The sequence below is a fragment of the Nothobranchius furzeri genome, chromosome 11 (genome assembly GCF_043380555.1).
Source record: "Nothobranchius furzeri strain GRZ-AD chromosome 11, NfurGRZ-RIMD1, whole genome shotgun sequence".
Lineage (NCBI taxonomy): Eukaryota > Metazoa > Chordata > Actinopteri > Cyprinodontiformes > Nothobranchiidae > Nothobranchius > Nothobranchius furzeri.
This window is the reverse complement of record NC_091751.1, coordinates 63,373,655-63,514,262: the sequence shown is the minus strand read 5'-3', so window position 1 is coordinate 63,514,262 and position 140,608 is coordinate 63,373,655. Positions and strand designations below refer to the sequence as shown.

The following is a 140,608-nucleotide window of genomic DNA, read 5'->3' as shown; positions in this document are numbered from 1 at the left end:
AGCGTCTGGCTTAACGCTGAAGGAGTTTTGCGTCTTACTTAACTCAAAATCAATAACTCTGAATGAGTTTTGCGTCAGCTGGTTATCGTGCATTTATTCAAAGCTATTCTATCAGCGTGACAGAACAGCAGAGAGGCTTCAGGGTGGCCTTTCCCTTATCCTCCTGTGATGGTGGTTGGTTCACGAACTGAAGTTAAAGCTGCTGGAAAGTTAGTTTTAACAAACCCCTCAGAACACTCCCACTCTCAGCAAGAAAGCTTTGGTCATGAGTCAAAGACATGTGATGATAGATTACCTTTTACCCTGGATCAGCTCTGTGTTGGATGGATAAAGTGGAAGTTGACCTTCTGGTTTTACTGAACACACATTACTGATTATCTTGAATAATAATCATTATTACACCCAAAGCACAATAAGTCATTTCAGTAATTAAAATACATTTATACTGAACCAAGAGATTATTTATGGGATCGTTTAAGAATCTTTAACAGTAATAAAGTCAAAGAGTTTATTAAAATTACTATTTAAATTATTATTGTGAAACTTGGTGTCCTTCTTCTGAGACGGAACAGCAGCAGATAGGGATGATATTCAGCCGACATCATGGCTCCTGGCTTGTTTAATCTGTGGGGCAAAGTTACAGTCGACCCAGCTTTGACCTAGCTGGGAAAGTGTGACCTTTGTCACAAATTAGAGGATCATCGTGAAGCTACAACAGTTACAATTTCCGTAACATTATCTTCCATCATTATCATTTCCTTAACTAGTTTACATTTTAGATCTGATTTAATGTACAGGGCAACCCCACCACCTCTATTATTTTTTCTATTTACAAAATAAAGTTCATACCCTTCCATTTGTACTTCATCCATCACATGATTTTTGAGCCAAGTTTCTGTTATAGCAAACTCACAAATTTTGTTTTTGAATGAATTTAAATAATCTTTGATAATTAATAACATAGGAAATAAGCTTATACTATTAATGTGGAAAAGTGACATTGTGTCCTTAGTCATTCTCCCACAATTCAATTGTTCTTCTCCAATATAATCACAACTTATGCTTAATTCATTTAAGTTTACATCTATTTTATTGTCAATATCACATATTTTATCATCTGTATCCATATCAGTTGAGTGATTTTTGCCAGTTTGAATCAAGACCAATATCAAACAGAGTTATCCATGTTGATTTTACAGATTTTCCAAAATAAGTTTGGAAGCATAAATTCTGATGATCTTAACCATATTTTGCAAACTTGTTTCATATACTCATTTATCAGTTGAATTTTTCTAGTTCTGTTAGTTCCTTAATGATCAGAATCTTTGCCTGCTCCGGAGACCCATTCAGTTTAATGAATACCTTACGATTTGAAGTCCATGTTGACTGTATTTTCTTTTGCTTTCTCAGAAGTCTCGCTTGCCTTGCAATGTCTTCATTTTTCTTGATTAGGTGTTCATTTATACATACAGTGGTTCCCTTCAGCTTCCTTCCTTGATTAAGCAGTTCTTTCATATGTTTTCTGTTCACAAATCTGATAAGGGTTGCAGGTTTCTGATTTTTATTTTTACGAGGAAGAGGATGACTTATAAGAAGAAACCCGTTCCAGTTCCAACCCATCCAGTAGCAAGCCCCTTCCAGAGACCTTAGTGCGATAACCAAAAACCATAAATTTGGATTTAGCGGAGGACAGCTTAAAACCCCCACCCCTCGCCCAGGCCACCACACCATCCAAACCCCTCTGTACCCCACGAAAAACATACGAAAGATTCCGACCGCGCTTCCAGAAAGCTCCGTCGTCAGCAAACAGAGACCTCCCCAGATCCCGACTTAAGGAATCAAACAGCCCATTCACCAAGACTTTGAAAAGGACCAGACTGATCACACCATTTTCCACCCCCCACAGACAATGAGAGAGCAGAACCCACCCGAACCTGGATGGTCCTGTCACTCAAAAAACCATCGGCCCACTGCAGCATCCGCCCACGTACCCCAGCACTAAACAGAGATATCATGAGCCCCTCCTTCCACATCATATCATAGGCCCTCTCAATGTCTAAAAACACAGCTAAAACCACCTCCTTATTGGCCAAAGCCCTCCGAACGTCCAAATACAACGACGCTATAGCATCCATAGTATTACGCCCCTGCCGAAAGCCACTCTGACACCGGGTGAAAAAATCCTGAATGCTCCAGAAAGTAGACCAAGCGGGAGGCGACCATACGCTCCATCACCTTGCAAACAACGAACGCCAGGGCTATAGGCCTATACGAATCTGGCATCCCAGGAGGTTTCCCAGGCTTCAGAAAAGGCACAATTACTGAATGCTTCCACTCTGCAGGCAACCGACCAGATTCCCACCCTGATTTGAACAGGAACAAGACCTCCTCAAGAAAGAGGTCATCTGCATGCTGGAGCAGCGGGTACCCCAGGCCGTCCCTCCCTGGGCTGGTATCCTTCCCAGACCGCAACGCCCATTTCAGCTCATCCATAAAGAGCACTAGACCTAAACTCACACAAAGGCTTTCTACAATGTGGCTGAAAGTCTGTGGCTGGCTGGGGTTCGTGTGGCTGGTGAAACAGGTGAGCAGCATAGGCTTGATTAATGAGAGCAGGTGTAGTAGGTAAAAGTAATGAGATCAGGCTGTCGTTGTCATGGAGATAGGACCCGGCAGGCTGGCTCATGACACAGAAGAAACTCGCTACAGCAAAAAGAAGAGCCCAATTGAATACATTGTGTGTCATCTTCATTTTTAATGTTACTACTGAATGTATATGAAGTGTTTATGTTACAAGTTTTGAAAAAATAAAAGATTGTGTAAATGTCTAAAGCCGTTTTCAGACATTTTATATTCCCCATGCGTTCTGTCACACAGGCCTTAGGACCTATGATAAAGTATGTTGAGTTATTACCATGGGACTGGCTGCTGATAATAATAATAATAATAACAACAATGGCAATAATGTCTCCTTTTTCATGTTTTAGAATCCCTAAACTCCCTCAGGTTTTATAAGAGAAAAAGTCTGAATTCACCAGTTTACTTCAATCAATCAATCAAACTTTATTTCAGACAAGGGATATGTCCATAACAAGAATAAAATTAAAAAAAAAACATGAAACTACAGAAGAATGTAAAACTTTTCATTTAAAACATGAAATAAATGCTCAAATGAAAGTCTGATGTAAATGTTCTAATAAACATAGCTTAATCATTTAGATTTTATTTTATTTTTATTTGCCTTTGTTATAGTTTACATGCATTATAGTTTGTGAATATAAGGTGAGATCATCAAAATAATTATGATTAAAATATGAAATATGAATAAATTAAAGAAACACAAAGCAAGCTTTTTCAAAAGAGAAACAACAATAAAAATGGCCTTAATTACACTTTTATGATAAGTGGATTGTTGTAATAATATGCAGTAATTAGCATAGTATTTAGTGAAGCACAGACAAACCATTAAACCAGCATGATTGGTTTTAGCTTGTTTATGGAGTCTTAATCAAAATCAAACTGGGCATCTTTATATTTAACGATCTTTCCATCTCGAGTTGTCACTTCTGTCCGCTTCCATCTTCCACCTTTTTCACTTTTCGCCTCATAATCGTTCATCACCACCCTCCCAGTGGTTGGCAGGTTGAAGGGAGCATTATTAGTAATTTCTTGGTGCTGATTCATTTTCATCAATCCCTGCGTGACATTTCCTCTGACCGCCAGCGTGGATGATGATTGGCTGAGCTGTACAGCCTTGGTTATTGGAGATACTGGACCGCTAGATCCTGCTCCCCCGGCACAGCGAATATCATCTATTACCCCAGACATGGAGGTCCTCTGAGAAGGATTTGGTTCCACCATCCTACACACAGCACTGCTGAAGGGCTGATGTTTCAGCAACATCCTTATCGTGGTGGGACAGAGGCTGGACGTGGGAAGACGAACTCTAGTGTGGAGCTCTGCTATTATTTTCCCCATGGCCCAAACATCTGAGCAATGACTCCGCTGGCTGTATCCAAGAAGCACTTCGGGGGCCAAATAGGCATCATTCCCCAAGTTTTCTGCAGAGTTCAGTCCTTGTTTGAAGAACTTGGCGAGTCCCAGGTCAATGATCACTGCTCTGTGTGTGTTATATTCCACCTGAAGGACAAACAGAATTCAGTCCACATACAGGTGAAACTCAAAAGTCCACTCATTTCAGTAATCCAACTTAGACTGACCCTTTGCAGGTGTTTCAAATCAATTAGATGAATAAAGTGTGATACTTTGATCCTTTTCTCAAAATTTTAATAGTCTGATGTGTTGAATTTGGGATTTTCATAAGCTATAAGCCATAATCATCACAATTATATGTTTCACCTTTTTTTGATGAATTTCTGAAATTAATGTCATTTTGCACCAAATTCTCATTTTTGGTGTTTCACCTGAAAAAATGATGACTAATAACCTGTAAGTGCAGGTTGTTAGCTCACCATGATGTTATCAGGCTTGAGATCTTGATGAACGATGTCTTTGGAGTGAAGATGAAGCAGGCCTTCACACATGTCTATGATGACTGTAGCTCTGACTGATGAAGTCAACTACAAAACAAAAACCAAAGAACATTTGGAAATAAAATAACCTCATTATGACCTGATGCAACAAAACTCAGCTTTAGCATTAAAAATCTGATGAAACAGCTATGGTTTTGTTATGACTGATATAAGAAAGTTTGTCATTTACAACTGAGATGTTTTCGACTAAATGGGTAATTACATGTTGTTGTCTTATAGAGACAATAATAACAACAACTTGTTTTTAGTAAAGTCACCTGTATCTTAGACACTGTAGCATTAAAGATGATTTGCTCCAAATTCTCTCCGTAGATATACTCCAATGGAATAATCCACATTTTTTCTCTGATACTTATATTACCCAGAAGCTGGACAATGTTGGGATGCTTTGCTTTGCTGCAGAAAGGAGAGAAGAATCAGACAGTTCAAATGAAAACACATTTGCGGCAGATACGTGGATATTTGGTGTTTATAGGAGATGCACCAATCTTCAGCTGAACATTATTGACAAGTTTCGTTTTGGGGAAGCCCTTTGTGCTAAAATACAATTCATGTTCCATCCGTTACATTTTTCATACATTTAACTAAATAAAGGGGGAAAAATTGGATCTTTGTGACAAACATAACAAAGTCCTCAAGGATCAGAGCTCCAGACTGTAGATACGAGACGGACGGAGCCTCCACGCTGTCACCTGCAGTTTTCTGAAGAGCTGAATTGATGCCCAGTGGGCAGTTCCCACCACCACTCTCTTGGCTGTGTCACGCATCTTGTCATTCTGTGACTATTGGAAAAGAAATGTATGACAGTTTGCTGCTACATTAAACAGCCTATTGTAGAAGAATCATTCTAGCCGATCAGAGACGGGAAAAGCTGGAAATTTCTAGAATATCTTACTTTTCCAATAGCCGCCTCCCGGACAATGCAAAAATGCATGGGCGTCGCACCCGTGGGGGATGTGGGGGATTCAACACCCACACTTTTCCATCCGTTTTGCTCGCCTCCACACCAGTCTGGTTTCTCTATGTCGCACTCACTCTGCTTGCCTCATCTCCTTCTTCCCCTCCCTCTTCTGACAGCCGATGTCGGGTTTCAAGGAGAAACAGGAGAGGGAGGGAGGGGAAGAGCTCTGCATGGGCTGCATGATGGCACAGTGGATAGCACTGTTGCCTCGCAGCACAAAGGTTGCAGGTTCAAAACTCGGCTGTGGCCTTTCCACGTGGAGTTGCGTGTTCTCCCCATGCATGCGTGGGTTTCCTCCGAGTTTTCTCCGGTTTCCCCCACAGATCACAACACGCCCTATAGGTTATAGATTATAAGTCGCTTTGGATAAAAGCGTCTGTGAAATAAATAAACATAAGCATAAACATAAGAGCTTGACTAAATTCATAATTTTACATCTCGACATTAGCTGTACAAACTCTGAGTTTGATAACGTGAAGAACAACAATTTGCAGAGGTTTATAACAGGCGCGACGCCACGTTTTCATTTTTGGGTGGGCCACGGTAATTTTGGACGGGCCTTAATAAGCAGTGACTTAAGTGAAGCAGGCAGGTCGCGCCGGAAAATTTCGTTTAAAAAGATGTCATAAATGTGTTCCCCCGTCATTTTTATTTCTAAAAGATGAAGTAAAAACTCACAATTTAATTTTCATTCATTTGTCATTCATATTTAGTCTACACCCGTGAGTTAAGTGGACCATCTTCCAGTAAAAGCAAAGCATCCAGTCCACCTCTCCAAATGCGTAAAATGTGCATCAGCTGCTAGTTAGGTGCGCCGCGCACCATCAGCTACGTCAGCCCAGAAAAGAGCAGAGCAAATAGAGAAAGAATAGAGGATAATTCTGTCTGGATGTGGATGGAGATTACATTTTTTAGCAGCCTGATCATCATTTAAATACGTAACCCATCACCTAGCTAGAGTCCACGCTGTCAGCATTATTTTAATGTGTGTGTGTGTGTGTGTGTGTTTTCCACTTCAAACACTGGTCTAACCAACCAGACCAGCGTGTCCAGTAACATATTAATGTTACAATTAAACAGTTTCACTTCATGTAGGCTAGGAACATTTCACCTGCCGTGGCCCGACCGCTTCTGCTCCACATAAACTTTGTGCGTGATCAAATGTCTCTACAGGTGCTTTCTGAGCTGAAGAGGCGACTGGATGCGTCATGCGTCTCCATATTGGAGACGGGAACAAGCGCTATTCAGCCAAACTTTCATAATTTCATAAAAATAACATTTTTCCAAGTGACACATCCCTCAGAGAGACCGGGTTTCCAGACCGCTTCAGTGGGAGGAAATCTTAACGCATGCGCCGTGGTTCTGCACTGCACTGCGAACCGCTCTACAGATCTTCAGCTCACTGTCCACCGTGTGCACTGCGAGCTGCATTGAGCACATGTCCAGTAAAGCTCTGATGTTCTGATGGGAATCTTTTCTTGATTGATTTAGTTACCTCTGCGATGTGCATAACGATTAAAATGTCAGCTCATCTGTGTGTGCATCAGTGTGCGTCGGGGTAATTCTTTCAAAACAACCAACATCCTTGAGTTTATCCATCAAAATAAAGTCAAATGGAAATATCTGTAACCTGCCATCTAACTGTTTTGCCTTCTTGTGAAGATTGTTGCAAAGAGAAACAACTAAACCTGATTAACCTGAAAATATATATCTCTCATATAAGCTCTTTCATATATTATTATAAGCTCTTTTATATGATTAAATATGTATCTCTCACTTTTGCCCCTTATATATTATCATAAATACATTATTATATGCCTTTTCATGGAATCTTGTTATAATATCAAAGACCTCTCTGTGCCTTTTCTGCTCAAGCTGAACAGCTGCATAAGGGAGTGAAAGCGTTCCTTCCTTCAGTTCCTCAATACAAGAACAACTGTCTTTGTTAGCAAAGGATGTTGCAGGATGTGTCCTGATCATCTCAAGGTTGCATGTCCTTGGGATGAATTGGTCTTTCATTAACAAGGCTATTAGCTGACGTGCGTCTGCAGGTGCAGATGGCAGAATTACGTGTGTGTATGGCAAACTACGTATGTAACATTCCTGTAATCTTCAATAAAAATCAGCCGTTTTCAGCAGAACGGCGAGAGTCTGTCCGAAGCATCTGGCAAGAGCAGGTCGCGGGACTTGCTGCAGAGGCTCTCCCCCTCATGAGCGGCGAAACAGTGAATGGACTTCTGATCATTTGTCTCCTCGTTCTGTCAACTTAAAAGGTGTTTAACTCCATCTACTCCGTACCCGTGCTTGGTCTAAAGGAAGAGAGACCAACAAATTTGGCGTCACGAACAGGATTTTTTCTTTTTGAAGAAAAAGGAGTTTTTGGAGGACGATTCGACCCACTGACCCAGCGAACAGATCTTGGCACAAAAACACCGCGGTGGAAATAAGGTAAGCAGAGCCTATTATCTAAAATCTGCTCATTGGATTTATCCAAAGCATTTGTGTCCAGAATCACAGTAGCTGTGGTCCTAAAATAATAGTTGGAGAAGAAAGTGGAGACAAGTGCAGAAAGAATAAGAGATTTTTTTGTAATGGTTTAATGGTGAAATGAAATGAGGATTTTCTAATGATTTAATGAGTAAATGAGAAAAGGAAATAGTACAGAAAAAAGGGGTTGGAGGCCCAGAGCATTAATAAGCTCTAAATTCCATAGGGGTTGGAGGCCCAGAGCATTAATAAGCTCTAAATTCCATTTAAAGAAGGGTTGGAGGCCCAGGACAAGGTCCTAAATTCCATTTTCCAGGTCGTGGCTGACCACACTATTTACTGACGAGTGAATAGAAAATATAACGAGGTTATATAAAGCTTGGTTGGAGTCCATAGGTGTGGGAAGCCTAAAATTCTACAGGTCAGGGACCTGGTTTTTGGGTTAAGGCCCTGGGAGGCTAAAGAGAGCTCCCTAAATTTAAAGAGTACAGGTCGAGGACCTGGTACGGGCTGAAAGGGCCTGGGAGGCTAAAGAGAGCTCCCTGGATTTTAAGGTCAAGGACCTGGTTTTGTGTTAAGGGAAGGGGAGGCTAAAGAGAGCTCCCTGGATTTTTAAGGTCAAGGGCCTTATGCATGAGATGAGAAAAATGTTCTGAGGTAACTGTTTTTGCATAAGATGATAAATGTTTTGACTGCTTGTGTGTGAAGAGAGCAGTGCTTTTGGCTATTTCTGCGTGCTTTTGGCTGTTTTTGCATAAAATGAGCAATGTTTAAATATGACAAGCAGCCCAGTTGAAGCCACGAGAAATAAGGTTTTATTGAGAAAGTCAGCGGAAGAGGCGATGAAGAAAAAAGGGGTAGATGTTAACAGTAGAGGTAACTGGAGAAAGATTTGGGAAGTGAAGGCTGCAGAATCGAGAGAAAAAAGGCACAGCTGTAGACAAGCTTCCTGTGTGTGTAAGCTGAGTTCAGCCTGTGTGTGTGAGGCGCAGCAAGAGGCTGCTTACGGCTCTGGATTGAAAGTGCAGCACTAGGAGAGTGCAGAATGCAGAGCAGAGTTTTGGGAGCTCCGTGTGTGTGTGTGTGAGTGTACAGCGCTGGGTGTGTGTGTGAAGGCCTGATGCGGTACCAGAAAATAAATAAATAAGATAAATAAGAGCTTTAAAAAGTTGCAACTCGTATATGTAAATTACACTGCAGTGCTAAAATTAATGTTTGGAGCTACGCAAAATTCAAATTCTGCAACCCTGTTCTGATCAGTCTTTGAACAGAACACCATAAGTTAATAAATAAAAGGTTTTTAAAGTAACATATGCATATGTATGTGTGTATGTATGTATATGTGTATACATATATACATATGTAGTGTAGAAGCGTGATAATCATTTGTGTGTGGGGCAGCATGTGAGTGACCCCGATCTGGGGGTTAAGTGACCTGGAGATGAAAAAAGGGAAAAAACCACCAAGAAACGCAAGTAAGGATGTAAATGACAGCTTTATTTTAGAAATATAGTCATATAGCTGCTAAACAGTAAAATCAAAACAGATCTGCAGAAAATAAATATATAAACTATTCCTCAGAGCGCTCTCAAAAAAAAATTGCAATTGGATTTGCTCTAATGTTACATAAGGCCTGCTTAAAAGCATAGTAAGCATTAAATTCTGAAAATAACCAGTGCAGTGTTAAATAAATTCTGTGCTTAAAATATTATATATATATAGAGAGAGAATAAATAAGTGACGAACTGACTTACCTTAAAAAAATAATAATAATAATAAAAAGAGACTGTGACAAACAAAGAATGTCTCTGTGCCTTGTGAATGAGTGAATGTGTGTCTTCTTGCATGAGAAGTAAATGCTGCTTTCGCTGGATCTTCTGAATGACGCAGTTTTTAATAGAGGGAGCAGCTGCTTGAGAAACAGGGTGCGGTCCATGTTTTTACTAGACGGTTATTTAGTTCGAGAGACTGTGGAAACAATAGAAAAAGAATTTATCGTTAGTGTGAGGACAAGAAAATCCTTTAAAATACAAAAGTTGTATGGTTGTGGTTATAAAGGAAGTATTTTGTCTGATTATGGGCCGTGGAGTCAGCTGGACTCCCTCGCTCTCACAGTTTTTCTGTGTAACATGCAGTTTTAAGCAATTTGTGACTTTAGAAAGGATATTTTTCGGTGTTTTGGACGTACCTTAAGGCTTCTGGTTAGGGTATTCAGGAGATCCTTCCTCTCGGACAGATCTAGTGAGAATGACTGGAGTTTCAGCCTGGGGACCTGACTCCACCCACTTTTACACACAGGAGTTCCGCAGTCTAAAAATAGCACAGGGTGCTGCGAAAAGCAGCTCTGAACCTCTCAGGATCATCTTTATGAAAACCATAAAATTAACAAATAATCAGTAAGGAAATAAAATATTTGTTAAATCTTGCTATAAAACAAAATCCAATAATTGTCTTGCCTCAACTTTAAGAACCATTAACGTTAATGGCTGGATTTTGGGACGCTGAATAATGAAAAAACAGATAAACTAAGTATTATTTCCTGTAACCTGGCTAGAAACTGTACTAGGCTGTTTTGAGTTAAAAACTGGTAGTTATTTTCCCAAAATAAAATAGATAAATAAAAAATGAAAGGAGGGATCTTGCATTTGGGATAGATTGTGCTTAATGTTTAAAACCTGTGTAGAACTGATTTGATGATTCAGAACAAATTGTGCATAGGAAGTAGTTCAGATTTATTTTTGAGTCAATAAAGTCGACTAAATATTAGAAACCATCGTTGATTTTGATTTGTAAAAGAGAAAGTTCTGTCATTTCAACTCAATCAACATATTTAAGGAAAACGTTTGCTGTGCATTGTGGCGGGCATGAACTTTACTGGGTGGGCCTGTCACAACCAGCTGCAAAGAATGTTTGGGTCTGACTTCTATACAAAGAGAACCTGGAAGCCCTCACCAAAAACTGTGACTTATAACATCAAGACGGGGAGCACTACAAGATGGACAAAGAGGCAGAAACTTATTTGCCCTGCTGCTGATGAAACAAAGTACAAAAGGGGGAGCATGTGTGCTAACATGTGAACTTTAATCAATGACGGTGGTCATCCTGGACTTACAAAGAGAGGCTCAAAAGAGACTGTTTCCTATGGTTACACCCAGTAAAAGAGTGCTTGCTGCAGTCAGGTAATGAACAAGGCTTTTTGGCAACAACCAGTTGAATTGATGAAATGTCAGAACTGTGGAAAATTTACTAAACTACTGTAGAACATAGTTAACTGAGAAAGTTAGCCTAAAAAAAGATAATAATAATATCAATAAATAAATAAATAATAGGATTAGTAACCTGGATTTCAGCCCAACTCACCATTGGACGTCAATATAATCTTTATTGTCCTAGGATTCTCAGCTGCAGCGGACATGCAGTAAAGCCTTATTTTCTTTTCAAAACGGAATACATCAGCGTCATCACTTATTTTCATTGGTTAAGGAAACGGTGTCTATTTATAAGTCTAGGAGAACGCTTTAGGCTTCAACAGTTCTCTCCTTCGAGCAAACATGCGCAAATTTCCGGATAGTTTATAGTAACGTTCCATCCCATTCCATTCATTGCATAAAAATAAACATTAAATGAATAATTTGGCATCCAGCTGACTAAATGATTCATGGAACATCTCATCCGAGACAACAGTGTTGTTTCAGCTCCGTTGAGTTTCCCAACAGATCTAGCCAAACCTAGCTGATCCTATATTTTTCTATCAGCTGTAAGTTCTAACGTAGAAAATAATGTCACAAAAATATTGAATAATTGTACCCCTCATTCGATAAAAATTATGTTCACATTTTTATCTTGTGAAATCTTTAACATAATATTTTTAAATGGCCTTTTTGACGACAATTGGCTAAAAAGTCTTTAAGATTATCATCACAGGATGGCATGATAAATAAGTAAATAACATAAATAAATAAATAAACAAAAATAAGAGAGAAAAAGCAAAATTAATTAAATGAAACGTAATAGTGATAAAACGTTAAATTGATCTAAAATCTGTCATTCAGCGCCACTGGAAAAAGGAAGAGGATAGGGGAGTATTTCTTAGCACAAATCACGTTATTGATTTAGCAATGCAGCTTAATTTCAGATGCTTTAAGGATGATACTAACTTGTGTTATAGATGGAGGAGTAGCACAGAAACACTTCTAGATGAGGAGATAAGGAAAAAAACTGCTGATTACCAATACTATGCACAAACAAACCTGTAACTGCAGTTTCGTTATTTATGAATTAACCTTAAGTAGTGAATTAATTCTTAGGATTTCTTGTGCGAGTAGTGTTCCTAAAAAAGAAAGAAAGAAAGAAAGAAAGAAGGTAAGAAAGACAGGTAGTTTAGGTAAGGGACAACCTGAAACTTTTTGGTTGAATTGATAGTAAAGTGATTGTCCTAATTTCTAATTGGAGAGATCACATCGCAACGTGAGTTTAGAACAGCAGTTATGGGAAGTTTTGTTGGATTAATTTGATTACACGCTTTAGGTCTTATTTTTTCTTTCCACTGATTTAGCGTTAGGTTAAGTGTTTTCACACTTTCGCTTCAGTCTGACATTTGCTTGGTGTGTGAGGGCACAGAGACGTGTATGGACCGTGTGTTTGACTGTGTTTGTCTTGTTTGTTTGCTTATTTATCTATATGGGCATGGCCGAGCCTTGAGAAACATCAACAAAGACATTGGACTATTCTGAGTAAATTAACCAATTCAAATTCAAATTCAGGATCCTGAAACAATTTGGTTATAACCTCTAATTGATGAAGGACATCTTAAGAATTCATTGTACAAGGCATCATCTCCAGTGTTGCTGGAACTGTTATAAAACCCATGCATGGTTGTATATTTTAGTTTGATCATTTATACTCATTGAATTATTGTTGTTTGCTTTATGTTTTAATTTCTTTGCAATTTTTTCTCTGTGACACAGGTGGAGATGCTGGTGGCAAAATGGATCCCACACATTTCTTTCTCCCACACACATTCTTACTCTCTCCCTCTCTCTCTGTGTATGTGCATGTGTATGTGTTTGTGTGTCTGTGTGTCCATGTCGTGATGTCACTGTACCTTTAATTGCGCTTGCTGTTCGTAACTGTATGTGTCTGATGTTGAAGGTATCAGAGGCTAGGGTCAGTAAGAGCTAGGACATTTTTGTGCATAACCTCTAATCCCTAGGCGATCGGTCCGGGGAACTTCTGGTCCGGCCGGAGTGTGAATCTTCCTACCAACTATCTGCCGAGATCAAGGACTGCACAAGCCGAGAAAGCCTTCATTGGACCAAAACTACACACACGAAGAGGCTTCGTCTTCGGTGCCAGGCGTCTGGGTCCTGCTAAAAGTCACCAAAAGGAAGTGGACGGAACCGAGGTGGACCGAGCCATACAGGATCACGGAGAGGACGTCACACGCTGTCCGGCTGGACGGGAGGAGCCTAACCTGGAAGAGAAGCAGCTGACATCTGCCTAACCAGAGAAAGGATCCAAAAACCAGGAAGAGAAGTAGCTGACTGCAGTAGCATGCCAAGCTACCACCACATCCTGCAGGACGAGAATCATGACATCATCACCCCCTGCAGCTGCCTGGAGCCAGTGAAGGGTCCTCAACAGGGGGAAGAAGTAACCACCCTATGAACATTCTACAAGGGTTGTATTTAACACCCTCATTTATTTTACAAGGGTAATATTTTACACCCTCCACCTGCTGACCCAATTATCCAGATGCCCTTGTTACTAGCCAATCCTAAAATCTATTTGGGAGGGGAACCCTCTGATGAAAGTGATGACTCTCATGATGAAGAAGATGTTGTTAGAGTGTGAGAATATTGAGTGATTTCTGTAACAATCCCTTAAACTGTTTATTTCTATGAGTTTTTTGATTGTGTTGTTTTTATTTCTTTTGATCATTGATGTCCTAGGCATGCACACTCTATGCCAACAGGCGTTCGCCCCAAAATTGAGATATGACAAATGGGGGGACATGGGGGAATTTTCCCTATAAACATATGATAATTAGGGTTTTTCGCCCTCATATGGAGTTGCATGCGATCCATACATGTTGTAACATGTTCAGTTGAAAGTATGATCATGTTTTTTGTATTAGTTTACTGCTGGAAAGATGAGTAAATGTAATCTGATTGGTTGTTTGTATTGGTATTTTAAAAAAAACTTTGCTTATTGGATTCTTTTTGATGGAATTTGGTGTTATTGTTTTGATTTCTTATATCTTTATTGAACTCTTAAAAGAGTTCAAAAGGGGGATTGAAAATATATATCTCTCATATAAGCTCTTTCATATATTATTATAAGCTCTTTTATATGATTAAATATGTATCTCTCACTTTTGCCCCTTATATATTATCATAAATACATTATTATATGCCTTTTCATGGAATCTTGTTATAATATCAAAGACCTCTCTGTGCCTTTTCTGCTCAAGCTGAACAGCTGCATAAGGGAGTGAAAGCGTTCCTTCCTTCAGTTCCTCAATACAAGAACAACTGTCTTTGTTAGCAAAGGATGTTGCAGGATGTGTCCTGATCATCTCAAGGTTGCATGTCCTTGGGATGAATTGGTCTTTCATTAACAAGGCTATTAGCTGACGTGCGTCTGCAGGTGCAGATGGCAGAATTACGTGTGTGTATGGCAAACTACGTATGTAACATTCCTGTAATCTTCAATAAAAATCAGCCGTTTTCAGCAGAACGGCGAGAGTCTGTCCGAAGCATCTGGCAAGAGCAGGTCGCGGGACTTGCTGCAGAGGCTCTCCCCCTCATGAGCGGCGAAACAGTGAATGGACTTCTGATCATTTGTCTCCTCGTTCTGTCAACTTAAAAGGTGTTTAACTCCATCTACTCCGTACCCGTGCTTGGTCTAAAGGAAGAGAGACCAACAAACCCCAGAGCCATGCGCACTGCGCTGTACTCCGTGACTGTAAATGAGGGGAAAACGATTTAATCGGATCCTTTTCTTTTCAACATGGTTTAATGTAAAGTTTCATTCAGTACAAAGTTTAGCTACACTAATCTAACAAGACAGAGCCTGGATTTGTATTCTGAACAGTTCCCGGACATGTTTAAAACAGAGACATGTGTGACGCGTCTAAAATTTGCACCTGCTCAACTAATATGGAAATTAAAATAACAAGATGAACAGCATAAAATTATTTTAGGCACAAACAACATCCCCCACACTTTTGAAAAGCTTGCAACGCGCCTGCAAAAATGGACGAAAAGGTGGAGCTGACAGTGAGCCTGTGAGTATGGGAGTAGTCGATTATAACTGAACAGAGTAGCTAACGGAGCTTACCCAGAGTTAACCAAAGCTAACGGAGATTGGCGAGAGCTTTAAGCCAAAAAACAATGGTTGACTCTACTATCCTCTGACTTCTATGCTGTAGCACTTTTGCTGTGAGGCCAAGGCTGAGGCCTTACCTGGAGCAAACAGAGGGGCAAGCTGCTAGTGCTAGCAAAGACAGCTTTTCTGACACCTGTTAATCAAAATGACATATGCCCCCACTTATTCATAATTTCAAGCTTTGATTACAAAAATGCACCCTCGTCAAAGTTGTCATTGTAGACTTAACCTGTCAAATCTAAAATGCTTTTTGAACCAGGCTGCAAATGTGTTTATTTCCGCAGTGAAGTTTTTATCACTGAGTGAGAACTTGCTCTATTCTGATGCTGGCCCCTAGAGGATGAGAAGGGAACTGCACTCAGCAGGTGTTTCTCTCTTGATCACAACACAACACCAAAAGCAGTCTACCAAGATGACCCTGGTAGAAACGCATTTCAATCAAACTTATTTTCAAAAGTTAATTTTTTTTATCTCTCAGGTCTTTTCTTGAGCCGCATGCCTCTGTGTAAACTACTTGTACTCACTTGTATACTTTACATTCTCTCTCCACGTCCTCCCTGCTGACAAGACGACGGGGGACCTTTTTGACTGCTGCCCAGTTGTTATTGTACATTTCTATGTACACCTTCCCATAGGAGCCTTCTGCAAGTGTGCTTTTGGAGAACGCCATTTGGATGCTGTAAAATCTGGAGTAAGCATTTCAAATTTACAATAAACTCAGACTTTAGAGAAAATGCATACAGAGTCAGATATGTTTACACACAATTTAAAAGTACTTCTAATTTTCTAGGATTTTTTTCCAGCATGACAAAAAACAAATGCATTCATGTTAAGAGTCAATCAGACTGACTTGGTTCAAATGAATAGATTTGATTTTACCAGGAATCATGATGTACCTGAATTGGACTTTATCCCCAGTGACTCGTGACTCTGACTTGACTTGAACCTGTTTACCTGAAAAGACTTGATAATTTCCCCATATTTAGCCTAGCTTTAAGCATCTATTATTTCAAAATTTCCCACTTTTAAGTCATTCATTCGTCCAGTATTAACAAACAGGAACGTCTCTCAGTATCAGTGATGTGTGAGTCATGAATGAATTGTTCAGTTCTCGAGAATCCCTTTACTGACTTGTGGATCATGATTCACAATCCCAACTAACTAATTCACTGACTCATCCCTGTTAGCACACTAATTTCATTAGTAGAAATGTATCTAGCTTATCATTAAAACTGTGGGGAAAAACAACTAACTGCAATGTTGTTTTTACAAAAGACTCAAAATGACTTGAAATTTTAGATGTCAGATGTAGGACTTGACTCGAACTTGCCCATATTTTACATTAGACTTGACTCAAATTTGAAGATAACGACTTGAGATTTACTTGACTTGCAAAATGACTTGATCCCACCTCGGTGAAACCCAGCAGAAAATTCCATGAGCTAAATGTGGGGCTAATTTGAAAACAATCTCAGATGTTAACTATAAATCAAAACTAGAATACATTATTAAAACTGTGAAGACAGTATGTCCAGAACAATCTGAAGATACCTTCAAAATAAACAGATGTTGAACAGGCTACTCACTTGAATAATAGACTCCAAACTGATCGTGTTGTGTAAAACAGAACTAACCTGCATGGAAAATAACATAGTACATAATAATGATTTTATTTTGATTTTTATTTGTTTTCTGGCTGCTTTATTATCTTATTGTTATTTTGAGATAGTAAAATGTAAAATGCATGACAAAGGCACTTATCATTTCATGCCTTTATCACACCCTACCTGGATTACAAAAATTCGGTTCTCCTTGGGGCTGTAGGGTTAAATATAGTTACTTTTAAGCTTAATATATTTATTACTACTAACTTGCTTTAGTAAATCCTTACTTTGGTTAAATAAATCAGTTGTTGAACCCCCACTCCTCTGTTTGGTCTCCTTTCTTATTACAGCCCACCACTTCCAGTCTGGGTTGTAACAATCTGCAGACAGATTTCTGAGTATCTCCTCCTTTGGTACACAGATCCTCACTGAGCCAAGTACTGTGAACAAATAGTTTCTCCATGATATTATCCAGCAAGGTCCCGTTTTTGTCAAAACAAGGGTGAGGTAATGAAAAAATAGAAATATTTCATTAAATTAACATTTAAATTATTTATATGCATAATTAAAATAAAAAAAACATGTTTTGAAATATATAAAGTGCACCAAACTTGACTCAGTCCATTCAACAATTCTAAATGGACAATTATGTAACTCATCAATTAATTATTTGAAAGGATAATTTGTCAATTAAATGCTGAAAAAATAAACAATTCATTAATGAGGCAAGAACTTTTCTCTCTCTCTCTCTCTCTGGAAGCCCCACTCTAAGGGCGTTTGCAGTGTATTAGTGAGTCATATATTATACAACCACAGTCATAAAGTTTTCAATCAGTAGTTTTATTTCAGTATGTATTTTTCCAGTATCACAAAAAATGTAATTTTATATGGTTAAAACCATCTAGCTTATGTGCACTTTTTAAAACACTGCCCAGCAAACATTCGGACGTTTAATGACAGTTGAACGGTCACAACTGTAAAATAATATCACAGGAATTAGGAAAAAATAGCATAACATCTACTCTATTTTCCTTGCCCAGACTCAAACCTGGATCCTCCAGGGGGAGAGTCACCCGCTCTCCCAGCTGAGCTATGCCAGCAACTACTGAAAATCAGACTTTTTTATATAAATAGGTAGAGGGTAAAGTGCGGGGTAAACTAACCAATCAGAGGACAGAGAAGATCTGCCACAGGCCACGCCTCCAGAGTGCCAAAACCCCTTACAGCCAAGCGAGCAGGAGTCAGAAACCGAGCGCGCAGAGAGGCTGCCGAGCGCGCACAGAGGCTGCTGAGCGCGCAGAGAGGCTGCCGCGCGCGCACGTTTTCCTCTGCCGTGTGCTTGTTGACAACGCGCGCACGCAGGTTTGTCACTTGTGCACATCCTTGTGCGCTCACAGACACAGTTTGCTCCCTCTCAGTGCACAAATGACCTCTCGCCATGTATATTTTAGCTTGCGAGTCCCGTTCACACACGCGCTGCCATGTATATTTTCGCTCGCGAGTCCCGTTCACACGTGCGCTGTGGACCTAATCCGCGTGCACGGGTTGTGGCACGGGTCTGGCGCCATACATCTCCGACTAGTTTGAGAGATGAGCTTAGCACGCTGTCAAATTTCAGCCCTGTTGACCTTGTCACTTTGGAAAAGACTGTACAAAGTCTAAGTTCCTCTACATCTGAGCTGGACATTTTGCCCACTAGTTATTTTTTGATCGGTGTTCCACCTTATAGCATATGATGTGCTTTCAATTGCCAACACCTCTCTGCTGACCGGCACTTTCCCCAAATCCCTTAAAATGGCTGCTGTAAAGCCTTTACTGAAAAAGAACAACCTGGATGTTTCTGTCTTTAACAACTACAGGCCAATATCAAATCTACCTTTCATCGGAAAAATATTTGAAAAAATAGTTTTTAACCAACTGTCTGCTTTCTTAACTTCAACTTCCTGTCTTGATCTCTACCAGTCAGTACTGAAACTGCCCTGGTGAAAGTAGTCAACGGCATTCGACTAAATAATGATGCTGGGAAAACAACTGTTCTCATGCTCTTGGATCTCAGTGCAGCACTCGATACTGTTGACCACAGCATACTAACAGAAACACTTGAATGCTGTGGAGGTTTTTCTGGCTTGGTCATCTGCTGGCTAAAGTCCTATTTAGAGCATTGGAGTTTCTGTGTGTCTATCAGTCATCATGCCTCAGCTCCTACATCCCTAACATGTGGTGTCCCTCAGGGTTCAATCCTGAACTCAGCTCTCCTAGATACGGAAGTTCTGATAACATCGCATTCACGCATAGGTTAATACATCACATCTAGCTCCATCCATCACAGTAAATGCTTAGTTAACTTGTCATGTTTTAATTATTGGTAAGATAAATTCTTACTTTTATAAACCTGACTGTTTTCTGAATCAAAACGAAGTGTGTACAATCCCTTAATAAATAAAAAATCCTAGAATCTTCTGATAAACACAGTAAAGACCAAGCAGGGTGATATTCTATATTTAGATAGAGTATCACAGCTTATTGGTCATAAGTAGAGGTAATATATATATTGAGCTCTTAAAGCACTCAATTTACCAAACCCTACAAAGTAAAACATTACTACAGAAAGTGTACTTTTTACCTGAGTACATCATTTAAAGATTTTTCACATGCCTTATCTTTAAGGCTCTGACCAGAGAATGCTGCTGGTTGTGTCCTTGGTCAAGGCAGTAAACCTGCCTTGGTGGTGGTCGGAGGGACCGGTGGAGCCAGTGATCAACAGGCCTCGCCTCTGTCAGCGCGCCCCAGGGCAGCTGTAGCTACATTGTAGCTCATCCCTACCAGCATGTGAATGTGTGTGTGAATGATTGTGTTGAAGCGTCTTGGGGGGGGGGTTGCAGAACCCTAAGAAGGCGCTTTACAAATACAGGCCATTTACCATCTTTAGACTTCTTTTAATTGTGCAGCAGCTCGATTCTTGACTGGCACCAGGCAACGAGAACACAACACACCGGTTTTAGCAAATCTCCATTGGCTTCCCATCCATCTCCGGATGGAGTTTAAGATCCCAGTTTTTGTCTTCAAATCCCTCAATAACTTAGCACCTGGCTACTTGTCTGAGCTCATTCACCCTAATGTCCCAACGAGATCCCTCCGATCAGCCGACAGCACCTCCTCCATATCCCTAGCTCCCGCTGTAAATCCCGCGGGGAGCGCGCCTTTTCAGTTTGTCCACCGAAGCTCTGGGACCACTTGCCCCTCCTGATCAGACTCTCTTCCTCTCTTTCCCTTTTTAAGTCTCGTTTAAAAACTCACTTTTATTCTTTGGCTTTTAAGTCAGTCTAACTTATTCTCTTTCTCCTTTTCTTTTCTATTTGAAGTACTCGATTTTATTGGATTTAGTTTTTATTTTTGATTGTTTTTATTGTGTGTTTTTGTTCAGCACTTCGGTCGGCTCTCATGCCGTGTTTAAATGTGCTATACAAATAAACTTAGTGTGATATGTTATGTTATATTCATAATTATGCAGGGGGAGGCTTTTAATGAAAGTTGACCAATAAAACAGTTGTGTTTAACTTTGAGTCTAACAGCAAGAAGGTGAATAATTATAAAGCCATCATACAACAGGGCATTTAGGGCCAGGACTGGATTATGGTTATATGTCTCTTCAACAAATTCACATATAACAAATATATTTCATTTCAAATAGCATTTTAGCTTGCAAAGATAAAGTTTCTCTTACCTTCCTAGTCTTGAACAAAAGTCGCTCAATCACGAATGGACCTGAGACGTGTAAAAGATGCACTAGAATGGGGTTTATTTACAATTGGAAACTGATCTTTTAGCCTCTATAAAGTTAAGAAAATTTTGTTTGGGCTCAAAAAATTCCAGAAGCCTTAACAAGAGCCATATAAAAGACACATAATAAGGCCCACTATAAAAAGACCAGTTTAACCCCGCCCACTTGACCAGGACATGAATATTCAGTGAGCTGCATGGTGAGTAGTAGTTTACCCCTACGGCTTTATGACTACATGAGGATAATATCTATGTGTTTTCTGTGTCTCTCTCTGCTTTGTATGCCTCTGAATCTCTAGATTAAAGGCTGCAGAAAGAACAGGAACCATGGCCCTGATCTCCTTTTCAATATTCAACAGAATAAAGGAGAAAGAGGATTTAACAGACTTCAAATGTGACGTGTTTGCTGGTGTCAGGCAGGCTGGTCTGTCTTTCATAAACTATTGATCTACTGGGATTTTCTCCCAAAACATCTCTATATAGGCTGGTCTGAAAAAGAGAAAATATTCCAAGAGCATGCAGTGGTGTGGATGAAATGTTTCCTGGTCTGATGGGTCTGAATTTCCATCTGCTTTGTAACATGTACTGTATAATAAACAAGATAAACAGGTAACCAACAAAATGGCAGCTCTCCTCCATGAAAGCCACTCTTGAAATGATCCGCAGGATTAAAGCAAACTATTCAGAGTTCACCACAAGCCCACACCAAAACAGCGTGAAGTGGTGAGAAGTCTGAAGAGCCCAAACAGCACAGCCCTTCAGATTGACTGACCTCAATAACCAGGGAGGAACTGAAGCTCAGTACACAAACACAAGAAATATCCATGTGGGTGATGTGATAACAACACACTTATTTGCACTCAAACTTCTGTCTCACGAAGATTTGCTAGATAATACTTGAACTGGTAAACTCCTAACTTTACAGTAGCAGTAGGAGAAGAAAAAATGTTGCTTCAGGTGTCACGTCAGATGCTCGTATGAAAAAGATTTTTTTAAATCAAGGTGGAACAAAACTAGATTTCCCAAATATCTTCTTGATCTTTCTTTCTTTGCTTGATGACTCCTCGTGATTTTTATCTTGAGAGGCGCTATAGAAACGATATTTTCTTCTTCTTCTTTCATCCGAGTTACTGTTACTGTGTTTACCATCATCAGCTGGAAGAACTGGTTTATCCTCATTCCAGAGTTCCTCGAAAAAAGGTCATCCAGATAACATCAAGGTGAGTCTGAGTATGACACACACGCACACAGAGTTGTTATCTAAGAAAAATTGTTTCATAAAGAGTTTCGCTTTCACCTTTTGGGTTCTGACATAAACTGCTTATTGCAAATTAAGTTAATTCACAGTTTTTCTAAAGTCTTAACCCTTACCTCACATTAAAGCATTTGTTTTGTGCTCAAATGACATTTACGTTAGAAAAATTAAACGTTGGGTAAGGGTTAAACCATATTTCATAAAGCATCACCATATTTTCAAAATACATCAAACTCAAATCCAAAAATCTTAACTACATTCACAAAATTCAATTCAATTCAAAAATACTTTATTAATCCCAGAGGGAAATTAGAGTTTCAGTACACACAATTCTGAGATCAGACCTACATGCATAGGCATAAACACATGACAAGAATTGGCGACTGTGGTCATTCGCAACCCGAGTCGCGCTTTAACAAACGGTTACTCTGATTACAATGATATGAAGTGTTGAAAATGAAAAACATGATGCTAAAATTCACCAATTCATTCCACATCATTATATCACTGCACACGTGTTCTGTCCATATCAAGACAACATTCCCTGATGCTGGGCATCGTGGGAAAATCATCCTGATATTCATGACCTTTATAACTCTTGCAGAGTCTTGCTTAAAGGGCATCTGTACACTTGTTTCATGCTAAGGCTGCTGTGAGGCACAAGGTCAACACTGTTGACTACTGTAAGAGTAATCAGTGGCTTGTTGGTTTAATTTCATGATGAAGCACCTTGGGCTTTATGTCTAGAAAGGTGCAGTTGCCATCGTGGAACTGGCTCAAAACAATAATGCTTCCTTTTGTATGATTTAGATTGACATCACTCATGTTATAAAAGGAACAAAGTAGTTTACCAGTTTATTCCACATAAAACCATAGAAGAATTAGTTATTAGAGAACAGTGAAACTTTATAACATATCCATTCTGATGCCCATGTGGCGAGGGGGCCACCTTTTCAATTTAAAATTCATCACCACCTGATAATCAGGAACCAAAACCAGCTGAACCTAAAGGCACATTAGTTCAGTTTTACAGATCAAGCTTGAGACGGAGTTCCATTCCACATATGCGGAGATTTATTAAAGGAAAATAAAATGAGTTAAAATCATCAACTAAAAATGCCATGCACCTAACAAATGAAAACTAATTAAAACCAAATAGTGAGAAAAATAAATAAATAAATAAACAAATAAACTCTAAAAAGACAACAATGGAACCCACGTCTCAGCTCTAGAGTAAAATCTTGCCAACAACGCCAAATGTGGAATGGAACTTCGTCTCAAGCTTGATCTGTAAAACTGAACGTGCCTTTAGGTTCAGCTGGATTTGGTTCCTGATTATCAGGTGGCGTTGAATTTTAAATTGATAAGGTGGCCCCCTCGCCACATTTGGCGTTGTTGGCAGGATCCATGTAGTACTGTCAAGTAGGTCCATGGATGTGAAGTTTGTGGCACCTTGCACGGGAGCACGAGGATGTGCTTGTGGAATGAGGGGGGAAGATGTGGCAGTGTGAGCGTCCTGTCACCATGTCCCGATTGATCATGCGCCCTGGCTGGCCAAGGGGATGTCCCTTTGGCTGACTGGTTAGCGCGCATGACTCTCACCCGGGAGTCTGGAGATCAAATCCCGCCCGGGCCCTCGTTTATCCACCTTGCCACACCCAAACAGATGCTGCTTATTTGTACCATGAATACAATAATGTCAAATGTGCAACAAGGAAAGTATGTCACCTTTTTGTGTTGTTTTCCTAATGCAGAGTGAACATGCTCTGATAAACAATGGCATCAAGAACCATTCTGTCAGCCTAAACCAAGGGAATCCTGGTCCTGGAAAGCCACAGTCCAGCATGTTTTTGCTGTTTTCCTGCTTCAACACAGTTGATTCACCTGTGCAGCAGCTCATCAGGCGCTGTAGAAGTCTGTTAATCACCTGCTGATTAAAATCAGGTGTGTTGAAGCAGGAAACCTCTAAAACGTGCTGGATAGCAGCTCTCTGGTACTGGAGTTTCTTACTCCTGGCTTAAACTGTTTGTTTTCAATGTCTCAAATAAAATGTTTACTTATGTTTATCTTCTGTCAAACGTGTACACTGCACACAGGAACAGTCTTGAAGCTGTTCACCTCTCTTACTAAAGCACAGCTCCAATGGCTGAAACTAAGTAATAAATGAAAACATATTTAAAGACCTATGAAAATTATTCTATTTGACATTTTAATATTAGTTGGTAAGCTTCTGACATCTTCCGTTCGCTTATTTTGCTTCTGTAAAAATTTTGTGAATATTTTCTTTGTTATGGCAGAAGCAGAAAGGAGACAAGACCCAGTTTGTTTTAATAAAATAAATATAAGAGAAAATTGGCTGGAAGATGAGACATTACAGAAACAGAATGTTTATCTTTAGATAGTTTGAGAATCACACAAAGACTAAAGATGAAAGAGAAACTCATCTTCAAACAAAAATCAAGTTCTCCAGCTTAATTACATACTTACTGGAAATACACGTGCATGCGCGCACACACACACACACAAAGGTAGATAAAGGAATGCAGATGGTGAGCTTTAGTGACTTTTGCAGCTCATTGTGCAGCAAAGTGGAATGAGGAGTGGCTAAAGAAGGTGTGAGCTTTGGGAATAACCATAGAGATTAAGTTACTGGAACTTAAATTGTACTGGTTGTTGGAGGTGATGAGTAATGAGCGAAGAAATGATGTGGTTCTATTGATGATTGTTTTGTAAATAAATGAATACCAATGTAAAAATCTTCAGGAATGGAGTGATGGCCAGTTAACAAGTGAGTACAGAAAGGGGCACCAGTGAAGAAAACAGATTGCCGATTGATAAATGACGTTGAGCTTATGAAGGGTTGATTGCGGAAGTTACGGTTGAATATCATGATCTTTATCTAACTTGTGTTTAAATGAAGATGAAGGTTGGAGAAGGCGTGTTGAAGATGATTAAACTTGTGCTGCAAGAAGGACAAAGCTGTGTTCAAAGAAGAACTGCATGAACATAAAATGGTGCCATCCGCATATAATAAATGTATATGAGAACTGTCAACAGCATGAACAATGTTATTAATATGGGTTTTGAATAAGGTTGGGCCCAGTATCGACCCTTGAGGAACACCCAAAGATAGAGGTAGAGGAGCAGATTGGTAACCCTCTGTTCTCACTATTTGTATATATATATATATATATATATATATATATATATATATATATATATATATATATATATATATATATATCAAGCTAAACAGTCACTCGACAGTCAGGGTTAAAAAATATGATCAACCTTTTTCCCCATCACTTTCATTTTTTAAATAGTAATTAATAAACATTCGATACCATTACAATTTCCTTTGATTTGATTTTGAATAAATATTCAGAGTGCCCAGGTAGCACATAAACAATGCAATTTAACAGTTTTCTTAAAGTAGAAACGTTTAACCTGTGGCCAGAGCTCTCTCCTTCCTTCTGCTCTGCGTAAACCGGATCTGATCACCTACTTGTGCGTAATCAAATGTCTATAGGGGAAAAGATGGAAAAGCTATAGCCATGAGGTTCACTTTTGCCTCAGACCGACTTGTTGCTGTTTTATGGTGTGGCTGAATCTGCGATCCGCTGCCACGCGGACTGGAATGACAAATGCTGCAGTAACATGAGTTGTGGTCAGGTTCATGAGGAGTCACTGGCTGGAGCACAAGGCCGGATTAACCATATGGGCAACTGGGCAATTGCCCAGGGCCCACGAACTCTAAAGGGCCCAGGCCCAGGGCAGCAAGGGCACGAGCAAAATACTGTATCTGTAATCTCCCGCTTTATATTAAACTAGGGTGACCATACGTCCTGTTTTCCCCAGACATGTCCACTTTTCACTCTCTGTCCGGGGTGTCCGGACTGGGGGTTCTTGTATTGATGAAAATGCCCGGCTTTTCATCCAGGAGCAGGGATCGAATTGTGGGGTAGCTGGATTTCCTACACATCCAGGGGAGCCGGAAAAACGTTTTCTACCCATATTACATCATTTATGGACTCTTCTGAGCAGAGAGCACAGAGAGCGGCACAGCGCTGATCATTGTTGCGCAGGATCCAGGCTGCTGCTTCCAGCGCACGGTCCATTCTCAAAGTGGTGCAACCAAAAAACCATAATTAACACACGATTGTTCATGTCCGCACATGTTCTCTACTTTCTGTCTTATTTGTGCCTGAAGCGCTCTGCTACTGCGGGGCTCATCACCTGTGCTGCGGTGATTTCACCTCACGCAGCATCGAAACGCGCACTCTGCTTTGCGGCCAGGAGATCCCTTTGATCTGCTCAAAAGTAACTGATGAGGTGAAAAAGTAAGAATCCAGGCAGCAGTTTTTCTGGAGAGTTTAGAGGAGATGCAGGGAGATGAGAGACAGACAGGACAGGAAAATAGTTAAATAAAAACAAGAAAACAAAACAAAGTGTTGAAAAGTAAAAAGTAGGTATTTATCTCCACTACACGTTTTTATAAAGCAATAAGTTACACACATGTAATAAGCTATTTATACATCTGATACAATTCAGATCACCTTCAAAACTCAGTCACACCCAGGGCCGTTTCAAGACATTTTGGGGGCAAAGGCAAAATGACACTCCCACCCCCCCCCCACCCCCCCACCACCACCCACACACACACACACACACACATAACTGGGCTCCCCAGAAGCCTCTGTGTAATCCATACCCTCTCCAGGAGTGTTAGTTATACGGTGTTTATAAAAGCCCCTCAGACATTACTGACATGTTCTAATATTATCAGATGAAAAACTAAATTATCAGACATGCTGTCTCATCTGCTTCTTTTCTAAACTTGCAAAAAGTAACAAAACCATTTGAAAGCCTCTATTTGTGGATTCTCTGAAAGTTTCCGTGGAGTGTGTGACAACTTATTTTTTCATTGATCCTATCGTCTAATCTCACAGCTGAAACAAGCATCCTTATAATCTGTGCACAGGAAGCTTACCGATGCTGTAGTAAAACAAAAGATATAATAATTTATTATTAATAAAACCTTGTTGCAGCACTAAAGCAGAAAATTAGATTTTGCAGTAAATATGCTAAATATGTACATATGAATTGTTTTAGAGCCCTTTTATTGGCAGAATCTGATATTAATTTAGTTCTTACAAAAAAATGGGTCCCAACGTGGTTTGTGTGTAGTTGCCATAGTGTGATGTCATAGACACAGATCCTTTGTCCTCTTGTTTGGAAATGGAAATATGGTCACCCTACATTAAACAAACTGTCCACTCGGGCTCTTACGCTGCACAGAGACGCTTCGCTGCCTATGACTCTGAACGTCAGTTGAGAGTCAGTCTCATGCAGACTGACCAATGAAGAGAGGGCTTCAAGTTAAGACCCTCTCCTCATTGGTCAGTCTACATGAGGTGGGTCAAAGGTTACCCTGAGCGGGTTACGTGATGTCAGGCATTCAAGTATTGAGTATATTTACTGCATATTACAGTAAAATATTCTGTATGTGACCATATTATGGTGATCCTTGGGTTGTGATGATGGGGCCCTTGAATATTGTTGCCCAGGGTACAACAAAGTGTTAATCTGGCCCTGCTGGAGCAGACTCGAATTTCATACGTCATCCCAAAATAGAAGCTAATATGTTAATTTGACCGTGAATGAAAAATGTTGTCATAAAACCTCTTAAAAGTTTTTTATCACGGAGGAGGCAGCGCTCATTTCTGCCTTCAGTCTGACGGCGCAGCGCAACGCCGGAGTTTGCGCAGCGTGCGCTTATTGAATCCGTGTGTGTAGGCTATGTGTGTGTGTGTGTGTGCGGCACAGCTCCATGAGCCTCCCCAGTCACCGTGTCTCGTTATTGGCGCTATTTAAACCATTGTTGTAAAATTACTTATGCCCAGCCCAGATGTGCTCACATGTGCACCCGTGAGCCGTGGTTCCGCTAGAATGCGTCTGACCTCTGACAGACGCACTCTGAACTTCAGATCTTCAGCGCGCTGTTAACAGCCTGACACGTTTAGAATGCTGTCCCACAGTCAGTGTGCTAATATAATAATTTAATAATGCTAAAATGCTCAGATGGGAATAACTTCTTGATTTATTTTGTTACATCCACAATGTTCTGTGTGTGAGGTTTACAATGTCAGAACACCAGACAGGGTGTTAATTACAATCTGCCAGAATGACTCACCACCTTCAGATTTCTGCAACACCAATAAAAAGGATCAAATACGGAACATATCTTGCTATTGACAACGTGCGCAGGCCTGAGCGCTGAAGCTCGGCGCATTATTATTATGAAGCTAGGGCACATGTAAAGGACACACACACACTCTCACACACACACACACACACACACACACACACACACACACACACACACACACACACGCAAAATATACTTGTTTTCAATTACATTTATTGGGCTCACTTACTGATGTTAGTCTCTTGTTCAAGAGTGGATTGACACAAGGAATGCGACAGCTGAAACCCAGGTCTTTCATACGTTTGTGCGTGGTGGTTCTTGAAGCGCTGACTCCAGCTGCAAACCACTCTTTATTGTGAATCTCCCCCACATTTTTGAATGGGTTTTCTTTCACAATCCTCTCCAAAGTGCAGTTATTCCTTTTGACAGACTAGATCAGGAAAGCAGTGAAGCTTGGACTGGTTACTGAATGAGACCTGCTGCTATTTAGGACAGAACACTGTCTGCACTGCGCCCTGGTGGACAAAACAGTAAAATTCTTCAATGCTTTTGATAACATTAACTTTGTGAAAGTTATTGAGGACTATTATGGGTGTGACGGCTTTCTGTTGCCACCATACTTGCAACAAAATTCTGTCTGCAGCTTGCCTTGTGCAACAGAGGCACAGCAATACATGAATAAAAAAATACAATACATATACTACCCATTTCCATTAGACTCCACCTCTCACATTAGTGAGAGATGAAGTCCTCACTAATGTGATGGGTGAAGGACAAGCTCTGATAGACTAAATACAGATTGTTGCAGGAACCAAATTGGCTTTTATCAAGACGTTTCTTTTATTGAATTAAAGCAGTGACGTTTATGCATTACAACAGACTGAAAGTGAGAAGTGAAGTCTGCAAGGGTTCGCTCTGAACACCCACTCCCCTCATGGGAGTCACAGCTGTAGCTCCAAAAGATGAAGTCAGCACTCAGTGTGGATCAGTATAACACCTTGAGATGATCTCCAGAATTCCAATTACACTTATAAATGTTTGCCCTGTCTAAGATAAGGGACAGACTATGCTTTCTAAAATGCACAACATCCTCATTGTCACACATCATCATTTCCATAGAGGCTTAATTAGACAAATATACATTTTTGAAAGATTGATGGGGGGTAGGTAACCTCTATGTAAGCTTTTTATTTGACTGTACAAAAAACTTCAAACCTCAACTAAATGCTAATCCATATTCCCAAACACATGTAGAGTTCTTGGTTGGTTCTCTCACATGTGAGGTTCCTAAAGGCTCTATTCTCGGACGTACTAACAACATGAAAACATTGCATTTCTTTTGATTTCTATGAAAACACAGTCCAACTCTTCAGTTGTCATAATTCAATAAAACAACAGTTCAACTGTTACACGCATTTGTATTGATTAGCTTCAGCATGACAGTAACATTTTCCCACCATTTTGTTATTTTATGTATAATAATTTGGCAATAGGCAGTTTTTTTATTTAAATCACAAATTAATTAAAATTTGAATAGAAGACCTCTCCCCCGACCCGGAGGTGGCAAGCCACCCTTTTCCGGTCGAGAACCATGGTCTCAGATTTGGAGGTGCTGATCCTCATCCCAGCCGCTTCACATTCGGCCGCGAACCTACCCAGCAAGAGCTGAAGGTCAGAGCTGGATGAAGCTAGGAGGACCACATCATCCGCAAAAAGCAGAGACGAGATTCTCCTGCCACCAAACTCGACACACTCCACACCACGGCTGCGTCTAGAAATTCTGTCCATAAAGGTAATGAACAGAACCGGTGACAAAGGGCAGCCCTGGCGGAGTCCAACCCTCACTGGGAACAGGTCCGACTTACTACCGGCTATGCGGACCAAACTCACGCTCCTCTGGTAAAGGGACTGAATGGCCCTTAACAGAAAGCCACCCACCCCATACTCCTGGAGCGTCCCCCACAGGGTGCCCCTGGGGACACGGTCATAAGCCTTCTCCAAATCCACAAAGCACATGTGGATTGGTTGGGCAAACTCCCATGCCCCCTCCATCACCCTTGCAAGGGTATAGAGCTGGTCCACAGTTCCACGGCCAGGACGAAAACCACATTCCATTATCTACCTCCAATAATTCAATGCAGTCAATAGTTTCTGATCAATGTGCATGATTTTTAATACTTAAAATATTGTTTAAAGTCTGTTTTGGTTGCTTGTTCATATGAGAACAGTCATTTGTCTTTATATCTAACTGTTTTACCTTATTTTTATCCTCCTTGTCTTCTCTGTTTTCTTTGGTGTAAAGCTATATTGTGTCTGTTGCTGCCTCTTGGCAAGAACGCTATCAATCAACTCTTCTGGTTAAATAAACAAAATAAAATTAATTTAGTGTATTTCTGTTGTGGAAAGTCAATGCAAATGTTCCACGAAAAAAACCTGAAAATCCGCATTAAGCCTGGCTCACCTGCTGACTGGAACCAGGTGTGTTGAAACTGGGTTAAACGCTGAATTGTTGCTCCAGTGCCGCAGTTGTAAACCCCCCCCCCCCCCCCCCCCCGGTCTTCGCTCCGCCCCTCCCCCCAAACGGTCGGAGTGACTCGTGCGCATGCGCAAGAAGACCTTCCCATTCTTGAAGGCCATGTGGCTATCGTTGGTAAATAAATGCTAAATGTCCACTTCCGCCTCGTTTAGGCTACGTTTCAGCTAGATTCTGACTTCTTTCGAGCCGGACCAGCAGCCATGTCGGCGGGCGTCATGAACCTGCAGGCGCAGGTGGAGTCGGTGCTGGGCTCGCTGGTTAAAGCGGCTTCGGTGGAGTTGATAAAACTGTTCGAGAGTAGATACCGAGCGTCGGTGGTGGAGGTGGGCCTCACTGGGGGAGAGGAGGACAACAAATCCTGGGAGAGTCTGGACGACGTGTCCTGTGGGGACGGCAAACGCAGCATCGGGGTCCAAGTGGAAAAGGACATCCGTCTACCGCTGGATTATGGTGCGTGCTGTTTGGGTTTTGCATGCTCAGACTTTTTGGTTCTGGCTATAATAAATACAATTAAGATGAGCGCAGAATGGGGTTCGTCCAAAAGATAATCTATAAATACACTAAATGCCTGATGCACATTTGCAGAATATGCTTATACCTGACAAATCAGTAGCTCCAAAGTTTGCAGAGTGGTCCTTGTGTTTGGGAATGTGTCTGTATGGATAAACCCCTCCCCCTCCTCTCCGCAGACCCCCCTTTTCTCCAGGATGTTGGATATCGGAGGGAGCAGAATGAGGAGGTTGTGGAGGCCTGTCTCCTGTCCTCAGAAATCCCCCTGGCCGTGGAAACTGGCTGTAACGGTGCCCCTCTAAAGGTCAGTGAGAGGTTGCTTGATGTAAATCACCTGTGGATGGACACAATACAACAGCAGCTCACCACTAACTACTATTAAAACACACAACACTGGTGTGTAAACCCAAATATTAACACCAAAGTGTTCCCTGTCATGTCTTTTTTCTAGATTATCGCAGCAGACAACCTGGCGGAGCTGAGCGTCCTTCAGGCAGAGGTTGATAACGCTGCTGAGACAGAAGACCTGTTGGAGGGTAAGAGACCAAAACAACTGAGGAAATGGGGACTGCTGGGTAAAACTGAGTATTTGCTTGAGCTACATTTTTTAAAGAGGCATTAGAATGTAAAGCAGCTTTTACTTGTTGAATAAAAGACAGCTTAGATGGTCAAATGTAGCGTTCCAAAACATTGAAGCCGTGTGTGACCTGCTTTCTACGTAGAGAAAAACTCCTGTTCTGAGCAAAGCCGCGTCAACAGGTCGCACTCCTGCTACATCTACATGTTTCAACCAGGGATGCTGCAATCCCGTCGCGTGATTTTCGGAATCAAGTGGGGAAGATCAGATTTAACCATATAAACAACAAACATTACTTTTTAAATTCATCCTGAGAGATAGATATCGATAGGTTAGTTTTAAATTCAACAAGTTCCAGATCTTCCATATTTGACTGAGGTGTTGGAGGCGGAGAAGAGGGTGAACTAGAGGAAAAGCAGGCAGAATCCTCCCTATTCTATTTACAGGCCCCTGGGACGTAACAAGTGGGCGCGGTGCGTTTATTATTTGATGTTGACGGTTTTTTAGAATGAAGTTGTTAACGTAATTGACGCGTCACTACAGCCCTATTTAGGGTTGTCACGGTGTGAAAATGTAACCTCACGGTTATTGTGACCAAAATTATCACGGTTATCGGTGTTATCGCGGAATTTTTTAAAACGTGTTACTTTTTCGGACAACTACATAAACCCCGTATATCAGGAAAATATTGTCCTCAGTTTGTGTCTAAATTTTGCCTAAAATGTGTTATTTTGTAATTATGTTGTTTATTTGTTTACATTTTTCCCCTTTAGTCTTTAAAATACCAATATTTGCCCATAACTTCTTATTTTTTGTCTGTTTGATGTCATCATTTTAAAAATATTAGCTCAGATGATACTCAGTACTCAAGTAGCCTTCTAATCAGGTACTTTTTTACCCTTACTTGAGTAATAAACCCTATATCAGGAAAATATTGTCCTCGGATTGTGTCCTTCCAGTGAGCTTTGCAGATGTGGGAAAATGTCATCAGGCAGTAATCATTGTTAAATTCATGATTATTCTCGGAGAGAGACCAACTCTTATCTGCCCCTGGGAGCCCCGTAATGCATAGCGTCATTTCAACATGGGGGTGTCCGCGGCACGGTTTATATGCAGGTAGCGGCGCTGCGGCTGCTTTATATAGCGACTCGTTGCATTCTCCCTCAACCCAAATCGTCGGATCACGCATTTTAGCTAAAACGCTAACGTTAGCTTGCCTTGCGTTGACTGTAGAGTTGTGGGTGATGGACACGCAGATGTGTCATGAGATTTGAAGCGTTGCTGCCTTTCACAGACACTTTTTCTGCACGTGCTGCAAACAGGATAGTCGTCTTCTATCAACTGTCCTTCGGCATTCTTCAAATATCCAAAAGATGCCTGTACTTCCCACTTTGTCTTCTTTGAGGGATAATAAATGTCCTGAGCGCTGCCGTCTCCTCCTTTGGCCATTATTTCAGCTTTAGCTTCAAGAAAGTTTGGGTTGTAAACAACAAAGTGCGCATGTGCCGCCGGCAACTTCAGCAGATGATACGGTGGCTGGTAAGGGTCACCGCGCCTACATCGCAGCCACGGTAAACCCACCGAGATAATATATTTTTAAAAAACAAGACGGTTATTATTTTTGTCAACTTTTTTACCTGGGTTTACCACTACACCGGTTACCGTGACAACCCGAGCCCTATTGTAAACTGTCAGCATGCAGCTCACTACATTCATGTCCTGGTGGAGGAAAAATGATCTTTTTATAATGAGCTTTATTGTGTGTAGGGCAGCACAATATATCGCAAATATATCATCATCGCGATATCACCATGCACAATATGCATATCGCAAAGAACAGATAAATATCGCAATGAATGGTCAGCTCAAATGTTTGCTACACATAATGCATTCTGTCAATCGGACGGAAGCATGCTGGGTTTTTTAACTAATTAAATGGAGCTCTTCACCCATTTGGCCATTTAGGTGGGTTCTCATAGGTCAGACGCCCGCCCCCGAGGCGGACAGCACTTTATTTTGATCTTTAGCAAACACCTGAGTTAGCTTAGTTCTGCTCTTTCTGCTGATTCAGCTTTTTCCGGGATCCACTGATTGCCTTTTCTTGTTCCTTTCCTCACATCTTTAGCTTTTCTCATTTTTATGATTTTTTTTATCACCCCCAAATTCCACTACCTCTGCTCCGGTCCGCCCCCGCCTTCCGCAGCCGCTCGCTTCCGAACTCAATTTTTCTTGGTACCCGCTCTACAACGGCTCCGCTCCGGTGCGGAGACCTGAGGGGGGAAAAAAAGCATGCGCGGGATTTTCGAGATCTTGCGATACAGTCCGAGCAATAAACGCGGAAGTTAGATCCAAACACCCGTTGTGTGGGAGAAGCATCGGCATGAGCTGTTTAATCTGCCCATCATTTGTGTTGAGAGATCAGCAGTGTTTGGATCAACAAAGTGTGACTACTTTGATAGTGGAAACTGTATTTATGGCTTATTTTTGTGCATTTAAACTTCAGCCGCCATTGATAGTTGTTAAAAGTTGTTAAACCTGTGCATATGAAACAAAAAACGCCTTTTGTTTATCGATTTATTGTGAAAAACGGAAATTGTGCTTGCTCCTTTTCCTGTTGGGCAGTTATGATTTCTGTCCATTTACTGCGGAGGTGCTCCGGCGTCCGGCGAAAATAGGATCGATTCTATTTTTGCCGGACGCCGGAACAGAGGGCGGCGCACGGCGCCGCACTGCCGGAGCACGGCCGCAGTAGTGGAATTGCTCTGATTGACTACAACGGGACAGATTTTGCTCCGGCGTTCGTGTCGGAGCGGAGCGGAGGTAGTGGAATTTGGGGGTTACTTTGTTTTTCATTATTTTTGTTCCTGAGTTAAGTTTTTATTTATCGCAAGTAATATTATCATTGCAATATTAATCAATGTTATCGAATATCGCAGGTTTTCCTAATATCGTGCAGCCCTAATTGTGTGTGTTTTACTTGACCATTTATCACGGCTCTTGGGACGTTTTGAAAATCAAATAACACCTAAACGAACATTTTTTTTTGCTGATAACCTGCATAGATGAGTGTCTGTAGACATGTGTAATCATTAGTGTGGCAGTTTGGTGCAACCTACTTTAAATGTCATATTTCAGCCCAAAACCATAATTATATCATCTTCGGGTTAAAACTCTGCTCCACATTCATGTAGAAATAGCCGTGGCTGATGGCTAAGCTGAAAAACCTGACGTTGTCAGCAAATTACTACGTGGTTGCACTGCACTGGTCTCCATGTGAGGCAGCCGCACCTCCAGTAGAAGGAAAATATCTTCACACGGCTCCAGCAAGACTCTTTTTCAGCAGCCACCACTGAGTCTTCATGAATAACTTTACTGATAGTACTGTTGAGGGTGTTGTGATATGCATTCATTTATTTATAAAATAAGAGTTCTTTATTTAAAAGGGAAGTACTTACAGGTGCTGGCCAGTAAATTAGAATATCATCAAAAGGTTGAAAATATTTCAGTAATTCCATTCAAAACGTGAAACTTGTACATTATATTCATGCAATGCACACAGACCAATGTATTTCCGATGTTTATTACGTTTAATTTTGATATTTATAGGTGACAACCAATGAAAACATCAAATCTGGTATCTCAGAAAATTAGAATATTCTAAAGGCCAATGAAAAAATGTTTGTTTCTCTAATGTTGGCCAACTGAAAAGAATGAACATGAAAAGAATGTGCATGTATAGCACTCAATACTTAGTCGGGGCTCCTTTTGCCTCAATAACTGCAGTAATGCGGCGTGGCATGGACTCGATCAGTCTGTGGCACTGCTCAGGTGTTATGAGAGCCCAGGTTGCTCTGATAGTCGTCTTCAGCTCCTCTGCATTGTTGGGTCTAGCGTATTGCATCCTCCGCTTCACAATACCCCATAGATTTTCTATGGGGTTAAGGTCAGGCGAGTTTGCTGGCCAATCAAGGACAGGGATACCATGGTCCTTGAACCAGGTGCTGGTGGTTTTGGCACTGTGTGCAGGTGCCAAGTCCTGTTGAAAGGTGAAGTCTGCATCCCCATAAAGTTGGTCAGCAGCAGGAAGCATGAAGTGCTCTAAAACTTCCTGGTAGATGGCTGCATTGACCCTGGACCTCAGGAAACAGAGTGGGCCAACACCGGCAGATGACATGGCACCCCACACCATCACTGACGGTGGAAACTTTACACTGGACCTCATGCAACGTGGATTCTGTGCTTCTCCGCTCTTCCTCCAGACTCTGGGTCCTTGATTTCCAAAGGAAATGCAGAACTTGCTTTCATCAGAAAACATAACTTTGGACCACTCAGCATCAGTCCAGTCCTTTTTGTCCTTGGCCCAGGCAAGACGCTTCTTGCGCTGTTTCATGTTCAAGAGTGGCTTGACACACGGAATGCGACACCTGAATCCCATGTCTTTCATGAGTCTCCTCGTGGTGGTTCTTGAAGCGCTGACTCCAGCTGCAGTCCACTCTTTGTGGATCTCCCCCACATTTTTGAATGGGTTTGTCGTCACAATTCTCTGCAGGGTGCGGTTATCCCTAGAGCTTGTACACTTTTTTCTACCACATTTTTTCCGTCCCTTCGCCTGTCTGTTAATGTGCTTGGACACAGAGCTCTGCGAACAGCCAGCTTCTTTAGCAATCACCTTTTGTGTCTTGCCCTCCTTGTGCAAGGTGTCAATGATTGTCTTTTGGACAGCTGTTAAGTCAGAAGTCTTCCCCATGATTGTGGTGCCTTCAAAACAAGACTGAGGGACCTTTTAAAGGCCTTTGCAGGTGTTTTGAGTAAATCAGCTGATTAGAGTGGCAGCAGGTGTCTTCTATATTCAGCCTTTTCAGAATATTCTAATTTTTTGAGATACCAAATTTGGAGTTTTCATTAGTTGTCACTTATGAATATCAAATTTAAATGTAATGAACATTGGAAATACATTGGTCTGTGTGCATTGCATGAATATAATGTACAAGTTTCACGTTTTGAATGGAATTACTGAAATATTTTCAACCTTTTGATGATATTCTAATTTACTGGCCAGCACCTGTATGTTTACGCATTTAAGTACTTATCATACCATACCAAATGTAATTCTACATCACATTTAAAAGACAGCTTGACAGCTGACCAAAGTGCTGTACAGATACAAATTTAAACACAATAGAAGTAGTAAAAAGCACGATCAACAATAAAAACAACAAACCCAGAAAAGTAATTTATGAGTCTGGAAATGCGGGTCATAAAAGTGGGTCTTTAGAGATGACTTGAGCCCGGAGAGGGAATGAGCTGGTCTCACTGAGAGGGGAAGAACATTCCAGAGGATGGGGCAGCATGCACGAAAGCCCGCTCCCTCCTGATTTGTATTTCAGGGAGCTAATGTAGACATGGTAACGCAGGAGTGATGTGTTGATATTCGGCTCCGGTTTATCATGAAAAACACTGCTGCGGAGGAAGATGAAGCATTTTCTGCGAGGAAAGAGGAAGTCATCTGTAGTTGCTACACGGGCTAACTCTACTCGTTCATTGGTGCTCTGAACTTCTCAAGATTTTTTTTACTTCTCACCAGGAACGTTTACTGTTCAACTATTCAGAGTCTGAACAGTTGAACAGTAACCGTTCCTGGTGATAAGACGAGACTGTTTTTTCTAAAAGATCCTTATGAACAGTTGTGATGTTTTCCTTCTCTCAACAGGGACCGATCCTGAGACATCAACCCAAAGGTCACCCGTAAAACCAAAACTTATTGTGATTCAGCCGGTTACAAGCAGTTCCTCTTCTGAGGAGAACATGAAGTTTGTTTGTCCGTTAATCCTGAAATCCGAGTCTCCGGTTCCCAAACTGGATCATTCTGAACCCCAGCAGTCCGTTGTCAGCACCGCCAAGGGCACCGCCTACAGTCCATCTCCATCTGACGGAGCCGTGACTCCAGCTCAGGCCGGGGTATGGGAGCGGATCCACACACCCAAACAGACGGAGAACCACCTCCAGCTGAAACTGAAGTTCACCTGTGTGGATAAGAAGTTGCTGCAGCCATGTGGCGTGCAGCTGGTAGACGTGCTCAGGATTCCCAGGTCCGAGGTGAAGTCTGAGGCAGCCACAGCCAAGCCTCCCAGGTCATTCCAGCCTCTAACCAAGGATGTCCGTCGCCACCAAGGTCCCCACACGGGCCATCGGCTCTGCTGCTTCACCCGCTGTGGAGGAGGAATCTGGCGTCTCCGGAAGATCGTCACCCACTCCCGCGAAGGATACGTTTGCAGCATTTGTGCAAAAGCATTCAAGCGTAGGAAAATTCTGCGTCGACATGAGCGCTTCCACACCGGAGAAAAGCCGTACTCGTGTTCGGTGTGCGCCAAGACGTTCGCCTTGAGGAAGAGCCTCCGGCGCCACGTCAGGTTCCACACGGATGAGAGGCCGTACTGCTGCTCCCAGTGTGGAAAACCCTTCCGTCTGAGAGACAACCTGAAAGCACACCTGAGGTTTCACTCTGGAGAGAAACCTTTCAGCTGCGCCGAGTGTGGAAAAATGTTCCGAATTATGAGGAATTTAGAGAAACACAGACTCAGCCGGTGTGAAACGTTGGCTCCTTTGTTCCGGAAGATTGCTGGATTATAGCTGTGATGGATAACAGATCCAGCGTTGTCTACCTCAAACTGGAACGCTGCAGACAGCTGTCCTGTAAGGTTACCACCAGAACTCCTCAAACTCTCCATTCCAGGGAAAGCTGAAATGTTTTCCAAAGACAATAACTGGGACTGAATTTTCCTTTTCGGACCTTTTGTTAAATTCTTGTTATAAATTCCCTTGTTCTGTTGTAGTCCACATTTGGACAGAGACCCTTTACAAATCCAGGCTAATCTTAGCTCCTGTGGAATATTTGTGTTTTTTAGTAGAAAAGGAAATCCGACTAAACCCTCGTTGCTACTGCAGAAACTGGTCCTGGATGTTAGGAAGCAGATTTCCTGACATTTGATCAGAGCTGGAGGCAGCTGTGTGGATCAGAGAGTAAGCAGCGTCTGCCTCGACCCACTAAAGATGTCAAAATGATCGCTAAGACGAGCGAAAACAAAAATTTCACGAGTCTCTGCATTTTTCATTAAGTTGACAGTATGTTCTTCTATACTTATGTTTCCACTACTGAATGAATGTAACAGTTTTGCTTTAGGTTAGCAAAACAGATGGTGTAAAGCCATACAAGACATGAGTGAAATGCTTGATGCTCTCTATCACACAGGCCTGTGCTGTACGAGAGCTTCAGCGTGTAACCTGAGCAGGACTGCGTCTTTTATGTTTTAAAATGTGCAGAAGCTGAAAATGCTACTAAATGAGCCGTTACTGTTATGAATATTCATTACCATTACTGTTACCAGTTTTAGCTTTATAAAAACTTATTTTATCAATGTTTCTTTTGAATGTAATGGTTTATATCGGACTTGTTTTTTTGTTTGTTGTTGTTGTTGTTTTTTATAAAACTAACAGATGATTTTGTACTGAATCTTCAATGTTATTTGTTCTAGATGCGTTTTAGCCGGTTATATCTCTGTCTTCTGAAGCGGCTTATTTAGTGATCTGGCTGCTATAGAGATGTGTTTTATTCTGCAGCTGAAAAGGTTTTCATATGTTTGTATTAAAATCAAATCTTAAGCTAAAACTAGAGAAGGAAACTTACTTTATATTTGTTCAGTCCAATCTTGTTTTGCTGGTTTTGAGTCAATTAAAGGTGTGGAACTGTTGTTTAATAAGTCTGCGGTGGTCTCTAATAGGAATGAATGCCTTGTAAGTCACACTGGGGGGGGACAACACTGGTGCACTATTTTCAGGAATTCGAAGTGAGTCACGTCACAGCTGAGCTTCATACATTTGGACTTTTTTTTTCTCCTGATATTTGGACATCTCTGATTGGATAACAGCAATGTGACTCTACCACTGACTGCTTGTTTTGCAACATTGTTTTATGTCCAAAAATAACAAGCCCGGAGGAGTTATGTTGTGTGGTGGAGTTGCTAATGCTAAAGATTAGCTTCTACTAGTAGAAACCACAGACATTAAATACATAGATACCCAACAAAAAACACATTTTATTATGCTTTTTCACAAAATCAGACTCGTGTTATCGCATGATAATTAAAATATATACAATATAATTATATACAATATAATTAATCTAAATAAAAATATAGAATCAACTGGTAGGCTAGAAGTCAGTAGTAATCCCACCTGATCACACCTCTGAGTGACCTCCAGGAGAGAAGATGTCCACAGCACAAGGACGCGGCCCTGAGGTACTACTGCAGCTCGTCCAGGCGCTACATCTGCAGCATTTGTGCCCTAGAGGGCAAGCAGCTGAATGCAGCCTCAGAGACCTCCACTGTGCTGCGACGACAGCTGACCGTGAGTTCAATAATATGCTTCATCACCGTCTCAGGGTAGAAATATCCACCTGTGTCTGTTTTCAACAGGAGCAGCACTTCAAAATGCTCAGAGAGCAAATCACAGAATCCACCAACGGTCAGCGTGCTGTGAGTCTGGTTTCTGGAGTCCTTGCTGTGACTCTAAATTAGCGTTTCTCATGTCTGGCGTCTGCCTTCACAAACACAGAGACCCAGATCAAGTCCTGCTGATGTCTCAGCGGCGTCACGGTGGTCCTACTCTTTCTTTGGTTGATAGTTCTGTATTACGGTAAGAACTAGTTTGTCTTTCTCACTTGTGTTTTACCCACTGATGAGTTTTTGTCTTTGCCTACAGCCTACAACTACTCAGTGGAAAATCAGACCCTAATGGAGACGCTGGAGAAGCAGCAGAGCTGCGTGCGTCACATCTACTCCCATCATTGCTGGTAACTCCCTGCTACTTGAGTTGAGAGCATGAAAACAGAAATACGTCCACTTTTGGATTAGAACTGCTGTCATTGTTTAGTTAAGCTGAAAAAACGGAAAGCAAATATTGATTTCATTTAACTCAAACCTTCTTTCTCTTTCCTGCACAGAACATTTAGTTGCTGATTCTCTAAAGAGCCACAAAACTACAAAAACTGAAGAGAAAGGTAGAAAAGAGTCACTTTAAACATGGAGACAGATGTTAGCCTTCATCATCGTGTTTTTGCTTTATAATCAGCAGTGATGAATAAAGTAATTAGTGCATGGTTAAGCTGCATATCACATGTGTTTATGATTGACATTAACATCCTAAAAACCCTGTAATTTTCCCTCAGGAGTGGTCAGATTGGACATGAACACTGCCAGCCGCCTCCTTGGAGTTTCTGCGGACCTTCGAACAGCAGAGAGAGTGAAATCGGCTCCCATCAGCGACGAGCGTTTCAATGCAGACCCACAGATCCTCTCCACCCCCTGCTTCTCTTCCAGCATCCACATGTGGGAGGTGGAGGGCTGCTGGGACATTGCCGTGTCCTACATGAGCATCCAGAGAAAGAGCAAAGACAGCAGCAGCTTCGGGCAGAGCGTGGAGTCCTGGAGCCTGACCCACAGCGGTGAAGGGAAGCGGTTTGCTTTTCACAACAAACAAAAAAACGACTCTGGCTGCAGAGCAGCCGGGTGATGGTGGTGGTGAACTTTACAGGAGGCAGCATCACATTCAGAGCTGCGGATTCCAACAAAATGCAGCTGCACAAGTTTAAGGTGGAACTGACAAAGCCGGTGTGTTTGGGTTTCGGACTCCATCGAGTGGATCCACCCAGCAGAGCCACTATTGTGAAGGCATCATGATAATCCTGCAGTCTGTGACAACATTCAGCCAAACTACCTGAAAGCTTTTGACTTGCACTAAAACTACAACTCAGAGTCAACTTTAATATTGAAGCATTTTACTGTTTTGTTGTAAAGCGGGTTTTCAATGGTGATTGTCTGGAGGTCTTTATCCCAATGTAAATCATATTTTATAACACATTTTTATTAAAATAAAGAATCTGTTAAATTTTTTTACCTTGATTTAATACTTTTCATAAAAATTTGCTTTTATTTTATCTGAAAACTTCAAAAAAAAAATCTAATTGTTTTACTGTTGAAAGTTTTTTTCATAAACATTCTGTGGACCAATGAGAGAAAAGTGGAACTTTACGGAAGTGTGTGTGTGTGTGTGTGTCCAGATCCGTCTGGAGTAAAATTGTGTTGACAAAATCACAGCAACAGTCAGACAGTGGTGGTAGTATGATGGCCTGGGGAGTCAAGACACGGTGGTGGTAGTATGATGGTCTGGGGAGTCAGACACGGTGGTGGTAGTATGATGGCCTGGGGAGTCAAGACACAGTGGTGGTAGTATGATGGTCTGGGGAGTCAGACACGGTGGTGGAAGTATGATGGTCTGGGGAGTCAGACACGGTAGTGGTAGTATGATGGCCTGGGGAGTCAAGACACGGTGGTGGTAGTATGATGGTCTGGGGAGTCAGACACGGTAGTGGTAGTATGATGGCCTGGGGAGTCAAGACACAGTGGTGGTAGTATGATGGCCTGGGGAGTCAAGACACAGTGGTGGTAGTATGATGGTCTGGGGAGTCAGACACGGTAGTGGTAGTATGATGGCCTGGGGAGTCAAGACACAGTGGTGGTAGTATGATGGCCTGGGGAGTCAAGACACAGTGGTGGTAGTATGATGGTCTGGGGAGTCAGACACGGTAGTGGTAGTATGATGGCCTGGGGAGTCAAGACACAGTGGTGGTAGTATGATGGCCTGGGGAGTCAGACACGGTAGTGGTAGTATGATGGCCTGGGGAGTCAAGACACAGTGGTGGTAGTATGATGGCCTGGGGAGTCAAGACACAGTGGTGGTAGTATGATGGTCTGGGGAGTCAGACACGGTGGTGGAAGTATGATGGTCTGGGGAGTCAGACACGGTAGTGGTAGTATGATGGCCTGGGGAGTCAAGACACGGTGGTGGTAGTATGATGGTCTGGGGAGTCAGACACGGTAGTGGTAGTATGATGGCCTGGGGAGTCAAGACACAGTGGTGGTAGTATGATGGTCTGGGGAGTCAGACACGGTAGTGGTAGTATGATGGTCTGGGGAGTCAGACACAGTGGTGGTAGTATGATGGCCTGGGGAGTCAAGACACGGTGGTGGTAGTATGATGGTCTGGGGAGTCAGACACGGTGGTGGAAGTATGATGGTCTGGGGAGTCAGACACGGTAGTGGTAGTATGATGGTCTGGGGAGTCAAGACACGGTGGCGGTAGTATGATGGTCTGGGGAGTCAGACACGGTGGTGGAAGTATGATGGTCTGGGGCTGCTCTGATGTAAACTAGTGGAACATGCTGAAGGACAATAAATGACCTTTGACCTAAAGCAGGCATGAAAACCCTCCAGTGTGTCTGAATCATTAATTATGTGAGAACCTGGTTCTATCTGTTAAACATCTTAACTACACGGCTGGAAGAAACACGAGCTTCACATTTAAACTATTACAGAGGAGACAAAATCTTCACATTTATTAGAAAAAAATACACGAACAATTTTGTAACAAAAACAAAGAAAATGTTTCACATAAACTAAAGGCAGTGTCCAGCCTGAGAAGCCATCGACAGGAACGAAGAGGTTTTCTAAACCTATAACAGCTGCAGGTTCAGTTTTCAAAACATTGAAAAGTTTGGGGGGAAAAAGCACCAAAAACGAGTTAAATGTTTCTGAACATCCTCTGGTAACGTCAACTCGACGTGCTCCGACCTCAACAGGACAAGAAAGGGACAGTCGTCCTTAAATATGGAAAGTTTTAACAATATTTTGTTATAAACATGTAAAAAAAAACTGTTCAAGTACAAAATAGTGAAAGTTTGACTCATCAGTAGAGGAATATAATCTAACCTGTCGTTTCACAGGTTTGTCATTCAAAACCCATCTAATAACAGTTCTTTAAATGGCCGGTGTGCAGAGGTTTCCATTACTTCACCGTTCCCAGGTTCTGGTTCCTGATGGAGCACCAGGCTTTAAACACGTTTCTGCGAAACAAAAAACGCGTCAAGAGTTCTGAGTTTGAGACAGAAAAATTTAACATTTGCGTGTCAGAGCTGAGCACACCTGCAGTGGGTGGCCACACATTCATTACTGCAGTACTCTTTGTCCCAGTCGTCACTGTCCACAGCTGGGTTGTTGCAGCCGGCCCTCACACACACGGGGGTGGGTTCACTAGACACGCTCACCTCCATCTCATCCTGCAACACACAGCAAAAGGTTTCAAGTCTTCTTACAGCAGAAACATTTTAAACTTAATGTTGACGGTTTTCAGGGACGTCCACCTCGTCTGAATCCAGAACCGTGACTACATCGTCCACCTGATTGCCTGAAGAAGCAGCAGAACCTGCAGCAGCTGAACTGGGTACAATAATTTGTGCCGACTCTTTGCCCTGGAGGGACTGGATGGAGCCGGGAACTATCTTTATCTGGAGCGGAGGTGGAGGAGTAGCTGTGACGGACACAGCGTGGCCTTGATTGGCGCCTCCCTCTTGGGGTTTGGCCTGTAGAGGCGGAGGGGTTGGAGCCATCTGCTGGAGCCGAGGAGGAGGAGGTGCATTCTGCATCTGCTGCAGTGGAGGAGGCTGACGAGGGGTGTTGGAAACCATCAGAGTGGGCTGCAGTGTGTGGACCCCCCCCGGCAACAGAGTCACCACCTGCCCCCCCGCCTGCAGCATGTGCTTTGGGATGATGATCTTGGTGATGGTCTGGGTTGGAGGCACGGTTGCTGCAGCAAAAGAGCCTTCGTTTGCTCCAGGGCGGGAACAAGTGGTCATCTCTGGAACGTCCAGGATGATGTTGGAGGCACAAATGTTGGCGATGGTGTTCTCTTCTGGGCTGATGTTGGATGTAGGGGCTGCAGAAGTCAGATCAATGATAGGCGGAGGTGGAGAAGGGGTCAACTCCATCTCGTTAGTGGAACACTGGGAAGAGACAGTAAAACAAACATACATAAGAGGGAATAAAAGCAACAGTTACTCTCCTGTAAAACAACCTGTTACCTGTGACAGCTGGCTGGCTCTGTAAGCTGCCAGCGCCTTTAAATAGTCCTTTTTAGCTGCTTCCGTCTTCCTCTTGTACACCTACAGGAGAACCCCAGTTAAAAGGCGGCATGCTTCTGAATCCTCATTAAAAGCATCCACACGGTACCTGTTTCTGCTCCTCTGCCAGGCTGTCCCACATGGAGGCAACAATCTTTGACACTTCTCCAAAGGAGGCGTTGGGGTTCTGGCCCTTAATGGCTACCTGGGTGTCTCTGAAGAACAGCGCGTACGCTGAAACTGGCTTCTGGGGCTCATTGGGATCTTTCTTCTTCTTAACTTTCTTCCCACCTGCTGCTTCAGCCAATGCAGCAGGCTTCACCCCACCCCTCCTGCCTGTGGCAGGGGAGGCAAAGGATGGGGGAGCTGGGTTTAAGGACATGTTGGAGACGACGGAGGAGGACGAAAGAAGCACGGGCGAGTCGACCAGCACACTCCTCTGCGAGGGGAGAGAAAGCGGGAGTTTTCCATCACTTTCCACATCCAGATGTTCAGCTTCAGGGTTTAAAACATGTCATATGATGATGGATGTTTCGTTAGAACAGATGCACACGTCTCTGTCCTTACCTTGAAGTCTTCCACGTCTTCGTCCTGCAAGGAACCAGCAGGAGACGGCGTTGCTGACAGCGGCTGCTCAGGCGCCTCCGAGTGATGACCCAGAGTTAGCTCTGACTGGTTGGTCATGGTGAGGTGACTGCTCCCCAGCAGGCCTTGGCCCACGTCACCAAGCTGAACATCGATGGTCACGGGGGGCGAGTGGCTGAAAGGTGAGCCACTGGTGTTTCCCAGTTCCTGGAGAAGGATCAGGGCACACAAGCATCGTAATGCAACAGTAATAGATGTTTATAGATGCCTCACCAGGGAGATACATGGGTTATAATCGTTTTTAAGACTGATTATAATAATAATAATGCATTGAACTGATATAGCGCTTTTCTAGACACCCAAAGACGCTTTCACACACTCTCACATTCACACACTGCTAGTGATGGTAAGCTACTTGTAGCCACAGCCGCCCTGGGGAGGTCTGACAGAGGCGAGGCTGCCATTTGGCGCCGTCGGCCCCTCTGACCACCACTAACACAGGCAAGGCAGAATGAGTATAAATAGAATAATCTGATTTTGTATTTTAAAAAAAGACTTTCTGTGAATAAAAAAAATGTTACTGTTGTGAATCCATACTGAACACAACTAAGTATCAGACAACATTTTGAGGGATATTTCCTTGATTTTCTCCGTCAACAAGCCTTTGCCTCTTGGCTGGTACTCACCAGGGCCAAAGAACTTAGCAAGGGACCCCCTCCAGTTTGGCCCAAAGTCCCCAGGTTCACAAAGTTGGAGGCAAAGGAGGGATCATTGGCCTCTACCACCAGATTGCTCACCAGGCTTTGGGAGCCTGCAGACCCATCTGTTAACTCAAAGTGGGACACAGCATCACTGATGCCCAGGGTGGGGTGTGGATGAAGGGAAATTGGGGGAATTTCAAAAACTTCATCCCCGAGACTAGGTGTGTGAAATGTCTGCTGCATGTGGGAAAAACAGAGAAACTGATCAGTAATTTAAACAATAACAATAAGTAGGTGAACGTTCTCAGGTAAGAAGTTAAGTTACTAACCTCAGCAGACAGAAAGTGATGACCAGCTCCACTGACGCTGAGGTAACTATCCCTACCGCCAGCAAACTACAACAGATCGCTGGCATTAAACTAACACAACAGGTAGTTTTACTTAAATAAATCCACATGAGCGTTACTCACCTTACTCTCCTCCGCGTATTCGCCGTACGCCTGGCTGTCCAAAAACTCCGAATCAACGTTTGAGGAACCATCCGACAAACCAGAATAGAAGTTTAGATCCATGTCAAACTTGGTTACTTCACATGAACGTTCTCACTTTTCATATATAGTTAATCTAAATGGTCTTCCCTGTTTGATTTTCATTTGGGCCAACTGATCAGAACTGCTAGCCGCTAACTAGCCAAACACTGGCGCTCTGCCTCCTCCTGACCGTCAAAGTCCGGGAAATAAAGCTAACTTCTGTTGGATTTGAACTAAAAATTAGAACATTAGAATTTGGGTGATTTTTTGCCAACAACAGACAAACAAACCAAAATTTCTTTCACAGATGTATCGAGGAAATTCCCGTGTGGGCTAAAGTTTACAGAAGGCCTTGACCAAACGCATTGAAACGGCGGAAGCTCATGCTGCGTTCACGTACAGTCAGTAAACGTAAAATAACTTCCATGTCACTTCATTTTCTAGGAGCAATGACCACTTTTATACGTTTTGATAGTTTACGATTTTACATCTGTTTATAATAACATATGGGGTCTCCTTGATGTAATCATAACTAGCACTTATTCCAGATTAGAGAACCATAGTTGTTTAAAGAGGAGTAACCCAATGAGATGTGCCATTTTAAACAAAATAAAGAAAACAAAGAAAGCAGATGTTATTAATCCCAATGTCGTAATCTGTATTAAATGCAATTACTAAAATTCCCGAAAAACTTTATAGAGGACTGACATGTTTCCCTGTTTTAAGCTAACGTGTCTGGCATTTCTATGGAACTAGGATTGGGACAATATTCAGCGTAACTTGTACCAAGTTTTGTAACATCAAACATGTTTCATCACATGTAACTTTTGATTCGTAACTTGTAACTTTGGATTCGTAACTTGTAACTTGAGTTTTCTAACTTGTAATTCTCAATTCGTACTTGTATTTCTTGTTTTGTAGCAGGAACACGGCATGAGTGTGTACAAAATATTGTGTTTTGTACATGTATTTTTTATTTTGTAAAACCAAACTTTTATTTTGTACATTTACTACTCATTTTGTAACATCAAACATTCATTCAGAATTGATTGAAGCTGACTGACTATTTAAAACAGCAAAGACATTTACAACAGCCACTGGAAAGTTTGTTCCAATAAACACAACATATGATGTAGATTTTCTAAGTGATTTACTGATGGAAAATGCACCATCACGTATTTATCACAATGGAGCACACTAATAATTGCAGTGATGACGACTGCAAGTCAGAAGCATGTGAACGGATGGAGGTTTGTTTTACAGATGACAACCTTTATTATGAACTTACAGAGTCTAACTCTTGTGAACAGCAGAAATCTGTTCCTACAGAATCTTCAGATAAAGAAGAGAAATCAGATGAACACACAGAGAAAATAGACTACACCACACCATACCATTTATTTAAAAAGCACATTTTAATAACACTGCATGTCTGCTGACCAAAGTGCTGAGGGTCAAACACAGAAAAACAGCAATAAAAAAACAACACAATAAAACAGAAAAGTCTTTAAAACTGATTTAAAATGAGAGAGGGAAGAGCAGACATGAACGCTCGCTCACCTCGCGATTTACATCTCATAGGTGGTACACAGAGCAGCAGACGGTCAGTTGACCTCAGAGCCCAATTTGGCATGTAGGAACTGATCAAGCCAGAGAGACATCCTGGGGCAGAGCCATTAAAAATCTTAAAGACAAAGCTTGAACTTGACATGTAAGTTCACAGGTAACCAATGCAGATGTACCAGAACGGGTGTGATGTGGGAACGCCTGTTAGTGTTTGTCAGGTACCTGGCTGCAGCGTTCGGAACCACCTGGAGTCGATTTAGAGCTGAAGCTGAAACACCAAACTTGGTATAATCGTAACAGGAAGTAATAAAAGCATGAATGACAGATTTTAAGTGCGGCCACTTCAAAATCGATTTTAGACGTATTAGACGCCGCAACAAGCCTTCCCCGGAACTGTGCTGCTCTGGGCGGCTGCATGTTGGAGTAGCTCTGTTGACTATATGTAAGTTTAGCCTTTTCTTGGGCATTTTTTCTTCTAGTTTCTCAAGAAAAACAGTATTTTTTGGACACATTACTGTTCTGTTCCTGGTGCTGTGAAGATTGGAGGATTTTTACTGCGTTTTTTTAGCTTTTTTCACTTTTTGAGCATTTGTTATGATGCGTAACCATGGCAACAAGCTGTTTACAATCGGGAGCAGCTGATTAACATTGGAAAGGCTAAAATAATACCTCAACTGAAGCCACAAATCCCAAATGAGCTAAAACGTAAAAAGCGTGGGTGCAGAGCGGGAGCAAAACGGAGACAGAGAAGGAAGAAATTCAAACCATCTCTTCCATCGATCATAATGGGCAATGTGAGATCATTGGCCAACAAGATGGAGGAACTCCAAGCCCTTTCAATGACTCAGCCAGAGTATCGGCAGTTTCGGAGCCGCTGGAGGAGATAATGCAAAGAAGGATTCTCCAGAGAATCAAGAAAATGATGGACAACCCTGAGCGTTCTCTTCACAAGACTGTCCGACAACGGAAGAGTGTCTTCAGTCAGAGGCTTCTTCAGTTTGGCTGCAACACTGACCGCTACTGGAGATCCTTCCTGCCAACAGCCATTGTAATATACAACAACTCTTTGATGACTTGATTATTATTATTATTCTGAGCTACTACAGCAATCAATTTCCCTCTGGGATTACTAAAGTATTTTTGAATTTGAATTGAATTGAACCACAGCATTTATCTAATGTACCATCGTGATACCTGGCTGCATCAAGATTTACCCCAAGGCTAGTCACACACTGCTTTGGGCTAAACCAGAGAACAGGAGTGACAGGAGAAGAATGGGATTGATCCATAAGAATGACTTCTGTCTTAAGCTCATTTAACTTCAGAAAATTGTTCAGCCAACTCCTGACCTTGGCTAAGTATTTATCAAGAGAGTGGGCATTTGAGTCATTCATGGCCGGGTAGATTGACAATCATCTCATAAATATGGTAACCAAGGCCATATTTCTTCAGGATTTTGCCTAAGGGGAGGATATAAATTGAAAACAGACACCAACATCAATGATATTTGTCATGTGTGTGCTGATTTAAAGATGCATAAATAATAACACAAAAGAGCCTGTAATTAAAGTCGGCAAAAAGTTTTCCTCTGAAATTGAAAGTGAGATTAAATTACTACAGTTTTTTTCAAAATCAGGGTCTTCATTTGCACAACTTTGGTAGGTTTATTGAACATTTTAACAGTGATGATTGCTACGGGACTGCTAAACATTAGAATACTCCACTTGCCTCTTTATTTGTTGTGTTCCATGTCCTTTCTATGTAATTTCGTAGTTCATGAACCATTAGACACGACTCTGAGGCAGTTTATGGAAAAAAGAAAGTCCGTTCCTATGCCAGCGGCTGAAACCAGAGCCATTGCTGACTCTCAGCATGATGAAACACATGGGAGTCACCCACACAGAAATGTGTTTGTAGATCACGAATCACAGCCGTTCAGGGTGATTTTACATCACATATTGAAACGTCTGATCAATTAGAGCCTTATGTGATTCAGTATAATAGACACAGCGAGCCGGAGGTCGTCCATATGGACGATAAAGTGGATGTATGGGGTCTTGGCCGTGTTATTTTCTCTCTATCTTGGTTGGAATCTTTTTCCAGCATTTGAGGATTTTGATGTTTTGAAGAAACTTGAATTCCATGACCTTCCTGACAAAAAACTATTGACTCAAAAGTGGCAAGCGGATTATTATTTTTTAGGGATATAGAAATGTAAAGAGAAATTTATTAAAAGCTTCTACAAAGAGACATTTTTTTATGTAAACAGTATTCGAAATATCAAATGCATACAGAAAAGAGGATTCCCTGACACAAACGATCCAATTGAAAAAGAAGATCCAAAAGAAAAATCGGACATATTCCCAGCAGAAAGAAACGGACTCGCATCTTGTTGAGGTTAAAACAAAGAGGAAGCATTTAGAGGGCGTTAGAAACACTTTCTCCCAAATGTTCAAACTCATAAAGAGCTGCTTTTGACAGATAATTCCACCCATCCATCCAGCCACACTGGAAGGAAGTAGTGTAGTTATAATGACTCTTTGATGCCACGCCGGTGCCATGATGAAGGTTGGCAAAAAGACTGTTTACACACATTTAAACTCTATTAAAGCTAGTCAAAACAAGGCAGTTTGTACACTTTTGTCCCTTTTATTTAGTTGACTTCACAGCAAAATGGTTAATAGTGTGCTGTGTGCAGCTGGCTGCACTAACAGGCAAGAATGTAAACTCAGCTCACCTTTTTTTATTTCACTGATGGATAATGAGGACAGAGATGAACCGCAGCAATCAAACGAACTAGCAGCCCTCAAAGTATGCTCAGATTTGCTGCAAACACATTTTACCAGGTAAGGTGAACGTTAATATCTTTCATGATGGAGGCGGAGACTATGGGCCCATATATGGGCAGGCCCATTGTTCTTCACCAGAGGCTTTGTTATTGGCAGTGTGCACCCCCATAAATGTTGCATCAAAATGACCAGCTCGGCCGTAGGAAGTGTGGTATTTCATGACTTTTGGGTGATTGTCCCAACGTCACCCCAAAACCATAGTTTTAAGATGATTACCCCAGCATCATCCCAAGATTTATTTATGCATTCATGCCCCATTGCAACTTGAACGGGGCTGCACAGTGGCGCAGTGGTTAGAGCTGTTGCCTTGCAGCAAGAAGGTCCTAGGTTCGCTTCCCAGCCTGGGATCTTTCAGCATCTCCTTGTGCATGCGTGGGTTCTCTCCGGGTACTCCGGCTTCCTCCCACAGTCCAAAAACACGTCAACATTTTAGGTTGATTGGTCTGTCTAAATTGTCCCTAGGTGTGAGTGTGTGTGTGCATGATTGTTTGTCCTGCGTTGCCCTGCGATGGACTGGTTCTCTGTCCACGGTGTACCCCGCCTGATTGCCCATTGACCGCTGGGGATAGCCCCCCCCCAGGACCCTACGTGGACAAAGTGGGTTCAGACAATGGATGGATGGATGGCAACTTGAACGGCAGCGTGCACCACCTCAAACGTTACCTCACGACGACTGGCTCGGCCATGGGAAATGTGGTATTTCATGACTTTGGGAAAGGAAGTGGAGCCGAGAGGGACAGAGCAAATGATTGACACTCATAAACTCTGAACCAATGTGGCTACGAGCTAATCTGAAGCACGGAGCTTGGAGCCGAGTTACGAACTACCTGAGTGAACTTGAAGCTAAGAGGAAGCTTACAGAGTTTTTCAGGCACTTTTAGCCAGATAAACACGGTTGAGAAACTCAGAAGTGAGACATGCATCAATTCTGTGGTCCCCCTCAGAGAGCTCCAGTGTTGGCCCAGGACACCAAATGGGCTAGGACTGCCCCTGTGTGTGTGTGTGTGTGTACACTGTTTAGTGGTTGTCCCCCGCCTAACTACTCATGCCAGAGACATCACTGCGAGGCATGCAGAGCTGCCAGCCAGGCCAAATAAATGTCAACATCTTAACTCAATTTCATTCCCACATTTGTGAAACAAAAAATACTTTTTCACAAATCAAATAAAGGTTTCACATATCACAAACTACATTTAACAGATTAGTGTGGAATAATCTGGTCTAGGTGTGAAGAGTCCATCTTGGTGGTCTTGGATACAAACTTTAAAACGCATACAGAATAACTCCAACATTAAGTATTGAATACTGTTACTGGGATTTTGTAAATGTAATTTTTACAAATATAATCTTACAACTCAGATTTTTGGAAGCACATTCCCACCATTCAGACTAAAACAAATACAGTTATGACTTAACCGTGATTATATCTATAAAAGATTATTTTATTTCTATCTGAGTGGCAGGAATGGGCTTCCATAGTCATGCCCAGCGTGTCTGCTGACTTTAAAGTCTAATTAGCTTACGATTACTAATCAGGTTTAACCACTCAGCGAGTTTTCTACCATTTGCTTTCTTAATTTAGCTAATTCGGTGCAGCAACATCTCCAGACAATAAAGATGGACGCTCGATACTTTCTGATGTTTGTGGTTTTGTTGCACATTCTTAAAGAATATAATGCAAACCCATGACTACATGTATACTAATATATTTGATAGGAATGTAAGTTTTGCATTAGTGACTGCATTTTTCTGTTCCAGCTACCGTGTTTCAAAGAGGATTACAAAGTCAAATCAACCAGGAGCTAATAAAGGTTTTCATCTATAAACACTAAACATACTGAAGTTGGAATGAAATCCAGATGAAAATCACAATTCACACACAGCTGTTTGTTCACTGTAGTTTGCTGTTATTCATATCACAGATACAGTCAGGTCATAAAACAATAGTAACTCACTGCCGCCAACGTTGCACCATGGTACACAAGTGACGAGCTCTACATTGTACATTAAATCCATCCTCCTAGCACTTCATCAGTAACTAATACGTCACCATCCCCTCTCCCACCCACACCCCTCCCTCCCACAAAGTGAAAACACTAACGATACACGGGAGCCCCTTCAGTTCAGACAACCAGAGGGGACTGGTGGGGGGGGGGGTAGTGGGATCTGGCTCTGCTCAGTACAAGTGCCCAGTTTTATGTAGCGCTAGAGGAGCAGCTTTGAGGTTTGTTTTTGTGGATATGAAAAGTGTTTCTGTACAGCAAGGGTCCCCTTTTGGTCACACATGGGAATGTGATGGTATTCATGGGTTTGGATGGAAGAGAAGGGGAACGACGAGTGAAAAGGAAACAAATCTCAGCTTTTTGCCATTTTGTCAGAGGTTTGACAAAGATATAGAGAAGGATGCAACAAAATGAAGGTGAAGAAACTAAGTCATAGGTGCAAACCCGCTCCTCCAACAGAAAAGTCCTGAATAAAACAAACAAATAGAAAAAGCAAAATGAAAAACAACATTAATGCATAATTTGTTACACAAAGGTTTAAAGAAATGAGGAATAACATGATTTGTTTCTGAATGGGTATTGAGTCAGCGTTTCGGGGGAGGGGTTCAGTCCTCGGAGCTCGATGAAGAGTCAGAGTCCTTCTGCGCTACGATCACATCCTCTAATAGAGCTTCTTGATCTGAGCTGTCATAGTCGCCCTGGGAAAGGCTGTCACCGCCCTCCATTTTCACGTCATAGTCCGGACTGGTGAGGAAGTGATGGGACGTCTCCAGGTCTTCCTCATCCATCATGTAAGCTCCATCTGACACCAACGTCTCCTCCTCAACTGCATCCAGGTTGGGGTCTTCAGGGGTGGGCTCTGGAGTGTGGTAGTGATGATGGTGGTGATGGTGGTGGTGGTGGTGACGCCGACGACTTTTCTTCGGAATCTCAGAGCTCTCCGTCAGCAGGCGGTGGAAGAAGGATTCAGGCAGTAAGCCCTGAAGGAAAAGGATGTATCGTTAAAAACTAAAAGTAACTAAAAATCACTAAAGTAACTAAACAAAGTATCAGCGAAATTTAAGTAAAAATCAAAGCTACATTTGTGAACGACTGTTGCCGTATTTACAAATAAACAAAGACTCGTACAGAGTTTCGAACCGTGTCGGACCACTCGGGCGCAACAGCAATGTCAGGATTCTCCTCCAGATACTCCCTCAGCTCTTGCAGCATCGGGCAGAAGGCGGCACCAACCTGTCGAGAAACGTTTAAACTTCAGATCTACGCAGCACAGAACAACATCTCCTCCAAACTGGAGCTCTGACCAACCTTCTTCCCTGTTCTCATGTTGATGAGTTTAACCTTCTCGGTCCCTGTGAGGGCCTTATCGGCCCTCCTCCTCCTCTTCCTCTTACTTCTGTTGACCAGCAGCTAAAACAAGACATGACGTCATACGCTACACCACCATGTGACTGAGTCTTTGTTTATGGCAATGGATTTACCTCCAGCATGTCTCCTTCCACCTCGTATTCGGGATTCTCTTTCAACCATATTGGAGGGTCCCTTCGGCGAGGCGTACGCTCCAACGCATCACGGAGTCCGTCCAGGTCTGTTAGCTAAAAACGGAGAAGAAATTTTTAACTCAGCTTTATTTTTGATTTACAGACGAGCTCTTTAAGTTTCACAAACCTCCTGATCCTTTCGCTTCTTGCGGCTGCTCTCCCCCCCCGACCCGTTGGGCATGAGAGCCTGCTTAGAGAAGGTCAGCTTGAGGCCCTCCTCCTGTTGGGATGACATCCAGAACTCGGATTAAACTACACAACAGCTGAAGTCTCGGGTCCTTCCTGCATCACATCATCCACCAACGCCTTAAACATGGCGCCATCGAGTGCTTCTGTAATCTAGTCCTTCAGGCACGTCTGCTACAGAGAACGAGCTACGGTGAGCATCAGGGGAAGGAGCCAGTAGGACACCAACTGAGTTGGCTTTATCTGCATCGTCATTATCAGCCCGACAATTTTCTTGTGTAGAACATGGAAACAGTTTATTATAACGGCAGGAAATGATGACTTAAGCCACTGCTTTACTTTAAAACTTTAATTTTACCTATGAAAAATGTTTGAACTTGGTTATTCTTGTATTTCACTTGTGTAACACCGTGTGCCTGCAGCACAAACAGAGGATTTCTCACAACTAAACCTGATTTACACAAACTTTTATTCTGAAAAACCAGTAACTGAATCAATTTAAACTTGATGAGAGGCAAGTTGGCTAAGAAGTTAGGAAAGTTATTAATGGATGATTGAGCAAATTGTCATGGAGAACTGAATTATTAGCTCACTGCTTGTGTGTGGGGTGTGTGTGTGTGTGTGTGTGTGTGTGTGTCCGTTGACTTGTGATGAGTTAAAGAAAACACCACAAAGCTTAACCTATGTTCAGATGTATAAAAAGTTGGTTTAAAACAAAACTAATGCTCTTGTTTAAGCCTCAGACTGATTACCTTGAGGAGTTTTACCGTAAACTCTCCATCCTCTCCGTCCGTCCCAAGGACGCTTGGTACGCTGCTGGGTTTACGGATCACCCTGCTGTAGGCCATCTCCTCTCCACCGAGCTCTGAGCCAGGGTGGAGCTGAGCTTCAGACACGTAACGCCGCCCTGATGGCCACTGACCTGTCAACACTAGAGTACATAAACTGTCCAGGCGGTTGATCAGCACTCGGTCCTGAGATGGCAAAGAAACCAAGAGTTAGTTGCTCATCGTTAAAGGTGTGGAACACTCGTTTAATAAATACATGTGCAGTGGCCTCTAGTAGGATTGAGTGCCTTGTAAAGCCTGATCTCTACTTCTCCGTGAGCTCCGCAACACGGAGAGTTGGAAAGCTTTTCACATTTGAACTTCTGTTCAGGCGGCGGAGTGTTACAAAGCAATTCCCCGCCAGGACAACAGAGGGCGCAGCGCTGTTCTGTGGTATCCTGCCACCATAACACTCATGTATCTGGTCCACGATGGTGCATTTACTAATGTAATGTGTTTATATTTTTCAAAGACGGACAAATTTGTCCTTAATCCTCCTCCGCCTCTTCATGCGGTCGTCACCTCTAAACCCACATTTCCTGTCTTTTCTGTTCACGTTTGCTCCATATTTTGTGCTCCTTCAGTCACGGGTGAATAAACGTTCATATTTTCTGTGATGTGTTTATCAAGCTGTTCGGGGTCTGTCGCTTAATATCTTTTTACTTTTTAATGGGACAACGCCAGTGCTGGTGACGAATTTAAAAGAAACGGCGTCCTGACCAATCACAAGCTTGCGGTCTCAAGTCACTTTCGATGGATGTTTAAAATTTGGGGCATTTCTCCGTCACCCTCTGTGAGAACGCCGGAGAGGCCCTGCACCAACGCGTAACGGCGCTGCGTGTCCGCACCAACGCAGAAGTATAAATCAGGCTTTAGAGGCGCCTATTTCAGCATAGAGAATTCAGCTGGAGGAGAAAGTGGCTTCAGACGACAGGATCTGGACTTATTAACCGATATTTGGACATCCCGCCTCTGATTGGCTAACAGTAATGTGACTCCACCACTGACTCCGTTTGCTCTGCAATGTTGATGTTTTATCTCCACAAATAACAATCTTGAAAGAGTTCTGCTGTGTGGTGGAGTTCCTAATGCTAACGATTAGCCTCTACAAGCCTAGATGCTCTCTGCTATTTCCTGGACGAACAGCCTTCCCTGTCGTGAGCCAACATGGACGAGTCTATGAATGTTAAGTGACAGTGTGACGTAGATCTGTCAGGATTTTCAAATCCTAGAATTTTACCGTCTATTTCCTATCAGAAGCTAATGCAGGAGATAAAGTTAAAGACTATTTTCATGTTAAGCCTGCATGAAGGACTCAGAATGGCCAATTATAATTAGAAAGAATCAATAAATGATGTTTTTTCAGTAAAAGTTTTTGGTCTCCAGCAGCGGCAGAGCCTGATGTATTTAGTTAGAATTACCTTTGGCCAGTCCACTCTAAGGGGGTCAGGAGGAGATATACTGTCCTGAGAAGGAGTCATGGAGAGTAAACTGTTATCTTCATCCACATCTCCCACCTTCATACCTCCTGGAAGAAAGAAAAGTCAAACGTTAACCAAATATTTGTTGGTTTTTTTGTTGTCGTATTGAACATTTATTTTTTTAAACTTACCTCCTACGTCCTCATCACTGTCTCCGCTGTCGTCGCTGCTACCCGAGCGCCCTGAGGAGGACGAGCCTGAATCAGAGTCTGAATCAGAATCAGAACCTCCCTCACCCTTCCTCCCTCCTCCGGTTTTTTCTCCCCTTTCTCTGCTCCTCTTGAAGTTCCAGCCCTGACTGTGGCCTTTCCCCGCGTGGTGGCTCAGGGGTGTACTTTGCAGTTCTGCACCAATTTCATCTCCAAACAACTGCACGCCCAAATCACTTCCCTCCTCCTTCACTCCAGGTGAGTCCACCTCAGTCTTGGGCTGGCTGAGGCTCATGATGGGTGGTGGAGGGGGTGGTGGTGGTGGTAAAGACTGCTGGTTCTGGATGAACTCTTCACGGGCAGAACTGAAGGTGAACTGTGTGTCTGGGTAGATGGAGAGCTCGGTGCGACTGACGCCATGAAGCGAAGCACCGAGCATCAGGTGATGGTCGTGTTCTGGTATTCTCCACCAGGTGGGCAGCTCAGAGGTGCGTGGGGCCAGTAGCAGGCGCTCCTCGAGGGCGGGGTGAGGCAGGACGCGTTCCCGCAGGCGGCGCAGGAGGCTGATGCGGTAAAGGGTGCGTGAAGCGCGCTCCTCTGTGATAGGGGCCACAGTCTGGGGTATCTCTGATACATCTGGGAGTTCAGATCACATCAAGTCAACATGTAAAACTAAAACTTCTGAAATGTAAAGAAAATGAAATAAAATTTTTTTTTCTGACCTTCAATACGACCCGGGCGGAGGTGGCACACCCTCCGACACATGGCAACAAAGGAGCGGAAATACCGACTCAGGCTTTCATCCGTTTTCTTATCCAAACGAGCAAAAGTACGGAAACGGGTCCAGTCAAACTCCGGCTCTGCTGCCTCCTGGTACCCTGGATCCTTTTTAATCTTTTCTACTCCGAACGTTGAAACCACGCGGTAGAAATCACACTCCTCCCGCCGAGTCCACCTAGACACGGAGAAACGATATTTATTGACCTGATTCTACATAAACTCTGAATCTGACAACTAAAAGTAAAAAGGAAATAAAAACTAAGCTATTGTACCGTTGCTGTCTCTCCTGACGAGCGATCTCCTTCAGCTTGCTGGCCTGTTCGCACCGCCGACGCCTGCGGTCGCCTTTGGCCTCGGCCTCTATCTTCAGCTGCTCCTGTCTGTAGCTGCGTTGGTACGCCGTGATCAGCCGCCGTAGTCGTGCCGTTAGCGACGAGCTAGAGGGCCAGTCGCACACACCGCTTTGACTGATGACGTTCTCTGTGACGATGGCTTCCACCTTATCTTCCACTGAAACCTCATCCTCTACGTTCATAGAGTCAGGCTGGAGGAAAAGGTCGAAGTCAAGTTTTAACACTTGGGCTGATTTCTACACATTCATTTGCAGACGGAACAAAAGGACGTGTACCTCTTCAAAAGGATCTTTGGCGTGTCGCGATGCTGGCTTGAACTCTGGATCTTCTGAGTATTTATCATATTCAGCCCTGAGCAACGAAAAAACCCTCTTCAGTTAAATCTTTGATCAACAGCATTTATCATTTTACCGATTTTATTTTTTATTAATGCTTAAAATGGCCGACTCAAATGCTTTGTTTTATTTGTTAGTAAAATGAACAAAATACAGTTTAGGAAGTGGACTTCTTCATTTTCACCCCAAAGAAAAACCGAGGACAAGAAATTATCTGCAAATACTTAAAGAATCCCTAAAATAAACAAACACATTTAAATAAATACTGCAAATGTTTTGCTCAAGAGTTGTTCCTATTGCTCATTTAAACTATTAAACTAACATCATCATTTAACAGTTTGATGAAAACAAAGTAAAGGTATGACGGCTTTTTAGGTGCTTGTCTTTGACCTTCTCAGTCACCTTACCAGGGGCGTGTCCAGGGAGTGGCCTGGGGTAGCACATGCCACCCTTAGAATCTGATGGGCCACCCCAGGTGCCACCCTACTAAGTTCCAGTTTAAATTGACTTAACATTGTCGACAAAAGGCTTGAGTTGTAAACTCCAATAATAGTATGGTAGCATGCACCTTTAACATTGTCTTCTAGCCCAGGCCTACAGAACATTTCTGTAGTATTAATATTATTTATTATTTTTTTCATGTTCACATAAATAGTATTTAGAGTCCCACTCAACTCCAGTTGGTGGCAATAATGCAACAAGAAGTGACTTGCTAACCACCACAAAACTATAAGCTGAATAGAAAAAAATGGTGATTGTGCAATGCGAAACTGCAAAATTCACTAGAAAGTAAATAAATAAACAATTTGTGTAAATGAATAAATAAGCATAACCATTGGTGCCACCCATGCATAAACAAGTGCCCCACATGGGCCACCCCATTTTAAAAGTCCTGGACACGGCTCTGCACCTTACAATGAAAGACTCCAACCAGTGGCACAAATAAGCATTACATCAATAATTTGAGTGATATTTAATCTGAAGATCATAACTGGATATTTAATTTAACAACTTATGTTTTAGGAGGATAAAACCCGCTTGAGACAGGGCATCTCGATTTCAAGCGAGTCCTTCTAGCATACAACACATAAAGTGTTAATAAGCAACATATCAAAAATAAAAAAGACAATTTATTTTAAATAAATCCTGTCGTGGATTTCAAGTAATTTATTTACAAAGCTGTTTAATCAAGTTTTATTTAGACCTTCCAAAGAGGAAATCTTCACTTCTGCTGCTTGAAGTCACTCAGCTGAGTGAGATCAGATGAGGAACAAAAACGCCGTCTCACAGCACCGAGCGATCGGACGACACGAAAAGCAGACACGCGTCAGATTATAGTCATTACGGCTGAAACGATTCCTCGAGTACTTCGAATAATTTGAGTACAAAAAAGCCTCGAGTCAAATTCTCTGCCTCGAGGCTACGTTTAATTAATTCATGGCTTTGCAGTCCCCCGGGGTCATGTTTCACCCGGACCGAAATTAGTGACGCACATACACACGCGAGTAGCGAATATCAGTATTATACTATTAGTATAATAGTAACTTAACTTTCTCTTTAAGCCATGGCGGACAACGTGGACCCCGGTGGAGTGCGAAAAAGACAGAAAATGTCAAAGGTGTGGGACCATTTTTCACTCCGTAAGGCGTTTACACGTAAATGTCACTTCTGCAAGCGGACTCCGAGGTCCGCTATATATTCTGCGGATACTGTGCGACTTTTTAATTTGTAGCACTCAGTTTTAGCTCACATTGTGCTTCTGGTAGCAACACGTCGGACCTAAAAATGTGCTAAAACAGCCGTTTTTACACAACACGTCAGAATTTTTATTGTGTTGTTATTGGCGTCTGTTGTCCCTCGGGACTGCTGCAGGACGACAGTACACCGGTATTTGAGAGGAACACAAAATAAAGTAAATAAATGTTTTGTGATAAGTATAATTTGACATAACCACGGCAAACGTGCTTTCTCTACAATCCTTGTTATTGTGTGTGAGGGAAGAAAAAAAAGTGTAGAAATTTAAACGGACGTGTGTTAATAGGGAAACAGCTGGCCAGCTGTGTTTGCGCATGCGCCGTGAGCGGTTCTGGTGCTGTTTGGGCCGCAGCCGCTCGCAGCGCTACTTGTCGCACGAGGGGAAAAATCGGCTCAGGTTGTATACTTATTTTATGTACATGCATTTGTTTACTGTGAAGTAAAGTTGAGGTGCTGAAGTTTTGAAAACTAATTTTGAATATAACTTGAAGAATAACTGGCAATTGCGTGCTCATTTTAAGAGCTCTTTCATGATTTATAACATGCTATTTGATATAATGGTTTACAAACACAAAAGGGCAATTTATTAGAGTACTCGATTAATCGATAAAGGGTTCGATAGAGTACTCGATTACAAAAATATTCGATAGCTGCAGCCCTAATAGTCATCCCACAAGATTTAATTAAGCCCAAGATTACTGTTGAATAATATTAGAACCACAAAACCAGTCTCCGCTACCTTGATGCTAACCAAGTACAATGAAGGTTACAGAATGATGCTGCTATGAAAATGTGAGGGGTCCCGTTTGAATATCAGCAGTTAGAACCACTTTCTAATCACAAAAGTAGAATTTATGAAAGGCAGAACAAAGCAGCGGTAACTTACTCATCCCCGAGCTCCGCGTCACCGGTTTGCTGCTCAGCATCAATGGCTTTGTCGTCAGGCCGACCGACTCTTTCTATGAAGCAGAGGCAGGGATCGGCTCGCATGGTGGTGTACATCTCATAACCTGGTAACCAATTGCAAAATCAGATCAGTTAAACGCCAACGTCTTTAAAACAAATATCAAGTCCCAGCATCAGGAAACGGTCCAGTCCAACAGGAACCAAAAAAAGTCAGCCTTCATTTTTTTTAATAAGTAACTCTACCATGTTTGAAAACACCAGCAAGAAGTGAGCGGTCTGCATCAGCGTCCCACCACACAGCAGGCACCTCCTGCTGCTCCATCTCTGGCATCCAGATGTCCACGTCCCTAAAGACAAACGGCGTCTCAGTAACCGAATCTGAACCTTTAAATAAAACAAGAAGCATCAAATACCTGATCTCAGCTCCTTTCAAGACAGCATCTGCATGTTCACCAATAACCTCCTGTTTGAGGTAGTAGAGCATCCGGACCCTCAGCAACACTCTGACAACGGAGGAAACATCTCAGCTTAAATCAAAGTCGTTGACATGAACCAGCGTCTGACTGGCCTCACTCACTTGTTGCACTGGTGCTTCAAGTGTTTTCTGTAGCTGTCATCAAGCAGCAGAGTGTCAGGGTTGTACTTGCGGATCCACTCAACCTTCTGCACATCAAACGTACTCTGAGCCTTCACCCTCTTTCCCTTCCTGCCTCTTGGAACGGGGATGGAAAGGCCTGAATAAAAAAAAAAAAACACAAAAACATGTCAACAGTTCATTTAGTCTTCTGATTTAACTACTGAAAAGAGAAAATGACAGCCTCATACCAGAGTGGTTTAGTAGTGTTTGAGGCTCTCGGCCATTCTCTGGAGGAGTGATGAGCTCCCAGATGAAACTCTTGATGTTCTCATCACCACGATAGTGCAGCAGACAAAAGACCAGGATGACACGGCAGATGGTTTCCACGTCACGCTCACTCAGACGCCTCTTACATCTGGCATGAGACAAGATGTCCCTCCAGCGACCCCACCTACAGCAGATCAAACCCGCAAGGCAACGTCAACAAGACCGCTTAACATCGAAATAAAAGGGAAACACCATGTTCGCACCCATAGACCAGCAGGTGTTTCTCCACCCGGAAACAGTCGGTGCGTCCGTATCCTCCTCCGCTGTGGCGATCAGAGCGGCGAGAAGCACGCGAATGTCTAGAATTAGCAGGTGGATATTCGTCATCACTCTCTAGATCTGACAGGTCTCCACCTTCGCCACGTAAAGTGGAGAACTGACGGGTCTGCTTGCGAATCCTGGGGGTGTCGATCACCAGTGTGTTCTGCAGGGGGAGGGAACAAACTGATTTAGGAGGATATCCATCTGTGTGAGCCATAAATCTCTCCATTAAAATCAAACACCAAAGCGTCACCTTCTGATTGATAGAATCCATGTCTATATCTGCTTTCTTGGCCCACTTCTCCCAGAATTCAGGATCATCGAGGGCGATGTCATTGCGGTTCTCAGAGGCCACAAAGCTGGCTTTGGAGAAAGTAGAGCCCTTTCCTTCACTCTCAATAGTGATGGTGGTGGCTCGTCGCTGAAGGATCTGGTCAATATCTTCCTCACAGAACCGGCTGCCTTCGTCATTCTCATCCATGATGGCGGCATAGGCTCCTTTCCTCAACAGATCTTCAATCTCCTTCTTGGAAAACTGTTGGAGCTGTTAAACATGACATTAAATTGTTTAGACAAGAGATCCAATGAGACGTGACGTGAGCAACCAGCCTAGCGAGTCGTTACCCCGTTGACGCTGCTGTCTTTGTTGCCGCTCATGCTTTGAAGGACAGCCCGGTCCAATCCGAGCTTCAGACTCGCTTTGTCCAGCATCTCCCTCTCGTAGGAGTTCCGGGTGATGAGACGGTAGACTTTGACCGCTTTTGACTGTCCAATACGATGACACCTCGCTTGGGCCTGAAAAAAAAAAGAAGGGAAAAAGGTGTGGAGGCAGAACAGAAAGCTTTAAAACCCGTCGTTAGTACATCACAATACCTGCAGATCATTCTGAGGGTTCCAGTCAGAGTCAAATATGACACAAGTGTCAGCAGCAGTCAGGTTGATGCCCAGACCACCAGCACGAGTACACAGGAGGAAGACAAAACGATCAGAGTCTGGCTTGCTGAAGCGATCGATGGCTGCCTGTCGCAGGTTCCCACGCACTCTACCATCAATTCGTTCATAAAGGTACCTGGAGAAATACAAAACCCATGAAGGTTTCTTCAAAGTTTCCCCAAACTTTCAATAATGTCAAAGTTACTTTGCACCATCAAGAGATAAAATACGATGTGTGTAGATGTTTATACCTCTTGTTGATGAGGTAGTCCTCGAGGATGTCCAAGCAGCGCACCATCTGGGAGAAGATGAGCACTTTGTGGCCTCCAGCCTTCAGACGGGGCAGCAGCTTATCGAGAAGCACCAGTTTCCCAGCTGACCGAATCAGGGCTTGCAAATGAAAGTCAGGGGCCAGGGGGTCATACACCTGCCGCAGCTCCGCCACGATCTTCTCCTCTGCGCCTGAACAAGGAAAAAGGAAACAGTAATTAATTGGGTAGCTGATTTTTTAAAAGATGTTAGGCCGTACTAGTGCTGCCACGATTAGTTGTTACGTCATGATGACGTCAACAAACAAAACAGTCGGTAATAAATTGAAGTCAACGTCATTTATTCTATGAAGCGTTTTATAAATTTTGCCCGCTGCAGCACCACTGCTGCTTTCTGCCTTTTTGTTCGAGGCACATGTGGCCGCCCGGCTGAGCCGTCGCGTCACTGGAAAAAACAAGACTTGGCAAGCCGGCAACGTAGCTCAAAAGTTTGGAGCACTTTACAAAGACAAAAGAGAAGCACGTACATTTAAATCTTGTCACGGGAGCATGTTCATGCACGAATACCTTCAAAGGAAGCTCGTCATGGCGGAGAACAAAGACGGACAGTCGCCTCTGTAAGCTAATTACTTCTCATTAGCTGCTAACATCAACAGGGAGCTACTTGTGTTCATAGCTGTAGCAACAACAGTAATGATGGCAATTTCGTGACCTTTAGCACACGTATGTCACCTATTTGCTCTTACGTTACAAACGCCAACGATTGATTGTATCTCGCTACCTTACAGCATTAAAAAAGCGCTCGACGAGTTTGTTACCTAGCCAACATGCACACGTCGACAAGCAAAGGTTCTGACCGGGCGATTTTAAACATGTTGGTGACGGACATGAGAGCCCTGTTGTTTTATAAGCTTGATAAGCTTGCACATAACGGATCACACTTGAAACTAGAAACTAATGATGGCTGAATTAGAGCAGCTGCATCCTGGTGCAATAAGAAAACAATCGTTTGTGGCGCCCCTCAGCCTTACCGTTGATGAGGTAGGGGTGGTTGCAGCACTTGCGGAGCTCCATCATGGTGTTGAGCAGGTTGGGGACGTTACTGTTACTGTTGGCTCCTAAACTCAGGAAACTAAAGTTCCTCTCCAGAATGGCCCGATAGTACTTCTTCTGGATGTCAGTCAGCTCAACCTGACAGGAAACAAGCAGCATTTTATTCACAAGTTCCTCTGAAACAGAGAACGATATTTTCATCTGGAAAAGTCGTTGGTTTGTGGTCGCCATCATTAATTTGTGCATCTGTTTGAAATCCCTGCTGTTAATTCAATCTTTTCTAAACTTAAATGATTCAGAGAGCCACCTAATGCACAGCTGCTTTAACACAAACTGACCTCAATAATGGTCTCCTGCTTGGGTGCCAAGTTCTTCTCCACATCCTCCTTGAGTCGGCGCAGCATCATAGGTTTTAATATCGCCTGCAGTTTCTGAACCTAAGGAGCCGAAACAAAACATCAACAAAGTATTTAAAATAAGAACAAACAGCCAGGTAGCTGCGGCACCGACAGGTAGGTAGGTAGGTGTGTGTGCGTGTGTGAGAATCTGCACAGTGTCCAGACCTGCTCCTCTGTCTTGAGGTCTCCAAAATCTCTAAGAAATTCGATTTCAGACGGGAACTGAGCTGGCTCAAGGAAGTGAAGCAAACTGAAGAGTTCCTCCACGGTGTTCTGAAGCGGCGTGCCGGTCAACAGCACTTTGTGTTCCTGAAGGAAACAAAAATGTGACGAAAAAGGCACAAACGTTCGATCAGTCAGAGTGGACAGCGGTCTGCAGCTCTCTCACCAGGTCAAGCATCTTCAAGCTGTCCAACAGCTTGCAGTTGCGATTTTTAAGGCGGTGAGCTTCGTCGATGATCACGCAGCGCCAGGAGATCTCTCTCAGCTCCGGGCAGTCGGAAAGCACCATCTCAAATGTCGTAATGAGGGCATCGAATTTGTATGCGCCTGGAATCAGATGTCCCTGCAGACAGATTTCATTTGGTTAGACACGTTTGTGTCTTATGGAAGGACTGAGACACACGGGGGGCTGGAGGATGAGCCACCAGCTTAAGACCACAACCCAAAACCTGAGACGTCACAGATCTGCTCACCTTGTCATCTTTGCAGTACATCTCATACTGCTGGATCATCTGTCGGCTGGCGAGGCTGCCATGGTAGACTATGGCATTCATGTCGGTCCAGGTGGAGAACTCCCTCTCCCAGTTGGTGATGGTGGAGAGGGGAGCAATAACCAGGAAGGGGCCTTGGACACCAGCAGCGTACACCTCTGACAGCAGCGTGATGGACTGGATGGTTTTGCCCAGACCCATTTCATCTGCCAGGATGCAGTTCTGCCTGTTGGACAAGAAAAATAACGCTGGGATCCCGATTGGCTTATTTTATTCTAATCTAGGCTTTTATTTTGTTTTTTGTTGGAGAAAAAAAAAAGTTTGTCTTTAGAATAAAAAGTTAAAAGCTGAAACTACAGACATTACAGTTTGGACCCTTCCTACAGCAAAGCCGACAGCGTTCCTGGGTTATTTTGCCACTGATGACCAAAGATTACTATAAACACAGGTGTGCTTGATGAATACCTGTTGTACCAGTTGAAGAGGAGCCAGTTGACTCCTTCCAGCTGATATTCTCGGAGGATGTTGCCGTTCTTGTACTCTCTGGTCTCCTCCAACTTCTTCCATGACCCAGCAGGAGGCCGTGCCTGCGGAGAGGAGAGACGGTGACAAATGAAGAACCAAGGAGCACAAAAGTGGCTCCTGACTCAAGTAAAGGTGTTATGTGAGCTTTTTGTGTTTAAAACAAAGGAAATATATATTAAAGGCTTCAGTCGATTAAACTCCAAACAGATAACGCTCATGGCTGAAGGGATAAACCTAATTTAATATCAGTCACTTTTGTCTCTCATTTGCAAAGACATGTTTGAATAAAACATGAAACCCATAAAATGACAGATATTTTTTTGCCCTGTTGTCTTTCTAAGAGGAGTTTTTCACGACCCAGTCCAAGCAGTGCTTAAAGGGACTTTACGGAGTTTTGAATTTTTATGCTCGCTATTGCCCCCTCAGGCCAAAAGCGTAACGGCAGCTTCAATAGTAGGCTCGTGCACGAGGCGCGCATGCTGTACGTGCACACTCCTTAATGAAAATAACAGCTGAGACAGTCCCTTGTGTGTGTAGCCCAGAGGACAGAGGACAGGAGAACGCGCAGCTAATTAAATAATTTGGTTCTGTACCTTTCTCTTCAGCACAGCCGACAAAGCTTTATGATGGGTCAGTCCTCCTGCATGCTCAGATCATTCCCTTCCCTTGCTTGAAAAATTGTTCCAAAATGAAAGTTGAACCCACATCTTTTTTATCTGTGAATTTGATGCCGTTCGGCAAAAAATATACCATTAATGTAAAAAAGAAACTTTAAATAAACTATGTTCACATCCAGAATCGAACCCGGGTCTTCTGCACGAGAGACCGACGTCTTTCTAGGTGAGCTAAAGCGCCAGTGACATCCTTGTATCTGTAACATTTATATCCTTGATGACAGCTGAAACAACGTCAAACCAAAGAACTTTTCGGAGTGAAAATGGCTATTTTGTTGCTAATTTGCAGGAAATATCTAGAAGAAAGTTCTACAGAAAGTAGCTAAGGGTCCTCAGAAATGTAGCTAGCTTTGTCACTAGGCGTTAGGAACAGCGACAAAGTGGCACTGCCTCTCTCTCTGCTGCTAAAGCTACTGATAGCAAATGCTACGGGCGATGCCTGACCGTGAACGCGCATGAAGCAGCCTGCTCGACCCGAGCATCTCTCTTTTTCTGTGATTTTACAGAAAAACAGGCAATCACAGTAAAAATGCCAGGGCTCATTCTACAGGACCAGGGCATTGCAGGAGAATGTATGAAGAAGACATTTATTATTTCTATACATGTTTTGGCTGTCAAACTTCCATAATGCCCTTTTAAAACCAAGTGTAATAAGGATGGAACACATGCCATCAGTCATCTCTGACTTGGAACGCTCACCGTTCTCTTCAGACGAGGCTGCCGGTTTTGAATTTTGCGGAACTCTTCAACTTTTGTCTCATCAACGTCCTCTTTTAGTTCCCAAGTAGCATCTTCATAGGGCAGCGAGCACCACTTCACCAGGTAGTAGATGACCGGCTGGAGGACGTAATTTAACCAAAAGGAAACATTTTATATTGTACAGAATTTTAAATGAGAACCAACAGCAGAACTGAGTTAAAACTGTATTTCTGACCTCTCCATTGTCCTTGTCCACGCTGTGAGACACGTCCAGGATCCTGTCCACCTCCATGTAGTCCGGGTTAAAAGGCTCCTCGTCCTGTAGAGAACAGAGTTTGATGTTAAATGAAACGATCCGAGCTGTTTTCCGGCACCAGAGGTGCGACCCCCGCTCACCTCCTGGAACAAGTGCCTCATCTGAGCATGCTTGGTCTTGAACCTCTTGATCTTTTGATGGATCCTCTTATCTTTCTCCAGCTGGTTCAGTGTGGCCCACTCACAGTGCAGGTATGAACTGAGAACACGAGAGCACAGCTATACTCATTCCTACCGTCTCATTTTTCTAAATAAGTAATAAAAAATAAAAAAAAGCCTCCAGAAATCCAAGTTCCCCTCAAAGAAAGTGAAACTTACTAGTTTTTGTATTTTACAAAGAATTCCTCAGCATTAACATACTGGCCTGGAGCCACCTTGAAGACAGGAACAGATTTCATTTACATCACACAACAAACAACGAATAATTTCAGGTGTTAGGTTTAGTGTACCTCCTTTTTGGTTATCCTCATAGACAGGACTTTGTCTACGATGGCTGCATCCTCCTCACTAGGATTCTCCTGTAAAAAATAAAACACGTTATAATACTCAACAATAACCCATAATACCAAAATAAAAGTGTTGCACTGATTCAGCTCTCACCACAAAGAACTGCATACTGGGCAGTCCGTCCCCATCAAGCTCCACTTCCTGTTTCAGCTGCACTGCCGCAACTCCACTGATGGAGGCCACCGCTGCTGCGGTCGTAGTAACGTCCACATCTTCCTGCTCATCCTCATCATCCGTTATTTTGATATCCAGGTCCTCTGTGTACTTCTTCCTCTTCACCACACGATTGGAGCGCCTCTTCTGGCCCAAACAGAGTTGTAAGCAACGTGGTTTTGGGACTGTGTTTAAGTTGTCACTAAATGTGTTTTTCTTTTATGGTTTCAACGCTCAAAATTTCTATAAAACTCTAAATAAATCCCTCACAATAGATCAGGGGTGTCAAACAAACGGCCCGCGGGCCGGATCCGGCCCGCAAACGGGTTAAATCCGGCCCGCGAGATGGTTGTGTAAACTTTATTTTCATACTTTACAATGTAGAGCGAAAATAAACGTATCTTTGTGAGCAAGTTTCCTCTGTAATGAGTATAAATAAAACAAAGCTGCGCTCAAGGCTCACACAAGAACTTGAATCACATCCTGAAGCTGGACGCCACTCAGGATGTGACTTCTGATATTGACGTGCTGGTGAAAGCTAAAAGATGTAAAGTAAAATGAGTCAAATATACTTTAAGTGCTGCATGAAACTGATCTTGCCATGTGATCTGTAAGCTCTTTGAATCACTAAGGAATGTTTTTTTTTATTTATTGATTTTTTTCAAATTTTCAATTACACGTCAGGTGTTGTACTTGTACTATTTTGGATACACTGTCCTCAGGCTCCAGCCTTGTTTTATATTGATTGTATTAAAACAAAGAAAACAATCTGAAGTTGTTTTTAATTTACCGGTCTGGCCCACTTGGGACTAGATTTTCCTCAGTGTGGCCCCCGAGCTAAAATGAGTTTGACACCCCTGCAATAGATGTCAGTGCACACAGGTCTTAGTCGTGCGTGCGTTTTTACCATGATCATGTCATCCTCCAGAGCAACGGGTGAAGGAGGGCTCAGCTCCCCATCAGAGTGGTCAGAAGATGGATTTCTCTTCCTTTTCTTTGCTCCCACCAGAGTAATGGTGCTGCCAGCAGACGGGGAGAAAAACTCAGAACAGCTCGTGGATATGAAAACAGGAATCAGAAGCACAAAGGTCTTACTTTGCTTTAGTCTTGTTTTTGTTCTTGTTCCCAGCTGCAGGTAAAATGGTGCCTCCAGCTACCGTCATGGTGCCTCCTTGTATCTTGACTTTGCCTTTATTGTTAGCTCCTACCATAGTTTTGTGCACCGCCCCTCCAGACAACGGACTTTTCTTTTTGCTTCCTCCACTGCTGCTTTTTTTCTTAGCAGCCGACACCACAGTCACAGTCCCTCCTATTTCTGACAAGGTGTGTGTGGCTGGAAGCTCGTCCTGGTTCAGGACTCTGGGGAGGTTCTTCTCACCACGCGCTTTGGCCCGTGCGATGGCTTCAGCCACGATGCGATTTGCTTTCTCCTGCTTACAGAGAATCTCCACGCGTCGCACTGACGCCGGCTCGCCCGGAGCCTTGGAGATGCGAATGGCCTGGGATGGAGAGGTGGTGGTGGTGGCGGAGGGGCCTGCTGCTGAAGAATTGATGACCTTCACCACGGAGACGGCGCCACCTGAAGGCGAGGCTGAGGTTGTCTGAGTAAAAGAGAATTTTACATTTTTAAGTGAATTTCCTTCAAATCAATGTGTTCAAAGGCAAATTCAAATAAAAAAATCAAACCTGTGGCTGCAGAAGCATTTTGATGGGTACCGCTACTCTCTGTCCTCCTTGGCTCTGGGATATCTGCAGCATCTGTGGGCTGCCGGCGTTACCTGCTCCTGACACCAGCTGGTACTGTTAACGCACAAGAGACAGGTTCAGGCAGACCAAATACAAAGGCACCGGTGGCTAAGCTAACCCACTAGCTCTTGATTAGATACCGATAGATGATACGAAGACAGTAAAATAAATAGTAAAAAGTTACTCCTTTGGTACCTGGAGAACTGTTAGATAACAATTCAAGAAAAAACTCTAAAAGATGAAACTTGAACTTCCTTCACTTACATTTTTAATATATTTGCAGTGTAAGTCGTATTCTGGGGAAAAAAAGCTCTGGTGCAACTGTTTCAGCAAGGAGAAGTCAGCTGGAGGACAAAGAAGCTTCAGGCGACAGGATTTCGAGTCTTATTTCTTGACGTTCTGACATCTTGCCTCTGATTGGCTAATAGCAACACGACTACCACTGACTCTTTGCTCAGCAATGTTGATGCTTTATCTCCACAAATAACAAAAGCCTGAAGGAGTTCTGCTGTGTGGTGAAGATGCTAATGCTAACGGTTAGCTTCTACTAGCCGAGACGCTCTCTGCGGTTTCCTGGAAGCTAAACCAACAGCAGCCGTCCCCGTCACAAGTGAAGACGGGCGAGTCCATGAATGTTACGTAGATCTGTCAGGCTTTTCATATCCTAGATTTTCACCATCCATTTTTAACCAGAAGCTAATGCAGCAGACAGGTGTAGAAGACTACTTTCATGTTTTGCCTGCATGAAAAACTCAGATTGATCGATTATAATCAGGAATAATCATTAAAAATGGTTTTCCGGTAAAGGGCTGCTTTAGGATTTGAGAGCATTTTAATTATAAAAACATGCTCTTTTAACTGAAATAGGAGCCATATTCTCCTCCCAACTGTTTTCAAAAACTGCTGTAATTTTGCTTTAAACACCACAAATTAGTTTGGCAAAATCCTAACGAAGACTTTGCTGCACGAATCAGCCGAAGGCCAATCGCAGCTCCTACATCTGAGAATGAAAATAGTCTAAACATTTTAACATAGCAAGAGGACCCTTTTCCCTCAGCATCACAAGGTTTTAGCTCTTTTTATAATGGGACAAAATGCCAAAAATATTCAAGTGGTTTTCAATTAAATCAGGATAATAATCAATTAGAGAAATCAATGGTGATGGCCAGGATTGCTGAGCTCCAGTTTAAAGCAAAACAACAACGTGTAACTAAGTAGCACAAATGAGTCTGAAACTGCTGGACGCAGCAAAAAGCCGCAATGCTGATAATAAACAATAACCTTTAAACAAACAAGACTGACCTGAATGTGTATTACTACAAATGACCCATAAAATAAAACCTGTGGATCCTCGCTGTTCATTACGCATTAGTCATTCTGCGATTAGGCATTTAAACTCAGCAAAAACAGGATTTTGGGCAGAGCCACTTGTGTAAGGAGGAAATGTGGAAATCAACTTATCTCTGATCTTTGCTCAAACATGCCACTCACTCCACGGCATCACACCAATGAAGGTCCTCGTGCTAATCAATGAAACTGGTACTGAATGTTAACAGATCCCAGTTAAGAAAGGCTATTTTATTAGACTGATGCCAGCAAACTGAAGCATCACAAACCCTGAACCTCGACACTCTGGGTAACCTAGTATGAGTCCTGTTTCAGTAAACTTTAACAGAAGACCTCCAAACGTCTATCAAGGGAAAATAACTGGAACATCAACAAATACATCTACAGGATCTCACCTTAACTCCTCCTTGCTGGTTGGGCTGTTGCTGCACTTGCAGCTGAATGGTGAGGACTTTGGGCTGCCCTCCAGCCTGGCCTGCAGTCCGAGCCTGGGTCAGGGCTGCCAGCTGACTTCCTTGGAGCACCAGTTTTCCACTAGGGAGCTGACCCAACACCAGTCTAGCTGGAGCCGGTGTTTGCTGCTGTTGACCCCCTTGTGCGGTCTGAACTTGTTGGACCTGTGCGACTTGCTGCGGAGCTGCAACAGCTTGGCCTGTTGTCGTGGCAGAGCCAGGCTGAGAGGGCTGCTGAAGAACCAGGGTGATGCGCTTAGCTTCCCCTCCCTAGAATTAGATCCACAGGACCAGACATCAGGAAAAGACCGAACACAGAACCAGTAAAAATCATCAGTTACCCCCACAAGAGAAGACGCACACATTTAAAGCATCACATCTTTTGAAACCCTAAAATAGTAGAGGTGGAGCTTACCTGTGTCTGGGCTTGCATGGCTGGCTGGAGCTGCACTTGACTCTGCATCTGGACCTGGCTCTGAGCGGCATGGGCTTGAGGTTGGACTTGAATTTGGGCAGTTTGAGCCTGCGGATGGACTTGAACAGTAGTCTGACCTTGAGCTATCTGCGCCTGAGCTGGGATCTTCACCTGAACTGGCTGAGTTTGTGTCTGCTGTACCTGCTGTGGCATGGATGTAAGCAACACCTGTTTGACTGGTCCATTGGGAGACTGCAGTAGCCTCTGCACCCCTGCACCACCCACCTTGACCTGGGCCTGTCCAGGGCTTGCCTGATTCAACACCGCACCCCCCTGCAGTATGGACACGCCGGGTTTGAGTGGAGTTCCAGACAAAACACGGATGACCTTCCCAGTTGTCTGACCCGTGGTTCCAGATATAGTTTGTAGAACCTGTGCTTGACCCTGGGGACCTTTGAGAATCACAATTTTACCACCAGCTTGCTGTGTGATGGCCGCTAACTGTTGTGGGGTGAGCTGATGAGTTATCTGTGTAAGCTGTTGTGTGGTGGTAGCTGGAGAACTAGAAACAGTCAGAGGTGAGCTCAGGAGTACGGCACTACTGGAAACCCCACTGGTGTTGCTGGCAATGGGTACGGTGGTCTGTATCTGTGGCACAGTATCAACAGAAGCCGGTGTCACGGTGGGAGCTGCAGCTAAGGACACAGACTGAACAGTCATCACTGGCATTGGTTGCTGTATGGGGATTTGAACAGGAGCAGGGTCTGGGATGGAAGGAGCTGCTACAGGAACATCAAGGCTTGTGTTGACTGAGAGGTCGGGGGTGGGCTCCGGTTCTGTTGGAACCACCTGGCCCAAAGCCAACTTCAAAGCTTCCTCCACAGGGTCCGAAGAACCATGAGAGAAGGAGTCATCTGGAAGGGCGTCCAGGTTAAACAGAGGTGTGTCCTCAAAGAGGTCCATAATGGGATCTGCCATCTTGCCCACTCCACACCGGGAGATGGGCCCAAAGTTTAAGACTCAGACAAGGAAGGCGAGTGCTTTTGTCCAGGTCTTCTCAACTTTTAAGTAAACAGCTGGAAAAAGAAGAAACGCATGAGAATGAGTTAATCGATCTAAAGGCTGTAAAGTAAAAAGTGCTGTAAGACTCACGTAAAAACCCAGTTTAGTGTTCAATAACTTCACCAAGTAACCATGATCCTACAAAGTTAAATCGCGTTGTGCTCTGAAACGTTTTACTGTAATGATTTGAATCTTTCAATTCACAAACCATCTTACGTTAAAGTCTGATTTTGTTCTACGTACACGTAATTTAAACGTAGTATGGGAATGACTGAATGCTTCAGAAAAGGTTGAAGACTAAAAGGAATAAGTGTTTACATCCTAAAGAAACTGCTGTCCTCAAAATGAATCGAAAGTGGTATTAAGGGTTAAAATTTGACCAAAACGAAAACAGTTAAACTGATTCTAAGGTGTTACTTATAATACGACAGCCGAGAATATATTTTGTTGACGAAAACAGTGAGAGACAACGGGTCCTGATGCTGGACAGGTACGATGTTTTCCTCTCCGCTGTCTTTCTTATAAACCCGTCGGTTAGCATTAGCTTCTACCGCCACCAAAATGTGCCGATTCAAAATGCAAGAGAGGGACAGAAAGCACATAAACACGGTTTGTTTTACGTTTTCAGTCATCGAGTCCTTTCTCTGTCATTTACTATCAGCCACTGAGTGAGCCGGACTCCTTGAACCTCATCAACAAACCGGACCAAAACCAAAGCAACGTGCCTGTCTACGTTCAGACACAGCTCATAGGCCGCAATACTGTTTCGGTTGGTCTGCGTCCTATTTTTGGCAAAATTACCTGGAAATATCTATCCGAACATCTGCCTCAACTCACACGGACATAATTTCAAAGTGCAAAATTTACCTTTGCATCGACACACATGGCTTTCTCCGTCTCACAACACTGTACGATTACAGGAAACGGCCAGGGAAGAGCAGGAACTAACTTCTTGCCAATGAAACCCCGCCCTTCAGACCCTATCTAATCGTGATTGGTCAGTTTGTCTCGGAACCGGTACCATTCTGCGTTTTCATTGGGTCAATAGACCATCCATCATTTCTACTGATCCCCCTCCTCTCCGGGGCGGGATAAGAGTTGTAGTTAGGTTGAGAAAACAATAAATGCGGCCTAGCTGGGGTCTTTTGATCTTCAACAACTCTGATTCATTGCAGTGTAAAACACAGGTCTTTTAGGGTTAATTTAAAATAAAAAATGTGTTATTTAAAGTATCTAATTGGCCGTCTAATCTTTAGATGTGTTTGTGAATGACACTATATGTTTTTCACCATTTTATTGCATAGCTGTCACCCCCCCTCCTCCTCCTCCTCCTCCTCATTTGAATGAAGACCCGTTGTGTTGTTTCTATATCTTCTTTCGGATATATAAAATGAAACAATACACGTACATTAATGCTTTTATTGATGATTATTGTTCTCAAAACCCGGATATTTATGATTTTTTAAATGATCGGCTTGCGAGACTCAGGTGTGTAGAGTAGGGCTTTGGTGCCCTCTAGTGCTAGGCGGTGATATGACAGCTCTTCTGTAATGGATTATTAGAACACACCGATCACCGAACCATTCAATTGCTTATTAACACCTAACACCAATTCGCAAATCACCTGGTAGCAAACAATTACATTTAGACCTCTAAATGTAGACAAAAGCTGCTCATTTTAACAATATTACTCAAATTTCCTGTCATTGTCTATATTTGAGGATTTGGTGTCAACAATATGAAAGCACGGATCCATCCTGCTTTGCTGCACAGCTGGTTGTGTGTGTGTGTGTGTGTGTGTGTGTGTGTGTGTGCGCGCACGTGTGTGTGTGTGTGTGTGTGTGTGTGCATGCTTGCGTGCATGCATGCGTGTGTGTGTGTGTATCTGCTCTTTCTTCTCGAATCCCCAGTAAGCTCATACTGAGCCAGGTGGAGGTGATGGAGGTTTCTTCCTACTATCGCCTCATGCTTGCTCAGTATGGGGTTTGCCGTATAGTATCTGACACAGAAACTCAGTGACTCCATGCAATCTTCTGGGTTTTCTTTCATAGGACATTCAGCGGAACACAGATAACTCCGCAAGACCCCACAACCCCCCCCCCCCCTACAAATCAGTAAATGCATTTTGTCCACTTTGCTCACTTGTTCCTTGTTACTACTGACAAAAGTGCACTCAGTCAAAAGTGCCTACTGGTTGTGCAGCACCAGGCTAAAGACCAAAGGTGACAGATCATTTGCTGCTGTGGCCCCCAGACTCTGGAACTCTCTCCCCCTGAGCCTGAGATCAGTGGACTCAGTGGTCTCCTTTAAAAAGCAGCTGAAGACTCACTTGTTCAAGCTGGCTTTTGTATGACCTTCTTCAACCACTCTCTCTTTATTCTGCTCTCCCCACCTATTCCACCTTCCTCAGGATCCACTGATTTCCCTCTTTCCTGTTCACTCTCTCTCTTTCTTAACATTTTTTTCAATCACAATTGTCTATTTTTGCTCATTTTAAATATATTTTTCAACATTTTCTAAATTATTTTTTATATTTTTATATTTTTTGTTTTTGTGAAGCGCCTCGTGATTTTTATCTTGAGAGGCGCTATAAAAATGATACTTTCTTCTTCTTCTTCAGTCTTGTTCTTGCGGTTAAATTTAATCCATGATTCATTTGATCGGTCATATTATGCAACCATGGTAAATGGTTGGATGATCACTACTCACACTACAAACAAGAAAGCCAAAAACGTTTGTTATACAGATCTGCAGCAGCAACAAGTTGTTGTTGGTGCGCCTTGGGTCTTTCATATGGATCCAAACCATTTATGATGCTAATTTTGTCCACGCACCGGTCCCAGATGTCTTTATTTAACTTATCTCTGCATATTCCACATCCTTTTTTGGGTTGGGTTTTAACATGTTGTTTAACACTTCCTTTCACCCAAATCTGCTTTTTCTCTGCGACGTACTGTTTGTTTTCACGACTTGTTCACACTCACAAGGCCACCAGCACGTCTGCACACATCTCAGAATGCTACGTTTAATCACGTGTGATCCCAAGCCCTATATGGCGGCGCCCAGAGACTTAGACCTGCTCCCATGTATTTTAGACCCAATTTTTATGGTAATGTGTTACAAAGCTGTCAATATTTTTCAACAACTGGGCATCATTTCATTAATTTTCAACAACATTTCAATGGATATTTCCAGAGATTACCAGTAAAATACACATAGTCTCTTTAAAGTAAATAGGGTCCAACTGGTTACCAGAGCCGTGTCCAGGACTTTTAAAATGGGGTGGCCCATGTGGGGCACTTGTTTATGCATGGGTGGCACCAATGGTTATGCTTATTTATTTATTTACACAAATTGTTAATTTATTTATTTACTTTCTAGTGAATTTTGGAGTTTCACATTACACAATCACCATTTTTTTCTATTCATCTTCTAGTTTTGTGGTGGTTAGCAAGTCACTTCTTGTTGCATTATTGCCACCAACTGGAATTGAGTGGGACTTTAAATACTATTTATGTGAATATGAAAAAATAATAAATAATATTAATACTACAGAAACGTTCTGTAGGCCTGGGCTAGAAGACAAAGTTAAAGGTGCATGCTACCACACACTATTTTTGGAGTTTACAACCCAAGCCTTTTGTCGACCATGTAAAGTTTATTTAAACTGGAACTTAGTAGGGGGGCACCTGGGGTGGCCAATCAGATTCTAAGGGTGGCATGTGCTACCCCAGGCCACTCCCTGGACACGCCCCTGCAGGTTACTATAGCCAGATTTGCCTAAAAAGATGAATGGCAATTGTAAATCTTTAGATACAATACTCATGTGAGATGATAATTAATTTCCTTTAATCCAATATTCACTGACAGTTGACCTTGTTTCATGCAGAGAGAAACGGGTAAAAAGGAGGCTACATGCTTGACACAGTGATTAATGAGGGGTTGAGTGTGTGTCTTTATGTTAGTTATCACAAAAATATGGCGGATGATAAAAGGAGAAACAGAAAATTGTATCAGATCTTTCCACAATAACCAATAAAACTCGGATCTCACTTCCTGTTTTAAAAAACTCTTTCAAACGTGGTCTGATATGTATAAAAGATGACTGCTAACGAAGAGCCGTTCGGGACGAACCAAGAAAAACCACAGAGAGGCGGTTCTGAACCAGGGAAGCGTGAATGACTGCAAGTGACAGTGAGCCACACTTTATCCATGGAAGTCCTGCTGGGATGAGCCTGCCCGCTCGCCAAAGCCTCCATCTGCCTGTGGCCCTGCGAGGAGTATCCGCCATGCACAGCTCTTATACTGCATCCCATGCTGGCCTGCTAGGTCCTCGCCAGCACCGGCTCGGCTGGTGGGAGCTATATTTACAAACCGCTGCCGTGGTGTTGGGTCGGATGAAATGAAAGCAGGGAAGAAAAACCGCTTTACATTAGCAGATTGAACTCTTGCAGGGACACATAAACAAGTCTGCAATGACACACTCAGCCAAACTACTTCAGTTAGATTTTATTTTCTTCATATAGTGTAATTTGTTTTTATAAATAAACATATTTTTCAGGATACTGACAGGTGTACAGAGGAGCTGCAGTCACAGCACAAACTAATAAAGGTGTTTCTTTTAACCTCGACAGGTTGTCATCAGAGCACAGAAGTGAGTTTCTACACTGCAAAAACTGATTTCTAAGAAGGAAAAAAAGCCTATTTTTTAGATATTTTGTCTTTTTTAGTCTAAATTTTTTTTAAAGATTCCTCTAGAAAAAATAGCCTCATGTAAAATAAGGTAAATATATAAGATCGAAATTTTTTTTTTTTTTGAGTAAAGACAACGTGGTAAACAAAAGTTGCATGGCTTCAAATCTTAAAGCTAGCAAATCAATACAAGTTTATATTGTTTTGCTTGATTTGAGAATTCTAGCAAACCAACGTTTGTGTACCACATTGGTAGATTCTTTTTTTTTTATTTAAAACAAGAACATTTGGATCATAATATGGAATATCTATAACCTAGTGAACCAGACCAAATTCTTGCTTTGCAAAGTTTAGACTGGGAACGCTCCTTAGGGAGCCTGAGTATCTTCCCTTTCCATTCGTTCCCAATGCACATTTTTAGTTCTGGGCATATGTTCTCACAAAACCTAAAATAACGCTTGAAAATGTGAGCATTGTCATGCTTGTATCAAAATGCGTGTTTAAAATTCATGAACATCATATGTGAAATCCATGGCACATAACAAGCGGAATTAGAAAATAGCATTTATTTTTTTGCCCCATTGCCTTGCGTTAATTTTTTTTTGTTCTTCCGGGGACCCATGGTCCAGAAGTAGATGGGTTAGGGAGGGTTAGGCTCTCCATTAGAACGTTGCAGCATTCATCTCCAATCACAGATCTCTAAAGGGGTTTCAAACTGATAGAGCACTGTGATTGGTCCACACATTGGTCTAAGGGGTTGGATTGAGGGGTTAAACCACCAAATAGTTCCCGAGCGCTGCCACCGCTGCAGCTCACCGCTCCCCTCCACGGGGATGGGTCAAATGCAGAGATGAACTTCACCAGTTTGTGATGATGACTATGCGACTTCAACTTTAACTTTTCAAAGGTGACCCACAAAGGTGGGCCAATCACAGAGCTCTATCCGCTTTGTGGTCCAATCAGGGCCCGCTATTCGTCTGGTGGGTAGGATGATGCGACAGAGTGGAACAATGGCGACAGCTCATTTGAAACGGCTTTTACACCATTTTTACAGTATTTGGACTTGGGCTTTATTAGAATCAGGAGCAGATAGATGTATTTAAGTCCTTTATTTAGAAAAATGATGTATTCTTGCCTTCTTCAACAGCAGACTGCCTCGTTTACCGACATCCGTTGTGGTGGGTTGTTCGTTGTCCAGTAGCATGCGGAGATCAGTTGAAAGACAACAGTAGAACTGTTAGACTGAGACATCCCAGATGTAAAACAGAACGCTACCATAGATCTTTCATCCCCTCTGCACCAAGAGTGTGTAACTCCTCAGTTTAGGATGTACTGGCGTTATCCAGTCACGCAATAACATCAATGCAATACTCAGTATGTGTTCAATACACGTGCAATACCAGATTTACATAGTATGTCTGTGTCCCTTACAGTATGCTGCATAGTTCTGGAATCCAAGTTTTAAAAATTGTACTTGTGGTTTTTAGTGGTTGAAGGTTACAATACTAGCTTACTGCCTATGTGTGTGTATACATGTACCTTTGTCATTGTTTTTCTTCAAATTATTATCTCAAGTGTTGGTGCTCCTGTAACAAGTGAATTTCCCCCTCTGTAAGATCAATACGGTCTATTCCATTCTATTCTATTCTATTCTATTCTATTCTATTCTATTCTATTCTATTCTAGAACCTGCCCTGACCGAGAACCGTCAATGAAGCGGTGCCAGACTAAATAATATATTTATTTATTCAGGCTTGCCAGGCTGGAATGTTTACTTTATTTTAAGTAATACAATTTTTCTGGAGACTCATTTATTTTCACTTTAGAATAAAAAAAAGATTAACGTTAAAAACAAAAAGGCTTTTTAAAGCTTTCTCAGAAATTTGTTTTTGCAGTGTAAATTTGAAAAAGAAATCAGAGATTAAGGCATTCACATATTGTCAGCACAGGAGTACAGAGCACAAATAACTGATTTATATTTTCTGTGACAAATTAAACTGGATAAATATTTATACACAGGCAAAACAAGCAAATCATTGGTTTAATTCAACTTTTGACCCTTTTGTCCATTTCATTTTTGGACAAAGTACTCTTAAGCTGCTTGTAGCGCTTGTATAAACCCCAATCTCCTCCTCCTCTCATCCATTCACACCCAGGATCTACACATTTCACCTCAGCTCTCCACCATCCTCATAAGGGGAAGACCAGGAACCCAGAGAAGGTGGAGTACTTCCAGCCTCCCATCAGGTTGCCTCTCTCCAGTCTGAGGTAGGCCTTGTCCCCCTTCTCCATAATCACCAGGCCGGCATTGGTGGCAGCTTCTCTGGTCACGTCTTGGTCCCCGGCAAAGGCTGAAATCATCGGCCAGCCGTTCACCATCAGGCTGACCTGAAACACACAACACTCTGGGATCAGACAGAGCCTGTGGGCATGCCGGAATATCAGGTATGACGGTCAGCTTACCTGGATCGTCTGCCTGTTGTACGCTTTCACAACGTGGAAGTTGAAGCTGTACACCCCTCTACGTGGTGCCACGAAGACACTACTCTCTTGGTCAAAATGGGTACCCACGTTAACTAAAATCTGATCAGATGGTGAGGAAATGGCAGGGAAGACATGTGGGCATCAAAACGGAAAGAATATGAGACTAAGGTGAATCTGGATAAATTAGAACACGGTGCAAAAGTCCATTTATGTTTGTAATCCAACTTAGACTGAGAGACCATCTAAAGCCTCAGGAATCCTTTGTAGGTGTTCTGGACATACTAGCTGATTAGAGTGTGTTGTGAACCTCTCCACAATATTCTAACTGTATGAGAATTTGAATGTGGGGTTTTCATAAGCTGTAAGCCACAATCATCAGAATTATTTTAAATAAAGGCAGCAGGTCTCCAAGGTGAACAGCCCCTGGCGTCTTAGAAGAAGGGAGATAAGGGAAGTCGGCAAGTCAGATCCGAAACTTCGGGATAAGGATTGGCTCAAAGGGCTGGGTCGGTCGGGCTGGGGTGCGAAGCGAGGCTGGGCTCGCGCCGCGGCTGGGGGAGCAGTCACCCCGTCGCCCTCCTCTCTCCGCCGCCTTGAAGCCCGGTTGCTCGGCCCGGCTCGTGGTGGGGCCCCCTTCGTCCGTCGCGCCTCGTGCGTCGGCGGGCGGTGGGAGTCTTTGCCGCGAGCCGGTGCCCGACGCTGGGTGGATGGCGGGCCGTGGGAGGGGATGCGGTCGGCGGGTGCGGCGGCGACTCTGGACGCGCGCCGGGCCCTTCCCGCGGATCTCCCCAGCTGCGGCCAGCCTGGAATGATTCTGTCTCATTTATTAGTTTCACATTTTAAGATGAAATACTGGAATAAATGAACTTTTGCACCAGGTTCTCGTTTTTCGTAGTTGATTTTGTAATTCTTTCTGCTCTCTCAGACTTCTAAACCACTGATTCACACATTCTCCTATTACACTTAAAATAAACCCTCGATGTGCTGAAAAATCCTCTGGTTTTATGAGTCTAACGGATCAATTTTTACCTCATTGTCATTCATCAACATGGTCAGACATTAATTATATGTGCATTTTAAGGCGAGGAGGGATTCATGGCACAAGAAAAGTGGGATTTTTCCGTCAAACATTCCAGGAGAACGTCCAATCGTATGAGCAAAGATACTCACGTTATCGAAGTAGATGATCATGGTGCGGTTGCTCATGTCCGTGGGCTCATGGTTGGTTTGGCGGCTGGCAGAGAAGGCCACTCGCCCCGAGCCAGAGCGAACAGACATGCCCAAAGCATTACCGGCGGGCTCAGACGAAGGAGTGGAGTCGCACACCACCAAACACTTCCCCTCGAGGATGATGGGCTCTGTGTCGTTCTGGCCCCTGCACACCAGAGGACCCCATAACAGCAGCACACTGAGCAGGGTCAGGAGGTCAGCAAGGACGGACCTGAGGTGCATGACTGAACCTAGAAGGATCAGCCACAGATCTCTCAATTAAGCTTAAAAAATGAGTCACTTTACGTCATTTGGAGAAAGGTGGATGAACACACCACACCAACCAGATGCTTTTTGTGAGTTTTTCTACTTTTTGCTTGAGTTTACGAGATCTAAATCTCAACTGATAAAACGCCCGCACACACAAGAAACCTTAAATAAATAAAAGAAGCAGGTTGGTGTGGACTCAGAGGGGAGTGAGGAGGAGAGACGAAGTGGGGGAACAACTCCACTGAGTGACCATCTGTCTCCTTACACATAGCCCCCTCCCTCCATCACACATCCACACACACATTTCAGCTTTTGTTTCACACTCTCACATAACAAAGGTACACATTTAACACCACTTTGTACATTTCACTTTTATTTCTGTTAGTTTTGCAGCACTTCTTTGTTCATATTTTAAGACTTTTGCCCTTTTTTCCTGCATGTAATCAAAAATGTTCCGTAACTAAAATCAGATTTCTCAGCTCAAACAGTGACATCCTTTTGATTGATTATGAAGATTTGCATCTCAGCAGCAATAACCAGTTATTAATACAAGTGCCCTAACGTAACGTGCAAAATCAAAAAAATCTAAAAACACAGTGAGCATTAATGAAAACAGTCACCTGTTGTTGACTCGGATGTCCTCTGTCTCATACCAGATGAAAGCAGACGTCTCCGTCCAGCTGAATTAAAAAGAAAATCCCAGTTCTCTGGTCACATTCTCCCTCAGCGCTCCAGTTGAGCTGATTGCAACCAATCCAGAGAATCCTCTGATTTTCCTGTTTCTCTCCCTGCATGCCCCCCCCCCCCCGCGCGCTTCTGTCTCCACGTTGCATCCGCCCACTCCCCTCTACAGTGAAATCAGAAATCTATACAGCTTCAAAGAGCAGAGTTAGCGAGTGAATGACAGTTTCTCTGTTTTGTTTAATTTACAGTAAAACAGTAAGTCCTTAAATGAAAAGACAGATCAGAAGGAGTTTTGTTTACTCGCGTTTTATTCAGTTAATTTAATAATGTAGAAGCATTCAAGCTTCATTAAAGGGGACATATTGTGCCAAACTCACATTTTGCATCCTTTTGTTCTGCCATGTGGGTCTCTACTGCCTCCAAAAACACTCCAAATGTGAAAAAACCTTCTATTCATTTTCTGTCATTGTTTGGTTTCAGGAATTATGCATCTAAAACAAGCAGTTTCAAAAGGTCCGTATTTGTGATGTCATTATCACTCCATCCGTTTTCCTCCGCTTATCCGGAGTCACATTGTGGGGGCAGCAGCCCAAGCCAAGAGACTCAGGTTTCTCACTCCCCAGCAACTTGGGCCAGCTCCTCCAGGGAACCCCAAGGCGTTCCCTGGCCAGCTGAGAGACATAGTCCCTCCAGTGTGTCCGGGTCTTCCCTTGGGTCTCCTCCCCTGTTGGATACGCCCAGAAAACTTCACCTGGGAGGCATCCAGGAGGCATCCTGACCAGATGCCTAAGCATCCTCAACTGGCTTCTCTCAACGTGGAGGAGCAGCGGGTCTACTCCGAGCCCCTCCTGCATGACCAAGCTTCTCACCTTATCTCTAAGGGAGAGTCCAGCCACCCTGGAGATAAAATTAACTGTGGCCGCTTGTATCCGTTATCTCGTTCTTTCAGTCACTGCCCGAAGCTCGTGACCATAGGTGAGGGTAGGCACGTAGATCAACCAGTAAATTTTGAGCTTTTCATTCTGACTAAGCTCTTTCTTCACCACGAAAGACCGGTATGATGTCCGCTTCATTGTGATGTCACAAACGGGAAAATGATCAGTGAACCAATATGCAACAGAGCGCTGCAGCTGGAAGAGCAGTGACTTCACTACAAGCCCCTCAGAGATATTGGAGCTTCTAAGCTTATAGCAGCAGACCAGAGGGTGGGTACATGTGGTCAGCTCCAGTTTTTTTTTCTTAAAGTGACAGAGCCTTGAAACGACTGAATCTGGAAGTTACTGAAAATGTCCAGACTGAAACAGCCGAAATTGCTTTTATTTGGAGCAGTTTAGTGCAAAAAACTTTAAAACATGTTTTGAATTGACTATAGAACTATTATAACTTAAGAAAAAAGTCATAACATGTCCCCTTTAATAGTTATACCTATAAGGACAATAGCTTTTGCAAAAAAAAAATAAAAATAAAATAAAATAAACTAGCTGATAAAAATGTGCTCTTATTTTGTAGGTCCAAAGGTAGGGAGAACAAAATGATGAGTTATTATCATCTAAATTCAAAATGAAAGAAATCACAAGGACCAAACATTTTCTAGAACAATAATACAAAACTCTTTTTAGCTACCTGTAAAATAATTCATTTCACTGTCACCCAGAGGTGTGACCAAGTCACTGCTTTGCAAGTCGCAAGTGAGTCACAAGTCTTTCCAGTCAAGTCTCGAGTCAAGTCCAAGTCAAAGACAACCAAGTCCAAGTCGAGTCCAAAGTCAATGATGTGGAAGTCCAAGTCAGGTCCAAGTCCTTAAATTTGAATTTTCAAGTCATAATCAAGTCATTTGTCCAACTTCAATTTAATGACAATGATAATAAATACATTCCAGAAATAAAGCTTCATTTATTTGCTCAAACAAGCAGGAAGTGCAACTGAAACTGATTATAAACAAAGCGCTGCTGCATTTAGCAGTAAATCAAACCCATAACGAAGAATGATTTATGATTTTTGTCCATGTCGGGCCACTTTTGTGCTCAAATATCAAATATGCCCAAGTCATCATCAACTCAACAGATGCAAGTCCATTTAAGTTGCAAGTAATTTGCAGTCAAGTCTGAGTAAAGTCAGTCGTACGTCTTAATAGATTCGATCAAGTCAAGTCAAAAGTCATTAAAATAATGACTCAAGTCTGACTCGAGTCCAAGTCATGTGACTCAAGTCCACACCTCTGCTGTCACCTTTCATGCCGATTTTAGAGCTAAGATTATATGTTGAGAAATTGTGAATTGTTAGTTGTTTTGAACAAATCTTTGAAATAAAACAATCTAATACCCCCAGATGTTAGAGCTGTACATGCTAAACTGACAGAAGTACAAACATTTCTGTGTGGCTGGCAGCCATCAGAACTAAGATCTATTCCTGCAGACTTTATTACTGTCTGAAGGTTTCATTCAGATCTGTCCAGCCACTCATCGGAGATTTTGCCAACAGACACAAATGGGCAAAAACATTCTTTTGGACCAAATATCACATAAATAAAGCTTAAAGTTTTGTCTCCTGGCGCAGAAAACCGAGAGGTTTCAGAACAATCGTGTGGTCGCCTCACACTTTAACTATAGTGATATGACTCTTGAGCTCGGCCTTGTAGAGTCCAAAGCCCAAGCACAGTGGCTGGGTGAAGCTGCTGGAGAAAGTGTGGAGGTGGATCAGGTTGTTGGAGGGCCCCACCTCTGAGAAAGTGATGGTCCCTGAGTTGTAGTCCACAGCGACAGCAACTCGATTCCCGTCCATCTGGTGCGTGAGCCGCGTCTTCCTGCGATTGTGCCAGGCAGACAGCTTTTTATCGTGCTGCTGAGTCAAGCTCCACGACACCTGAGAACATTTTATTTATTTAAAAGACACTGGCATGCTTTAAACTAAATAACACATTTGAGTACCTTGTTGTTTCCAAACGCGTTGCCATCTTTTCCCTTCCGTCCAATGCTTCTGTAGCAGACGGCAACATCCCAGAATCCCTCAGCCTCCAGCTCCCAGTAGTGAGTGCCAGAGGAGAAGGTCTGGGCTGCGAGGACCTGTGGCCAGTGATCAAAACGTTCGGGGTGAGCAGCGCACGGCAGTCGGCTTTTAACGCGTCTCACTGAACGCAAGTCATCAGAGATGCTCAGCAGAGGATGAGCCGAGTTCGTGTCTAGAGTCAGCCGGCTGGTCACTGCAGGGTCACACAAAATTGATTCAGTTGTGCTGCTCTTGAAGTTCATTCTGCTCAATATCTGGAAAAGAATCTCGGAAACTACATTTTACACACCACATGCAGACATTACATCAGTTTAAAAACAGACAAACCAGTAAGACTCATTGCAGGTACTGGTTCTGCATCTACCCCATTGATCACCCAGTGAGAACAGGAAGTCACTGGCTGGATCCATAAATGTGAAAATGGACTGAATCCGTAAAGTTTTAGGATTTGTGAATTTTTAAGGTGAATCTTTGGTCTCAAATCAGTTTCACTTTTTCACTTCTATGCCAAACTAGCAAGCATCTGAGTTTTCATCCATATTAAGGGCAGTGTTGGGAGTAACGCTGTACAAAAGTAATTAATTACTGTAATGCATTGCTTTTTGCTGTAATGTGGTAATGTAAGGCATTACAGGGAAAGAAAATGGTAATATTTACTCGGTACAATTGTCAGTAACGCGGTAATTACTATGCATTTTTAAACCCAGAATCAAGACGTGGGTTTCCTAAAAATTCAAAGCCTGAAAAAAGATCCAGTATCCACATATATGACGTCATTTATGGACTCAGCTTTGCGGGGATTCTATGAGCAGAAAGGACGCAGCGGTAACGGCTCAAATACTCCAGCTGCGTCCTGCGCGCGTCCGCTGTTATATTCACAAAATCGCTCCACCAAAACAAAGTGATTCGTTTGCGATCGTTTATATCAGCCCATATTCTCTGGTACTTCATGTAATTTTCAGCTGAGTTCATAATCTGTGCCCCTGTGATTTCAAGTCATTGTTGCTGGAGCGCAGTGCATATTAAGCTTTTTATTTATTTATTTATTTGCGTTCAGTAGATCCCTTTGGCTGATTAGTTAGAAAGCAGGAAATCTAGGAAACAGTTTTTCTGGAAGACGGAGAAAACATGCAGCATGCAGGAAGGATAGAGAGAGAAAGGGCAGGAAATTATTCAAATAAAATCAAGAAAACAAAACAAAGTGCTTGAAAAGAAAAAAAAAAGTAGGTAGATTTATCCCCAATACACATTTTTACCAGTGAAAAGCAATAATAAATAAACATTTAATATTTATACATGTGATAGAATCAGATCACCCCAGAAGTCAGTCCCACATCCAGGGCCGTATCAAGGCATTTGGGGACCAAGGCAAATATAGGCTTGGAGCCCCCACCACCTCACTCCCTGCTCAGTTACTCTAAGATGGCAGGGTACTGAGAGTACAGATTGTTGTTGCTTTTATTTAATAAACAATCATTTTAAAGCACTGTTATTATATCTGACTGTTTTTAACAGCAATCCTAGCTCAGACACCACATCACCTTCCACATATATGTCATGAGCTCACTGAGCGTCACATTACCAGATTCATATTGAAGTTGTTTTGGTGAAAGTAACTTAAAGTAATGCAAAAGTAGTGTAATGCCTTACATTTTATAATCAGTAATATTGTAATGTAATGAGTTGCTTTAAAATTAGGGTAACAAGTAATAAATAATGCATTACAGTTTTGAAGTAACTTGCCCAACACTGATTAAGGGTTACTCATGTTCGCTCATGAAAGAAACAAACAGACTTCTCTTTGAATATTGACAAACGTTTCTAAAATAAATTTTAATGGTGACAAACTTCAGCATTATTTGTCTCTTATTTCAGAAAGTGAAACTCCAATTTCAAATTTATAACACAGAGTAAAAGATTTCAATCATTTGTTTCTTGTCATTTAGATGGTTACGGCGTACAGATAAGAAAATACTGAGTTTTTATATGAATAAGTTTTAAGTGTCTCAAAGTTGCAATTTTGTGAAAAGGAAAAATATTGGAAAGTCATCAGCTAATTAACTCAAAACAGCTGCAAAACTTTACTGAGCCTCTAAATGGTCTCTCAGTCTGGGTCAGTTGACGCCAGTCATAGGGAGGAATGCTGACTGGAAAGACTTCCAGAGGACAGTCAGACACCCTGAAGGAGGGGAAGCTGCAAAACAGCCAAAGTTGCTAGTTAGGAATGTTGCATCGAAGCACGCTCATGGTAAGGGACACCAGCACATGGACGTGTTTTTTTTGAGGGGACAGATATAAAGATATAAATAGCTGTAGTTTTATACATATTTTTTGTATACCTACTGTAAAGATCCCTTCCTCCCCGGGTCCTCGTGCCGGTTGTGTCCCCCCAACTTCTAAAGTCAAAACTACATCCATGCACCAGCACCGGGGACCAGAGTCAGACCCAGGCTGCCATCACAGGAACCTGGCCCTGCATCACACCTCTGCAGTGCAAAAAGGAGCAAAAAGGAGGTCAAACCAAGTACTGAGTGCAAATAAATTCAAATCAAACTTCTTGCAAAGCCACCGGTTACTCTCACAAGAAATTTCTTTGGGTGTTTTGGAAATATATCTGAAACAGTCTAGAGTGGGAAGGCTCAATCACAACTTTTCTAAATGAACACACTCTACAGAAGTCTGACATTTCTGTTTCAAATATGTTTTTTTTAATTGATCTTATATTAAATTCTAATATTCTGGTTAGCTATAATCATCAAGGCTTGACATATTTCACTCTGTGTGTAAGGGATATACAGGTATATGGGTTTCACTTTCTGAAAAGAGTGACAAAAAACACAGAACTTTTTGTTCTATACTTTTTGATTTTTTACTGTTTATACCAGGATAAACTGAGTGTGTCAATAAGATCAACAGGTGTCTGCTGCTGCCACTCACAGAGTTCCCTCTTCAGTTCACTCAGGCAGCGGAGGGTGGCGGTGATGAACTCTCGATATTTACTCTCGATGTCGTCCAAGATGTGTTTCCTGTCCAGACTGATGGGACCGGGGACGAAGAGCGGGCAGTTCAGGTCGGCTAATAATCTATAACACAAGAGAGCCTCAACATAGAGCGGAATGGGTTTCTCTCTCTGAAATTACCACACACACACACACACACACACACACACACACACACACACACACACACACACACACACACACACACACACACACACACACACACACACACACACACACACACGCACAATAACGTCTCCAGAAGCTGAGCTGGACTTACTTTGTGTCATCTGATTGAAAAGCCTAAAAGAAGGAAAGGTGGAGGACAGCAGAAAGAAACATGTCACATGATCTTCCCAGAAAAAAGCCTCAGATGTGCCTGTGTAACATATCTGCTCAGGTGAACGTGAAAAGAAGAAAATAACAGAAAAACAAAGTTACTGAAACTATGGCTCCCTGTACGTTTCACTGTGTTCCCAATTCAATTTAAATAAACCTCATTTACAGCCCAAGGTTTTCTGTAAAAATATCTGTTAAAATGCGCCTCACCATAAAAAAACATAAAACATTTTCACCAGCCGCTCCCGTTTCTGTTCAGAAATCTCTACACTGGTTACCAGTAGTGATGGGAATTACTGCTCTTTTTAGAGAGCCGGTTCTTTTGGCTCAGCTCACCAAAAAGAGCCGGCTCTTTTGGCTCCCAAGTGGCTCCTCAGATTTTCTGTTGCGTAGAGTACATTTATAACCAAAATAATACAAAGTTATATGTAAAATGATTTACTAATGTAAAAATATGCTATGTATCAAATATTTATAATTTCTATGGATTTAATAACTGAACACTTTAAGAAATCTCCACTTTCCGACTGCTGGCGCTCATTTTCTCACCGTCTTCGTCGCACTCTCCTCCCTCTCGCTCGCCTTTTTCCTCCTCCTCATTCCCTCTCGTCTCCCTCCTCCCACATGTGCTCTGCTGTGTGTCTGAGTCTGATCCTCCCTATCCCCCCCCCCCCCCCCCCCCCGCTCTGTGTGTGGACAGTCTGGACACGCAGTTACACATGTTGACCAAATCGCCTGTAGCTTTCACCAAAGCAAGAGGGGAGGGGGGAGGGGAGGGGATGGCTCCCAATGACGAGCTGGTTCCCATCGTTCACTTCAAAGAGCCGGCTCTTGGAGCCGGTTCGTTCGTGACCGAAACATCACTAGTTCCCAGTAAACTACTGAATCGATTTCACCCTCTCAGATACTCTCTAGTAAAAGTGCTACTACTAGTTTATAAATCACTCAATGGCATGGGGCCAGAATACATTTACAGTATATTTAGTGGGGCAAAAAAGTATTTAGTCAGCCACCGATTGTGCAAGTTCTCCCACTTAAAATGATGACAGAGGTCAGTAATTTACATCATAGGTACACTTCAACTGTGAGAGACAGAATGTGAAAAAAAATCAATGAATTCACATGGTGGGATTTTTAAAGAATTTATTTGTAAATCAGGGTGGAAAATAAGTATTTGGTCACTTCAAACAAGGAAAATCTCTGGCTCTCACAGACCTGTAACGTCTTCTTTAAGAAGCTTTTCTGTCCTCCACTCATTACCTGTATTAAAGGCACCTGTTTGAACTCATTATCTGTATAAAAGACACCTGTCCACAGCCTCAAACAGTCAGACTCCAAACTCTACTATGGCCAAGACCAAAGAGCTTTCGAAGGACACCAGGAAAAGAATTGTAGACCTGCACCAGACTGGGAAGAGTGATACTACAATAGGCAAGCAGCTTGGTGTGAAAAAATCAACTGTGGGAGCAATTATCAGAAAATGGAAGACATACAAGACCACTGATAATCTCCCTCAATCTGGGGCTCCACGCAAGATCTCATCCCGTGGGGTCAAAATGATCATGAGAATGGTGAGCAAGAATCCCAGAACCACATGGGGGGACCTGGTGAATGACCTGCAGAGAGCTGGGACCACAGTAACAAAGGTCACCATCAGTAACACACTACAACGGCAGGGAATCAAATCCTGCAGTGCCAGACGTGTTCCGCTGCTGAAGCCAGTGCATGTCCAGGCCCGTCTGAAGTTTGCCAGAGAGCACATGGATGATACAGCAGAGGATTGGGAGAATGTCATTTGGTCAGATGAAACCAAAGTAGAACTTTTTGGTATAAACTCAACTCGTCGTGTTTGGAGGAAGAAGAATACTGAGCTGCATCCCAAGAACACCATACCTACTGTGAAGCACGGGGGTGGGAACATCATGCTTTGGGGCTGTTTTTCTGCTAAGGGGACAGGACGACTGATCTTTGTTAAGGACAGAATGAATGGGGCCATGTATCGTGAGATTCTGAGCCAAAACCTCCTTCCATCAGTGAGAGCTTTGAAGATGAAACGTGGCTGGGTCTTCCAACACGACAATGATCCCAAACACACCGCCCGGGCAACAAAGGAGTGGCTCCGTAAGAAGCATTTGAAAGTCCTGGAGTGGCCTAGCCAGTCTCCAGACCTCAACCCTATAGAAAATCTGTGGAGGGAGTTGAAAGTCCGTGTTGCTCTGTGACAGCCCCAAAACATCACTGCTCTCGAGAAGATCTGCATGGAGGAATGGGCCAAAATACCAGCTACTGTGTGTGCAAACCTGGTAAAGACCTATAGTAATTGTTTGACCTCTGTTATTGCCAACAAAGGTTATGTTACAAAGTATTGAGTTGAATTTTTGTTATTGACCAAATACTTATTTTCCACCCTGATTTACAAATAAATTCTTTAAAAATCCTGCCATGTGAATTCGTGGATTTTTTTTCACATTCTGTCTCACACAGCTGAAGTGTACCTATGATGTAAATTACTGACCTCTGTCATCATTTTAAGTGGGAGAACTTGCACAATCGGTGGCTGACTAAATACTTTTTTGCCCCACTGTACCCCCAGCAGGGCTCTGAGATCCTTAGGAAGCAGTCAGCTGGTAGAACCCCGGGTCAGAACCAAACAGGGGGAAGCTGCTTTTAGCTACTCTGCTGCTCACAGATGGAATCAGCTTCCTCATGACCTCAAATGTGCCCCAACTCTATAAACTTTTAAATAAATTAAAAAAAAGTCCACGTATTCATCAGCTTTTGAATGAATGTTTCTAACGCTGCACCTTCTGCACTGTAACTGCTCAGTCTTTAACTTGAACTTTTTATTTTATTTCTTACATCTAATTTTATTTGTGTATTTAACTTTGATTTTATGATCGGCTGTTTTAGGTTGTCGTGTTGATTCGAATGTTTCATGTTCTTGTTGATCTTGCTGCACCTGAAAAGCACATTGAATTGCTCCTGTGTCTGAAATGTGCTTTATAAATAAAGCTGCTTTGCCTTAAATGTAAAATGTCTAAAATTTTCTTCTGACAGCAGACTTTAATCATTTGATTCCTACGTTTTTCTACGATGCCAACGTTTTCAAAACTGTTGCTCGGGTTTTTCCATCTATATGGTGAAATGAAGAAGGGATGATTTTTATTTTGCATACAAAATTCAAAATGTCGATGATAAATATTTCTGATAATTTTCCTTTTTTCCTTTTTAACTATGCTAATATGAGTCAGGATAACAACCATTTAAACAGTTTTGACTTGTTCAGGACCCATGAGCAGTGAGTGACTTACCCAGATGAGGAGGAAAGGGTCCGTCTCCGCCAGCAGCAGGTTCAGGTAGTGCAGAATGTTTGTTGTTTGTCTCATGTCATCCCTCACTTTAGTGCAGTCTTGCTGCACACGCTCTGCAATCTGCTGCCTCTCCTTCTTGGTGAGATCCTTCAGGGCCACCACAAGTTTTTTCACCTGGTCCTGCAGGTCTGAACCCAGAAGCTCCACCTGGTTTTCGTCCTGCTTCAAAGAGTCCTAGAAGCACAAATCAGAGGGTGCCATATCACTAGAAGAGCTGTTGAGTGTAATTTTCTTAGCAATGATCGAGCCTTTCAACTCACAGCCATGGTAGAATCAAAATCTTCATGCTCTTTGAGACGTCGCTCTCCATCTTTGAGTTTCGTCTCTGCTTTGATGAGCAGTGACTGTAGAATGACCTTCAGATCCTCCTCCACCTGCCTCAGAGCCTTCACCTTGTGTAGTGCGTGTCCTCCTTCCAGCAGACAGTCTCCACACACATACACCCTCTCATCCACGCAGTAGTAGCGGAACACCTCTGAGTGAGCGGGACACCTCCTCTGGGACAGGTCCCCCAGCGGCTGCACCAACAGGTGGCTGCTAAACGCCGGTCTCTCCAGGTGGGGCTGGAGGTGGCTGGCACACAACGACACCTCGCACTTGAGGCAGGTTTTAACAGCCAGCTGTGGTGGTCCATCTTCTGTCTGCGGAGGGCAGGAGTCACACAGAACTTCACCGTGCTCCTCCTGACACTGAGGGCAGATGAAGTGATCTTTTCCTTCTACCTGGCCGCTCCAGGCCTCACGGATGCAGGTGGGGCAAAAGCTGTGGCCACAAGGCAGCGGGTGGTCTTGGCTGAAGCTGTCTCGACATACAGAACAAGTCAGGTCTTCATCCACGGACGCCATTGGTGGTCAGATGGTGGTCCCTTACAAGGACTGTTAGCTACATAGTAAAAAAACGGATCAAAAACATGTGAATGATTAAAAAGTACACTAAACCTTACATAACTATGACTTCAGCCTAAGAAGGACAAGAGGGAAGCCTTTCAGACCAATAATCCTGATCACTAGACCTCTGCTCTAAAGATAGAACACATGTTGATTTAAAACAAGCTACCAGGTGAAAAAGGGAAGAAGTCTTTATTAAAAAAAACAAACAAAAAGACATTCAATAGGACTGAACGACTAAAGAAAGTTCTAAATAAAAACATAAATCAAGCTGAGCTTTACACGTCTGCTTTCACCATGCAGAAAAAAGTACAGCAGATTGTAAAAGAAAAACAAATCCAGGATGTTCTTTTCAAACTGTAGACGTCGAAACACTGATGGGCATTACCATAGACACATAGGCATTAACACAGCTAAGACACAAGCTGTTGCAGCGAGCAGTGGGGGTCAGGAGATCCCCTTGCTGCCCTGATCTCTTCCTCACCTAGTTAACCTCCAACAGGATGTGACAAACCCAACTACGTCATGAAGATTTTAAATACATTTGAAAGTGAATATTTTCCTTACCCGCTGGTGTCCTGCTGCTTGGCCATCAGAGAGAGAGAGAGAGAGTGTGTGTGTGTGTGTGTGTGTGTGTGTGTGTGTGTGTGTGTGTGTGTGTGTGTGTGCGTGCATGCGTGTGTGTGTGTGTGTGTTGACTAATCCCAGAAGATTCAAGGCAGTTAGGAGTCACCTGATCCTGAGATGGGAGGAGCAGAAGGAAAACATGCACCTGAATTCCTTTTCACAGGTTTACTGCATAAGCTTGAAAAATAACTAAACTCTGCAGCTGGATTGTAGAAACGTTTTTATCCTCTTCAAGGAAGTTTCAGCCTGAATTCTCGGCTCTCTTTGGATCTCCTTACAAGGATTGGGATTAACTGACTTCTGGGTTTTAACTCAGTCAAAGCAACATTTTGATTCTTTAACTTTGTTTTGGATCACATCAGTGATATCTAAGGTCACTGCTTTTCTCCATCGCATTTTGTTAACACACACCTGTATTCTCCAGACCATGCTGCAAGGCTTAAGTGGGTGACAGGTTTGTTTTAGTTTAATTTTATTTTAGCACAGCTTTTGGCTTTGAAACTGTGAATAAAGTATAGGGATGAGAGATACGTCAGGTTATTTTTAATGTATTTCTGTATTAATCTGGATTCAGTCATGTTATGATCTGTGCCTTGTCTGACAGAATTCATCTGAATGGACGGATGAATGAATGTAAAAGTTTAAGACTAAGCAGTTTATGTAAAATCACATAAAAAAACAACACCAGAGAGATTCACGACAGGTACAAAATTACCAGAGTAACTCTGGTCACGCAACAAGGCAGCTCCTAGGATCTGAATTTGCAGTTTTTTTCTGGTTGCAAGGCAAAACTGCTACAAACAGCAGCACAACACAGCCTGTCAACTCCCTCTTATTGTCTTTTGTAAATTATTTCATCTTTCCTGAACTGTGATAAAGACAGAAGAGATTGCAGTCTGGATTTGGACCAGAAGTTGACTGACAGCAAGCCAGCGGCCTTGCAGAGGTCCTGAATAAAATACCTGCTCTACATTCTCTTTTTGTCAATAAAAACTCTTAACTAATATTGTAATTATGCTAGAGCAATCATAGTGGGGCATACAAAAAAAAACATAAAAAAAAGAAAACGAGAAATTAAATCTCAATTTTTGTGTTTGAGAGACACCTAGAGGTGATAATCTGTCATTGCACCTGGCAGCTATTTTAGTCATTTTACATCCAAACTGTCGAGATTAAATTAACGCAATGGGATGGAAAAAGGAAAAAAAGTTGAAAAAATGTAACATATTCGTAACCAGACTCGTCTATGATTTGAAATAAACAAAACATAAACTGGAAATAATTATTTCATTTCATCCTGTCATTATAGGTCTAATGTCAAATATGTGCAAGCCCACCTTTCAGATATATGATTTTGACCTAATAACACCCGAACCAGGCCTTCAGTGAGCCAGCCTGTTAGTTGGTGTGGACAGGGTGATTAATTATAGGAGACAGACAGACAGGCAGACAGACAGACAGCTAAGAAGGCCGAGACACGGACAGACAGTACCGCAGCGAGCGCAGACAGGCTGGACAGGAGCAGGCCGACACAAAAACAAGCAGAGGAGCAGCGGCCAGGAAATTAATCCTCCTCTCAGAGCGAGTCCTGCCATCTGCACCGCCCCAGCCTCCGCTCCTGCAAACTAAACACATTTAGGAATAATTAGCCTTTGTCACGAGAGAGGGAATGTGCGAATGAGATGAATAATTGAAAAAAAAAAAAAACTGCGTCTGTCTGACTGCGCATCCCCGGGACTGAACAGGGAAATGCTGCGCCAGTGTCCCGGCTGAGAGACGGAGCGGATCACGGCGGAGCTCCGGAGCTTTATCCTGGCGCGCGCTCTCTCTCTCTCCTGTCATCCTCCAGCATCAGAGCTGAAATCAGAACAAAATCATCGTTTCCAACACGGTAAGTTGTGTTTCTGCGCTTTTGTGGCAGCCCTGCGTCGGCCACGAGCGGCCTGCGAGGGAAATGCACATCCGGGAGAGTGTTTTTCAGAGAAGTCGAAATATTTTATGAATCATAACTTGTTATGATGTGGGGCGCGCGCGCCGTGCAACAGGTCGCTGTACAGTAGCGAGGGCGCGCATCTCCCAGCCGCTTTTAGCGCTGATTTCTCAACATCAGTGCAGAAAAAAAAAGAAAAGAAAAGCTGACAGCCATCTCACCGAGGATCAAACTAACAAGATGGCACGACTAAATAGGCAGAGGACGTCTTTGTGGCACGTTAGAAAAATCGACCGATTTTGACTGTTTCCAAAACTATTTTTGACAAAATCTTCTTAATTGTGATGTGTATATTCTATTAACTATCTGTATCCAACCTTGTTATCTGTAACATAAATATGTTTATCCAGATATTAATAAAAACAAAGCCCAATTTATTTAACCGTTTTATGTCACTATTTGAAACTGGATAAACTGATTATGAAATTATGAAACAAAAATAAACTTGTTTTATTACAGTTACACGTCATATTTTATTCTATACTTATCACCAGACTGAACACACAAGATCCGTGTTATTATCCCCCCAAGAATCACCAAATTGGGGAGCTCTTCTCTCCCCATGGCTGTCTTTCTATCACTATCTTCCACTCTCCACGTGCTAAACAGTTGGGATGAGGGTGAAAAGGGAGCATTGTGCTCCAGTCAGTGGCACTATGTGCCGGAGAGTCCCTGAGAGGGTGATGTGCACTCAGCTGTGCTCCCTGAACGCCATTGTTGCACATTCCTCCTCATTTAAGTTTGTTTGCAGAGCTCACGCAGGAGCCACGGTGACACATCACCACAGTTCTGTTGCTCACCCTGAATAGTCAGTTTCATCATGTCACAAAAAGGTTTAATTGAGAATATTTTAAATTTTCAAATATGTATATTATACATACCCAGCTTTAATTATTTGCACAAAATACCTGAAAGCAAGATTTTAGGATCTGCTAATGTTGGAAATAATGTGACAAAGTATACTTTGAACCCTAAAAACTGAAAAAAGGAGCCTTGGCTCAGATGGCTGGGGTGTTCCTTTGCCATTTGAATGCAAAGTAGTTCAGAGGATGAACAAGTGTGTGTGTGTGTGTGTGTGTGTGTGTGTGTGTGTGTGTGTGTGTGTGTGTGTGTGTGTGTGTGTGTGTGAATGAGGACCAGTAGTAAGTTTTCATTTAAAAAAGGATCATTTATGGAGAGAAGCTCTGACACTTTATTTCTCCTTTTGACACAACATTGTTAGCAAAAAGTCAGGGACGTGTTCCTAAAGCTGCAACAGCAACATTTTTTTCATGCGTCTTAATAACGTTCTAACATCATAGCTATAAATACATTAAGGAGATTAAAAAAAATGTAAAAATTAATAAAGTGATCCTCTAACGTCGGGAAAAGGTAGAATGCCTTCTCCAGGCCTTAAGAATGCCCCCTGGACACCTCGCTGGTGAGGTTTTCCGGGCATGTCCAACCGGGAGGAGACCTAAAGGAAGAACAAGGACAGGAGCAATTTCCCTCTGGGATTAATAAAGTATTTTTGAATTGAATTGAATTGAATTGAAGGATGGAGGGACCATGTCTATCAGCTGGCCAGAGAATGCCTAGGGATTTCTTCGGTGGAGCTGGCTCAAGTAGCTGGGGAGAGGGAATTCTGGGCCTCACTGGCCGCTGCTCCTGCAACCCGACCCTGGACAAGTTGATAAAAATGGATGGATGGATAAATGGACCCCTGCTATTAACACGTTTCAGACCACACTGCCAAAACTGTCTAAAAAAGTTACTATACACACACTAAAAAAGTTACTATACACACACACACACACACACAAACATGTAAAAGAAGCCAAATATCAAATTTGTATTCATGGAATCAGTCTGTCCCACCTACACACAGTCATGGTGTGTTTTAAGTGTCACATAATTATATTGTAATTAAACAAAAGAAAAATAATACTTTAAAAATGCAGCAGCAAAGTGTGAACTCCATGAATCGACAAAAGTCGACATATGGACACATTTTCCTTCTTTCTTGGTGGGTACAATGTCACAGTTGTTTAAAGAGACAATGTGTAGTTTTTGCCGTTAATCTCTGGAAATATCCATTGAAACATTGTTGATCATGAATTCAATAATGCCCGGCTGTTGAAGAATATTGGTGGCTTCGTAACATATAACCATATAAAATGCATGGGAGCGGGTCTGTAAGGCCTGACTCGAGCTGAGCTGGACCGGAGCGAAAGTTCGGATTGTTGCGTGTATTTTGACCCAAGCGAGGAGTGACTGACGCCGGGCAGATTGACACGCGTTTGCTCTAGGAGTCAAACCGTACAAAGCTAGTGAGCATGGCGGCTCCAAAAGGAAACAAGCTGACTTACTGTGAGTCGGCAGGGTGAGTGGCTTGGGCTGATCTGGTCAGAACAGGCTTGAGTAATCCGATAGGATCTGGTAGGAACTTGGAACACGGTCTGGTTAGGAACGATGACTGAGTGGTTTGGTGCTGAGCTGCACTTCCTTATGTAGACGTGGCGGGTGACGTGAGCCGGAAGGCTGGCGCTGGGAATGCTGGCGCTGGGAATGCTGGGTAGTGGAGTTCGACTGGGCTGAGTGAGTGTGGGATCCTCCGGGGGAGGATGTCAAGGGTTGAGAAGGAGGCAGCGTGACAGGGTCTAACTCCTACTGCACACTGGAAGCATCAGCGACGGACGGCAGCGCAACATCACTGCTTCAAATAGATTCCATTATAGTTTGTGGGGGTGATTTGAACCACCTGAGTTCCAGCAATTTTCAGAAGTGGCGCGTCGTGCCACGCCACTAAAGTTGGGATCCGGTTCTCGTTTTGCAGTGAGCCGCATCTGTGGCGCGACAGTGTATGCGGTTAACGTAAGGCTAGACAGGAAATCACACACAGTTTCAGCGTAAAACCCTCTGTAATTTTCAAAATAAAAGTCTATTTCAGCGATGCCATTTCATATATTAGGTTAATACAAGTCACCTAACGGCTTATTTACTCACTGCATCGTTCCAGAAGTGCAGCGGTTTGTTTTTCATGGCTTTAATCCTGGCAGTGGAGAGTAACAACATCATGTATGACATCAAACAGGATTTCCTTCTTTTTGGTTTAATGGCAGATTGCATAAACTAGAGGGATTTTGTGATCTCACGAGGAGCACAGAAAAGCCACTTTGCGGCCGAGTCTCTCCCGGTGTGCACTGGACCGCAGCAGTTGTTGCGAGTAAACCTTTCCGCTGCCATTCCGCACCACTGCTGGTTCCAGTGGGTAATAGGGGTAAGTCTCTAGGCGACATCAAATTTGATGCAACGTTTCCTTCTACTTGTGAGGACAAAGTGCATTTACTTGTTTCCAACAACCAAAAATTCGTCATTCATAAATGTTGCTGTTTAACCTTGCCTGCTGGTGGTGGTCAGAGGGACCGGTGACGCCAGAGTACGGCAGACTCGCCTCTGTCAGTGCGCCCCAGGGCAGCTATGGCTGCAGTGTGGCTCATCACCACCAGTGGGGAAATGTGTGTGTGAATGGGTGAATGACTGATGGTGTTGTAAAGTGCCTTGGGGAGTTCCACGACTCTAGAAGGCGCTATATCAAATACAGACCATTTGCACATTTACCGCTTTGTGGAGAATGAAAGGGAGTGTGATGTGCTTGTCATTTTGCTGGAGGCAGAAAGATTTGATGAAGTACTTGTTTGAAATTTTTGCTCCCAGGGATTTTTGACAACAGAGGTATCGTAGAATTACCTGTGGGTCAGAACCATCGGCTGTATGTATAAGAGGGATGAACCCTCTGTGCCGTCACCATCACCTGTAGGTTTCTGAAGACCGGACTTCAGTTCTCACCACTCGTCTCGTCCCTCCCAGAAAATACAAAAAACATCTAAGGCCTCTGAGGGTGAGGGCAGATGATTTAGATCCATCAAACTCTGAGCCAATTTAGCTACAAGCTAACTGAGCTAACCAAAGCTAAAAAAGATTGGCAGGCGCTTTTAGTCAGAAAACCGTAGTTGAGCTACTCTACGTTGAAGACGTCTGGGGGATTTTATAATATTAGTCTGTCTTTTCTTTTTTGATCTGATTAAACGAGTGCCTCTTTTGTTTGAATAGAAGTTTCCTCACTTTTCTTAAGTTTCAGGCTGAAAAATGTAGACCACCCAGGATTCATAATGACTCAACACAGAAACGTTTGTTTAAAGGAACACAGGCTGGATTAAGAAAGAGGTGGATGATGAGCATGAGAAGGTCAAAGAAAAGGAAACTTTTGTGAGGCACTGTATAAGGTGCACTTGACGTAATGGCACCAGGTCCCATTGTGTCCTTTCAGCTTTGCTGTCAGTCACTGAAGCATGAGTTTACCCAAGAAAGTGTGTATGTCATAGTGTGTGTGTGTGTGTTTCCACTTTAGATGCAAGGATAAGGACAATTGTGTCTCAAACGTGTAGCTTTCAGACAAACTTCAGTTCTGTAGTGTGTATGTGTAACTGGGTATGTGTGTGCTGCTCTTTGATACTTTTTCCTTGAGTTATATTTTTCAGTCCCTGTACTAAAGCTAACTTCTCCATTGATTTGTGAGTCTGTTTGTTGTTCCGCGTGTTTCTGCGGCATGTCACCTTGATTCCTCAGGCTGCCCCCTACACCACATCAGAAGAGCCACTTCTGTGTGTTGAAGGTCTCATCTGTGGGCCAGTCAGGCACTGGTCGTGCCCGACTGGAACCAATCACACACAACTGGGTTACGAACAGGAGAGTCTTTAATGAGATGAAAGTGAAAGAGGCAGAGGAGAAAAAAATGACTTCAGTTGTGGCTTCGTTTTATGGAGACGGAGTTGGGGGAAGGGGGTAAAGTCTGTTGTCTAGTGCGTGTTTCCGTGGAAACAAGACAGCCTCCTCCTCCGTAAATTCTGGTACACCGATGGAATTAATGTGTATCTGTGTGCACGCATGCGTGATGTGTGTGTGTGTGTGTGTGTGTGTGTGTGTGTGTGTGTGTGTGTGTAGACAACAATAAGACTACTTTAATTGACAATTCAAAGAGGAACACACTCAAAAAAATACTGAGTTAAAATAAATGAATAAAAAATTGGTGTTATGCTGGTTAATATTAACCAGAGCTTATCACATTTATGACTTTTTTTTTGTTTTTGTAATGATGCTATTTGAAACTAAATATATTGTTTTCTTCACTAAAACAAATTTTTTTCTTTTAACTTCCTCCAGATGACAGCTCACGAGTGAAATCACCCCTGATCCTCTGGTGTGTGCTCCATCTTCTCCTCAAAGCACCGCTCTGCCCTTCGCTCTCAGCTCCTCTTTAGAGTTCTCCACCTCCCACATCTACCCACGGGACCCAGGGCAACCTTATTCTAAGAAGACAGTCCTGTCACCAGCCAAGAGTCTCCTTTTTAACTTGTTTTTTTTCCTCCGAACACAATATCCACCTGTCTCTTGCAACCAGATTGCAGTTGTGATTTTTATTCAAGTCTGCACACATGGCCTCTCCCAAGTTGGGGCTTTCTGCCACTACCACAACCTCCTCTTCCTCCCTATCCTCCACAGCCTTGCTATGTCCTCCACCGCACCCTGGAAGCCCGAGTCAGGTCCCTGAAGGTCCCCCTAGTCCTGTCACGCCTACACCAAGCCCAGGATTAGCGTCTGCCTCAGCTGCACCTGTTAGAACCCAGCTGAGTATTGCTCTGATCCTAGAGGAGCTTCGAGTGCTGCAGCAGCGACAGATCCACCAGATGCAGATAACAGAGGAGATCTGCAGACAGGTGCTACGCCTCGGTGGAGAATCCTATAGCTTAGATGCACCCTCTCAGTATATCCTGTCTCCTCTTCCTGAACTCTGTTTGGAAGGCAACAAAAACACATCCCAACCAGCTGCGACTCAGACCTCCACGTCTGTGGCACCTCTCCTGGCATGTTTCTCCTCACTGCTCCCATCTCAGACAGCCAGTAAACCCACACAGCCATGCACTTCCTTGTCTCAAATTTTGCAGCCTCATAAATCACAAGCAGAAGGTACAAGGGAGCCCGCAGTTCCTCATGGCTATCCTTGGGAGGGTTCTCAATGTTCTCCTACTTCTACTACCTCTTCTGCAGCCGCCTCCACATCTTCTTCCACCTATCCTTTAGCTCTGACTCTACCCAACCGCTATCTTCACGAGAAATCTTCCAATGCCACTTCAACAAGTGGGCAAAGTGACTTGTCTTTTCTAAACTCAGCCCTCCCCACATCATTATCCATCATCCCAAACTCCCAACTGCAGTCTGCCTCTGGTTGTGCCGATTCCTCTGCATCCAGTTCCAGCACATTCGGCCGTCTCCATCATGTATGCCGTTTTTGTAGGAAAGCCTTCAGCAGTGATTCTGCCCTGCAGATACATATCCGCTCACACACTGGGGAGCGGCCCTACCAGTGTCCAGTGTGCCTCAGTCGTTTCACAACACGAGGCAACCTGAAAGTGCACTTCCTTCGCCACCGTGAACAAAACCCGGAGCTCTCACTGTCGCTTCTGCCACCATCTTTATTTGGGGTGGCGTTAAATGCCACTGGAGGGCCAGATTTGGGGCAGATCATTAGCAGTGGTAGCAGCGCTGGTGCAATGAACACAACACAAAAGAAGCAAAAGAACAGGGCGGAGGATGAAAGATGTAGAAGTCATTTGGATGTAAGCAGTAACAGCGGTGGACTTTCTCTTGGAACATCTGGAAAATCTGCTCCTTCAACCCTGCCCCTACCTCCTAGTGTGGACCTGTCTTTGATTTCTCATTCTCTCCTGCAGCTGAATAGAGCTGCTGCTTTTGCTGCTGCAGCCTCTATTGCTTCCTGCTCATCCCAGTCATCCCCTTCCTCGTCGACCGCCACCTCTTCTCTGGCTACCTCCCTACTCTCAAACCCTTCCTTATCTTCCTCGTCCACCTTAGTTGGGCTTTTCAAAGGTGCTAAACAGCAGCACTTTGATGAAAACACCCCCCCTCATGCACCACTGCTGCCTCCTGCAGCATATTCCCAGCTCGCCCACCTACCTAAGCTTCTTTTCCCAACGGTTTCCACTTCCTCCTCTACTCAGACGGCACATTCGTCCCCATACAGCCATTCAGCGTTGGACTTGCTACGTACTCAACTACCCTCTATCGTAGGCTCCCAACAGCTTACCTCTCCCAGCCATTCCCAGCTTTCCTTCCCGGTTTCTTCTTTTCCCAATGTTCCGGGTCAACCCACCACCACCATTCCGTCCTTGTTGCCATCCACCTCTGCTACAACTACTCCTACATCTGAAACCTCTAAACTGCAGAGACTAGTGGAGAAGCTAGAGAAGGCTCCTCCGCTTTCCTGTGCTTCCTGGACTTCCTCCTCTACTCCCACTTCCATGCTAGAGATTTTAGCTAGCCCTTCCGCTACCTCCTCTGTGAGTTCGGCCAACAGTCACTTACCCAGCACCTCCGCCACGCATGTTGTGGCATCTCCGTCTTCAAATGTTGTCACTGCCTCTGTTTCACAGTTCACCCGTGAGATGATTGTTGCTTTGGGAATGAGTAGCAATGGGTCAAGTGCCATAGCAGGTGGCGTACTGCCATCACTGAGCACCACTGGCTCAGCACATAACCTGGCAGCTAATCAGTGTGGGGTGTGTCTGCGAGTGCTCAGTTGTCCTAGAGCACTGCGGCTACACCAGGCCACGCACCTTGGAGAGCGTCCCTTTCCATGTAAGATATGCGGACGGTCCTTCTCTACTAAAGGCAGCCTGAGCTCACATCTCGCCACCCATCATGCCCGTTTACCCAATGCACGCATTCAGAACTCTTGCCCGATTTGCCAACGCAAGTTTACAAATGCTCTTGTTCTTCAGCACCACATTCGGATGCACCTTGGAGGACAATTGCCCCCAGATGGCACGAAGGATTCCGAATTGGAGATTTCATCTGAATCTAATCCCAGATCCTCATCACAATCCCTCTCCAGTGACCAAAATCCGGCCTCAAGTAAAACACCTCTTCTAGCAAGCCACCCTAAGAGCCCAGCTCCAAGTTCACAATCCCAAACACAAGCAGTTGGCTCGAACCTTGTCAGCATCAAACCTGATAAGAAAAGTCACAGCAAGTGTCCACCTTCCAGCACAGATAAAATCCCCCCCACTGACCTAAGCCCTGAACCTTTCATAAATCCAAACGCACAAACCCCACCACCAGGCCTTGCGGACCCCCCTATCCTATCTGTCAGCGCACCACTACCAGTCTCCCAGCAGTCAGACCAAGCTTTAGCAGCTTGCGAAGACAATCTTGTCCAACAACCACCTGCTGATGTCCACGTTCCTACACCTGATTCTCCACCCCTTCTCTCCAGTGGAGACAAACCCACAGAGTCCCTTCCTGAATCATCTACCTTAGATTGCTTCCTTGATGCTGAACCCGACCTCGCAAGCTTTCCAAGCACAGCTGATATTGACGCTCATTTTGCGTACTCTTGCCCCAGTACCACTTCTGACCCAGTTCCAACTAACGAAGTTTGTGACAATAGTACAAAGCCGCCTTTGGAAACAGACCCAGTCTCCCCTAAGCCCCAATCACCAGAACCCACGGAGGAGACGAAAGATCAGTTTCCTTCACCTGCAGTACCGCAACAAGACCAAGTAACTGTGCCAGACAAAGACCCAAAAGTGACTCTTTCAGTAGAGAATGCAGATCAGCAAGCATCTGAAGTAAGGAGTGAAACACTGAGAGCAGCCACTTCTGCAAGAGAGACCCGTCAGAGCTTTCATTTTGGTTCATACACGAGGGAAGACCGTAAAGAACAGATTAAAATGACTAGAATGGATTCAAGTGAAGCCATGGATATTTCTGTGCCCATCAGCCTGGCTCCAACCCTCCCATCGCCCATATCACGGCCTGAGAAGAAGACCTACTGCTGTGCTGAGTGTGGAAAGGAGTACGCCAGTCGCAGTGGATTGAAGGTAAGGAAACAGTTTTTGGTTTAAATGTGGATGTTTTGATTTAACTGCAGCAGAGCGTTTACTGGGATAAAGCTTTTAGTATCTAATGGGCCATTCCCATCTGTACCGGGTTGGCCCGGGCCGGGTAGCGTAGGTTGTTTACATATCTGGGTGGCCTGGTATTTTTCCGGGCCAACCAAGGCTCATTCTCAGCCCTCTTCTTGAGGGGGTCTGCTTCAGGCCGACCAGGGCCAACACACCCACTGCTGACAGCTAATTCACACCTTCCATTAGAGCAAGCCTCTGATTGGTGGGTAGAATCAGCCCACATGGGCTTAAGACAAGGATGTGTGGAATCGACCGGGCCAGGCTGGGGCCGACTGGGGCTACCCGGCCCGGGCCGACCCGGTACAGATGGGAATGGCCCATTAAACAATACCAACCTACCCTGCCCTAAAACTCTCTCTGCCTCATCTTAAATGAACATGACAGTACAAATTAAATTGATTATAATTTCACTTAATCCCAGGGGCACATGAAGCACCATGCTGGCGTCTCCAGAGCATCACGGCCATCAGCGAGAAGCAGTCGCTCGTCCTCTGACCAACTTCCTTCGGCGACATCCATGGCATCCTTAAACGTTCCTGCCACCAGGAGCTCAGCAGGGTTCTGGAACCAGTATCAAGCCTTCCTCAGCACCAGTACCGACCCAACTGATGACCGAAACACTCAGCGCCAGGATATAAATGAACCAGCGCATTCCTCTAAGTCATCCGGTCGATTACAGGTGGATCCACGAACCTCGGAGAATGAGAGGGAGGAGTCCAAAAACGGCTCCTAACCCAGTGTTGCTGTTTTCCTTCGTATCGCTTCCTTAACACCTTTCAGGCAGCCTGTTTGTTTGATTATCACAGTGATATGTCATATGTAAACGTTGTGAGTCAGCTTGGTCCTGTTGTGTTATTGCCGCGTTTGTTAAAAAGTGACACACAAAGCCAGAGTTTATGCTATTCATTCGTTCGTTCATTCCCAGATGATATCATTAACTTCCCACCGAGGCACCGACAACTAAGCTAATGAATGAGTTGAACTAATTTTCTTGTTTTGTAAACATTTTGGGCTGTTGTTGTGTACTAAATCGCGTCTTATTTACATTAAAGAAAGTTCGGTCGAATGAAAATGAGTGATTTTGACAAATCCGTGTCACATGTCAGTGATACCCAAGGTGACAGGAAAAATGTAGTAATATAGCTTTGTAAGTCACTATGAATGTGTTACTGTGGAAGTCTTCTATTCACATAATGTGGTTTTAACAGAACTTTGTTCGTGTTATTGTACTTTTTACTGTTATGCTAATGTCAGAACAGAAGCACATCAGTGTTTGTGAGCCCAGTGAGGCCACTGCTCTTCAACTTAGTGAATGTTATTAGTGTTGTAGAGTGATGTCTGAAACACCTTGCTAACATTACTAAACCTTTAGGTCCATGCACATATATATCAAGGTCTTTGTTTGTTGTAAGCTGTACTTTCGGTATCTCAATATTAAAACGCCCTTTGGAGTAAAACGTTGTGTGGCCTACTGGTTACTTTATGAGATCTGCCAGCATCCGTCCTTATCTTGTATGATTATGAGCTGTTCAACACGAGGAGTTCATGTCCCAAATTTTCTCAACATAATAAATACAATGGAGTGGATTCACCATATCATTTATTACAAATATCTTTCCCCTCTATACTTACACATCTATATTATTGCTAATATATATTGTAATACATCTATATCACGGCTAAAGCACTTCTGGATGGATGCAAACTGCATTTCGTTGCCCTGTACATGTGCAATGACAATAAAGTTGAATTCTATTCTAATTCTATTCTATTCTATTTGCAGACTTGTTGAAAATTTTCAGAAAGCTTCACCCAGAACAGAGACATAACCTAATATGTCTCCGCCCGGTGCAGTGATACTTGTGTGACACACTGGGAATGGAAACAGCTTGTAAAAGTCTCTGGTTTTCAGGGATTTATACAGAAACAGTTTCTTTGTTTTATTTATTTACAGCAGGAATAAAAACATTATTATTGTGTAATTTATGTGTCATAATTAGTGATGCACCAATATGAAAATTCTGGGCCTGTTATTTGCCGATTCCGATATGCTGATATTAATGCTTCTAAAATCAACAGATGTTGTATAGAATGAAATTATTAGAGCTGAATTTATATTATGTGCACACACCACACACGTTTACACTTCTGAGATGTGTACAGTCATTGTCACATGACTAACCCCCCCCCCCCCCCCCCCCCCACACACACACACACACAGACACACACACATATACACTCTGAAAAACATCAAATATCGGTTGTTAATATCGGCCCGGTTTTATTTAACGGACCGATATAGATATGTTAAAAATGACTATATATATATATATATATATATATATATATATATATATATATATGTAATTTAGACAGAACAGTTTTTGTTTGGTTGGTCTTCCTTTTAACCTTCATAATTAAACTTACAAGTGTTACAATTTTTCATAGGAAAACATGAAAATACGTAAATGTAAACAACAATACAAAACTGTATTTCTCAGTTAGAAAAACTATTTGGGATTATTGTCTGATTATTGAGAACCTTCACGAACACTTACAGGGTTTGTGCATTAGAGGACGCAATTTCCCTCAAAGAAAAAAAAATTAGCCCACTTAGTTTGGGTCAACATCAATTTTCTTCATTGAAACTCACATGAAATAGTAAGAAAGTTGATGAAATTAACTAAAATGAACCTTTTAACCGTTTTTTTTTAGGTTTCAACAAACATTTTGGAGTAAAAATCTGTTGGCTGAATAAACTCACACACAATTTTGGACAATGGAAATAACAGCTCACCCAAAAAGAACTGCATCTTTATCATGAAAACTAGAACCCCATCTGTTATTTTACTGTTTTAAAATGTTCTAGCTGCGTCATTTGTAGGAGTTTACCATCCTGCACATTCTTTCAGCTGCCTTTGCGCATTTTAACAGGCATTAAGGCATTTAATAGCTAATGGTAAGAATTAAACCATGCCAAGACCAATGGGTCATCAAGTTGAATCCAGCGTTTCCAAGAGAGGCGGGTTGAGCTGGAGGGGGGTTACAACTTTCCATCAAATATCTCCAGGGTGTAGTATCACGGTACCACGTCTGCAGAAGGGAGAGAAAACGCATACAAGCCCGCCTCCATTTCAAGCCCTCACGCGCATTATTTGTGCGCACAGACTCGCAGTGTTACGGTTCTCTTTTTGTGCAGTTTTCAAATTAAAAGCTGACTTCCGGTTGGTGTTTGCTAACATTTAAAACTAAGAAATCTTTTTTTAACATAGATGAAAAAATGCATTGAGAAAACATGTCATATACGTAACTTTAAAGGGGAATTTATTGATGTTTTTCACACGAGAATCGTACAAACGTACAATTGTATCAAATACAGAAGAATAAATAATAAATAGTGAAATGATATTAAACGGTAACGGTATGAGAAGTCCATCAGAGGAAAGAAGTCGGCTTTTACTTTGACTGCCGCACGCCAGCGTGAAAACCGTAGTATGTGAAATTTGGGCGCACAACAAATTCGGGTGAGGGCTGGCTTTGGCTTTGGAGGAGGAGGCGGGCTTGATCGCAGTGAAGGGAAGAGGGGGATCAAAATAAGTGGCTCTGAGCCAAGGAAGAGAGGACAGGAGGAGCTAGAGCTGGTTATTTTTTATAAAGTCAACTGCAACATCTGGCGCAAAACGCAAGCTGAATTTGGACATAAGCTCCGAATCTCCTCCTCTCGGACCTTTTCCCTCAAGAAACGTCCAATAATTCGATTATTCCTCATCTAAACGAGAGAAGAATGCACAGATAGGGGAAACTGCTGGTTTATGCTAGGTTTTTTTCGCATAAAGCTAGTTGCAGCCTTTTTTCCTTTCCTACAAATAATGTTTTGACAAAAAGCAAAGACGAAGCTGCGTAAAGTCTTACAGGAACGTGTACCAGCGTCAGATAGGCCTGCTTGTGTGTGTGTGTGTGTGTTTTTTGTGTGTGTGTGTGTGTGTGAGACGTGATGATCCCAGAGCTGAGATCGGTGGTCCGGCTGCTGCTGCTGGCGGTGGTATGGGAGCTGAGAGCGCACGGAGCCACGCAGAGACAAGTCAACCCGGCGGTGAGGAACTGTGCGCGCGCGCACACACACACACACACGCACACACACACACACACACACACACACACACACACACACACACACACACACACACACACACACACACACACACACACACACACAAAAGGAGAAAAAACCCAAGACAAACAACAGAGAATAAAATAGACTTGATAGGATAAAATTGACAATAATAAAATAAATACTGTTAGGACAGAAAAAGTAAAAATGTATATTTACAGAAATATATTTTTGCAGCAAAAGTTTGATGCCCTGGTTTTATTGTTGCTACTAGAGCTCTGTTTTCTGCTGGGAGGTTGGAAAGGCTTTGACCCTGGGTTAGAGGAAACAACCCTTAATGATGATAGTGCTCATGAAAACAGAAAAATGCTGAGGGGGCAAAAGCTACAGATGAAAAAAAATCAAGGAAGACTTGGGCTGAATTGTGGTCAGGAGCAGAGACAGTGAGACTTTTTATAGATGGAGGGATTGTGAGATGTGGGTATGGAGTTCTGTTCTTGTAGGCTAATTGATTACATCTGTTCTAAATTGTATCTGAGCAGTTGGAGGAGATGAGTTTCACAACCTGAGAGGCTCCAGAGGCATCTGGATAAGACAGAAATATCTAGTTTCATCCCAAAGTCACCTGAAGTACATTTACAGAGTAAGGATTTAGTTTATTTAAATTTCCTCTTAAACACAATAAGTTCCTCAGAGTTCAGATTCGGGCTCAATCATTCCACAATAGAACCAAACAAATGACATTAAAAACCATCAATCATAGGAAGTGCCATAGTTTGCATGCTTCAATTGCCTGTATGGTAGGGCTGCACGATATTAGGAAAACCTGCGATATGCGATAACAGTGATTAATGTTGCGATGACAATATTACTTGAGATAAATGAAAACTTAACTCAGGATCAAAAATAATGAAAAACAAAGAAATTAAAAAAATGACTACAAATCATAAAAATGAGAAAAGCAAAAGATGTGAGGAAAGGGAAAAAGAAAATGATCAAGAAAAGGCAATCAGTGGATCCAGGAAAAAACAGAATCAGCTGAAAGAGCAGAACAAAGCTAACTCAGGTGTTTGCTAACCATCAAAATTAAGTGCCGTCCGCCTCGGGGGCGGGCATCTAACCTATGAGAACCCACCCAGTTGGCCAAATGGGTGAAGAGCTCTGTTTGACTTTGTTAAAAAAAGAATCATGCTTCCATTTGACTGACATAATGCATTAAGTGTAGCAAACATTTGAGCTGACCAGTCATTGCGATATTTATCTGTTCTTTGCAAAATGCATATTGCACATGCTGATATCGAGATAACGATATATTTCCGATACATTGTGCTGCCCTAATTAAAATCATCAGGTGAGTGTGTGTAAAAGTGGTCTAAAAATTCAGAAATTTGCTAAAGAATACAAGAGTCACACATCTTTCTGTCCACACTCTAACGAAGCAAAACTGAGTCAAACTACCTTTTAAATATGGTACTTTTTGAAACCTTTTGTTGATTTTTATACATTGTAAACATTAGTTAATTAGTTTAATCAGTCACTGCAGGTTGAATGGCACTTTTTTCCTTTCAATAGATTAACAACAGTTTAAATGTTCCAAATCACGCTTTTTTATCTTTGAGAGGAAAAATAGGCACAATATATGATTAAATATTATCGTTGACACTACTGAGATGTAAGTTGTCTTAAATAAGAGTTATTTTTGACTCTATGCCCGGAAATGAAACGATTTGATTCAGTGAAACTCCGCCCACCCCACTCCGAAAAAGCACCGACAAGAGCGTCTAGCCTGCTGTTGTAATGGTTTTGGTAGTCCAGTGACTGCATTCATCCTGTTTTGCCATGTGATGATGTGGGTTCGACTCCCGGTGTCGGCAGTAATTTATTTAGCCGGCTGAAGCAGATTCAATCTTTTTAATATTTTTGTTTTTATTATTTTCTGCAAAATATTTTGTTATTGATTTCCCGTTCCGATATTGATATTGGATATTGGCCCAAAAACACTGTACCAGATTATATTGAACTGCATCAAAAATCTCCGATATTAGCGATACGTTCCACTTTCAGTTCCATTCCAGCAGCGCCCAGATTCAGCATGCAGAGTCCACATAATCAGAACAGTGTGTGATAGCAAGTAGCAAGGAACGATGTCGGTCATGTGGCTGTATTTTTCGTTAAATTTCAAAAGAGACAGTTTGGCTCAGTGCAACACTTGTCATGCACAAGCTTCCCGTGGCGGAACAGAACCGGGGAAGGTAAATGCATCCAACCTCATCGTGCATTTGAAGCAGGATCACACAACATTGCATGAGGATTTTCTCAGTGTGTGAAATCGAAACTTTAGACTCTCAACTTGTAGCAGTTGGTCAGTGAACGATATTGTGTTTTTTCCTTATGTCCCTAACCTCAGCTGTTCACATGTATGCAACCAAAGGTTAATAAAAAAAAATTGGTCAGTTTTTTTATACTTACGGTTTCTAGCTTTTGTTTTCTGATTGAGTAAAATCACTTGATCAAGCCTTTTATACATTCCACACTATGGATAGGTAAAAGTGATTTTATGCTGATGTCGGTATCGGTCAATACTTAAGGCTGCAATATCGGTATCGTATCGGAAGTGAAAAAGTTGTATCGGGACGTCCCTATGTTTTGTGTCTCTAAAGATATATTTGGTCATTTCCAAGCAGCATTTTAGTTGATTTTCTCTGCCCACCTCGCATGAGCTCACACTGGCTAAATAAACAATGAATGTTAGAAAAAAGTTTAGTCTTTTTATTTTAAACACTAAAGGGTTGGAAACATAATACTGGCATGTGTAGCTAGAAAAGAGGAAAAGAGGTTACTGCCACAACCGGGAGGTGAACCTGCACAAAAATACATGTCAGTCAGGCACTCTAATGGCCAGTGAGTCTAATGCAAAACAATAGTCGCCTAAGACACATATCCTGTGTTGGCCATCACGTGGATTTGTAGACAGGATGCATGGTTTTTACTGCAGCGTTTTGCCCCTGATGCAGAAGTAATTTGTCAGAATATCCAGGTTGCAGAACCGAGACCATACAAACTTCAAGGAGGGGAGAAATTCTCTATTTTAGCCATGTTATTTTATTTAACTCATACTTTACTACCTCTTGCATGAGCTTTCTTTAGTGAGCGCAAAGTCAATTTTGTTGTACACCTGTGCAATGACTAGAAATTATCTTGAATTTTGAAATGCCTGATGACACAAGTAGTTTTCATTCAGTCATTTTCAGGATTTTCAGTGTAAAACTCTAAATTTACAGCTAATACAGGAAATGTGTGAATGCAGCCAAAACAGGTTTGGGGGTTGTTTTCATGACAAAATAACAATGTCACATCAATCAAATCAAATCAAATCAAAGATACTTTATGAATCCCAGAGGGAAATTAGAGTTTTAGTACACACAATTCAGAGATCAGACATACATGGGCAAGACACATGACAAGAATTGGTGACTGTGGTCATTCGCAACCCGAGTCAGGCTACCTTAATAGAGATAAGAGGGGTTACATGAGGGTTGGTTCAGATGGAGGGGGAACAAAGGCACTTCAGAGTTACCCTCCACCAGGAGGGCAGCTTTGCTCTGCAAAAAAACACCTCAGGAGGATAAGATATGGAGGAAAGGAGAAGAAAAGTGTCGGCACCCTCCAAGAGCCGGAAGAAGAGGATAAAAAGCTAAAAAAAAGGATTTTCTATGATATAGCCCCTTTTAGCAAGTCCAAGAAAAAGGGATACTAGTCAATTTTCCAGATAAACATACAGAACGGGGGCATTACCATCAAGTCATCATGCATTCCTCGGTGCATTGCATTCTGGGTATTCAGGGATTAAATTACTTGCTGTGCCATGAACTAGAAGCTGCAAAACACGGACAATAGAGTGCTATTGAAGTCGCCAACGAGGGAGGGACTGAATAGAGTGGAACAGTGTCCATGACATTTAAAAAAATGATGGTGCCAAATCCACTCTTTTTCAGGGTGATATTTTCCTTGAAGGAATGCTAGATTTTCAACTTCAATACAAAACAAATCAAAGCATGATGGACAAAATCGGTTTCCTTTTTTCCTCAGTTGAGTTATGATCTCAAACTCTGCCCCCACAAACCCACGTGTTGGTTTCCGGTCCTACGTGTGTTTTAATTCATGTTAAGCCCGATCAGGTCAGTAGATGCATATTGGTCAGCGGAACAAACACCTGCAGGTGGGTAAGGGAACACAAGTCATATCCTGTGGTCTGTGGTGCAAGCAGGAAGTGGTCAGTTCAGAACAGAAAATACCCTGATGTGTCAGCACCCACCTGCCTGTTAATCATGTAAACACACACACACACACACACACACGCACGCACGCACGCACGCACACACACACACACACACACACACACACACACACATGAGTCTATAGGCTGAGATCATTTACTTCAAAGGAAGATAGATGGCCATGAAATGAGATGATGAAGGCGAGACAGGGAGGACAGTGAGGAGGCTGTTGCAGAACTGAAAGGAGGTTATTGTTGTGCATAAAGAATGATGCAATGTGGGAAATATTAGGCCAATAAAGGATGTGTCCTGCCAAGTAGGACAGGATGTAAAGCACATGCATCATGCATCCATCCTGTGTGAATAAACTTAAACATTTTGTCTTTTAAAGTTTAGGAGAATCCAAAGGATTCTAGGCCATTTTAGGTGAGTCATTTAAGTGAAGGAAGGAAGGAAGAAGGACATTGTTAAAGTCACTGGGGTGGTGGCACAAGGGTAATCTCATTTAAGAAAGACGGGAAGAGTTACAGGAAATAACGTATTATGTAAAATAATTACCTCATCTCTTTTATATGAAAGGGAAGCTTTTTTCCTTGCTTGACAAACTCCTGCCATCTAAATTAGCGCTGAAATGACTTTTTGCCCATAGAACAGTGACAGAGATTTTCTTTCCACTCTTCTGTTGCATGATCCTGTTGGTGTTGGCTCAAAGAGGCTGTTTTAATACATAACAGCTGGGCTTTGCACACACTTGAGGAGACTTCTACATGTTTGCAGATGAGGTCTTTTATGGAGGTCTGGAAGAGGTCATAAAATCCACAGCAGTACGTCAAGTTCAGTGTTCATACAGCAAGAACATATTTCAAAAGTTTGTAAAAGCGTTGTGTTGAGTTTACCTGCCCACACAAACCCCATAATACACAATCACACAAAGTAATGGACGGTTGTGAGTGAAGTGGGAGTTATAATTTCATGTCATCTAACATAATGCTGCAGCACTTTGTATAAAGTGAGAGGACGTGTAATGAGCAGCCTCGTGTGTGTGCTGTGTATCCCAGCACGCCTCAACTGGAGTCCCAAAGTTTCTTTCCATTGGCCGTCCCCAAACGGGACCACTGACTCACTGTCTTTTAGTCTTTTCTCATCCCGTGCCAAATGAGAACTCTGCATGTTGACAACCACGGAAACCATTGTTTGATTCACCTTGTGTCATATAATAAACTCACCCAGCTCAGTGTGAATGCACACTGCCTTAAAAACCAAGAAGGTGACTTCTGAAGGTTTCTTTGCTCATTGTCTAAGTTTTCATGTTTGTGATCATTTCTATTAAACATTTTGTAAAGACAGCCAATGAAACAGAATGTCCCCTGAGGGAAAATAAAGTTACTTTGGTTTGGTATCTAGTCAAACCAAGACTGTAGCAAAAGACTTTACTCGGCAGGTCAGTCTAGCCACGCTCCATCACAGCCTTAGCGGGTCTACCATTAGCTGCTATGGTGTCAACTTTAGACGATTTAGACTTAGGTTTTTCAGAACCAGAATCAACTTTATTGTCTATTCCCCAGCATCTTGAAATTTGTGTCAGCAGTACAGCCTGTCCAAGGTTACACACAAACGTACAAATAAACAGATACTGGCAGACCACGGGAGCGGCCATCAAGGCGCTCATTTGCAGTTAGATAGAAAAGGGTTACATGAGGATAAGTGGGGGAGGGGGGGAGGGGGGGCATTTCAGAGTTACTCCCAACAGGGGGTAGCTTTGCTATGCTAAAAACACCTCAAACATATAAGCATGAACATCAAACAGTTCACATCATGACACTCCAATGGATGGGTTTTCCCCAAGCCCCCACAATGCGGGTCTGAAATTGAGGCCAACGCGGAAGCGAAATAAATTGCAGTTCCACCCTCATCCACTAGGGTCTGGTGTCAGAAGCGAGCAAATCCTCATAGACTCCCATGTTAAAAAAATACAATTTCACAGCAGAAATAAACATGTTTACATCCTAGTACCAAAACATGTTTTAGGTTTAATTGATCTGGTTTACACTCATGACAACTCTGAGAAGGGTGAATTTTTTTGTCACTCTTCTGTTTAAGTGTATTAAAAGCCTAAAATTTTGTATAATTAATGAGCATCAGACCCACGTGACCACTAGCTAGCTCAGTGGAAAGGCCTCAGTCTGAGCCTCGGTCTCGACTGAAAACTGTTCCGCGATTTTGAGTCTCTGAACTTAGACCATTAGTTGTAGCGTTTGTGTATTCTTTTTTGGATATTATTTGTGCAATTGTTGGACAAAATGACTTGCTGTGGTATTAATTGCACTAATAGAGCATCCAAGGAGTCTCCACTTCATTTTTTTTTCAGTAAGTAAAATTATATTTATGTATTTATGGTCACTGCTGCTCTTGCACTAGCTGAGCTTAGATTTTAACATGTACTGTATAACCATGAAATTTAAATGTAATAGGGTAAAACCCAGTGAATTGAAAATAACGCTGCATTTTAGAAAATGGGTTGAAATATAACATGTTGGTGGAGCTGGCTTCCGACTATCGGTATGGTCCCCTCCCAGCAGCTCGGCGCATCTCAGATCGCAGCGGTGCTTGTCTGCTGTGTGGCTGCCAGCTTGTGGAGCTCTCGGGAGACCTCTGTGTTCCACCCGGTTTTACCCAGCGGTCAGCCCGGCGTATCTCTGACTCAGAAGCTCTGGTGTTGTGCACAGTTAACTCTGGTTGTAGCTAGGTTGCTACCTTCGTTAGCTTAGCTCCCACCTCCGCGTTAGCTTTAGGTTAGCTTCAGGTTAGCTTAGAGCTACATTAGCGTCAGTTCAACCAGGTGTCGTCATTTGATCCCAGCCTTACAGCCCCACCCTCAGCTCCACCTCTCTTCCCTTTTGTGGAATTGTCTGGGCTTGACGGAACCTGTGACACGGTCAAAATGGTGGTGGTGGCCACCTCCCATTTTTCTTCAAAAATGTGTTATTGGAGCCTATGGAAACCCATTGTCCATATATATATATATATATACATATACATATGTATATATATATATATATATATATATATATATATATATATATATATATATGAATTTGTGTCTGCTTCATTGACTGTGAATTGCAAACTGCCACATTTACTGATTGCCATAGCAAGGAACTGGCCATGTTATTCATTGCTCTGATTGGTCCTAGTGCTGTCAAATAACAAGCAGAGACAGTTTGAAAGACAACCTTAGATTCTGCCTCCTGACTGAGATCTATCTATGGGTCGTGGCCAAACTATGTATCTACATGCATAGGATGGCTTGCCAGGATAGTACGATAACGTATTGCATCATATTTTATTGGATCATTAGATATTATATCATATTGTACCATATCCTGCTGTATCATGTCAAACTTATCGTCATTGTATCATTTACCATATTGTATTGTATCACATTAACCCTCTGGAGGCAGGCGTTGCAGATTTGCAACGTTAAAACCTACCTACCTGGCTACTCCACATACATATTTCATGAGCATTTTTGAACTCAGAAGTACCTCTGACGGACTTAGTTGTTCGTCCTTTTATCAAAACTTATTTTGAGCCAGAGAGGGTTAAATCATTTCCATTGTAAAAACTCCTGAGTTAATTTTTTTCTCCATCATGGCAAACCAAATTTGGGAAAACATTGCCAAGTAGATCAGAAATAAAAATTAAAGTGCCCATTGATTATAGTACAAGAAAACTAGTTATCCAATCTTTAGAAGAGTTAAAACGGTGATGAATAGTTGGACTGAAAGTAAAAGTCACGGGAAAATGTTTAAAACACATTCAGCTCATAGTAAAGAACTGCTACCTGAAATTATTGGTCTCCACATTTGTGTTATTACCTGCCAAAAAGGCCAGGATCACCAAATCAAAGAGTGTAATGTCATTTCTTATGCTACTGTAAATAGTGACCACTTCCTCTTGCTGCTGCTTTAGTTACCCAACCCAGCTTGGTCAAAAATAGCAGCGTGAGACACAGAATAAGACTTTGTCAAGTCACCTGAGAGACTTGTGACTGATTAAAAGTTTAAACACGCCTTCTGTGTGATTCAACAAGGGTTTTTTTGTCCAAGTGAAATTTGTGAAAAAAGTTGTAGTCGCGTAGAAATAAAAGGACAAATCCTTGCAATACATTATGATGTCCTACTATGATCAAGACCAACCAGAGACCACATTCTTTTACTAGCACCAGATGAAACTCACTGACTATTAAAACTGTATCATGTAGACCCAAGTAATTGGGTTTTCCCTTCTGCTGCTCCGCTTCTTCCCACCCGTGTAGCTGGACTATAACAGTGAGTCTTTATGTGTCCAGTGGAGCTCCGTGGGTGAGTCAGACCCAGAAAAGACTCATTCAGGGGTGAAGTTTAAACACCAAGACCTCCGTGTCTCACTAGGATAGAGACAGAGGTGGAAAATCAGACCTTTAAGGGCCTCAAAGCTGAAATTCAACTCTTACCAGAAACTCAGACCCTGTATAATCATAGATGGGTAGCTCGCAAAATAAAGATATTTTTCTACAGTGGCCGGTAATCCATATGAAAGTGAACATAAATTCCCACCAAAATGGCGATTTATAAATTTCCTATTGCCAGCATTTGTTTGTGGACGCTAATTACCGCGGATTTAGGCTACGCAACTTTTCTGCCCGTGACAAAAAGCTCCGACATCACATGTGCGACCTGCGTTTACACACACTTACTCAACAACTGCTCAATGTAGAAGACAATAGGCAAAGGACAACATCAAGGACAATTATTGCCTGCCATGTTGTCCCACATCCAAGTGTGACAGTGTGAGTGTCCTGTCACAGTGTCTCGATTGATCATGCGCCCTGGCTACTTGGCCAAGGGGATGTCCCTTTGGCTGACTGGTTAGAGCGTGTGACTCTCACCCGGGAGTCTGGGGATCGAATCCCGCCCGGGCCCTCGTTTATCCACCTTGCCACACAAGGAAGGTTTTTTTTTTTGGCAAAGACACCAATGATGTGGGGAACCACTGCCTCCTACAGGCTTGGCATGCCTATGAATGTGCTTCTCAATGCACTGAAAACAAAGTGGTGTGGATCCAAGTTTTTTTTACTAGATCGGCGGGGGAGGATACTCGTTTTACTAAATCCTGGCTATGTGTGTGCACATGGCCTAGGCCACTCTGGGTGAGCACCGTGGTGACAACAGAAACCTATAGATCTAATAGGTTTGGCTCCTCTGATCTAAATCAGTTCATAAGTTTGTTTATTCGTACCTTTTCTCGAAGGTTTGTCACATGATACACAACTTCTGACTACGTCAGACCATTCAATTTGCTGATCGGTAAGATGTTTTGAGGGCGGGGCTACCAGAAGTAAATAAAGGAAAACGCATCTGTGTTCTGAGCGTGAGCCAGTTGACATCATGAAGACTTTGGTGTCTAAAGCTGATCTTGAGTTGATTATTCACGCGTTTACATCATCCCGTTTAGACTACTGTAATAGTTTATTTTCTTGTCTAAACAAAAAAGAGCTGTCCCGCTTACAACAAGTCCAGAATTGTGCAGCTAGAATTCTGACCCGTGACAACAGAAGGGCCCACATTACCCCCATTTTAAAAGCTCTTCATTGGCTTCCTATCACATTTCGCATAAATTTTAAAATTCTTGTGCTGACTTTCAGAGCGCTGCATGGTCTGGCTCCATTGTATGTTCGAGACATGCTCTGCCCTTACACGCCTTCTCGCAGGCTGAGATCTATGGATCAAAACCTTTTAATGGTCCCACGTACTCAGTTCAGGACACGAGGAGATCGCTCATTCCAGGCCGTCGCTCCTAGGCTCTGGAATGAGCTACCTCTCTCTTTACGCTCAATCGACTCAGTTGATGTTTTTAAGAGCAATCTTAAAACCCATTTGTTTCTCCAGGCATTTTAAACTTAGTTTCATTCAGATTGGTTTTATTTGACACTGTATATTGTGGCTGTATTTTACTGTATTTATATGTTGTTGCCTTTTAACTTGTGAAGCACTTTGTGACCTTTTTGTCTGTGAGAGGTGCTATAGAAATAAAGTTACTTACTTACTTACTTACTTTTGTTTCCTCATCGCATCTTGGTATGTTTTTTCTGTTTCACACCCCAGACCAGGGTTAGGGTTAGGTCAGCGTAAAAACACCCTAACACATCCTCAGAATAACAAACAGTCATAATTGTAAAACATCAAAAATGCCACAAGAAATGTTTTTATTGAATGCATTTGACAAAAATAAAAAGCAGATCAGCTGTAAAGCAATAATGACACGGTCAGGGTGTGGTTGTTCATTATTTAGGTCTTTGAGTTTTCCATAAGAGAGGGATGAGAAAGAGGAGGGAGGGGGGTGATGAAGCAATGACCGATACATGAACAAGAAGAGGAGAGTTTGACTCTGAGGTTTGGAAGCGTCTCAGAAGAAATTCCCAGTTAAATTACTGACTGACGCTGTTGCTCGACTGGAGACATTAGCTGAGGTTACCCAAGGCCCGGAGAGAAAAAAGTCAGGGACACTCCCTGTCTTCTCTTTTTCCTCTGTTAACCTTCTTTTCTGCTCAAACACCTGAATCCAAATTATCCCAAACAAGCTGATTTTACTGTGCAAGAACACCGCAAAGCAGGTAAGCTTTTCAAGTTGAGTAAACACCTGAACCATAAAAAAGAGATGTGAGCATGAGAAGTATGAAATATGAAAGCGGTTTCAGGTTTAACTGGGCTTGCAATTGCCTCCTTTTTTTTTTTAGCTTAAAAGACAGCCAGTGCAGGCGAGGTTGTGTGGGAGAACTGTGGAGCAAAGCCGCTGGCCCTGGTTCAGATGTCAAACCGGCACCGTGGTGAAACGGGTTTCCAGGGGAAAGTCAGGTCAAACTTTAGCTCGGTGACCAGTGAGCCCGAAAGACAATACTCCAAAATACCTCATTAAGTTACAGAAACTGGAATTAACCTTAACCTCTTTTGGGGGGTTTCCTCAGTTTCTGTTGAAACCTGAACAGGACTAATATTGAACTATTTGAGTTTAATAATTGGAGATCTGCCTTGTTTATACAAGTGATGTAACTCCTTCAGGCTACAAGATCCCAGAAAACACGGCGAGACGTTGTCAGTGTGGAATGTGTTTTTGTTGCAGCTGCAGAACAACTTCCTGAACTTGTAGTCCTTGTCAAAGTTTGTACCGAACAGTTCCCTGGACCTGGTTCGTCAGCACGCTTCAGCTGACACTCACAAAGCTTTCTCCTGTTTTTGATGTGTGATCTGCGCTTTGTTATGGTTTTATCTAGTTTAACGTCTAACAGCTTTCTCCTTTTGTCTTGTTTTGCTGCAGTCGTGGCTGCAACAGTATGGTTACCTGCCCCCGGGGGACTTGAGGACCCACACCCTCCGCTCACCTCACTCTCTCTCCTCAGCCATCGCCACTATGCAGAGGTTCTACGGCCTCACTGTGACCGGTTCCTTTGATGATAAAACCGTTGAGTGAGTACCACACATAATCCTTACCATGTGAACATTTTTAGCAAGACATAGAGAATACAACAAGTGAGTTTCCTAGCCTTTTTGCAAGCGGAGTGGCTTTCATCTTGCAGGGCCATGGCTCGACCCCGCTGTGGCGTGCCAGATAAGTTCGGAGCTGAACTGAAGAGCAACCTGAGGAAGAAGCGTTACGCTACGCATAACCTGAAATGGCAAAAGAATGAAGTCACTTTCTCGTAAGTCAGCAGAGCCGAGTGACGAAACCTCATTTACTGAGTCAAATTGTGGTTTAGTAAAATTAACAGCCTTGTGTTTCCCACTCTGTGCATTTTTAGCATACAGAACTACACCCCGAAGGTGGGTGAGCACGAGACCCACGAAGCCATTAGGAAGGCCTTCAGGGTGTGGGAGGGCGTCACCCCCCTCCGCTTCAGGGAAATTCCCTACAGCTACATACGGGACAAGGTGGAGGAGTTTGCCGACATCATGATCTTCTTCGCAGAAGGTTTCCATGGTGACAGCAGCCCATTTGACGGCGAGGGGGGCTTCCTGGCACACGCTTATTTTCCTGGCAGTGGCATCGGCGGAGACACCCACTTTGATGCAGCCGAGCCGTGGACTACCGGGAACCAGGACCTGCATGGTTAGACTTTTTGTTGCTTCAGTTATTCTTTTAAGTGTGATGACACACAACAAGCCTGAATGTTGGGAGTTGCTCACAGGTTTGGAGTCTTGGGTTTTTTATTTTGCTGTCACAAGCAAAACCTGGGTCAGGCCCAGACTCGTATCCGGCAGAGAACTGAGTAGCTCTGGGCTTATTTTTGAATCGAAGCAGCCACAGACATTAGTGGTGTCAGCTTTTTGGGCCGTCTTCACATGACCTTCAGCTCATTTTATTTAGATTCAGCGATGTGTAAGATAAGGTGCTTTTGAGTCACCGAGATGGGGAAAGAGCAGTGCTCCTCCTTTAGTCTCAGCAGCATAAAACCTTACTCTTGTTTTCCGAAAATTGTTATTAAGCGTTTTTGGCAATGATGCTGTTTCAGGTAATGATGTCTTCCTTGTTGCGGTTCACGAACTGGGTCATGCTTTGGGTCTGGAGCACTCAAACGACCCGTCAGCCATCATGGCTCCCTTCTACCAGTGGATGGATACAGAGAACTTCCAGCTTCCTGACGATGACCGTAGAGGCATACAGCAAATCTATGGTCAGTTCAAGTTTCTGTCTCTAATAAACACACTGACTTTCTATTGAATTAATCACTATCTTCTGTTCACACAGGGTCTGGATCAGACCTTGCACCCCCTCCTCTAACACCACACACACCTGAACACAAGCCCCAGCCCACTTATGCACCAGACAAGCCCCACTTTGGTCCTGACATCTGCGATGGACACTTTGACACAATCGGCATCTTCAGAGGAGAAATGTTTGTGTTCAAGGTAAACTCGCTGCAGAACGTTATGGCTGCTTTAATCCTGCTTGCCCAGTGGGTCGATGTTCAGCATCATTTAAATCTTTTTACAGGATAAATGGTTCTGGCGAGTGCGTAACAGACGTGTGCTGGATGGATACCCCATGCCGATTGGCCACTTTTGGAGGGGTCTGCCAACTGATATCAATGCTGCATTTGAAAGGGAAGATGGGAAATTTGCTTTTTTTAAAGGTCAGACTGACTTCCATTAAACAAATAGAAAAACTTTTTCTGCTAATACACAAACAGCATAAAAATGTTTGGCCCTTGCTTCTGTCTCTTCACAGGAGACAGGTACTGGGTCTTCAGTGAATCCATTCTAGAGTCCGGTTACCCCAAGAACCTTAAAGAAATGGGCACCGGAGTCCCCAAAGACCGGATAGACGCTGCTCTCTACTACACGCCCAACGGAAAGACATTTTTCTTCCGAGCTAATAAGTTAGTCATCAACTCCCAGCATCACTTCTTTTTTAAAAAAACAAACTAAAATAAACCTAAAAGGAACTGCAATTCTTACCCTGCTGCATCTCTTAGTAAACAAATATAATCATGACTGTTGGTCATCAACGAAGAGCCAGCGGCTAGAAAAAGTGGAAGTGTCTGTTTGACACGATTCTACAAAACCAACGAGCAACTTTTGTAAATGAAGTTTTGCAAAGATCCACTGAGTTATAAAACAAGCAAAACAAGTTATTCCACTGGATCATATTTTACTGAGTCGCGTTTTGTCCCACAATTAAATCTTAAACTTCAGGTTCAGAAAGCCAGATCCAAGTCTGACAATTTTTGAAGGGAAAGGGCGAGTCCTTAGGATTAGCTCTGTACTCAGTCGTAGGCCTCAAACGATGGTCATTGCTAAGTTTCCAGTTGGTTGGTTACCAACGTAACCACAGTCCTCTGTTCCTTTACTAATCTTCCTTGCGTGTGATTTTTTTTCCTTCAGATATTATCGTTTCAATGAAGAAATGCAGCGAGTTGATGATGATTACCCAAAATCCATCAGTATGTGGCAGGGTGTGCCTGACAACATCAAGGCTGCCTTTATGAGCAAAGACCAGGGTAAGGATGAGTCTAAGCCATACAACCCATAGCGTTGTATCACAGTGGCTTGTCCACACTCACATTTATATTCCACTCTTCTGTCATCAGCCTATACCTACTTCTACAAAGCCAATAAGTACTGGAAGTACGACAACCAGAGGATGCGCGTGGAGCCTGGATACCCAAAGTCCGCCCTGCGTGACTGGATGGGCTGCTCTAACGAAGATCCCAAGACGGACGGAGGAAGAGGCGGGGCTGGACATGACAAAGACAAGGAGAGAGAAAAGGAAAAGGAGCGGGAAGATAATGACAGAACGACGTATGAAGAAGGGGACACGGCTGAGGAGACAAAGACGGAAGATGTGGATGTGACCATTGTTGAGACAAGTAACGAGAGTGGAGCAGTTGCTGTGGTTGTGCCGATGTTTCTCCTAGTGTGCGTGATTGCCACGTTGGCAGCTCTGGTGTTTTTCCGTCTGTACGGTACCCCACGCCGAATCCTCTACTTCCAAAGATCGCTACTAGACAAGGTGTAGGTAGAGGAGAGGGGTCGGAGGAAGAGGAAAGATGAAAAAGAGAAAAAGAGGGAAATGATAAAGACAGATAGACTAGCAGAAGTGTGAGACTGTCACTTTAATATCCTCACCGTTGTTTGATCATTTAACTTTTGTTTCTCAACCACTCAGTCCTTCAGATTCTTCCCTTTGTCTCTGCTCCTGCTCCGCTCCGGCGGTAACCGACGCCAGCTCATTGCTGTTTGTTTTAGCCCTTTTCAGTGTCTCATTGCTTCAGTTGTTGATGGTGGTCAGCGTTTGTGTGCTTGTGAATTTCCAAATCAAACCAGCATTTCCACAATGCAGATCCATGCACATTTTTTGGGGGGGTGTGAGCAATTGATGTGTCCATTACCCCACCCCCACCCTGTCCTTCCCCCTTGATAAGTTGCACATACTCACACAAACACACACTCTTGAAAACCGCAGTGACACAGTTGCAGTGTTTCCAGTAAAGCAGCGAGTCAGCCATGCTCGCGTCTTTACGGAGCGTGATTCACGCGTATCAGAGAAAAACAATAAACACACCTGCTATTCCCTCTTTTTTGTACCTGTCTGTCTGCTCTGGTCGTTGCTATGAATGATGTCGTTAACATTATGACTATTATTGTTGTTCTCAGAGTAAAGAATGTTTTTGTACATTGCCTTTAAAAAGTCCTGCTGGACAGAGACATAAACATTTTGAAAATGGCCTTAATTTTATACGTGTGGGGACAGTGAATGGGGAAAGGGGTTATGTATTTTTGAAACTTGATTGTTTTTTATACCTTGAATCACTTTCAAATTAAAATAAATCTACGATCTTTAAAAAAAGGCTCCTTTTGTACTTATTTTTGTACTTGAAGCGTTTTGAATGACGGTGCTGCCTTGTTAGTCAGGCCCTCTGAGTAGTTTAACAACAATAATACAAGTGATGATGATGACGACGATAATAACCATCTGGTCTTCTCGGTAAAACTGTGTGTAATTCCCTTTTCCTCTAAGTTCTTACAACAATAAAGTCATTTGAAAAGGTTTTATGTGCTCTGATTTTCACTCAGATTAATTACGTTTTACTCTGAAATGGTAAAAAAGATCCAGTTTTTAGCAGAGCTCTCCAGTTTTATCACTTGCATCGATCGTGTCCATTTTCCATCTGGTCTTCTCCAGTCTCCCTGGACCTCCAGGTTTCTTGTTCCCCGACCGCACCGCTGCGTTACTGGGGCTCAGAAACTGGCAGGCCCTAAACTGGGTCGGAAAAAGCAGACTGAATCCAAAGCTTAAGTAGAAACAGGGATGAAGATGACTGTATAAACCCATTGCTGCACAGCAGGAAAACATATCTAAACTATACAGTATGTGTGCTTTTATTCTTGTTTCACTATGTTTGTGGGGACCACATAGCTCAACGAGCACAAGTTCATGAAGACATTCAGATTGAACGGATAATTTTCTTTTCCTTAATAATGAAGCTGACAATCAGTAAATAAGTTTATTTTTTCATAGTAAGTAAATGTGTGGAAGTTCTCACAAATATGGAAATGCAAACGTAATTTAAAAACAAATCAGTTGTTTTGTGCACTTTACACAGTGTGTGTGTGTGTGTGTGTGTGTGTGTGTGTGTGTGTGTGTGTGTGTGTGTGTGTGTGTGTGTGTGTGTGTGTGTCCTATGAGCCAATAAAATCTTCAACTGCAAACTTAGGCGTCTCCCCTACTCTTTAATGATCCCACTCCCTGAACTACTACCAGATACGTGTTATAGTTGCCGTTAAAGAGGTGGTGGGCGGGGTTCAACGCCCCTATGATATGCCATGATTACTAAAATGAGTCTTCATACAATCATCATGATGAGGTATTTCCCCGTCGTGCCAGAAAAGAAGTAGGGCACCCGTTTGTTTTTGCTGTGCTGCAGTGTTTTGAAGAGAATAGTCACGAGGCTTTATTTGGGGAGGAGGGTGGGGGGTTAAGTCACATTTGGAGGCCAGAAGTGGAGCAGAACTCCACGAGCAACATCTGGAATTCCGACTGCATCATGTGAGCCAGACACACAGCAGGATACAGCGATGAGCTGCTGGGGGATGGGAGTCAGCTTGGATTTATTTAAATGCTGTTTTTACTATCAAACAAAAACGAGTTGTGACGTTTTTACTTCCATGTTATAATAATCTTTTGCACGTAAAAGAAATCCACCACAAACTTTTGCTCGGTCTCTGTCTCCCACCACCACCCAGTGGGTTCAGGCAAGTCAGACGATTCGCTGTGGGTCATTATTGGGCCTTTTCTGTCTCTCCCAGCTGACTCTGCAAAGTGGAGAAAAGAATAGCTTCAGCATTATTCTTTCCCACAGTCCTTGCTCCTCTCTGTAACTGGAGAGCTTTTCTTCACTGTCCGGCAAATTACCGTTCTTTTTCTCCCACAGAGTCTAACAAAAGACCGCACCACAATGTTCGGCCTTCTTCTAGCCATCTCCACCACCTCCAACCAGATGCAACAAGGCTATGCAGCTGGGAATAAAATATAAGTTAATCAAACTTCTTGCAAAAATACTTTAAATTGGATTGTAGAATTAGATTTAAAAATAGGGAAGGGCCGATTGGAAACTGAGATGAAAACTTTCTGCAGTTTGTTGAAACAAAACATTCTTGTTTTGTTCTGAGTTCAGAACCAAGTTAGTAGTTTTGTTTGTCAAATATTTTTAATAAATGACAAGTCTGAGCTGCAGACTACCATCCAGATTACCATCTGGACCTGGTTTATAACACAACCAGAAAATAAATAAATAAATAAATAAATAAACAAATAAATAAATAAATAAATAAATAAATAAATAAATGAGTGAGAAAAAACTGAGAGGTGCCGAGCAGGAGTGGGCGCAGACTCCTCCTTTGTTTAATTCTGCACAGAGAAAGGGTCTGGGCCCTCTCATATTCAAATAACCCCGCCCCCTGAGAATTGTAACCAAGCCAATCAGCGCTGAGTAGCGTATGTCACACAGCGGTATGTCGAGTTCAAACGGGGACTGACCTGTGGAGGTAGAGGTGTGGGAGTTGTGAGCATATTCCATCCATGACAGTTGCTTACTCAAACCAGCGGGGTTCTAGGCGCAGAAACATCGAAGCATAGCCTCTAGTTACTGGTTCATGCGTTCCACTTGGCCGTTGGTCTGCAGGTGAAATCCAGAGGTGAGGGAGACCCGAGCCCCCAGGTGATTAGCAAACTCTGTCCAGACGCGGGATATGAACTGGGGACCTCGGTCCGACGGGATCTTGGTTGGAAGGCCATGTAAGTGGAACACATGCTTTATGAGCAGGTCAGCGGTTTAAGTAGAGGACGGAAGCGACCAGTGGAACTAGATGACGGGCCTCAGAAAACCGAACAACAATGGTGAGTATGGCGGTGAAACCCCTGGAGGTGGGAAGGCCAATTACAAACTCCAGGGTGATATGAGACCAGGGATGAGGAGGAACCGGCAGGGGCTGGAGAAGGCCTTGAGGAGACTGGTTATTGCTTTTGTATCTGGCACATACCTGGCAGGCGCTGATATACTCTTTGACATCCTTATACGTGGACGGCCACCAAAAGGTCCTTCGGATGAGGGTTATGGTTCTGCCAAGGCCAGGATGGATGGAAAATCTTGCCGTGTGTGCCCAATGTATCAGGGATCTGCGGGTACTGGAAGGAACACAAATCTTGTGTGGTGGAACGGTACTTGGATCTGGTTCCAGACGTTGAGCCTCCAGTACTTTGTTGGTTATGTCCCAAGTGATAGAGCCAACTACGCAGGAGGCGGGTAGGATGGTGGTGGGTTCCACTTCTCTATCCGAAGTGTACTGGCAAGAGAAGGCATCCGGCTTGACGTTCTTTGAATCGGGTCTGAAAGAAATGTTAAAGTTGAAGCGGGAGAAAAACAATGACCAGCGGGATTGATGAGGGTTCAGTCTCTTAGCCTCTTTAAAATATGCCAGGTTCTTGTGGTCGGTCCATATGATTATGGGGTGTTACAAGTGACGCCACTCCTCCAAAGCCATATTTATGGCCAGCAATTCATGGTCTCCCACGTCATAGTTTTGTTCGACAGGGGTGAGACGACGGGAGAAAAAGGCGCAGGGATGGAGGCAGTGATCTGTTGGAGAGACCTGAGAGAGAACGGCACCCACCCCAGTGTCTGAGGCATCGACTTCCAGGGTGAACTGTAATGAGGTGTCCGGGCGTGTGAGTATGGGTGCTTGGGTGAAACTGATCTTGAAGGCGTGGAATGCCTGATCAGCCTCCTGGGACCACAAAAAGGGTCTTTTGACTGAAGTGAGTTGTGTGAGAGGCGCGGCTATCTGGCTGTAGTTCCTAATGAAGCGGCAATAAAAGTTAGCAAAACCCAGACATCGTTGCAGCTGCTTACATGTAGATGGGGTTGGCGATGTCTAAACTGCGTCGACCTTGTCAGGAGCCGTCTTGAGCCATCCACTCTCCAAAAAAAACCAAGGAACTTGATGGAGGATGCATGGAACTCACATTTCTCGGCCTTGACGTATAACCGGTTTTCGAGTAGTTGTTGGAGCACAGCTTGGACATGTTGACGGTGTTCTGCGAGTGATCTGGAAAAGATGAGAATATCGTCCAGGTAAACAGTGACAAACTTGTTAATATAGTCACCTAAGACGGAGTTGACCAGGGATTGGAAGACTGCAGGAGCGTTTGTAAGTCCAAATGGCATGACCAGATACTCGAAGTGACCAAGTGGTGTCTTGAAGGTCATCTTCCATTCATCCCCCTCACAGATTCTCACCAGGTGGTATGCATTGCGCAGATCTTGCTTGGTGAAAATAGAGGCATCATTAACAGGTTCAAATGTTGATGAAAGCAGAGGCAGGGGATACTTGTTTTTGATGGTGATCTGGTTTAATCCTCTGTAGTCGATACATGGGCGGAGAGAGCCATCCTTCTTGGACACAAAGAAGAATCCGGCACCCAGAGGGGACGTGGAAGGCCTTATGATTCCTGAAGACAGGGACTCAGAAATATATTTCGACATGCACTCTTGTTCTGGTTTGGAAAGACTGCATAGTTTACTTATCGGCAGGGTGGCATCGGCTACGAGATCAATCCCGCAGTCATAAGGGCAATGAGGAGGCAGGGAGGACGCACGGCCCTTGCTGAATACCTGCTGAAGGTCGTGGTACTCGGAGGGAACTCCAGTCAGATCAGGTGGCTCCTGAGTCAGGGTCTCGGCGTTCTCGACGGGAAGAGGAGCTGAGAGGAGGTAGTGGGACAGACAAAATGCACTCCAAACTGAAACCAGTCCAGTCCTCCAATCAATGTGGGGGTTATGAGAAGCCAGCCATTCGTGTCCTAAGACGACTGGGGACTGTGGAGAGAGAAATACATAAAGGCTTAAAGTTTCGTGGTGATTACCAGAAATCAACATGTTAAAAGGAACGTGCGATGGGTTGTGCAGAGGTCACCACTGGCCACTAGGGTGTGCTGTGATCAAACCTCGAGGGAAAAAGGTGTATTCAGGTACGTGCCTGAAGTCACGTACATGTTACCATCCCTTCAGGGACGTGCCTGATATCCCTGCCTGTACATACTTCTCATTTGTATTGCTGCTACTCAACCATCACACTGCTGTCATCCATGCTACTGTTTGACTTGTATCTGTAAGTCTTCACCTGCTTGTTAAGCTAATGTAATGGTCACATTGTCAGTATGCATGCTAAGCCGCACTGCATTTGTTTACTTATTTTATCGCGTAGCTTAGCCTTGGCCTTCAGCCCATGCTGCTGCTTCACGCTGCTGTTAGCTTCTGCTCACTCAGCTTTGTATGTCGCCGCAGGGCTCCTTCATCCTTGTCAATAAAGCCATTAGACATCGAGGAGTGTATTTCTTCACGAAGGAGCCATGGTGGTCGTCAGATGCTCCGTTCCAGGCAGCACGTTCACCACCGACAACGTGTCCAAGGCTCTCGCCATGGCGCTGCTGGCAAACCATGGCCTGGCCCATCGGAGCCAGACCGAACCAGCTGCGCCCGTTCTGGCCCCAGGCCTGCTTAGCCCTAGGCTGGATTGACCGAGAGTGGATGTCGGCATGTCCATCGAAGAATGGAACGTTTTTACATGCCGCTGGGACCTCTTCCGTGCTGGCTCGGGCATAGGTGATGCCCAGGCCCCCTTCCAGCTCTTTCAGTGTGCCGGTCTGGAACTTGGGGACAGTTTGCTAAAGGCTAACCCGGATGCTGCAACTGGACCGGTTGAGACTATGCTGGCTGCCATGCGCTTTCTGGTGGTGATACTGGTTGCTACATGCGTTCTGAGGACTGAACTGCTCCAACTACGCCAGGATCGTGACGAGCCCTTTCGTGCATTTTCCGCCAGGGTGCGTGGCAAGGCAGAAACCTGCGCCTACAACGCTGTGTGCGGATGCGGGCAGTCAGTTGACTATTCTGATCATATTATTTGTGATGTACTGATTAGTAGGATTAATGACTCTGACATATGAAGGGACATGTTGGGGACTCATGATGTTCTGTGTAAGTCTGTGAATAATATTATAGCACTGGTGGAGAACAGAGAAATGGCTCGCAACGCCCTCCCCTCCTCCAGCCTGTCAGCTATGTCCTCATTCAGGCGTAGACAAGCTATGCCACCATCAGGGCCTGCTTCCTCTCCGGCCCCACCAGACAGGTCTGCTAGAGCTATATGCCCTGATTGTAAAGTGTCTTTCTGAGTTTTTTCTGAGGGATCTCGGGGCTGGAACGCCAAGCCTCGTTGAATGTGTGCCGACTGCTTGCGGGCCCGCAAGAGATGGGCACGGCACCAGCCACACATGGACGGACAACAGGCTGCTGAAGGCTATGACGTGATATCTCAGGTCTCATCTGTCACGTCGGGCGTCTGCTCTAATGGGCGCCGCAGAGACAGGCACCGACTCCGCACCTTGGGGATGCATAGCTGCAGTGATGGGCCTACGCCAATCAGGCCCGGCCATCACATCTTCTCCAAGGGCGTATGGCGGCGTGCAAAGCTCAGGGACCACCCCTGAGTGCCCATCTCCATCCAGGTTGATGATAAGGTGAGGTTCACTAGTGGAGCCTGTGCCAGATGCCCGGCTGCAGAGGCCACCGTGTCCGCCATTGCAGACACGGGCGCTCAGTGGGACCTGTGGTCCCTGGAGGAGTTTCTGGCATGCGGTTTCGTATGCAGCGCCCTCCACCCGGTGGTCCGAAACCTATCAGCGGCAAACAGCTCCCCCATTGACATCGAGAGCGCCTTCTTTGCCAAACTATCCACTGCTGCCCCTGGTGGTGAGGTGGTGTCCTGCTGCGCAATGATATATGTTAACAGGCCAGTTCACACGATGTACCTCTCGTATGACTCCCTGCTTAGCCTCGGCCTTCTGCCTAGTGGGTTTCCATCCTGCACGAGTGAGGGCAACTTGGCAGTGGGCCGTGATCTTGAAGCCGCCAGCCGTTGCCGTGGGCTCACTAAAGTCACATGCCTGCGGGAAGTCTGCGATGTAGGCATGGCGTCCCATCATGTGGCTTGTTGACCACGTCCTCAATGCAGCGCCCCGCCTCCGCGCCCCGCGGAGCTGCCGTTCCCATGCTCCCCAGAGAATAATCACAGGATGAAGGTGTGGCTGCTTGACAGGTACGCAACTTCAACATTCAACACTTGCCCCCATTGGCCGCTACCATGCATGGAAGGTCCACCCATAGAAATACATGTTGATCCGGCAGCAACGCCAAAGACTTGCCACACCGCGGCGGCCTTGCCTTTGCATTGGCAACAGAGGGTGCATGACGACCTACTTCGGAACGAGTCCCCGGGTATCATCGAACGTGTCCCGTATGGCGAACCAGTGACCTGGTGCCACTGGATGGTGGTCACCCGGAAGCACGACGGAACCCCCGCAGGACCGTCGATATCTCACCTCTTAACAAGTTCTGCAAACATGAGACTTTCGCAACCGAGTCCCCATTCCTCCTGGCGCGCCAGATCCCGAAAGGGACCCGGAAGACTGTCACTGACGCCTGGAATGGGTATCACAGTGTGACCCTGCACGAGTCAGACCGTCTTCACACTACCTTCATCACTCCCTTCGGCCGCTGGCGTTACACCAGAGCCCCACAGGGCTTTGTGTTGTCTGGCGATGGCTACAATCGCCGCTTTGATGCGATCCTCTCGGACTTTGAACGGAAAGAAAGGTGCGTGGATGACACCACCCACTTTGACACCGACCTAAACACACATTGGTGAAGAACGATCGACTTCCTGATGCACGCTGGCCAATCCGGCATCGTGTCGAACCCATCTAAGTTTCAATTTGCCGAGAGGGTTGCTGATTTTGCCGGTTTCAGGGTCTCCGATACTACCATCGAGCCACTCCCAAAGTACCTGGCGGCCATCAGGGACTTCCCCACGCCTACCTCAACCATGGACATCAGGAGCTGCTTTGGTCTGGTTAATCAGGTGGCCAACTACGCGCAGCTGCATGATATAGATCTCTACGCCTGCCCGGATAGAGTTCATGATGGCCAGCTTGGATGCCTGAAATGTTGCCTCTAACTTGGGTGACCACACAAATTTGCATTGAGGGCTCAGAAAGGGCTTAAATGGTGCCATTATGACATGGAGAGGCACACTTGCCTCCGCCCAGACTGGTCCAGGCGCGGCATTGGATACTTCCTCCTCCAGCAGCATTGCACCTGCAACTCTGGTGTCCCCGGCTGCTGTCCGGATGGATGGAAAATTACTCTGGCCGGCTCATACTTTCTCTCCTCCGTTGAGCAGCAATACGCCGCTATTGAGGGGGAGGCCTTGGCTGTAGCATGGGGTCTGGAGCAGACCAGTTACTTCACGCAGGGGTGCGACAACCTGGTCATGGTCACCGACCATAAGCCCCTGGTGAAGATCCTTGGGGACCGGACATTGGATGAGATTACTAACTCTCTCCTGTTCAGGGCTCAAACAGCGCACACTCCCATGGCGCTTTGATATTGTACACTTGCCTGGCAAGAGCAACTGCGCTGCCGACGCAGCCTCCAGGTATCCCTCGCCCTCTGGCTCTGATGAGGGCCACTGCATGGGCGCATGGAACGTGACCGATAGCGAGCAGTCGGTGCATATGGCATCCATTTGCAGCGATGCACTGGAGTCTGCTGCCATTGCATGGCCACTCCTCGCTCAGGAGACGGCCGCGGACACATGTCTTTCCCACCTCCTGCACCTCATTGAAGATGGGGGCAGCACTGACCCAAAGGACCCGGCACTGGCCGACCTGTCTAAGGTCTGTGAGTCGGTGTATGCGCAAGATGGGGTCCTGCTGTACTGCGACCACGTCATTGTCCCAACGTCCCTTTGTTGTACGGTACTTCAACACCACCACGCCGCCCATCAGGGCAAGTCAGCAATGGAACGACGGGCCTGCTTGGGGGGGTCTCCTGATTTCTGGATTATGGTAAATGGTATGTACTGGTATGGCACCTTCTTAGGGTTCTACAACCCCCCAAGGCACTTCACAACACAATCAGTCATCCACCCATTCCCACACACATTTCCTTTTATTCCTTTTCCATCTTTCAGAACCATAACACAAATCTTTCTTACATCAGGCAATAAATCTCAGTGGATTATTTTCTTCTTGAAATTCGGTTTAATCTCACTAGGGATCTTTACCAAGCACTTCCCTGAGTTTCATGCTTCCTGTGCCTCTTCCAGCTGAAAACGTCCCGCAGGCCGGAGAACAGAAACAGGGGAAGTCCTGCTCTTTGTGTCTTGTAAGAGCCGTCACAGAAAAAGGGTCACCGTCGAGCCTCTCATGCTAACAAGGATGTGACATAATGGAAAGGTGCATCTGAAGGACACGTGTGGTTTTGCATTAGTTAGACCTGGGTCACATCCTGCAGCACTACTAATATAACAAACAGAACCGTCCCCTCTCTCAAACCAAACACTCAAACTGAAGGTAAAAGCAGGATAAATCAAAAAGTTTGAGTGTCTGGATATCTATCCTTGCTTCATTTTAAGGCCCTTTTAAATGATTACTTTTCTATGTTAGCAAATTACACAACCGTACAATCTGTGATCTCTAGGCTGAGGCTGTTTGTTTGTGAATAAGTTGACAGAGTTTTACTGAGATAAAGATAATAATAATTTAATTTATGTAAATAAATATGAAACATCTACTTTTTTTCTCTAGCTGAAGCTTAATAAATAAGTTGTTGAAATAAGGCATCTCATCTTGTTTTAATGTACTAAAGTTCTTTTGGTTTAGTTGGAAGTCTGTGGGTAAAGGGCAGCAATGAGAAGATCCCAAAAACAGGAATGATTTTGCTCTTTGTATTTGACTAGAGTCAGTGTCACTACTGGTAGCATGAGGAGAGTCCTGAACAACAGCATCATCCTGAAGGGCCCGATGCGTTTCTGTAAAGTAAACACACTTCTTGTTGTATTAAGTCAATAAACCTCAGCTGCTCCTGCCATGACACGCTGAAACCTTGTGACAAGGCTAGGGCAACTTATTAGTGCTCACTAATGATTTGAAGACCCTTTCAATATTTTCTTGAGCACAAATTGAAAAAAGTTTAAAGACTCAACATTCTGATCTGTTGTCTTCACAGTTTGTGCTCTGAAGGAAGGAAGGACTAACAGCTGATGTTTTTTTTTCCCATTTAGGAACACGTGGTAGTGTGTGTGTGTGTGTGTGTGTGTGTGTGTGTGTGTGTGTGTGTGTGTGTGAGAGAGAGAGAGAGAGAGTGTGTGTGTGTGTGTGTGTGTGTGTGTGTGTGAGAGAGTGTGTGTGTGTGTGTGTGTGTGTGAGAGTGTGTGTGTGTGTGTGTGTGTGTGTGTGTGTGTGTGAGAGAGTGTGTGTGTGTGTGTGTGTGTGTGTGTGTGTGTGAGAGAGAGAGAGTGTGTGTGTGTGTGTGTGTGTGTGTGAGAGAGAGAGTGTGTGTGTGTGTGTGTGTGTGTGTGTGTGTGAGTGTGTGTATCTCATTATCTGAACATATTTTTGTCTTCCACATGCTGTGTACCAACCTCAGCTGTTTGGCTTGTGATCTTTGTTTTTCTTAGCGATGCAGTTTTACCCTCTCTAGGTCAGCTGGAAGATATGAGTTTAAAGCCACACGCCTGTTTTTGTTGCATATCACAATGTCTGCTTTTGGACCTGGGCATGTCTGCAGCTGGAGTGAACGTTTTCACATGGAGGTAACGTGTACAGGTGCAACACATTACGTCTCTCTACAGCTGTGTCTCACCTGATACCTGTAGAGAAAAACAAAGACCTTGAGGAAAAGACGTTTCGATTTGGGCTCTACAAGCTGAGAATGTCCTGGCTTTGTCCCAACACCATGCGCCAGAAACCCCTCCCCACTTTGCTCTGACATTTAAACAAGCAAGCAATCACTCTGTGAACACTTGAAACCGCATCTGAGGAGGAAAACAACCATAAAACTCCTCGTTCTTCCATCTCACACATCCTGAAGCCTGTCAAATCTCTAACACACATTTTATGCTCGTGCTGCTGTCGCCAACAAATGCAAAGACCACATCTGGTTTCCATTAACCCATGCAGGTCATCACAGAAAAGAGGGAGGATGTGTGTGTGTGTGTGTGTGTACATCATGGGAATTCTTATTTATGTTTGCATGACACAAGCCAATTCTCATCACTGATTAATAAATACAAAGTCATTTTGGACAGAGTAGAAAACCTCCCATTAAAATAACTCTGAGAGACACACAGAGACCAGAAAGGCCACATCTGAGGTTTCCTTTGAAATGAGCCTCCAACACACAGACCTATGTGGTTATACTGAGAAGAGGGAAGGGGTCTGCTGACGGAGCAAAATGGTTTTGTTTTTACTGCCCACTCACCGTGACAAGAGGGGTCGAGCTCAGCTGACTGGCTGCTAAGATCAAGACAAATCCTCCACCAAACACAGGTGGTCGTCTGCTCCAACAGCTGCTTGTGCTAGAAACCCAAACCTAAAGAAACACCAGTTTGAGTAACCTGCGACTGAAATGTGAGGTTCCACATAAAGGGAGACAGGCCACAGAACCTGGGTAGCTCCACTGAAACATCAAGATTATTTGGTTTCTCCAATAAACTCCAGGAATAAAACTGATTTCTCATTCTCCATAGGCCTTCCTTTGGTCCTGCATTTCCAGTATCATTTAGCACCTTCCTTCTCTCGTGCACTGTTGCAAGAGGCAGACTTTAAAGCTTACTCCTGGTTTAATAAAATGACAACTTTTAATGTAATCTTCATTAGATGCTCATTTAGCGTTAAAGGGGAACTAGGCAGTTTTGGCTTGCTTTTAGCAGCCCCTATGTCTGTTTGTAGAACCAAAAGCAAAGCCTAGATCCTCGCTGTGCATTTGTTATTTTACTACCTTAATCTAACAGCTGAAATGTCTCCTCCGCCTTCATTAGTGTCTACAGGAGCAGTTCATTACTAAATTAAACAAATCAGCTGTTAATGATCTAAAACATGCAGGAAATGTGCTGGAACCAGACTGTAGCGCCAGGTTTGCCAGCTCAATTTTTTCAAAGTCCAGTAGACCAGACTGGCACTCTGCAGTTGCAAATGCGGTATTCTGGTCACAGGGAGGAATAGGGGCTGGATGACCTTTCATCAACTATGTAAAAGGTCATTTTAGCACATACTGGCTCAAGAAAATGATTTAAAAATATGAAAAAGTTGAAAAGTATCTCTTTAATGCAGTTGAAGATAGCCACCATAGCTAATATTAGCCCCATGAAAATAGTTCAAATCTAAATTGTAGTTAGGTTGTTAGCCACAAAGTGCCTTGGCCTTCTTGTACTATTTCACGAGATTGTGCAAATTGTTTTCAAGATTCGACTAAACTGGCTGCACCTCCATCATTTAGATTGCATGCAAGTTAAACTCTGGTACCAAAGAGAATACGTAGCAACACTCTAAGCTTTTCAGTTAGTGTATGGGTGAGATGAGGAGCAACTAAATAAAATAGTTCACATTTAAACCAAAACTGAACGTCTTCACCAAGATTTTTGTTTCAAGTTCAACATGAGTCATTCCACTTATAGGCTCCCTTTAAAATGTGACAGCGTGAAAAGTCCTTGCAGAGGCCAGACATCGAGTTGCATCAAGGCAGAAAAATGTAAAACTCAGCGACCAGAAGGCTGTAATTACATAGCAGCATTGCTGAGCTGTGCAGGATAAAAGTTAGGACCAGAGAGATGGACCTGGAAAACTTGGGCAGAGAAAATGCAGTAAAATCAGTAGAAATTCCTACTTTCAGCTGAGAAAACAAAACTGAAGTCTTTAGCTGTTCATCAGACTGATAAAAGGTGCAAAGTGCTTAAATACTTGGATGTGTTTTTTTTTTTTTTTTACCAGAGGACTGTTGAGTCATGGGTGAACTCATGCAGCATGACTGACCCCTGGTGGGGGTGAAGCATACCCTCCAAGGTGATGTCTACTTTCTGTCATGTTGCTTTTAATCCAGAAAGGTGGCAACAAAATATTAAACGTCCTCTGGGAGAACAGAAAAAAAATTCAAAACCATTTCAAACTTCAATTTTTATTATTTGTACATTCACCACTGATGGGCGTACTCAAAGACATTAAAAACAAAACAAAAAAAGAAATTTTGTACTAAAATGATAAAATAACGATTAAAAAAACAATATTAAAACAATTGATGGGAGGACACATAAAGCAACCTGCCCTCTCAGGGAACTGAAGGGGCAACAGAGGATGGGAGATAATCATAATGGTGACGTCTTCTCTTCCACAGAGAATTATTCATCTCTTAACAGAGAAAGAGGAACACTGCATCGCCTTAGTAGTTTTTACACGCCAAGTGAAAAACACCCTAGAGCTGCCTTACTTTTTTTTAAAGACTTACTTTGAATATTCTTATAGATCTGTACAAAACGCCAAACTATTCCAATATCTTCTGCCATCTGCGAGCCTCTGCTCAGGGCTGGTGGGGCTAGCTTCAAACCACATGCAGCAACAAAAGCAAACCTCACCGACCGGCAGAGTTTTTACCCCAAAGACTCAACCTCCCGTAATCTGCACCCACGTTCTGAAGAACCAGAGGCTTTGGGGTCATCTGAAGTCACCCAGTGCATCATACTGCTATGAGTTTGGGACAGAAATGGAACAAACGATTGGCAAATGACGGGAAAAACAAAAGTGGACGAGACGAAAGACTTTGGAAAAACAACAATGCAAAGATCATGGTCTTCTGAAGCATGACTGGAGCTGGAAGATGCGTCTAAAAAAGAAGTGATTTTTTTTTTTAGATGGAAACGACATCGATTGGTCCTCTGTTGGGTCTCTGATTTAACAAAGTACATGTAGTGAAGGCAAATGAGAGAAGGTGGTCTCCAGCACAGTTCCACGGGCCTTCAGCGCCTCCTTTCTCTCGGTTCGCTCCGGCTGCGTGAGCGGCGAGCCGAGCTGCCTCCTGGTCTACGGTAGCCGTCCCTGCGTTTGTCGTTCTCCCTCTCCCGGTCTCTCTCCCTTTCCCGTACTCTGTCTCTACCTTTGTCCCTGTCCTTGTCCTTCTCACCCTCGCTCCGATCTCCCGTTGTGGCGCCCTCAGCAGCTTTCATCCTCTCCTTCCGCTTCTCTTCTCTTTGCTTTTCCTCCTCCTCTTCTAGCTGTTTCCGCTGCTTCTCGCGCTCCTTCCTCCGTTCTGCCCGGCCCGCTTCGCGCTGAAGATGCTGAAACATGAAGGAGTCACAGGCCTGAGTGAAGCTTCTGTGCGGTGGTGCTAACTCTGAGCAGTCAACAGTCACGCGGTCTCACCTGCTCCTCCGTAAGCGGAAGCCAGTAAATACAAGGAGCTGCTTTAGTTTTAAGGAACAAGTCATCGATGAGCTTTAATGGAGGTTCCTCGCCTGGTTTTAAAGACAAAATGAAATGATCATTAAAAACAGCATCACAGAGCAAACCGTTTGTACATCCAGCACCAGGTTCCTACTCTTCTTTTCCATCTTCTTTTCCTTGCTCTTCCCTCTCTCCTTACGCCTCCTCTCCCTGGAGCGTGACCTTCGAGGACCTTTCTCCTCTCCGGGCTTCCCGAACTCTTTCACCTTGTCCCGATCCCACTCCCGCTCTGCTCGGGCCCGCTCTCTACGTTCCATCTCCCGTTCGCGTTCGACCCACTGGTTTTGTTCGGGGAGAAGAGAGGGCAGGCCAGATGTCCAGCTGCGCCCGGTGGCAGGTCCTACTTCTCCTCCGGGCCGCTCTGCTGCACCCAAACCTTTGTGGAAGTCCAACTACAAAACAAATACAGTCTCCATAGCAACCGATGGCTAAAGACTGAAGCCAAAAACAAAATAGGCAAGCTGGTTCTCACCTCGTCCTGCTCGCAGAAGTCTACTCTAAGGACTTTAGGATTGCTCTGCGGCCATTTAACACCATGAAGAGCCGCCCGAGTAGCCACTGCCTCCTCTGAACTCGAGTACTAACAAGAAAAGATGAAAGGACAGCTAATCAGTCCGGTTCCTCAGACTCTAAAGAAAAAATAAACCATCTGTAAAAACTCACCGTAACGTAGCAGTGGGACTTGATTTTGTCAATCCAGAAACCGTCGTTCAGTAGAGTTCCAGTTCTGCCCAGAAGCTCCTTCAGCTGTCCGAGTGTGAACGGTCTCACCTGAACAAAGATACGCTTTATAAGGTTTTACACTCACATGTAAAAAGAAACAAACTACAAACATTTAGTTACGACTGACTGATTCAATCAAACTAAAATAGAAAAGGAGGAAGAGTATTAATTCACATCTGTGAGTGTTAGCTCTGGAGTTTATTGTGTTTTGGAGATCAAACAAACCGGTTATGAACCTAAATAAAGTGATCAGCCATCTGATGTGTGCGTTTCAGTTTCTGAGACCATCCTGAGCATCTGTCAGAGGAATAATCGAGTCTGCCATCCTTGCTGTAAGTGTAGAGGCAGAACATTTCTCTCACCAGGTTGCAGATGTGAACGATGCTGGAGACTTTTCCTCGGGGGGGCGAGGGCTGCTGGGCGGTACGAACCGGATCGTCGATGGTGACGAGCACGCCTGCTTTCTGCTGGCTGATGGATCTGCGAATGTGTGTTTCCCTTGGGGTCACTGGAACAGAAAAGAACACAAATGTTTAAATGCAGTTATAAATATTTTAAAGGTTCCACGTTTTACCATACTATAGGACGTACATAGTTAACCGGTTAATTGCTATTAATGTTGTAACTGGGTAAAATA

The 140,608-nt window shown here is 43.4% G+C and overlaps 9 protein-coding genes and 1 pseudogene across 14 annotated transcripts in view; 4 read left to right on the top strand and 6 right to left on the bottom strand.

Annotated features, from left to right (window-relative positions):
- Positions 1-3,038: 3,038 nt before the first annotated feature.
- On the bottom strand, positions 3,039-20,888 carry LOC107384254 (probable serine/threonine-protein kinase DDB_G0281745). Of its 2 annotated transcripts, XM_015957397.3 has the most exons (5): positions 20,719-20,886; positions 15,915-16,076; positions 4,811-4,949; positions 4,473-4,580; positions 3,039-4,140 (listed from the first exon to the last, which is right to left on the bottom strand). In XM_015957397.3, exons 2-5 carry the CDS (start codon positions 16,058-16,060, stop codon positions 3,505-3,507), a joined length of 1,029 nt encoding a protein of 342 aa, XP_015812883.3. In that variant the 5' UTR covers positions 16,061-16,076; positions 20,719-20,886; the 3' UTR covers positions 3,039-3,504. The 2 variants fall into 2 exon arrangements, with proteins under 2 accessions (XP_015812883.3, XP_015812887.3); XM_015957401.3 differs by lacking the exon at positions 15,915-16,076 and having other exon boundaries at positions 20,719-20,888.
- A 9,966-nt stretch (positions 20,889-30,854) lies between these two features.
- On the top strand, positions 30,855-38,661 carry si:rp71-1g18.1 (uncharacterized). The gene is made up of 4 exons (XM_015957396.3): positions 30,855-31,223; positions 31,463-31,587; positions 31,735-31,819; positions 37,571-38,661. The coding sequence occupies exons 1-4, from the start codon at positions 30,974-30,976 to the stop codon at positions 38,488-38,490; spliced, it is 1,380 nt and encodes a 459-aa protein (XP_015812882.3). The 5' UTR covers positions 30,855-30,973; the 3' UTR covers positions 38,491-38,661.
- A 1,425-nt stretch (positions 38,662-40,086) lies between these two features.
- LOC129164831 (E3 ubiquitin/ISG15 ligase TRIM25-like) lies at positions 40,087-41,676 on the top strand (annotated as a pseudogene).
- A 1,858-nt stretch (positions 41,677-43,534) lies between these two features.
- On the bottom strand, positions 43,535-46,862 carry tox4a (TOX high mobility group box family member 4 a). The gene is made up of 9 exons (XM_015957395.3): positions 46,629-46,862; positions 46,488-46,553; positions 46,144-46,395; positions 45,440-45,664; positions 44,982-45,311; positions 44,834-44,914; positions 44,117-44,755; positions 43,899-44,032; positions 43,535-43,819 (listed from the first exon to the last, which is right to left on the bottom strand). The coding sequence occupies exons 1-9, from the start codon at positions 46,728-46,730 to the stop codon at positions 43,762-43,764; spliced, it is 1,887 nt and encodes a 628-aa protein (XP_015812881.3). The 5' UTR covers positions 46,731-46,862; the 3' UTR covers positions 43,535-43,761.
- Positions 46,863-53,502: 6,640 nt separating this feature from the next.
- chd8 (chromodomain helicase DNA binding protein 8) lies at positions 53,503-74,817 on the bottom strand. 2 transcript variants are annotated; one of them, XM_015957393.3, is made up of 39 exons: positions 74,713-74,817; positions 72,784-73,859; positions 72,312-72,638; positions 70,510-70,623; positions 69,919-70,424; positions 69,731-69,842; positions 68,764-68,970; positions 68,613-68,681; positions 68,482-68,537; positions 68,245-68,362; positions 68,084-68,167; positions 67,849-67,986; positions 66,416-66,537; positions 65,933-66,176; positions 65,626-65,802; positions 65,403-65,546; positions 65,178-65,276; positions 64,818-64,977; positions 63,769-63,979; positions 63,458-63,653; positions 63,209-63,379; positions 62,838-63,128; positions 62,527-62,747; positions 62,245-62,447; positions 61,997-62,153; positions 61,833-61,922; positions 61,663-61,766; positions 61,400-61,523; positions 58,699-58,774; positions 58,343-58,614; positions 58,013-58,245; positions 57,273-57,926; positions 57,082-57,188; positions 55,586-55,807; positions 54,775-54,867; positions 54,588-54,701; positions 54,415-54,516; positions 54,235-54,339; positions 53,503-54,086 (listed from the first exon to the last, which is right to left on the bottom strand). In XM_015957393.3, the coding sequence occupies exons 2-39, from the start codon at positions 73,759-73,761 to the stop codon at positions 53,712-53,714; spliced, it is 7,776 nt and encodes a 2,591-aa protein (XP_015812879.3). In that variant the 5' UTR covers positions 73,762-73,859; positions 74,713-74,817; the 3' UTR covers positions 53,503-53,711. The 2 variants fall into 2 exon arrangements, with proteins under 2 accessions (XP_015812879.3, XP_015812880.3); XM_015957394.3 differs by having other exon boundaries at positions 68,764-68,967.
- A 3,522-nt stretch (positions 74,818-78,339) lies between these two features.
- cbln12 (cerebellin 12) lies at positions 78,340-83,284 on the bottom strand. Its single transcript, XM_015957392.3, has 4 exons — positions 83,121-83,284; positions 82,192-82,481; positions 81,001-81,120; positions 78,340-80,925 (listed from the first exon to the last, which is right to left on the bottom strand). Exons 1-4 carry the CDS (start codon positions 83,149-83,151, stop codon positions 80,728-80,730), a joined length of 639 nt encoding a protein of 212 aa, XP_015812878.1. The 5' UTR covers positions 83,152-83,284; the 3' UTR covers positions 78,340-80,727.
- Positions 83,285-84,475: 1,191 nt separating this feature from the next.
- trim110 (tripartite motif containing 110) lies at positions 84,476-96,159 on the bottom strand. 4 transcript variants are annotated; one of them, XM_054732295.2, is made up of 8 exons: positions 94,354-96,159; positions 93,622-93,781; positions 93,160-93,540; positions 92,840-93,073; positions 89,470-89,492; positions 89,128-89,273; positions 86,112-86,383; positions 84,476-86,046 (listed from the first exon to the last, which is right to left on the bottom strand). In XM_054732295.2, the coding sequence occupies exons 2-8, from the start codon at positions 93,742-93,744 to the stop codon at positions 85,777-85,779; spliced, it is 1,449 nt and encodes a 482-aa protein (XP_054588270.2). In that variant the 5' UTR covers positions 93,745-93,781; positions 94,354-96,159; the 3' UTR covers positions 84,476-85,776. The 4 variants fall into 4 exon arrangements, with proteins under 4 accessions (XP_054588270.2, XP_054588208.2, XP_015812875.3 ...); XM_054732233.2 differs by having other exon boundaries at positions 93,160-93,781; positions 94,354-94,525; positions 95,751-96,159; XM_015957389.3 differs by having other exon boundaries at positions 93,160-93,781; positions 94,354-94,525; positions 95,906-96,159.
- Positions 96,160-96,170: 11 nt separating this feature from the next.
- On the top strand, positions 96,171-106,886 carry sall2 (spalt-like transcription factor 2). The gene is made up of 3 exons (XM_015957388.3): positions 96,171-96,304; positions 101,606-105,342; positions 105,851-106,886. The coding sequence occupies exons 2-3, from the start codon at positions 101,878-101,880 to the stop codon at positions 106,160-106,162; spliced, it is 3,777 nt and encodes a 1,258-aa protein (XP_015812874.3). The 5' UTR covers positions 96,171-96,304; positions 101,606-101,877; the 3' UTR covers positions 106,163-106,886.
- A 2,356-nt stretch (positions 106,887-109,242) lies between these two features.
- Positions 109,243-125,202, top strand: mmp14b (matrix metallopeptidase 14b (membrane-inserted)). Its single transcript, XM_015957387.3, has 10 exons — positions 109,243-109,522; positions 121,174-121,322; positions 121,433-121,555; positions 121,655-121,962; positions 122,366-122,527; positions 122,602-122,762; positions 122,848-122,986; positions 123,082-123,232; positions 123,738-123,853; positions 123,944-125,202. Exons 1-10 carry the CDS (start codon positions 109,424-109,426, stop codon positions 124,369-124,371), a joined length of 1,836 nt encoding a protein of 611 aa, XP_015812873.1. The 5' UTR covers positions 109,243-109,423; the 3' UTR covers positions 124,372-125,202.
- A 12,965-nt stretch (positions 125,203-138,167) lies between these two features.
- acin1a (apoptotic chromatin condensation inducer 1a) overlaps positions 138,168-140,608 on the bottom strand; it is a 32,434-nt gene continuing 29,993 nt past the window's right edge. The window contains exons 13-18 of the mRNA XM_015957378.3: positions 140,334-140,479; positions 139,912-140,019; positions 139,721-139,828; positions 139,343-139,640; positions 139,168-139,259; positions 138,168-139,082 (exon numbers count right to left, since the gene is read on the bottom strand). Of these exons, the coding sequence (XP_015812864.3) occupies positions 138,765-139,082; positions 139,168-139,259; positions 139,343-139,640; positions 139,721-139,828; positions 139,912-140,019; positions 140,334-140,479 (1,070 nt within the window). The 3' untranslated portion in view covers positions 138,168-138,764. The remainder of the gene's footprint in view (positions 139,083-139,167; positions 139,260-139,342; positions 139,641-139,720; positions 139,829-139,911; positions 140,020-140,333; positions 140,480-140,608) is intronic.

What these genes read in the sequence shown, in the direction of transcription:
- LOC107384254 (XM_015957397.3), bottom strand. Translation starts at nt 16,060, where the DNA reads ATGGCGTTCTCCAAAAGCACACTTGCAGAAGGCTCCTATGGGAAGGTG. An exon ending in AGAGAATGTAAAGTATACAA is followed by an intron (nt 4,950 to 15,914) that starts GTGAGTACAAGT and finishes TCCTTTCTGCAG; the next exon opens with CAAAGCAAAGCATCCCAACA. An exon ending in CTACAGTGTCTAAGATACAG is followed by an intron (nt 4,581 to 4,810) that starts GTGACTTTACTA and finishes TTTGTTTTGTAG; the next exon opens with TTGACTTCATCAGTCAGAGC.
- chd8 (XM_015957393.3), bottom strand. Translation starts at nt 73,761, where the DNA reads ATGGCAGATCCCATTATGGACCTCTTTGAGGACACACCTCTGTTTAAC. An exon ending in TGCTGGTGTTTTCAAACATG is followed by an intron (nt 61,524 to 61,662) that starts GTAGAGTTACTT and finishes ATTGGTTACCAG; the next exon opens with GTTATGAGATGTACACCACC. An exon ending in TTACGGTAAAACTCCTCAAG is followed by an intron (nt 54,868 to 55,585) that starts GTAATCAGTCTG and finishes TCATCCCAACAG; the next exon opens with GAGGAGGGCCTCAAGCTGAC.
- cbln12 (XM_015957392.3), bottom strand. Translation starts at nt 83,151, where the DNA reads ATGAGACAGAGGACATCCGAGTCAACAACAG. An exon ending in GACATCCGAGTCAACAACAG is followed by an intron (nt 82,482 to 83,120) that starts GTGACTGTTTTC and finishes TGATCCTTCTAG; the next exon opens with GTTCAGTCATGCACCTCAGG. An exon ending in ACAACAGGCAGACGATCCAG is followed by an intron (nt 80,926 to 81,000) that starts GTAAGCTGACCG and finishes TGTGTGTTTCAG; the next exon opens with GTCAGCCTGATGGTGAACGG.
- sall2 (XM_015957388.3), top strand. Translation starts at nt 101,878, where the DNA reads ATGGCCTCTCCCAAGTTGGGGCTTTCTGCCACTACCACAACCTCCTCT. An exon ending in CCAGTCGCAGTGGATTGAAG is followed by an intron (nt 105,343 to 105,850) that starts GTAAGGAAACAG and finishes ACTTAATCCCAG; the next exon opens with GGGCACATGAAGCACCATGC.
- mmp14b (XM_015957387.3), top strand. Translation starts at nt 109,424, where the DNA reads ATGATCCCAGAGCTGAGATCGGTGGTCCGGCTGCTGCTGCTGGCGGTG. An exon ending in AAGAATGAAGTCACTTTCTC is followed by an intron (nt 121,556 to 121,654) that starts GTAAGTCAGCAG and finishes GTGCATTTTTAG; the next exon opens with CATACAGAACTACACCCCGA. An exon ending in GAAATTTGCTTTTTTTAAAG is followed by an intron (nt 122,987 to 123,081) that starts GTCAGACTGACT and finishes GTCTCTTCACAG; the next exon opens with GAGACAGGTACTGGGTCTTC.
- trim110 (XM_070541740.1), bottom strand. Translation starts at nt 93,744, where the DNA reads ATGGCGTCCGTGGATGAAGACCTGACTTGTTCTGTATGTCGAGACAGC. An exon ending in TTTCAATCAGATGACACAAA is followed by an intron (nt 89,274 to 89,469) that starts GTAAGTCCAGCT and finishes CTTGTGTTATAG; the next exon opens with ATTATTAGCCGACCTGAACT. An exon ending in TGAACTGAAGAGGGAACTCT is followed by an intron (nt 86,384 to 89,127) that starts GTGAGTGGCAGC and finishes GTGACCCTGCAG; the next exon opens with TGACCAGCCGGCTGACTCTA.
- si:rp71-1g18.1 (XM_015957396.3), top strand. Translation starts at nt 30,974, where the DNA reads ATGTCGGCGGGCGTCATGAACCTGCAGGCGCAGGTGGAGTCGGTGCTG. An exon ending in CCGTCTACCGCTGGATTATG is followed by an intron (nt 31,224 to 31,462) that starts GTGCGTGCTGTT and finishes TCCTCTCCGCAG; the next exon opens with ACCCCCCTTTTCTCCAGGAT. An exon ending in GACAGAAGACCTGTTGGAGG is followed by an intron (nt 31,820 to 37,570) that starts GTAAGAGACCAA and finishes TTCTCTCAACAG; the next exon opens with GGACCGATCCTGAGACATCA.
- tox4a (XM_015957395.3), bottom strand. Translation starts at nt 46,730, where the DNA reads ATGGATCTAAACTTCTATTCTGGTTTGTCGGATGGTTCCTCAAACGTT. An exon ending in ATCACTTTCTGTCTGCTGAG is followed by an intron (nt 46,396 to 46,487) that starts GTTAGTAACTTA and finishes TCCCACATGCAG; the next exon opens with CAGACATTTCACACACCTAG. An exon ending in TGCTAAGTTCTTTGGCCCTG is followed by an intron (nt 45,665 to 46,143) that starts GTGAGTACCAGC and finishes ATCCTTCTCCAG; the next exon opens with GAACTGGGAAACACCAGTGG.